General features: G+C 33.7%; 14 protein-coding genes and 4 non-coding genes across 21 annotated transcripts; 8 read left to right on the forward strand and 10 right to left on the reverse strand.

The window, feature by feature from the left end:
• The first annotated feature begins 5,827 nt into the window (after positions 1 to 5,827).
• On the forward strand, positions 5,828 to 12,001 carry LOC122603381 (serine/threonine-protein kinase BLUS1-like). 2 transcript variants are annotated; one of them, XM_043776065.1, is made up of 20 exons: positions 5,828 to 5,898; positions 6,865 to 7,057; positions 7,161 to 7,415; positions 7,545 to 7,666; positions 7,753 to 7,797; positions 7,876 to 7,957; positions 8,045 to 8,113; positions 8,187 to 8,357; positions 8,445 to 8,510; positions 8,601 to 8,669; positions 8,761 to 8,969; positions 9,140 to 9,403; positions 9,568 to 9,659; positions 9,765 to 9,841; positions 9,975 to 10,088; positions 10,178 to 10,232; positions 10,308 to 10,354; positions 10,474 to 10,532; positions 10,625 to 10,707; positions 11,609 to 12,001. In XM_043776065.1, the coding sequence occupies exons 2-20, from the start codon at positions 6,893 to 6,895 to the stop codon at positions 11,626 to 11,628; spliced, it is 2,064 nt and encodes a 687-aa protein (XP_043632000.1). In that variant the 5' UTR covers positions 5,828 to 5,898; positions 6,865 to 6,892; the 3' UTR covers positions 11,629 to 12,001. The 2 variants fall into 2 exon arrangements, with proteins under 2 accessions (XP_043632000.1, XP_043631999.1); XM_043776064.1 differs by having other exon boundaries at positions 10,625 to 10,676.
• A 589-nt stretch (positions 12,002 to 12,590) lies between these two features.
• LOC122605468 lies at positions 12,591 to 14,318 on the reverse strand. Its single transcript, XM_043778422.1, has 7 exons — positions 14,135 to 14,318; positions 13,627 to 13,674; positions 13,493 to 13,539; positions 13,299 to 13,365; positions 13,179 to 13,222; positions 12,975 to 13,032; positions 12,591 to 12,882 (listed from the first exon to the last, which is right to left on the reverse strand). Exons 1-7 carry the CDS (start codon positions 14,198 to 14,200, stop codon positions 12,832 to 12,834), a joined length of 381 nt encoding a protein of 126 aa, XP_043634357.1. The 5' UTR covers positions 14,201 to 14,318; the 3' UTR covers positions 12,591 to 12,831.
• A 5,804-nt stretch (positions 14,319 to 20,122) lies between these two features.
• Positions 20,123 to 25,790, forward strand: LOC122603319 (ABC transporter C family member 8-like). Its single transcript, XM_043775995.1, has 12 exons — positions 20,123 to 20,329; positions 20,418 to 22,372; positions 22,448 to 22,768; positions 22,858 to 22,944; positions 23,029 to 23,637; positions 23,723 to 23,887; positions 24,042 to 24,336; positions 24,426 to 24,640; positions 24,719 to 25,024; positions 25,091 to 25,154; positions 25,245 to 25,484; positions 25,567 to 25,790. The coding sequence occupies exons 1-12, from the start codon at positions 20,287 to 20,289 to the stop codon at positions 25,674 to 25,676; spliced, it is 4,410 nt and encodes a 1,469-aa protein (XP_043631930.1). The 5' UTR covers positions 20,123 to 20,286; the 3' UTR covers positions 25,677 to 25,790.
• Positions 25,791 to 27,473: 1,683 nt separating this feature from the next.
• Positions 27,474 to 27,604, reverse strand: LOC122606378. The gene has a single exon (XR_006324890.1). It is a non-coding gene; the product is annotated as a small nucleolar RNA snoR77 (small nucleolar RNA).
• A 90-nt stretch (positions 27,605 to 27,694) lies between these two features.
• On the reverse strand, positions 27,695 to 27,791 carry LOC122606371. Its single transcript, XR_006324883.1, has one exon. It is a non-coding gene; the product is annotated as a small nucleolar RNA snoR1 (small nucleolar RNA).
• Positions 27,792 to 36,004: 8,213 nt separating this feature from the next.
• LOC122604757 lies at positions 36,005 to 36,526 on the forward strand. The gene has a single exon (XM_043777626.1). It carries the CDS (start codon positions 36,005 to 36,007, stop codon positions 36,524 to 36,526), a length of 522 nt encoding a protein of 173 aa, XP_043633561.1.
• Positions 36,527 to 39,505: 2,979 nt separating this feature from the next.
• Positions 39,506 to 42,138, reverse strand: LOC122603755. Its single transcript, XM_043776549.1, has 2 exons — positions 42,030 to 42,138; positions 39,506 to 41,806 (listed from the first exon to the last, which is right to left on the reverse strand). The coding sequence occupies exon 2, from the start codon at positions 41,775 to 41,777 to the stop codon at positions 39,705 to 39,707; it is 2,073 nt and encodes a 690-aa protein (XP_043632484.1). The 5' UTR covers positions 41,778 to 41,806; positions 42,030 to 42,138; the 3' UTR covers positions 39,506 to 39,704.
• Positions 42,139 to 47,170: 5,032 nt separating this feature from the next.
• Positions 47,171 to 47,839, reverse strand: LOC122604758 (probable C-terminal domain small phosphatase). The gene has a single exon (XM_043777627.1). It carries the CDS (start codon positions 47,837 to 47,839, stop codon positions 47,171 to 47,173), a length of 669 nt encoding a protein of 222 aa, XP_043633562.1.
• Positions 47,840 to 51,857: 4,018 nt separating this feature from the next.
• On the reverse strand, positions 51,858 to 51,929 carry TRNAP-UGG. Its single transcript has one exon. It is a non-coding gene; the product is annotated as a tRNA-Pro (tRNA).
• A 1,054-nt stretch (positions 51,930 to 52,983) lies between these two features.
• LOC122605139 (monodehydroascorbate reductase 4, peroxisomal) lies at positions 52,984 to 56,745 on the reverse strand. Its single transcript, XM_043778019.1, has 7 exons — positions 56,563 to 56,745; positions 55,744 to 55,795; positions 55,559 to 55,639; positions 55,236 to 55,354; positions 54,619 to 54,838; positions 54,347 to 54,465; positions 52,984 to 53,917 (listed from the first exon to the last, which is right to left on the reverse strand). The coding sequence occupies exons 1-7, from the start codon at positions 56,680 to 56,682 to the stop codon at positions 53,186 to 53,188; spliced, it is 1,443 nt and encodes a 480-aa protein (XP_043633954.1). The 5' UTR covers positions 56,683 to 56,745; the 3' UTR covers positions 52,984 to 53,185.
• A 5,661-nt stretch (positions 56,746 to 62,406) lies between these two features.
• Positions 62,407 to 66,349, forward strand: LOC122603857 (peptide deformylase 1B, chloroplastic/mitochondrial). The gene is made up of 6 exons (XM_043776687.1): positions 62,407 to 62,661; positions 63,290 to 63,428; positions 64,764 to 64,956; positions 65,203 to 65,313; positions 65,469 to 65,531; positions 66,066 to 66,349. Exons 1-6 carry the CDS (start codon positions 62,451 to 62,453, stop codon positions 66,165 to 66,167), a joined length of 819 nt encoding a protein of 272 aa, XP_043632622.1. The 5' UTR covers positions 62,407 to 62,450; the 3' UTR covers positions 66,168 to 66,349.
• Positions 66,350 to 68,150: 1,801 nt separating this feature from the next.
• Positions 68,151 to 74,034, forward strand: LOC122602611 (shaggy-related protein kinase epsilon). Its single transcript, XM_043775212.1, has 14 exons — positions 68,151 to 68,285; positions 68,393 to 68,429; positions 70,931 to 71,117; positions 71,220 to 71,312; positions 71,398 to 71,457; positions 71,551 to 71,823; positions 71,962 to 72,033; positions 72,136 to 72,192; positions 72,326 to 72,466; positions 72,568 to 72,618; positions 72,700 to 72,795; positions 72,879 to 72,962; positions 73,547 to 73,649; positions 73,740 to 74,034. Exons 3-14 carry the CDS (start codon positions 70,998 to 71,000, stop codon positions 73,820 to 73,822), a joined length of 1,233 nt encoding a protein of 410 aa, XP_043631147.1. The 5' UTR covers positions 68,151 to 68,285; positions 68,393 to 68,429; positions 70,931 to 70,997; the 3' UTR covers positions 73,823 to 74,034.
• Positions 74,035 to 75,155: 1,121 nt separating this feature from the next.
• On the forward strand, positions 75,156 to 79,994 carry LOC122605905 (ATP-dependent RNA helicase-like protein DB10). The gene is made up of 9 exons (XM_043778865.1): positions 75,156 to 75,388; positions 76,031 to 76,361; positions 77,062 to 77,214; positions 77,462 to 77,530; positions 77,748 to 78,017; positions 78,097 to 78,447; positions 78,697 to 78,974; positions 79,048 to 79,374; positions 79,487 to 79,994. Exons 2-9 carry the CDS (start codon positions 76,044 to 76,046, stop codon positions 79,680 to 79,682), a joined length of 1,962 nt encoding a protein of 653 aa, XP_043634800.1. The 5' UTR covers positions 75,156 to 75,388; positions 76,031 to 76,043; the 3' UTR covers positions 79,683 to 79,994.
• A 575-nt stretch (positions 79,995 to 80,569) lies between these two features.
• Positions 80,570 to 84,425, reverse strand: LOC122605907 (phosphoenolpyruvate/phosphate translocator 2, chloroplastic-like). Its single transcript, XM_043778866.1, has 9 exons — positions 83,934 to 84,425; positions 82,264 to 82,386; positions 82,021 to 82,173; positions 81,829 to 81,914; positions 81,650 to 81,734; positions 81,427 to 81,546; positions 81,252 to 81,329; positions 80,970 to 81,099; positions 80,570 to 80,876 (listed from the first exon to the last, which is right to left on the reverse strand). The coding sequence occupies exons 1-9, from the start codon at positions 84,339 to 84,341 to the stop codon at positions 80,800 to 80,802; spliced, it is 1,260 nt and encodes a 419-aa protein (XP_043634801.1). The 5' UTR covers positions 84,342 to 84,425; the 3' UTR covers positions 80,570 to 80,799.
• Positions 84,426 to 89,510: 5,085 nt separating this feature from the next.
• Positions 89,511 to 91,821, forward strand: LOC122606310. The gene is made up of 6 exons (XM_043779267.1): positions 89,511 to 89,706; positions 89,885 to 89,974; positions 90,106 to 90,171; positions 90,255 to 90,346; positions 90,771 to 90,818; positions 91,507 to 91,821. Exons 1-6 carry the CDS (start codon positions 89,644 to 89,646, stop codon positions 91,622 to 91,624), a joined length of 477 nt encoding a protein of 158 aa, XP_043635202.1. The 5' UTR covers positions 89,511 to 89,643; the 3' UTR covers positions 91,625 to 91,821.
• Positions 91,822 to 100,773: 8,952 nt separating this feature from the next.
• Positions 100,774 to 104,254, forward strand: LOC122605312 (high affinity nitrate transporter 2.7). Its single transcript, XM_043778231.1, has 2 exons — positions 100,774 to 102,013; positions 103,814 to 104,254. The coding sequence occupies exons 1-2, from the start codon at positions 100,878 to 100,880 to the stop codon at positions 104,049 to 104,051; spliced, it is 1,374 nt and encodes a 457-aa protein (XP_043634166.1). The 5' UTR covers positions 100,774 to 100,877; the 3' UTR covers positions 104,052 to 104,254.
• A 428-nt stretch (positions 104,255 to 104,682) lies between these two features.
• Positions 104,683 to 104,755, reverse strand: TRNAE-CUC. Its single transcript has one exon. It is a non-coding gene; the product is annotated as a tRNA-Glu (tRNA).
• A 591-nt stretch (positions 104,756 to 105,346) lies between these two features.
• Positions 105,347 to 110,828, reverse strand: LOC122605362 (zinc finger CCCH domain-containing protein 41). Of its 3 annotated transcripts, XR_006324602.1 has the most exons (6): positions 110,604 to 110,828; positions 108,383 to 109,263; positions 106,970 to 108,037; positions 106,533 to 106,880; positions 105,936 to 106,427; positions 105,347 to 105,579 (listed from the first exon to the last, which is right to left on the reverse strand). XR_006324602.1 is itself a non-coding variant. In XM_043778289.1 (5 exons), exons 2-5 carry the CDS (start codon positions 109,139 to 109,141, stop codon positions 106,014 to 106,016), a joined length of 2,589 nt encoding a protein of 862 aa, XP_043634224.1. In that variant the 5' UTR covers positions 109,142 to 109,181; positions 110,604 to 110,828; the 3' UTR covers positions 105,612 to 106,013. The 3 variants fall into 3 exon arrangements, 2 of the variants coding, with proteins under 2 accessions (XP_043634224.1, XP_043634223.1); XM_043778289.1 differs by lacking the exon at positions 105,347 to 105,579 and having other exon boundaries at positions 105,612 to 106,427; positions 108,383 to 109,181; XM_043778288.1 differs by lacking the exon at positions 105,347 to 105,579 and having other exon boundaries at positions 105,612 to 106,427.
• Positions 110,829 to 111,743: the final 915 nt, after the last annotated feature.

The following is a 111,743-nucleotide window of genomic DNA, read 5'->3' on the forward strand; positions in this document are numbered from 1 at the left end:
CCCTTCAACATCATCACTATTTTTTTTTCTCTATCTTTATCTTTCTCACTGGAAGTTTTTTTTTTTCCGACAACAACTCCATTAGCAGTTGTAAGGGTGGTGGCCATATTTGGATCTGGATTGTGATGGATCGGTTGGAATATGGTCAGAAATTACCATCACCACCGATGGTGGTAGCTGTTTAATAGCCACCGGCTCAATGTCACTTCATGCCTTCATCGCCACCACGAATCTCCAGCCACCACCACTGTGTGAATTAATGGGATTACAACTTAAAACCCATTTGATTCACCGCCATCAGTTACCACGTTTTGTCTTCTTTTTGTCGAATTTGATTTGTTAATATTGAATGGGTCTTGCATTGGGTCTATGTTTAGACATGGATCTAGATTTTGTTTTGAGATATCAAATAGTTAATTACAATGATTTTGACCCATACTATCTCAGATTTTGTAGGTAGATTAAAACAATTTTTTTTTTTGATATTGGTATGTTTTAAGAAAAAAGATAATGTTTGACTCGTTTTATTTAGATCTACAATTTATCAAAAAAGTGCAAAAAGATTATTTATTTGAGAATTTCATATTTTTAATTTTTGATATGAATATATATGTTTGATTTGTGTTGTTGAATGACACCAAACAAATGAAATAAATTTGTTTCTTATGTTAAATTTTGATGTTTGATATAGATATTGATACCAAAATAAATAGATGATTATTGAAATGATAAATGATAACAGAGGTAAAAATTCAAGTTTAATCATAATTTTGGACCTGTTTTAATGGGAAAAGGACAATTATACCCATCACATGCTATACACGTGATTTTGTTTTTAACGGAGGTTTATGATCATGACCAAAAGTGTTGACGGGGCAAAGTTTTTGGACTAAAACTGTAATTTATTAAATTTAGGGACGAAAGCTGCAAGTGAAAGTCCACTATAAGGACGATTTGTGTAATTAACTCTAAAATAAAATAGAAAAGTAACAAAGATTTACGTGTACTTTGGCCATGAAGGATGTCTAATGCCCTTCACGAGCTTTGAGCTCAGTTTTAGACATGTAAAAACTCACACAACCTGCACTAAACTTCCAATTAATTAACACTAGTGCTATTTTGAGAAAGACTTTTTCATGGTAATATATCTAGTGCTATTTTGAATTATGGTAGAGATTATATCCGTCGTGACATATAACTAAGGGGCAATTTGGTTCAGAGAAATTTTTTAAAGTAATTGGAATCTGTTAAAAGATTTGGAATTAGAAGAAATTGGAATATGAAAGTTTTAAAATATGTCTTGTGTTTGGTTGACAGAATTCAATAGAATCTAGTTAAACATAAACTAATTTAAATGACTAATCTAACCTTTCTTCCATTTTTTATGATATCATTTTCTCTCCAATTTTAATAATATGTTATAGTTTTATGTTAATAATAATACTCGTAATACATATAAATATTACAGTAATTAATATACACTGATATACGGAATCTTATTGTTAGGTCCGTTTGACCGATGCATATCGAAATCTGTACGAATCTAGATGTGCGAAATCCATCTAGATCCGTTCTTGAGGCTATAAACAAACACACATTTATACAAACCAAAATAGATATAGAACAGGGGATATAAAATAATTCCTTTGTCATTAATCGAATGATTACAAGAATGAATCCGTTTAATATACATCTCAATGATTCCGGATTACAACCAATCGAGACGACTCTTGATAATGAATTACATGGTGGCGGAATGGCGGGGCATAGATCTCTACCCCGATCCCTATGGACGACTCTCTATTGCAACTAGAACCATCAATTGAAATCAATAACCTAAGAAACCTATATATAGGCTAAACATATATGGGCTGCACCTGTTAATTTCGTGGCTGCCATAATTGGTTTGATGTTAATAACCTCAAAGGATTAACATCAAAGGAATAACTATAATAGAATAACTTCAAAGCCTTTAAAATGTCAGCCTTAGAATTGTATTGCAACGGATAATAATAAGTGCCCGAAAACTGCACTAAGATTTATTCATGGACCGATGAGCGTTTGTGACCGTTTACAATAGTGAATACTGAAACAGACAATTCCTGATGCCCTCAAACAGATCCACTATCGCCTATTGGCTTTGCTTTAATAGATTCTATTTGACTGGAAGGAACATTATACGACTTTTTTACTTTGCAAGAGTAGTTTCGTTGGTGAAAGGGAGGGAGGAGTTTGACTGAAGCCCGACCTCTATGATCTGAAATACATACCACACAGATATGAGCTATCCATCTCCATCCTCATTCATATCTATTATCCAACCACCATCGTTTCACCAGGAAAAAAAATAAACAACCATCCATGACTAATGACAATGAATTTCAATCATAATAGATTTCTCTTTCACTCTAGTCTCACGCATCTCTTTCTGAGTTTCTGTGCATCACAGATCATGCTCTTATATGCATTAACCAACAATACAAACATCCCTGTTATCTTTCAAAAATATCTTAATTTTACTTTTATTAAAAAGACCATACCTTTAAATAAAGAAAAAGAAAGAAAAATATATATCAAGTTGTTGTAAGTGGTGGCTGGTGGAGGTCGTTAGCCACTAATTGATGACGGTGGTTGATGGCCGGTTTTTGTCGCTTGTGATTGCTGCCATGGCGGTAGTTGGTGGTTGTGCTCCAGCAAAGATGGTTCCCAAAAAGAAATTGATATACGGAGATATAAAAAAAAAGAAGAGAAAAGATATACCTTTTCGAAAGAAGATTGTAGATCTAGTTTTTTCTTTTTTTTTTTGTCTAAAGCTTTTGATTAAGCAGCTATGGTGATTGGTGAAGATGAAATATATGTTACATGGGTTTATTTGTTGTGGAGGGGCTTTTGGTCATTATGTGTGAATTCCAAAGAAATTGTGAACTTTCCATCCATATATTGAAAGAATTATACATTCCATGATATAAATAATTTGATGGAAAATTCTTAATTCCAATTCCATCTCTTTGCTCAACCAAACATAGGAAATGGTAGAATTTAAATTTCAATTCCTAAGAATTCCTAGGAATTCTACAAACCAAACATCCCTAAGGGTTATACATTATCATTTTTCATAGTGTTATTTTATAGTATATAGAGATTATATCTTTTTATTTTTATTTTGGGTGAGATTATATCTTTTGAATGTTCGTTTTTTGGTCAGAGCCTGTTCACCCCATACGTGGTCTCTACACCCACTGGGCAGGATGCCATCGCGGTAGTTCACAAGGAAAACCCCCGGATAGATCGCCAAACGACACGACATCTACGACATTGAATGCCATATGGGGTAAAACTTGTCCCCCCTTGGATTCGAACCCTGGTTGCTCAAAGAACAAGCCTTTAATGGAGGTCTGGGATGTCACTGGGCCATCAACCCATTGGCATTTGGGTGAGATTATATCTTTCGTAACATATAAATAATGACGATACATAATGTATCGTAGAAAGATTCAGTTATCTTCTTAAGGTTAAGAAGAAGTCTTCTTTCAATTATAAAACTATATACATATTTTATCAATGTTTAAAAACCTAGATTTTGCTTGTAATCCGTTCACGGTTAAACCGAGTTGAGCTAGTAACCCAAACCAAATTTAAAACAATTTTTCTCATTTCTTTATAGTAAGTTTTTTGTCCAATTTCCTAGTCGTGATTGTGAAGAAGACTTTTTGACGTAACAGGTTTCCGTTAAAAACTTCTCATAAAAATGAAAAATAAATAAAGTGGAAACTATGTCGAAAGGGGGGGGGGGGGTAAATGAGTTGGAACCCTCTGGTCCCATGTACCGTTTTGGTACCCAGAGCGCACACCGCATAGAAAGTCCTTCCCTCTCTGCTCATCCTTCCCCGTTCCTAGCTTAGCTCTCACTATTGAAGCTCGTACGCAATGAGCCTCTCACGTTTAACTGAGATTGCTGCTTAGTCCTTTTCAAAAGCCTAATTCGTTCGCCTACGAATAGTCAGAAAAGTCTAACTCTTTCACCTATAGGTAGCCAAAATCCTAGAAAAAAGGAACTTGATGATGTTCTTCTCCCCTCGTGGTTTCTATCTATAGATGGCCGGTAACTTACCATTCTCACACATGATTCACTAAATATAGTTTCTGCTATTGCCTTTGGCAAGATTTAAAGTGAAAAATATCTCTTAAAATATTTTGTTGTAAAAATCTTTTTTTTTTTCTTTTCATATTTATAATTAATTTTTATTTGATTGTTTAGGTCATATATTTCTAACATTTTTTTTTTCTTCTCCAAAGTGTAAACTATATTAATAACAAACTATATACATGCAAATATGCAATCTACTTTTACAAGAATCGGATATATCTGATTTGCTAAACAAAGTAGATGCTCAATATATTCAGTTACCCTACTCACTAAAAAGATCAGTTAAACGTTAAATTCAAACTGAAATCCCATAAGGGATGTACCATACAACCACACATACAAATTTGAGTATATATCATGCCCACACAAACAACTATATACATCTAACCCAGGTGTTAGCACTATAATAAGGTTAAGAAGTGTCAACTTTCACCACTTTTAATTTTTATTCGCACATACTAGCTATTAGACTACTCCAATTATGTCATATACCCTCATATTGTAGCTGAATTACATATCTTCTAAACATCTCGATATTAGAAGAAATCTTTCTAACATTTAAACTCAATAAACTCGAACTTTAAAGTATCACTAATATTCTTAAATCTTAATAATAGCTTTATCATTTTTGTTTTCACTTACAAATATATTTTTGTTTTTGTCTTACCAAATGTGATAAACGGAAACACTACAAGGAATTTTGAACTATATGTATGTATTTTGTGTCTATTAGTAGACATTTTGCTTATATAAACTCATAAAAATATCATAGAACCAACTTACTTTTATTTTTTGAAAGATAATTTTCGGATATAAACAAACATTTTCACTGTCAAATGACGAAATTCTAACTTGACAGTGTCTAAACAGGGTCTCACTATCTCGTGCTAAGCAAAGGTGCGAAAGGAAAAACACAACAGGCTTCCCAACCACTAATTGAAGATTACTGAAATATGAATTTACATTAGGCATCAAATGATAAAAACCAACTTAATTTTACTAATGATAAATAATGTCAATACAAACTCATTAGTCGTAGATTGAAGTATAGTACAAGACGGATTAGCCCAAAGGTAATCAATATACTCACTCGTAAACCACTGGGTTAAACCCCAGTGGTCAGGGGTGTTTCACTAAACCTGCTATGCGGGGTCTTAAGAGAGTTTATTCCAAGGTCTCGAGTTCGAGTCTTGGTAGGTCCTCCTCGACGGTATTTTCCAATTAAGGAGTTGGTATGGTGAAAAAGGCTATTTAAAATTCGCTTAGTACATGACCCTTTCGTTGTGCGATTAACACACATCATACGCGTCTGACGTAAAATTCACTTGTAAAAAAAAAATAAAAATATACTCACTCGTACTTATCCAAAAAGCACATTTTAATTGTAAAAATACCTTAATAAGGTGCTAGCTGAACATCCTAATATTATTTTATATTTAAAATTAGTAATATAAATAAAGGATTTGTTAGTGATAGCCCTTAAGGTTGTCAGTAAAAACTAATTGGGTGCATTAAAATTTATACTTGCTGTTAGGAAAATCAGAGACGGTTTTTAATATATAATGTACAAGTTTTTAATATTATCATTTTCGTATAAATAATAATAATAATAATAATAATAATGATAACTAAAAGGAAAATATAAATTCAGATAGTCTTTACGTAGTCAAAATTAGTTGAACAGAACAGTTTGGTGGGTTTGTTTGTCTCAAGTTGTCTCGTACGGATAGAGAAAAGCTTCAAATCCCTAGGTACGTTCTTCGTACGCCTGTCATCATCTTCTCCCCTTCCCTCCTTCCTTCATTATGTTATATTTTTTATAATTATTTATAATAATTATTATTATTATTATATATGCATATTATATAATTATATATGAAGAAGATATGTTTAATTCAATTGAAAAAATAAAATATGTGCTTGCATTTTTATAATTAAGATCGATTTTGATGTGTTACTTTGTGTTCAGTTTTATAATTTGTTTGATTAAACTGATTTTTTGAAATTGAATTATAAAGTTTGATTTTTTAAAAATTATTTTTAGTTAATTTGGTACTTTGTTGAAATTAAGTTTGTTTTTATTAAATTGCTGCTTCAAAAAGTAATGTAGCTTTCTAAAATTTGTTTATAAAAGAGAGGTGTTATGATAAAGGGGAGAAAATAATCAAAATAGAAAAAAAAACAGATTTTTTAAAAACTGTTTTTGATGAATTTTATATACCATTATACGAGTATTTGTTTTTCTGTAAGTATAAGTAAATTAATTTAAATCGTTGTTCCGTTTTTCGTGATGAGGAATTAGAGATTCTTATGATAATGTCACCAGTTTTTATTACTATTTATTGTTTTTGAATGATTTATTGGATCTTATCAATTATTGTTATTGTTATAAACTACAATTCAATGCCATAGGACTAGTAAAATAGCTGACATCTTGGGTTACTTATAGAGTATAGGCACGCGCGCGTGTATGTATAAATTTTTTTCGAGGAACTTTTGTTCTTAATGTTTGCAGGGTTGTGTATCAGCTTTTAGTTTGTTTGGAAATTTGTTTAATTTATTTGTTAGAACGCTTTGAAATGATGTTGTAGTCACCGACATTGTCACGTGAGAGGACTTGAAAGTTGAAAATGGTTCTTGGTGAAGTCAATGTAGTGATGTTAGCATTGTTGGAAGGGTGTGTAACATTTATCTGATTGACGTGTTTTGAATCTTAGGTTAAAAGTATTTTTATTCAGTAAAATTATGGAAGCACAAAAAAGGAAGTTTCCGGTTAATGCAACGGATTATAAGCTATATGAGGAAATTGGTGAAGGAGTTAGTGCCTCCGTGTATAGGGCACTTTGCGTTCCATTAAATGAGACAGTCGCAATCAAGGTTCTTGATATGGAAAGGTGCAATAATGATCTGGTATGCTGTTCTCCTTTTTAAGTTCATTAATTGAACACGTGGGGTTAAAGGTTACCGATATAGGTTTAGGGTTACAGTTAACATTTTATTTTGTTTGAATTAGGATGGCATCCGTCGGGAAGTGCAGACCATGAGCTTGATTAATCATCCAAATTTGTTACGGGCGTATTGCTCTTTTACAGTGGGCCACAACCTTTGGGTTGTTATGCCATATATGGCTGGTGGATCATGTCTTCACATAATGAAATCATCTTTTCCAGACGGTTTTGAAGAATCCGTTATTGCTGCATTACTTAAAGAGGTTCTTAAAGCATTGGTTTATCTTCATGCACATGGGCATATTCACAGAGATGTAAAGGTACTCCATTTTTTCTTTGTTCTCGCAGGTTCACATTTTCTTTCGATAGAAGCATGCATATTCTTTCTGTTTATGGGTGTATTTTAATTTAGTTTCTAATAATACGAGCAATAATGATGTTGTATACAGGCAGGGAACATATTAGCTGATTTTAATGGTTCCATTAAGTTAGCAGACTTTGGAGTATCTGCATGCATGTTTGATGGGGATCGCCAACGTTCAAGAAATACCTTTGTTGGAACTCCTTGTTGGTATGTTTTTTAATATTTTCCGTAGTGAATGGAGTAAAGTTGTTCCAAAATATCTATTACATGTTTTAATGGTTTGTCTCTCATAGGATGGCACCTGAAGTTATGCAGCAACTTCATGGATACGACTTCAAGTAAGTGTTGGTTCATTTGTTTATCTGCTATCATACTCAAAGCACTATAAATCAAATAACTATATTGCATGCTAACAGAGCAGACATTTGGTCATTTGGAATCACTGCACTTGAACTTGCTCATGGCCATGCACCTTTTTCAAAGTATCCGCCAATGAAAGTAATTACATATTTCTTGATATTAAAAATCATAATGTTAATTTATAAAATTTTAAAAGGAATGTAAGAATATATATGCATCCTGCAGGTTTTGCTCATGACTCTGCAAAATGCACCACCGGGCCTGGATTATGAAAGGGACAAAAAGTTTTCAAAGGTTTGTGTCATTCTTGAAAGATTAGATTTTTAGATTTCTCCATAACTTTATGCTAACTGGTAGTGTTTGGCAGTCTTTCAAAGATATGGTCGCTACTTGCTTAGTCAAAGACCCCAAAAAACGTCCCTCTGCAGATAAGCTGTTGAAGCACCAGTTCTTCAAACACACAAAAACAACTGATTATTTGGAACGTGCCATTCTTAAAGGCCTGTCTTCCTTAGGTGACCGTTTCAAGGTGTTAAAGGTACTCTGCCTATGTTAACCTTCAACTTTCCTGATTATTTGTTACTATACATCTACTTACTCCCCTTCCAACTTTTTTTTGTTGTAGACAAAAGAAGCTGATCTTCTTGTACAGAACAAGGAATTATATGGGGATAAGGAACATTTGTCACAGGTAAAAGTGCTGCAATCATGAACAGCTTTTCCTACTAAGGTCACAAGTTTTTGCAGACTATATGATCTAATTCAGAGTTCCTATATGCAGCAAGAGTATATTCGGGGAATTAGTGCCTGGAATTTCAACTTGGAAGACTTGAAGAATCAAGCAGAGCTTGTATGTGGTCAAAGATATGAAATACAGAATATAAAAGTTGATTATGAACACTTAATGCTCTTCTTTATAACCCCATTTTCTTTAATGGCAGATCAATGATTTTGATGAAAATTCAGATGGAGACCAAAAACCTTCAAAACAACAAAATGGGGTCAATGGTGCTACATTACCTGCAGTTAAGTTGTCGGCCAAGACATGTAATAATCATTCAGATGCTATATCTCAGGATACCGCTGATGAAATTTCTAATATGGAGAATCCATTGGTTTTATCATCTATTAAGGCTCGTCAAGCACCTGAGTAAGATCATACATATACAACTGTCCAAAATTTTGTTTCCTTTTTTGGCGTTAGCTGTTATAATTATTATCCAAAAATCAGCTCCCTGGTTCATACTTTGTGAGTAAAAGAAACAAGTAGACTCTTTTTTGCTTTCATTATTTATTTAGTGATGTATTAAGTTAATACAGGGGATGTTCTGATATTTGTGAAGATGACATGACAACTGTTAGCTCAACTGAACTAGATGAAACTCCATTAGATACTGAACAAGTTCCTGTGAAGCTGCTGCTAAAAGCCAAGGACCAAGAAACTGAAACCAATGATTTTGAGCATCTTAATTTCAAGGATTCTGTACAGAAAACTACTATTCATGAGTCAAGAAAGTACATGAGTGGTTCACTATTACCAGACAATGTTCTTTCTCCTACTAAGTTAGTTTCCAATGGTGAAAGGTAATAATTCTTTAAACTCTTGTTTTTCTGACCAGTGTAGTTTATGCTCTCATTACTTTCCAGATACATCATAGTTACATCTTTTTCTTATTTTATTTTTTATAAAAAATGTGTTACAGTTTACACTGAATTTGGCAACTAATTTTTTATTTATTTATCTGAAGGGAACTTTTTCAACCAAGATTTCGAGTAGAGCGCAATTACAGTGGTCCATTACAACACCTGCAGAAGAATAGTATGACTAGCTCTTCATCCGGTAAGCCATCCTTGACCTGTGAATGTCATTTCTTTCTTAATATATGGTTTCTCTCCCTCTCTTGTTCTCTTTTTTATCTATGTATTCATTTGTGAGCTGGTGCAGTAGAAGATTTACCAGAAGGAGTTGTGGTCACGCAGAAGGGACGTTTTAAAGTCACTGAAGCTGGTTCGAGCCCCAAGGTACACAATTACTAACGTACTATTGCTCTCTGGTACGTTTACATTTAAACATAAGTATAAATACCTGTCCTGAATATGGGTGTGTATGCATATAAACAGGTGTAGTAACTATCACATTTCCTTTTTCATTCAGGCTCCAATTCTTAATTCAAGTTTAGTTGGTATGGACAGTCCTAGTTCAAGTATACCAGCAGCATCACTTGTTCCATCCTTGCAAAACGTTTTGCAGCATAACACAGCAAAAATGGTATGCACCTGATCAGCAAAAAGTTTATCTAAATCTGATTTTTTTTTTTCTTCAGCAGCTTACAAAGTTGCTACTTTTCCTGCTTGCAGGAGGGAATACGTCAATTAATCAAGTTTGTGGACCAACCTTCTGATTCATCTTCAGGTTTTTCCATCACTGAAATTAATTGTGTGTTTCTGCATAAATTTCGGTGTATCTGATGTGTTATTATCGATGCAGGAAACCCAACGGAATATGTGGATACAGGAAACAACAGTTTCTCACAAGTAATGGAGCCCTAACGAATTAAGAAATCATAGGATTTTTTTGTTACATCTTTCAGTCATATGCTGTTATCGTTTAGTTGTTTGTACATTAATCTATTATTTACAATATGCAAATGCAGATTCCTCTTAGTCCAAGGGAGCGAGAACTGCAATCTCAGGTGAGCCAGTTACAACAACGGTAAGTGAAGCTCTCCACCTATTTTGATCAAGTTGCCTGGGTTATGCTGCATTTTTACATCTTTACTTAAAATATTCTTTTAAACTTTACAGCATTGAGAGTCTGGTTGAGCAATTGCAAAGACAGAAGATGAGAAATGCTCAGGTTTTTTTCATTACATCTTGTCAATTTATAGGTGTGTGGCCAGTTACGTTAAAAGTGGAAATAACAACCTATTTACTTGTGAGATGGATTATGTTTATACTTGTATATCCAATGAGCCAAATGGATAAATAAAAATATAAAAACTAATATGAAAAAGGGTTGACTGGGTCAAAATTTACTCTTTGTGTGTCCATACCTTCATATTTGATTAATTCCAGAATCAGTTTATATTACTATAGTAATCAAAGAGAGAGAGAGAGAGAGAAGTTAATATGAGCAATGACACTATAAGTATGTGTGGCTCAACCCAACCAACCTGACCCATACAAAAGTTTGTCTGTTCTGAGTTTCTGACCCATTTACCCTACCCGTCTGACCCACCCATTTTTGGCCACCTCTACTTATATGATGTCAAGGCTTCAAGATAGCTGTTAAGCTGACTTAAAATCTATTTGCAGGGAATTTAAATACCTCGTGTTCCATAAAAATATTTAAATGTCCCTCCCATGTAAATTGCAACATTTCCATTTTGAGAGAGTCCTCAAATTAATTTGGTCGTATACTTTTGTCAGTTTATGTTGTGTCAAACAAATTGACTGCTAGTCAACCAACCATCTTCTCAAATTACTTGTCAACTCAAATGTAGTGATTTTTACTATAGGGTGGTTGGAGTTGTCACAAACAAATTGGCATATAAATAAAGACCTTGATGTTAGGCATGGTGTGCCATATCAAGTCGGCTTTTCTGTTTGCCCCTGCGTTTCAAGAATGCAATAAAATTTAGGGTATTCATAATACCTTTTAGTTTTTACAGGTCCCATCTTTATTATTCTAACATATAGGCCCACAGTTTTATGTTATTTTTCTTCCATACATAAGGAAATGTTAATCTTAATGGTAAGTTTAAAGTTCCCCTTTTTTGGTTCTTGTAGTTGGAGAAGAAATTGAGTGATTTGGGGTTGAAAAATAGCTTCGAAGAGTGATCATGATGACTGGGATGATGACGAACAGATGAGATATTTTTTTGACTCATGACGGCTTCTATATTTGTTTTTCAGCGTATAGTTGCACATCAAGGTTGTGTCGATGCTAGTAGTTGTGACATTCATTTTATGTTAATATAGGGGTAAACACAGGAAATTATGAGTGATCATTCCTTACATCATGCTAGATGATTTCCCTCAATTATCAAATACTAAAAGTTATAGACAGATGGGTGTCTAGTCCTCTGCAAGGGAAGAGCGACTGTTGACCAAATCTAGGCTATTTTCAACATTGTTTTAGAGGTTTTGTTTTGTTTTCAAAGTTTGAATTATTATTTTTCTTCTCCTTTCTACCATGGTTTACATATTCATACATGAACAAAATTGAACATAAAATTTCTTATGGGACAAAATGATCAAATCTATCTTTCAGTTTATATAGTCAATATTTGGCAATGGTTAATTTTGGTGGTACGGTACCAAGCTGTTACCTTTGGGATGTAGATGAGTATCGGATCCCCAACAGGGTATGAGTCAAACATGTTGAAAGCTTACAGTAAACTTAGCTTCAGCTTACAAGGATTAGGGCTCATATGGATTGAGTGCTAAATACTTGTGTAAATAAAGGTAGATATGAGCTCAACTTGAGTAGGTTATTTGAACTCAAACTGGACGAGAATTAGTATGGTAAAAGCTTTTTTCAAGTTTTCTGATGGAGTCATGGAGGTCAAATCCAGGTTGCTAATTCTAGCATCGTTTCTGGTTGCATTTTTGAGTTGTTTGAGCTCTTAAGTCAAGCTAAAATGCTTGGTTTTGTGTTCATTTAGTTTAAAATGAATAGCAGTTCTAAAAAAATAAAATAAGAAATGAAATAGCTCTATTAGCATTGGATGGACATCAAGTGTAGGTAGAAATAACACCAAAAAAAACATGCTGAAAGAGCCATCAGATCAGTGCATTCAATTGCAAGAATTCAGCCAATAGTTTCTGTATCCGAGTGAGTTGCTTTAAACATTGCAATATTGAATTACACAATCATTTCCACTTAACCAAGAAAACCCCAGATTACTCTATTATTTCACCAACCATCTTCCCAGTGATATGTGGTCCATGTATATCGACAGAGATCAATCCTGAGCATCCTTAAATTGTTTGTTAGAAGCAAGTATCATCTACCACAATCGGTTCTCAATCACAGCGGAAACAATTCCTTTAAGAGTTTCCTGAAGTATTAAACAACAAAGTGTTTTACTACTAATCTTAAGATTTTTGTGATAAAATGCAATCAAGGTTGTAATCAGAGCTCAGAAGCTACCATAGAATGGTCTTTGAGTCCAAGTGAGAGTGTCAACGGTTTTGAAGAGCCAGAATTACTGTAAAGAAAAGACAAAATAAAGGCTCCAAGAGTTAACTAAACAAGATACCAGAACTTTACGGAATATAACAATTATTTATGTCTCATTTTTCCAATTAAGCAGTAGATCATTACTAGTATTGATACTTGCTGAGAGATACATACCTTATATGTTCAATAAGCTGGCGAGCACATGCTAGTAGCATTGGCTGCAGGTTAAAGCCATTTCAGTGAGCAGGCTAATATAATTAGAAACATAGATTCAGTGACATCAAGCTAAATTACCTCATCTCGTTTACCAAATATCACAGATACATTGAAGGTAGGACTATTTAGCATCCCTTCTTCCTTCCTATTCAAGCAAGAAAGAAAGTGAAAAGTTTTACTGAATGTAAATTCCCGGAGAATTAATAGCTCAACAAACAAGTATGCACAAAAGCCATTACTAATTTTAGACTTTAGTATTAAATTTAGATCACCTTGCGTGCATTATGGTCCCCATAGTCCCAATCTGAGTAGCGATAACCTGGCAACGTTGGCAAAATTAACAAATTCATCCAGCAAGCACATTTTGAAAAGGAAAGAAAAAAAAGAATATGATGGGATAACTCACCATAATTTGATCATCATGGCTAGAAATGACTATATCAGTTTTAATTTCCTGCAAAGAAATATATTTGCTGTTATAATCGAGTACCAATCTTTTTTTAACAATACTTCACATAGTATCTTGATTAACAATATGGTAATTCGCCATTCCCAGAAAGAGAGATGCCGTACTCAAGTTTAAAACAATAACTAATTCCGGGCTAAGGTTAGATACATTTCGTTACCCTTAAAACATTGATATGTCATAGCCTTTATGTACAAAGTCAATTGATACGACGATTTTGTTCAAGGGAATTCTCAAAGTTGTCGAACTAATCTACCTAGTTTTTCAAGAGCATACCACATCAATTCACAAGATCACATCAGTTTCTATAACCCTAGTAGCTACGGCATAGATATACGAAAAGATTACGAGTATTAAGCAATGAAATTAGATGACGCATTATAACAAACAGGTGGTGGGCATATGGTAAAGAACAAAAAAAAAGTTTACGTAGGAAAGAGGGAACAACCTTTATATGGAGGGAGAATTTTTTGTGGCGAAGAGGGAAAGAAGAGGTTGAAGAATCATAATCCATTGAAGTAACAACACGGGAAAGGGGCAAGATTCTGGCTGCTCTTCTTATTTGAGTTTTTACTCTTTTCTTTGTAAATTAGTAACAAGGGGAACAAAGGAAAGATTATGCTCCACTCTCCAAGATAAAACTTTAAAAGGCAAATAAACTTTTTTCTTTTACCACTCAACTTCAACTTTTTTTTCTTTCTTTTAACCGAGTCCACGCTAAAAAGCTTTCTCGAATTAGATTTTTCTATTTCAAATATCCTATAAGGAGAAAACCACTCAACTTCAACTATGTTAACTTTTTACCCAACCACATAGGTTTAATGACATGGGTTTAAGGAAACCATTCATACATTTTAAGGTTCTATAATTTGATGGTCATGTCTAATATGCTATTGACAATAGAAGCATGTCTGTTTCAGAGACTCATATTTATTAGAGTATGTGTGAAATTGAGATGTGATGAGAATCTATTAGGGGTGTAAACGAGCCGAGCCGAGCCCGAGTTCGTTTGAGCCTTAGTATATAAACTCGAGTTCGGCTTGTGATTTGTCGAGCTCGATTCGTTTGTAAAAAAAAATAAATAAATCCGAGTTTGGCTCGTTTAGGCTCGGTTTGATTATTATATGAAAGCTCTATTAATATAATAAATGTATATATTATTATTATTATTATTATTTTATATATGAAAGCTCGTTTAAGCTTACGAGCTTAATCGAGTTATAAATTCAAAGTTCGAGCTCGTTTAGTAAACGAGTCAACAGTTAAGCTCGAATTCGGCTCGAGCTCGTTTAAGCTCGGCTCGAAACAAGCTTTTTTTGAATTGAGTTCGAGTATTTCGCGAGCTTGCTTGACTCGTTTACACCCCTGCAATCTATACACCGATAATAACATATAAGGTTTTCACTATTTTAATTCACACTCAAAACGGCTATAATTAGAGTTAAAGCCTTGTGAACTAAAAAATTTCCGATAAATCTCTTTTTTGGCCTTGGGGATGATGATGTGTCAATTTCATATTTCATATAGCAATAAACTACAAGACTTCATTAAAATAAATTAAACTTTTATATTGCATATACTCGTATTATTAATCATAGGAAACTTCTTGGTTCTTTGTACAAAACAAACAACATTACAACAACAATATCAAAGCCTAATACCCGCAAGCGAGTCCGGGCGAGGTGACATGTTAATATTCTTACTTTTTACCCAAAGGGAAAAAGACTGTTTCTATAAATTCTTTTTTACGAAACAATCATACTAATATATCTTTAAACTTATACTGGATTGACATTTTCACATTTTTTAAATATATTTTTCCATTTAATATAATTGGTATATATATAACTTTCTTTTTTATTTTTTCCCACAATATCATAAACTCTGCTTTCATTTTTTTTTTCCATCTCTTTTACACACTAACAAATAGCTAGGTAAAATCTAAGAACTTATTTGTATATTGCTAATAACACCTTACAAACTTCTATAATACTTAGTTATTTTGAAAGATAACTAATCCCATCTCGAGCGTTGTTTCTAGCTAATATTCTTGGCGAGCGAGTTGAATTTACCGGGTGGATCGGGTGGGGGATGGGGATCAGGTAGGCCCACGGTATTCAGTCCGGATACCCTTCTAAAAAAAAAAAACTAATTATGTATGCCCAACATAAAGTAATTGTTTACCAAGTTATATTGTGTGAACAATATATTAGAGACGACACCGGCCATAATCACCATCAAAAGATGAATTAAACTAAGCTGTTATTAGATACAATCCAGCTCACTTAATTGGAAAAAGTTGCATAGAGCATACATATTTAGACCTAAACCTATTTTTAACTTAAATTGTTCTAGTTACCTAACCTTCTTTGCTAAATTTTCACTTTAGGACGAGAGTTATTCATAGGTTTTATGTCTTTAGAGAACAAAAATAAGAATAACAACTCATAAGAGATCAAGAATTGAGAAAAATCGCTCATCCGTAAATTATATGTTCGTATTGTTCTAGTTACCCAACTTTCTTTATTAAATTTTCACGTTGCCACTAGAGCTAAGTCGGTTATTCATAGATTTTGATGTCTTTAGAGATAAAAGAAGATGTAGATGAGTAACAACTCAAAAGAGATTAAGAATTGAGAAAAATCACTCATCCAAAAATTATTTATTTGTATGTGGTAACACTCGTTTAATTAAAGAAAGTGCAATGTTATATCATCTTATAATCAATTGATATTTTAATTTTTTGTATATTGAGATTACGACATGCTTATATAATCATTTTCTTTCCCTTTATCTCATTGTTTCATTTTGATACTGTCTTAATCATATACTCGTATTTAATTTTGGCAAGTTTTAGTGGTGCATTAGTTAATCTATCGCACGTGGTTTGATGTTTGATGAAAGAAAGGAAAAAGTTTATTATACTTTTAGTTACTATTTTGATTTTGATTGGACTTATTGTTTATCTAAGGCCGGTCCTTATAACTACGTCTCCCGGCGTCGGATGCGTGGCCGGGGAAAGCCGCTATAAGCACGACTGCATCTTGACTTGCGTTTCAGCCGTTTCTTCTCCATCTGGACGCGCGGCTTGGGTGTTTGAGTGGGGTCCGCTGCTTTGGAATGTAACGTAAATAAAAAAAAAATTCAAATATAGTCGTTGCTTTTTGAATCCACTAGCCCGCTCCCCCATTTTTTATTATTATTTTTTTTTTTTATTTAAACCATCATCATCTCCATACTTCTTCACATTCTTCACCATTTCACATACTCACACTCAGATAATTCTCTCAATTCCAGATTATCAAAAATCTTTTTTCTCAATTCGTCCACCATGCCTAAAAGAACCAACAAAAACAAAAACCAAAGCCAAAACACAAACCAAAATCTAAATCAAAACCCAAACCAATACCAATACCAAAACACTATCGATGAATTTGACGCGTTGCTGGTGGGATCTCCCCCGTCTATGTCGTCGTCTAATATGATGGGGGCTTCCAGTAGCTCGGGTGCTATGAACCAATCATATACGCAGTTGTTGCAATCACCACTGTTGAACGAACAGTGTCAGCAGTTCATGTTAATGCAACAATTTAATCAATATCAAGTTACGAACTCACAAATGTCTCAATTCCAGAATCCACAATTTCCATAATTCCAGAATCCACAATTTCCATAATTCCAGAGGCCTGTAGGTGAGACTTCGTCTCAACCGACACGAACTAGTGTCGCCTCTGCCGAGGAATAATTGGAAGAAGTTCCTGCGCCGCCGAAACGGTTGACGAAAAAAGGGGTTGCTATAGCAGATAAGACAAAGTGGTCAACTCAGGAGGCGGTTTTGTTGTCTGAAGCGTGGACACATGCTTCACAAGACTCGAGAGTGGGGATAAGCCAAGACGAGACTATGTTTTGGGGCAATGTGGTCGAGTGGTTCAACACTAACTGCCCGGCGGGAGAGCGCAACAAAAGCCAACTGCAAGGCAAATGGAGCAAGATTAAGAGAACCACCAAGCAGTTTGGAGCAATCTTGAAGAGATTGCAAGAACAAGGCCGACAGAACGGTGCAGATGACAGGCAAGTGTATAATGCTGCTCATGAAATCTATGTCAGGAATCATGGGCCAACACGATTTTTATATGAGGAGTGTTACGATGTGCTGAAAGATTGTCCCGCATTTTGCCTGGACCATAGTATTGCTAAACGAACTGCAGCTGATTTTGTTGATTTGGGTGAGGATGAGGGACACGTTGAGGCTGGTCCGAGTATGGAACCGGATGTGGCTTTGAACCTGTTGTTTGGAGACGACCCACTTAGAAGACCATCGGGTCGTAATGTTAGCCGGAAAATGTCTAGTGGCTCAGATGCGACTTCTAGCCGTGGTGGTTCGAGTGGGTCAGAACAGGCGTTAGGCAAACTTGAGCAAATGCTGTTGATGCAACAAGAGCAGATGTTAAAAATCGAGGAGGATAGGAGAAGAATAGATGAGGAGCGGAAGATGAGACAAGATGATCGCTTCCGCAAGCAGGTCAGGGCAGCGTTTAAGCTTCTGCAACAACCAATTCCGACCGGCATAGACGAAGACGAGTTGGAGCAAATCTGGACTACGCGTAAAAGCCTCATGGATAAGTACGTGCCATATTTTAAGGATATGTAAATGTAGGTTTTATATGTGTTTTTAGGATGTAATGTTTAATTTCCATGTATTGTTTTGTGTTTAAGAATAAAAATTTGTTTGTTTTAATAATAAAATGTGTTTTTATTTATTTTTTGTAAAAGAAAATAAAATAATAAAATGAATAGTGGAAGAAGTGGGTATTATAAGGAGGGGGTGTTCTTGGAGTGTTCTTGGAGAGAGAAAGTTGATGAATAGTGAAAGAAGTAGGGAAGAAGTAAGTATTATAAGGAGAGGCCTAAACGTGCATGGTTTGACCAATTTTAATTAAACGGCAAACAACTTGGCTGATTTGGTGATGCATCCATTTGACCATATCCAATATTTTGGATTTTTGGTAGAACCTTCATGGATGGATGAATGGGATAGGGAATATGGCTAATTTTACATGAGCATGACAATGTAATTACTTAAAGTAATTTTTTTTTTTTAACAGTAAGGCTGTTTGGAAAAAGGCGTTTTTTGGCCAAAAAGTGCTCGAGAATGCCTGGAAATGCCAGAGGGACGTCATCCATACCGCTCCCAGCGGCGTTCTCGAGGAAAAATTTGGTGACCCCTGCACCAAAGAGACGGGGTCGAAAACGCGAGTCTCAAGGGAATTTATGTCACATGTCACAAAAAAAACCCCTATATTATTACTTTATGCCACATCTCACAAAAAAAAAATAATAATAAAAGTTCAAGAACCTCATCTAAAGAAACCCTTGCTCCAAGAGAACCCCTACATTATCACCTTATGCCACATGTCATAAAAAGGTAGAGGGGATAGGGTTCTTGGAACTCCTTACTCCTAATAGTCTAATTACAAAAGCACAAAAAAGGATGGATACGCATACGACAAAAAGCCAAACTAACATAATTAATGTCGCGCGTTTACTTTTTAGACCCCATGCCCCCATGGTCTATAACTTCCGTTATGATTTTTGATCATTATTTATCAAAAGAAAAAAAAAAGTTGGATGCATTGGTTGACCTTCAAAACAAACCTCATTAACTAGCATCATGACATCAGTTGGTGCATCGATTTTCTCATTTGGTTATATTGAAATAAAATTTAAAAATTAATAATGTGAGAAGGCAAAGCAGTATGGATGTTTTGCCCACTTGGATCCATCAATAGAAAAATATCAAAACCAAAACTCAGATATATGGCACTAGATTTTCAGTATTAGTATTGCCCATTGTTATCAATTTAGCAACATGTTTGGATCTTTCTCATAATCGAAGAGAATTTTGCAAGAATTATTGTGCTTTAAACTTGTCCCCCTAAATACAGTTGACAATTATTCTATTTGTTTAGTGGGCCGGACTGATGTATCATAAATGAATATTGTGGACATTCAACAAGCCACAAATTTCATTGGTTGTTATTGTCCTTTGATCGGCACGCTAAATTTGCAGATAATATATACTAGTATATATTTAAAAAAAAAAAAAAAACTTGCAGATAATAGCCTTTGAAAAGTTTTTTTTTTTTTTTTTTTTTCAGATAATATATATACACTAAAAATGTCTACTGTACCAGTTATGAACAATATACGGTATATAATAAAATAACTCCCAGTACCGTCTTGACACAGTATACATATGAGGAGGTTAAAATGTAGACAAACTTACCCTTATCTAAGTTAGAAAAAGTCCTACGGTCTTGCAAAAGAAGTAAAGATTGAACCCTTAATCTCTGTCTCCTGTATTTGTATACTAAATGCCTTACAAAAATGAATTATACAGATTGCATACCATTTCTGACATTCATTATTATTGAGTTTTGTAGTCTATTTGAAATGTAGTTGTCCCATCTCTTTAAACTTCTCATATATACCATAGTCTAATACAGTTTAACTTAAATCATAGTGCCGGCCACTACTTGTCGTCGAGGTTAGCTAGCAGATTTAAACAGCTAGCTAGCTGTGCGCTGTCTAATCCGAGAAATGTTTGATCATATCATGGCGTTTCTAGAGAGTACTATGCATGGTACCTAGCTAGCTTATCCTCCATTTCTAACTATGATATTAAACATGCAACTTTACAGTGATTCTAACATGTGCTGGTCTTTTTGCAGGGGGGAGCCCTTTGATGTATGAGGGTGGCTTTGATTTGAGTTTGCGAGTTACACAACGAAACATGTTAGATGCTTTCAATATAGTGCTAGTTGTTATTTTCTATCTGCTGTTACTTTTATGTTATGTAAGGAATAAGAATCAGAACACTGGTAGATCAACAAGAAAAAGTGATTATATATCTGTAGCGGTTGCATTTTGTTGTTTCCTGACTTCCTTGGCTTATCTTGTTACTGGTTTATGGGAAGCAACAGATATAACACATCAATTCAACTTTAAGGAATGGTGGGTAGTCATAGTCAGAGCACTGATATGGGCATCTTTAATGGTCTCATTGTTAATAGAAAGATTCGGGTCTGTCAAATTTCTAGCTTCTGTTTGGTGGATTGTCTTTTTCGGGTTGAATTCTTTTTTGAACGTTAAGAATTTGGTAGAAAAATGCACCGTCGTGAACTTGGTTTACATAGAATGGGCTAATAGTTTCTTACTTCTGCTGTGTGCTTTAAGAAACTTAAAACACTTTTGCACTAAGCACACACAAAACCATACTTTATCCGAGCCCTTGTTGGTTAATGAAACACTAAACGGGAATGCAAGGCATCTACAAGAGCCTAGTTTTATCAGCAAATTGACATTTTCTTGGGTGAACCCATTGCTTGCTTTAGGCTACAAAAAGACATTAGTCCTTCAAGATATTCCATCTGTAGCATCCGTAGACCAAGCTTCCATTGCCCACAAGAAGTTCACCAATGAATGGAATTTACTTATAAACGCCTCCACAAACAATAGTAACTTAGTACCTAAAGTGTTAGCAAAAGTTTATTTTTGGGAGATGGTAATTTCAGGAGTTTTGGTTTTTCTTAGGACGATAGCTGTTGTTGCTAGCCCAGTGTTACTCTATGCATTTGTGAAATACACCAACAGTGACACTAAAGATTTGCATCAAGGTCTGGTGTTAGTAGGGTGTTTAATTGTAGTCAAAGTAGTGGAGTCATTGTCTCATAGACAGTTTTTCTTTAGTGCAAAAAGAACTGGTATGAGGATGAGATCCGCTTTAATGGTGGCGGTGTATGAGAAGCAACTTAAACTTTCTAGTCTAGGCCGGAAAAGGCACTCCACCGGGGAAATTGTGAATTACATAGCAGTTGATTCATACAGAATGGGTGAATTTCCTATGTGGTTTCATGTGGGGTGGTCCTCATTTCTTCAATTATTTCTAGCTATTGGTGTCCTGTTCTTCATAGTAGGATTAGGTGTTCTTCCTGGTTTAGTACCCCTCTGCATATGTGGAATGCTTAACTTTCCATTCGGAAAAGCAATCCAAAAATGTCAGTTAGAGTTCATGATTGCTCAGGACAAGAGACTGAGATCCACTTCTGAGATTCTAAATAATATGAAGGTCATCAAGTTACAATCGTGGGAAGAAAAGTTCCAAAGAATTGTCGAATCTTGTAGAGAAACCGAATTCCATTGGTTACATGAAGTTCAGTTTAAGAAGGTTTATAGCACAATATTGTATTGGACGTCACCAACACTCGTTTCTTCAGCTATACTTTTTGGATGTGTGTTTTTGTCAAGTGCTCCTTTAGATGCTGCCACTATATTTACCATTTTAGCAACACTAAGAACTATGTCTGAACCTGTGAGATTTTTCCCTGATGCACTCTCCGCATTAATCCAGGTTAAAGTATCATTGGATAGGATTAATTCTATCTTAGTTGATGATGAACTACAAGATAACAGTATTAAAGATCAAGAACTTGAAAAGTCTCATGGTTCTATCAGTATACAGAATGGAAATTTCGCTTGGGATCCTGAATCGCCTACACCAACACTGAAAAATGTAAATCTTGAAGTAAAATATGGTCATAAAGTTGCAGTTTGCGGGTCAGTGGGTGCTGGAAAATCATCTCTGCTATATGCTATACTTGGAGAAATATCCAAAACTTCAGGAACTGTGAGTTCATGAATTCATTTGCTTATTTCGAACTTATTACTATATGAGGTTGATTGTGACTTTTTTTTCTTTCAGGTGGGTATTTCTGGAACAATTGCCTATGTAAGTCAAACATCTTGGATTCAGAGTGGGACGATTCAAGATAACATACTGTATGGGAAGCCGATGGAGAGAACTAAGTATGAAAAGGCCATCATGGCTTGTGCTTTAGATAAGGATATTGAAACTTTCAACTATGGAGACTTAACAGAAATAGGCCAAAGAGGGCTTAACTTGAGTGGGGGACAGAAGCAGAGGATTCAGCTCGCTAGAGCAGTTTATAGTGACGCTGATATTTATCTTCTTGATGACCCTTTCAGTGCTGTCGATGTGCATACTGCAGCAACTCTTTTTAATGTAAGGTTTCAACTTCTTTCATTTAATTTTGATTTCTTAACAATATTCTTTTCGTTTATGGATATTAAAGTTAAATCCGTGTGCTTTAGGACTGTGTTATGACTTGTCTCAAGGGGAAAACCGTCATTCTTGTAACTCATCAAGTGGAATTTCTCCCATTGGTTGACGACATTCTGGTAATCAGGATCACATATTATGAACTTTTTGCCCCACTTTCTATCCAATTTAACGAGTCTTATATGTACATCTTCCATCTTTAGGTTATAAAAGACGGTCAAATAATACAATCAGGGAGCTATGAGGATCTCTTGATGGCTGGGGCAGCTTTTGAACAACTAGTGAATGCTCATAAAGATGCCATTACAGGTTTAGAACCGTCATCTCATGAAAACCCAAGTAGACTCCATAAACAAGTAAATATGCATCAAAGTGTGAAAGACAAAAATATAAGTTCTATCAGTAAAGAAGACAATGTGAAGATATCAGGTGTGCAGTTGACCGAAGAAGAAGAGAAGGAGATTGGGAATGTTGGATGGAAGAGTTTCTTAGATTATGTCATGGTCTCACAAGGAACATGGCACTTTTCGTTGACTTTACTTGCTACTTTTGGTTTCGTTGGTCTTCAGGCAGCAGCAAGTTATTGGCTGGCGTTCGGTATTCAAATCCCTGAAATTACCACCACCCTTTTGATTAGCGTTTACACTTTGGCTGCGGCTACAAGTATCTTCTTTGTGTATCTTAGATCAGTTTCTGTCACCCTTTTGGGATTAAAAGCCTCCAAATCGTTCTTCAATAAATTTACCGCTTCAATTTTCAGCGCTCCCATGCTCTTCTTTGACTCTACTCCGGTTGGAAGAATTTTGACAAGGGTAAGAGTTAGATGGTAAAATAAAAAAAATGATGGTATACTATTACATTTTGGTAATTATTTACTAATTAATTATTTTCTCGCAGGCCTCCTCTGATCTTAATGTAATAGATTTTGACATACCTTTTTCGTTTGCCTTTGTGGTTGCTGGTAGTGTTGAAGTACTTGGCACGATTGGTGTTATGGCCTCAGTGACCTGGCAAGTTCTTATTGTAGTCGTCTTAGCCACTGTCGCTACAAAATATGCTCAGGTCAATCCTTGAACCCAGTCATTTTGAGGACTTCTTGAGTTAGAAACACAGAACAAAATTAATACGTTGAATGACAAGACTAGCTACCAGTATTTAAATGTTGAGTAATTTATAATCTGGCATAAAACTTGAAACATCTTTTGCTGAATTTCAGGGATATTATCAGCCGACTGCACGGGAACTAATGAGAATCAACGGGACCACGAAAGCACCTGTGATGAACTACACATCTGAAACATCACTTGGAGTGGCTACGATACGAGCATTCAAGATGCAAGACAGATTCTTCAAGAACTATCTTAAGCTGGTGGATACAGATGCGAGTACTTTCATTTTTTCAAATGCAACATTGGAATGGTTGATTTTGAGGACAGAAGCATTTTCAAACCTCATCCTTTTCACAGCTGGTTTTCTCTTGGTTTTGATACCAAAAGGTTTTGTCTCTCCAGGTATAAAGTTGCAACTCTGCGGTTGAAACTATAATTCTCAGATGGAATATATACCTTATATATTAACTACATAAATTTTATCTGTGTAGGAATGGTCGGCCTCTCTCTTTCTTATGCACTAGTGCTCACTACCGCCCAAGTGTTCTTTATTAGATGGTATTGTAGCTTGGCTAATTACATCGTTTCAGTAGAACGGGTCAAACAATTTATGCACCTTCAAACAGAACCACCATCTATTGTTGAAAATAATAGACCACCATCGTCTTGGCCTTCCAAGGGAAGGATAGAATTCGAGGAGTTAAAGGTAAGATAAACCAACATTATGATGCCAACGCTTTACAAACTATGAAACTACTTGATACTTATGGGATTGTTGTTTCAGCTGAGGTATCGTCCAAATGCACCACTAGTTCTCAAAGGGATCACTTGCACATTCAAAGAAGGGACTAGAGTAGGAATAGTTGGTAGGACAGGAAGTGGAAAGACGACACTAATAACAGCCTTATTCCGTTTGGTGGAACCTGATAGCGGAAGAATTTTTATAGATGGGATCGATATCTGCCATATAGGCCTTAAAGATCTTAGGATGAAACTAAGTGTCATCCCCCAAGAACCAACCCTTTTTAGGGGCAGTATTCGAACAAACATGGACCCTCTTGGAATTTATTCTGATGACGATATATGGAAGGTAAATTACCATTTGTATAACCTTTATAAATCCCTAAGATTTTTACTCAAAATACTAATTTTGCAGGCATTAGAAAAGTGCCAGCTTAAAAGTACTATTGCAAGTCTTCCGAAATTGCTAAACTCTTCAGGTGCGTCAGTCAGTCAAGGAATGTTATACTAACCGAATCCAATACAAGACTTTTAAGCTAGACTCTCTCTTTTTTTACTGTCTTTGGCAGTGAGTGATGAAGGGGATAATTGGAGTGCCGGGCAAAGACAATTGTTTTGTCTTGGACGAGTATTGCTTAGAAAAAACAAAATCCTAGTACTCGATGAAGCAACTGCATCCATTGATTCAACCACAGATGCCACTCTACAAAGAATCATAAGGGAAGAATTCTCTAGTTGTACTGTCATAACCGTAGCTCACAGAGTCCCAACGGTTATAGACAGCGACAAAGTCATGGTCCTGTCTTATGGTACGTTCCCCGGCCGGCTACATTTTTGTTATAATTAAACAATTCTAGAGTAAAAATATAAGCTCGTGTTGTTGAGGTGCAGGGGAAATGGTGGAGTACGATGAGACTTCAAAGTTAATGGAGACCGATTCTTTCTTCTCCAAGCTTGTAGCCGAATATTGGTCTAGTTGTGAAAGGAAGTCAGTTCAGTGATTACATGATCAATATGAGTAACTAATACTGGCATACCATATGTTTCAAAAATATAATTGACGGAATAAAATCTTAGATGCCAAAATATAACAAAATGAAATGGTATTTTTTTTCTTTTTCGTTTGATATTACATAGCTTATTAATGAAATCATTAGAAACTTATGTCGTTTAAAAGTGAAATCTTTTAACTAGAATGTACTACAATAAAATCAATCGAAGAATGTTAAAAAAAAAAAAAAATTATCCAAATGGGACAACTTTTTTTACAGTAAATTTCATAAAGAGAAATGTTGGGTACAACAGTCAACAGCATACCCAACGTTATATATTGCCGTATACAAAGTTTTTAAACGATGTTACAATTTTGACCTTTCAATTTTATAAATATACAATAATGCCCCATGAATTTTAACTGTGCAGTACCTAATCTATGTATTGTACTTATGTTATCCCCATTTCATAAACCACGTTAATGTTTCTACATCATCATGTTTTCTTGATTTCAAGATCATACTTAGTTACTATCAATAATGTCGTCGACTCGTCGTTCCTATTTGTCTATCAAAGTCTGGTCAAATCTTTCAAGTTTTTCATGGAACAAGTGTCTGTGTCAACACACCCATTGGCGTCCTCATATTCAAAAATATTTACCTCTTTAAAAACAAATTGACAGTCCAATGTCAACCCTTACGATTTAAGCACAAACTCTCCGGTTTGTGTATCAAATTCTGGTCAAATCTTTAAGGTTTTCCATGAAACAAGTGTTTGTGCCAACACGACCGTTGAGTCCTCGTATTCAAAAATATTGATATCTAGCTCTTTGAAACCAACTTGATAGTCCAATGTCAACCCTTTTCAGATATTTACCCCAACATTAAATTTATTGGCTAATTCCAAGAATACATTTTTTAAACAGTCATATTTGAAAGATATTTTATCAAACAAGTTTTGGTCAAATAAAATTTGTAAATCAAGTAAAACTGAGTTTAGGAATCCCCATTTTTGGGTTCACGGACAAACATTACTATTCCATACCAACAACTAATGGTGACAGTCGATGTAAGTGTATAACTACACAAACTGAAACCGAGATACCAATTCCGGTTTTACATGTCGAAACAAAAACCCATGAATGCATAAAGACTTTGAATGTTTATATATAAACATTCAAAATTCACAACTAGGTGCGCAAACTTGCGTCTTCATTAAGCTAATCTAATCGTTATATAAACATTAAAGTTTGGTTTATGAGTTGTCTCAACATGTAAAACCGGGATTCACATCCCAGCTAAAGTTTGTATAGTCACACTCACACTGACTATGACCATCCATTGTTATATGAAATAGTAACGTTTCCCATAGATGACATATGTTTAGATTTTCAAAATTCGACTCCAAGTTTGGAAAGCCCGGTTTGGTACGACGTGGCTGAAACCGGTTTTAATTTTACTTATTTGACAAAAAAAACCCAAAAAATATGCCCGTTTGTAAAAAATATACTAATTCCAATCGAATGATAAATATAAAAATGATGGATGACTAGGATAAATTACCACACGCCAACATATCAATATAATCTTATCATACTTGCAACAGTTAATCTAAAGCCCAAAATATTATCAAATGTTTGAATTAAAAATGCACATGTTTAGAGCAAGAATTTCACAAAAATCCAACTACTTTCATGTCTTTATATTATTGGTTAGATCAATACATATTACGAGTAATACAGAGTATCAAAACAAATATGAAAAGTAAAAAATAGTCGAGTTAGACCATAGAGTTTTTAGATATATAATGTACTTGTGCGTTACTAGACCAGTTTCATGGATTATGAATCTCAATAAGTCTGAAGAGCAAAAGAAATTACTTTACGAACAGATTAACACCTACCTTTTGAATTTTTTACACAAAAAGGTGGTTGCCTGAATTTCTGCTCGGTATAAAAATTATTACTTATAATAATATAACACTAAACTAAACATTAAAAATCTTATAAGAAAAAGAAAAATAAAAAGGCTCAGAGTGTTGCTAAATGTGCTCAAAGAACAGCTTTTGAAGGCCATTCTCATACAAGAGGTGTCAGAAATATAAAGCAATTGATCATCTTCGCCATTTTCATAAAGTATTAAACACAAACTATACCAATAAATAAAATTACAGAAAAGAAGCTATAAAAAAAAGTAAGAAGAAAAATAAACTTTATAAAATATATGTTTGGTTATGAAGGCGGCTGGTAATGTAAAAACCCTAGGGTTTGAGCTGATATAATAGTAGTTGTGTTGAAACGTGATGGAATCTTATTTATAGATTTTTCAAAGGGTTTTGTTTATTAGGGCCTAGTAATGTTCAACTAGTTTTTTCAATGGGTCGGACTAGCCCAATGCCAAAAAGATCACGTTTGTTGAGAGGTCGGCCCATCTAACCAAAAACTAGGATATGTATAAATTTTATATGAGATTTTTGACTAAGATATTTTGTGTTTCATTTTTAGGTAACATAAAGTATTTTCATTGTTACCGTAGGATTCCTTAAGGTTAGTATGGTTCGGTTTTTGCCTAAAACCGAAACCAAAACCGATCCATTCGGTTTTTAGAAAACCAAAACCATTGGATTCGGTTCGGTTTCTCGGTTTTCAGGTTCGGTCTGGATCGGTTTTGGTTCTTTTAATAAATTTTGTTTTTTAAGTTTTTTTTAAATATTATATTATAAATTTAACTTTCAATTGTTAAGAAAAAAAAATGATATAAAAATTCAAATACAGAGAAGCTTTTTATTAAGTAATTATATTTTTTAGGTGTTAAAATTTGTATAATTTTTATAAAACGAATTGTTTTTACTGCACGTTTTTATTAAAAATATACAATTTGTATTGATTTGTACAATAAAAAGATAAAAAAGATTAAATTATTAACATATTTATAAATTATAAGTAATAAATATAAATGTAATATGATATTAAAATAAATTAAAATATATTTAGTTCGGTTTGGTTCGGTTTTGATCATTTTTTTGGCATATGAAATCGAACCGATCCGTTCGGTTTTTAGAAAACGAAAACCAAACCAATGGATTTCGTTCGGTTTTCGGTTTGGTTTTGTCGGTTTTTTTCGGTTTTTGGTTTTCCGGTTCGGTTTTTGCTCACCCCTACCTAGTAATTAAGTTTAAATAGGTAGAGTCAATGAGTTAAAAAAAAAGAAACAAGTCCTTTAACAAATTTCTGGTTCACTTTAGATTGTATTTTTGCTTCAATTGTATATGCCATGCTTCTTGGGGGAAAAAATGGATTTTGGAAAATGTATTTTTGAGGGGTGATAATTTGAAGATCGGGTGGCAATAGAAAGACGCATTTTTTATAGACCCCTACTATTAACTTATTATTTTGCAATTATCTTGATATTTTAAACCTCATTATATTGATTCGAGTTTAAAATCAATGTCTAGTTTCCAACAATATTACTTTATTTTGACACCTGTATTTGAAATCGGCAAAATGAAATTAAATTTGACACTTCTCCTTGATATTAACACATGTACTTGAATACTGCACACGAACTTAAACTTGGCACTTAACACTCCTTGATCTTAATATTTCTACTTATTTATTGCTTTTTCATTATTCAGTTATTGCTATCTCTTAAAAATATATAAGTTAATGTACATACAAGTACATAGTCATATAAAGATAACAGTCTTTTTAATATATATTGGTCATCCAGTTTTGTTTAAATAAACTAATTTGCCCACATTCATATGTTCATAGATGCTTCCATATAGTTGATAGTCCATACGTTATTAATAAAATCCATTATCAAAAACATTGAAGAAAAAAATATAAAAGGGAGAAGACACGTAACCCCAAGACTATTGACTTAATGACAATGACCTATACGTTATTACGTGTGTGACAAACAAACACGTATAGAGTGGTAGTCATGGCGGAACACAACGGGCCTCCATCAGTGGCCGGTTAATGATCACCGGAAAATGTTATGTCAAATATATAGTATTAATTTTTAAATATTAATATCTCTTTCTGGCAAGATAACTCTTTTTAAATCACTAAATATAATATAACAAAATGTAATAATATTTAAATTAGATTCAAAGTTCATACATCTCTCCATTATTGATATCTCCAAGTTTCATTATAACAACACCACAATGAGATCAAGATTTATTTTTATATATCTATATCTAAGCTCAAGCAATATGATCATTTCATTTCATCTCATCTTTAGTGCCAAGATCCATCTAACCCCAAATCGTGTGCATTGCTGATTTGCATATTACTTAATGATCATCGGGCTATTAACAAGTCGCAACTTCGATCTTAATGTTGATTTTCGAGGTACGTAATTATATTTTCATTGATCTTTAATTTCCATACTTTTCATTGGATAATTATTAGTCGTGATTCATATAAAATTTACATCATTACATATCAAACTAATTTATGCCTAGCCGCCTAGCTACCATTTCTATTACTCGTAGTATATATAATACGAGTAGTAAGATATAAAAATTAATATTGTTCACTCATTTGCTTGTGACTTGATATCTAGAGTAGAATAGGTGAAATGAGTTCAAATAAATTATTAGTCAATACATGCTTCTTTAGCACAGGAGGGCACGAAATGAAGTTAGAAATTTCAATGAACTACGCGACGGGCAAAGAAATCAAGATCTTGAATTATCTCTGAATAACTTTAGGCCAAAGCCTTCTTAATTAGTCCTAGCTAGCTAAAAACCTCATCAAACTTGATGTTCTTATGTAAAAGAACTTTTGAACGGCCAGAATATTAAAAATGATGCAACTATAGCCAATACTTAAAATATTGGTGTAACCTATAGTCAAAACATTGACTTTTTTATCCTACTCCTTTGTTATAAACTTATAGTATATCATTGAATTTTCTCATTGTAGGAAAAATGTATATAACATAAGATATCTAGAGTAACCCAAATGGAAACTAACACAAAGAAAAGACATTTATTTATTTACTTTAAAGTAAATGTAATGTAATGTGAGTTTTTTTTTTTTTTTTTATCATGGTAACTTATTTTTGTCACATATAGATGGATCGATATTGGGTTAGAGTATTTGTAGTTTGAATTGAATGAATCAAAATGTGTGACAGAAATGTAAGAAAGATGATAATAGGAAAGAATATCCTAAAGTTGGAAAAACAACAAAGAGGGGGTGAAAATGGAAATGGGTGGGAAATAAAGAAGGATTTGTAGAAAGGACAAAGGTACATTACATTAAGCTTAAATAATATGGAACAAATGAAGTTGTGATTTTGTGACACCACCCAACCTTTCTATCACTAACTTGGCTTCTGTCTTTCTTCCCACGTGCGGAGGTCCCACTTATTCCTCCTGTGTTTTCTCAATTTTGATTCAATTCGTTTTTTAAATTCGTTTGTTAAGAGCGTCCGTAATGATGGATTAGACCATACACCATCATGTTAAGTATGCCAAAGCACCAAACTAGTAATAATTAATCACAATGACAATCGAATCATACATGATATTCAAAAGAAAAAACACACGCACCTTTTTTTTTTAACATGATTGTAGCCACAAGTTTCAATTAAGAGTCTGTCATATACTAATCCATGCTAATGGTCTACTTGGTGACGGGGTGACCATAAGCATGACCACGATGACCATTATAGTCACTCTAAAATTATATAAAAGAAGAAAATAGCAATTATTTTGTATTGAGTTATCTATATCTTATTATAGATGATTATTATTGTTATATATGAATACATTTATAGGGATAGTTATGAGTAAGGCTGTCATAACAGGTCATATGAAACCTGTTAAGACACGAACATGTTAAGGTCAAACACGAACAAGATCTGTTAACTAATCGTGTCATTTTTTTCAAACACGAACACGACACCAAATTTTAACATGTGCACCTGTTAAGGAACCTGTTAACATGTATATTATAGAAATCTTGACTAATATTGGAAAAAGAAATATTAAGGATACAAAAACTCTTACAAATCTCAACTATTATATAGCGACAATAATCTTTACATTACAAAAGTTCATAAACATTTTACCTTAACATGTCTTAACAGGTCCTAACAGGTCCGGATCTGTTAAGACACAAACTTTAACAGGTCTTAACAGGTCCGGACCTGTTAAAACACGAAACTTGTTAAGAACATGTCGTATTGTGTCGTGTTAACATGTTTCGTGTCAAAATTATCAGCCTTAGTGATGAGTTATATCTTTTTTTTCCACTTTTGTTAAGTATGATAGCTTTCTAGAAGAAAAGATAAGTTACCAATTTTGTAGGATAAAGTTGAAATGATGTTTCTTTTCTGTCATTTGATAATTGAGCAACTTTTTTGACTAAAATAATACTTTGTGAAGAAGATACTATTCAAGTTTGAAATAATAATTTATAACTTTGTAACTTTGTGTTATCAAAACACATGGCTGATTTACAATGTAGGAGTAGTTGCTTGCTAAAGCTATAATCTATAGAAGATTATAAATAGACACTACGTCAATTGAGCTTGAGAAGGGTATAGATAAATGTAAAGCTTTATATATAAGGTGAGAACTTTTACTTCAAGTAAAAACATAAACAAGTTATTTAAAGAAATTCATTGTCTAGGAAAAGAGTTTCTGCATGAACTTTGTTGGGTTATTTTCATCATAAGTTGTGTCCATCACTTTTAAATAAGTTATCATTATATTATATTAAAAGAAAATGCTAAACAAAGCCTTTAGGACTTCACTTAACGTGCGTAAAATGATTGTGCATTTCCATATTAACAACTCACTCCCTGAATTTTGTGGTAAATATACAACCAAATAATACACCTTAATGAAAACCATTATGATTTCGTTTAGCAAAACCCTATATTAAAATTATGAAATGTAGTTTTCTTGTTGTGCATCAAATTTATCCTGCCTTATTGTGTCAACATAAATATGAAAAGCGTAACTTGTTTTTATAACATGAATTCACACATATGATACTCAATAATATTTTGTGATTTTGATGTAAACGGAAGTAATAACTTGTAACTCATGATAAAATTGTTTGGAAATAAAGTAGGGACTAAATATGTAAATATGGATGCTAACCACCAAATTTAAGCATTAAATGTTACCACTATCTTATAAAATTCGTAAAATTTATCTCAAAGTTAGTCCACCGTAAGTCCACATAATTAACTTCAAATGAAAAATGAAATTAGTTTTTCTTTCAATGCATTTCGAATCGTGTCTCGACTATACATCCAATGAAAACCCCATTTAATTATGTCACTCTAAAAACACAAACTCATAACCTTATGAACAAATTGGTATATTTATGCGATACTCTCATCTTATCATCAAGGCCGAGGCACGTTGGACGGTGCCAAACTTGACCTCGAGTACACGTCTTCTAGTGTCACTTAAGTGGATCAATCCTGATCTCCTCTATCATCATCATATTAGGTATCTAACTTATAGTTGACATTTTTTTTTTTGTTACAATGAGATTGATTTTGAAAGCAAAATAATCATCATATAAAGTTATGTAAAAATAATATTTAGACAAAATTTATTGACAAGCAGCCCAAAACGTAAAATGATCATCATATAAAGCAAAAAAATATTTTATTGTTTTTGTAAAAATGTTTGTAAACATTTAGACAAAATTTATTGACAAGCAGCCCAAAACGTTGGTTTGCCTAATGTGTCGGAGGCCATAACAGTAACACGCCGAGGTCTCGGCGTATTGACTAAATTAACATTCCATGTGTTCACATATGAATCATTTCGCCTTTTAAAATCATCCATAAGTTACGAAGTTACAAACTTTTTTTTTTCCTTTTAAAATATACAGATCTAATCACTGAAATATTGTTTCGGGAAGTTGTAAAGAGAGTGTATAAAGAAATCCCCAATATACTAGATACACACCTATGTAATCATTAATTTAACTAATTATCTCATTAAATGTCTTTTTTTTTCTTCCTAATCATTAAATATCTCATTAGTTAAAACATCATTTATTATCTTTTTCTCTAATCTAACCATCTTTTAACTTTATTTCATTAATTAATACAACATATATATTTTTTAATAAACTTTTTTTTAATACTTTATATAAATATTTTTTTATCTTTATATATAATTGTGTGGGTAATATTATTAATAAAAATTTTATTCCATAAAAGTCCACTATTAAAAAAAAACTTATTAAAATATATATATATATATATTGTGTTAATGAAATAAAATTAGGAAATTTTTTTTTATGTTATGGTATACATATTATTCTTTTATATAAAAAATGTAAAAATCAAACATGTAACATATATCAAAAAAACAAATTATTCAAAAACAATACCAAATATAATGACATTAAAATATCAAATCACTTACATCGATAAAAATTCTTTCATGCAGACAAAGTTGATCATATAAATCTAAATGTTGTATAAGCGAAACAAAAAATTAAACTTACAAACTAATTCATATTAGTATATATGAGAGTATTTATAATAGGTTTCTTTTATTAACATAATTATTTTTTTCAAATATTTTAATATCCTATATATTCACACTGATTGACTTTTGAAAGAGAAGCTTTGGTCTTAGCTTTGTAATCAATCAATTGATCTTTCACATAACTTATAATAATAATGATAATAATAATAACAACAAATAAAATAATAATAATAATGATTAAAAATAATAATAATTAAACAAACATAAAATTTATATATTTGTAATATTAATATTATTAATATATATAAAGATATCTAATTAGTTTTAATTTGATGTATTAAATCATTAAATGTAATGTTTGAACATAATTAATATGTTGTTTTTAATGCTAATGTTTGATATAATTTTTTTTAAATAGAACATTGAAAACATAAATGAATAAAAAATTTGATTTGAAATTAATATTATAGGGTTTTCTTAGTAAATAGGGGTTTCTATAGCATGTCCCGTCGGTAAATTGTGATGAGTTGTGACTGTTTTTCAAACTTAGTCCAATGTTATCATTGTAATTCGAGATGCTATAAACAATGGCTTTAGAGTTTGTGCCTTTTTTTTTTTTCTTGTCTCATATACAAGCTTAATGTTTGTTTTTACACTATTTATTTTATTATTTTATAATATATATGGCATGCAAATGCAGAGAAACTATTAAAAATTTCCACCTCAATATTATACACAAATGTTTCAATATTTACTATGATTTCAAATCAGATTGTTATTGTAATTAGTGCCTATAGGTTAGTACTTTATCACTTTAGATGAATGAATCTGTTGGTTGTTAGTTGTTACAAATGTCAAAAGGATAGAAAATAAAAATCAGTAACTAGTTAGCATATTGTTATGTTTTTATTGTAGATGCTAACTCCGTTTATTTATATATTATATCTCAGTTTTATTGTTAAAAAAACGATAATTTGTCACTTTAATTAATATAATTATAATTATTCTTTTTTTCAATGAACAACAAATTCTAAATTACTATTAACTATTTAAATACACTAAATAAACACCATTATCAAGGTTTGAACTTTGATTTTCTCTACAATAGAGTAAAATCTCTACCACCCTACCTAAGTAATAATGACTAATTATTCATATAAAGTGGGAAACCGGTGATGAGTTAGTGATATACACTATAAACTCCACAGACATAATTTAATTATGACTCATGTTTTGAGAATACAAGTATGAATAATTTCTTGTTCTTGAAATATTTATTTTTCCTTTACATGATTTTTATGTGATCGAATAAAATTAAGGGGTTTTGTTAAAGGAAGTCTTAAAAACTTTCGTTAAGATTTATTAAATAGTGCTATAATTATCATAAAATCTAAAGGTGAACTTTTGATATGAAAAGATACAATTCCTTTAAAACTTTAATGACTTCATTTAGCATTTTCTTAAAATTAAAACAAAGAGCGTGGCAACAATTTAAGTCGGGGGCGCGTGCTAATGAGTCTCCCATCTTCCATTTCAAGTATTATACACTTTAAAGTCCAACATCATTAATTAACATCAACTTCACTACCCCTTTAGAAAATCCAAGAAATCAAAGATTTACATTTGCATTTGCATGCCCACATAAATAAAAATAAATTTATAAATTCATTTCAAAATGTTTGCATAAAACCCTCATCCCCCCACATTCACCATTCTCATAAAATCCCAAACACACACACACACACAAATCAAAAAAAGAAAAAGAAAAAATTGAATAATGTGATCAATTATTTGTCCTTTTTTTATTCTTAAGGTTGAATTAGCATTTGTGATCAAGAATCCAAGATTTCAAATGGGTCATGAAATAAACAAAATCCCATCAAAACCCACCACCGGAATCTCAAAAAGATGCCGCCGGCAAGTGGAAGACGCCGGAGAAGTTGAATGTTCCGATAAGTCGTCATCTTCATCATCAATATCATGTAAGTCATGCACTGCAAGAGTGATTGCTGATTGTGTGGCAATCTGTTGTTGCCCATGTGCTCTTGTCAACTTTTTTACACTCACATTGGTTAAAGTTCCGTATATGATGGGTAGAAAATATTTGAGTAATTTGAGTAAAAAAAAGAAGTTGAAAAATGATCAAGAAAAAGGCGGAAATATATCGAAAAAAGATGAGACTAGTAAAAATCAGGATTTGGGAGAAGTAGTAACTGCCATTGTGGAAAGTGAAAATGAAGAAGAATTAATGGAAAGTAGTAATAATAAGTATAGTGCAAGATTTGAAGCTGAAAGAGTTTGGTTAGAATTGTATAGAGTTGATCATTTGGGTTTTGGTAGAGTTTCTTTCAATGGTATTCAATCACTTGGTTAATTACTACTAGTGTACTACTCGTATTAATTAGTGGTAATTAGTACACATTTGTAACCATTTCGATCAATCTCTAACATCAATTTTGACATGCATTATAATTGTTCATATCAAAAGTATGTACGTAATAATGTAATGCATGTTGAAACAAGATTGAACAAAAATCATAATATAGCAATGTACTTCTTGCTGCATATTAGGCTCTTATCTTGTAACGAATTAAGCGATTGGGTTTAGTTTATATATTGTTTAAAATGACTTTAATAAACATGGTTATTGAATTGTATCAAAAATCGAATAGTGCAGTTTTGTACTTTGAGTGTAAAATGTTTGTGGTCCTTCCACCTGAGATTGGGACAGAATTAGTGCCCAATGGCCCAATGAGCAATATATGAATAGATCCTGCAGGGTAAGAGCGACCCATCAACATGTCACTTTTGGTCTTCTGTTCCAAAGGCAAAAATTATTGACATCCAACCTCATGCATATATTGTACTAGTCCCGCAATTATGTTCAATTGAATCATCAGGATCGTCAACAGAAGTACCATTACCAATCAGTTTAAGAATCAACAGTATATATAAATCAACTAGTTTACAGGCCTATGTGATACGCCGCCATCCTTGGGAGAAACTTGATGTCAAAAAAATCTAGGCATACATTATTGAATAATTGCGTAGTAACATTACAAACAAACTATGGTTTGTATACAATACATATTTTTCTTGCTTAGAACATCTTAAATTGGTAAACATTATGATAAATCCATGTATCGGAGAGCATTATCTTATAGCTGTTAAAGAAGAAGAAAAAGAACATTTTAATCAATCTATGTAGGTGTTCAGGATGGTAAAAAGTTTAAACTAAACTTTACTGTCAAAAGGTCAGATGTGAAGTCAAACCAATGGTTTTCTGCTGAGAACTCAACTGTTACCATAAATTTTGTTTGTATGTTTGCTATCATGTTGCTTCAGTCCATAATCCAACTTCCCTCCAGTAATCAGCTTCACCTGTCATCCCACAGGGAAAAGAAGTACACTGGGAGTGCTTAGTGCCATAATTCTTGTATAGTTTGTGGAAATAATCATCCACTACAGATAACTACTCCTGTTGAAGCTTAAGTGAACTTTTAAACAAACATTCGATAGTCATTAAAAAAAATGACCATTTATATGTAGATAGGTCTATCCAGGTGGTATTTAATCTCAAAAAATCAAACAGTTAAAGTATAAAGGAAAATACAAATAGCTATGATGGGAAGGCGAAATGGGTCATATGTTGTCCAAGTAGTATTCTAGCTGCTGAAAACCTCCTAAATCATTTTCTAATCATGTTTGACACAACTAAATTTTTGTAATTATATTTGTTACATTGACAATTCATTTAATTTTATGTTGGAATAATGTGGTTTTGGTCAACCCAACCCCACCTGCACTGTTTTGACCCACACCAAAGAATTTCCTGATTTGAATTGTTACCCAACCAGCAAGACCCGCCCACTTTGCCACCCTTACAAAACTGTATACAGCGACTGTTGCACAGGACAACACAGATTTCTGAAACTCCAAGCACATTGGCACAGGTCAATTTCTTCAACATATGGATCACCTGGTGAGTATTCTAATATTCTAGGTGACAGTTCAAAAGCAACCCTATCATGAACCTGCGTAGTGAACCTACAAAGTATAAACCATGAGACTATGCCATGAAATAGTACCACAAAAAAACGGTTTGAATGCGTGAGGATCCAGAGCAAGGTAATCATGAAACCCTCTCATAGTCACATTTAGCTCTAATGGATGCCTTCAGATTAAAGAAGATACTTTATACCTAAATGAATGCAGAATGCAGATATCATGTGGGCAAAAACCTTCACATATCAGCAACCCATAGTATACAAAATGTGATCAGTTGATTTGTACACCAATAGACTTTTTGTATAAGCATGGATATTCTTTATTCATCATGCAAAGCTTTTCCCTAATATAAAAAAGAAAAAAAGTCTTATTTAACATTGATAATGTTATACAAACTTTCTAAGATGCTCCTTTAACCTTCTGGGCTGAAACAAAGGAGCACCTTTGTAGCTATCTATTTCTTTCAATATACAACTCAATATAAGCATTTTCTGCACATTCAGAAGCACTAATAATGCAAAACTGTCACACTTCACATCTACTATAAACAGTCGGAAACAACTAGGAACCCTGAGCTCCGTTTAAAACTTCATTTTTTCAAACTAAAACCTCAACCAGATCACAACTAAGTGTTTGTTGTTATCCCACCCTCAAACTAAAACCTCAACCAGATCACAACTAAGTGTTTGTTGTTATCCCACCCTCATGTGTATGTTGTACTAGTCCTACAACAGGTGATGTGTATTGATTCATCAACATGATCAACAGAAGTGCCATTAAAAATTAAAATGAATATTATTAGGATCTTCATGATGCATTGTGCAAACTCAACTGAGACTCCAACATTATCAAGTAATTTTCAGATGTATCTAAAAAAAATTACACAAACAGAAAGTCATACTGAGAATATTCTCCTAAAAAATGTGCAGCGACTAAAATAAAGAATATCTAAACATGTAAACAACCATATCCAACACTTGCTTCTACTAACCTTTTGAAGAATTTCTTTGTACTGACTGAATAGCATCTGAGAGGCTGCTAGATTAGTGACGGACCAACAGGTCTACTGATAGATGGACCCTTGTTTAAAAATAGACCTCCAAAATGAGGAAATTAGTCCAGTGATCGACGAGATATCAAGAATTAACAGCTGCACATAAAATATATAAATGGCATCATACTATATATGTCCAACTATGGAAACAAAGTCCAATTTTCCATAAAACAACCCATATCAGCAGTTCCCTATGTATGGACACATGATATAAACCTAATCAGAGAAAATTACCTGCAGTAGCAGATCCAAGCACCAAGGGGTGATATACCATCATAATGTAAGATACAATTACTTAAAACATACAATGCCATTAAATTAAATGCATATTACATTCTACTATTATTCTTTACAAGTTCTCAGCTTGTAAAAGCGATTAATTACATCTTAAAACTGTAACATTGGTATGCTCCTTATTTCTAAGATAGAAAATATGGCAAGAGTTTGTACAATTCTGCAGATCTGACTTGAGTAGCTTCATCGAAGAAAATCAGTTCTCCAGTATTGCGTTTGCAATTGGCAAAACCAATGCTAGCTTCAATAGTCGATAGACCAAAGGATGAGAAAGATGTTTCCTTGTTTCCACCATCACTCTAGAAAGGTCGGCGATACCATTCAAGTTAGCAAATCTTTCATCTTCTTTCACATTGTCAATGTAGAGGTCAAGTTGATGTTCAAGAGTCATCCTTTCCACAGAACTAAAATCGCCTGGATACAATTCGCTCAACCTCAACAACTTTGATCTGTCAAACTCACGAAATGAATCGCATGGACTCAAAGCAGACATACAGGTAAGGAGTTCAGAACTTGTCTCACTAAAACGATCACCAAACTCTCGAATTTGCCTATCCACGACAACGTAAAAACAATCAAACTCGTAATAGTGCCCATGGGTGATGTTCGTCTTTTGTCTTCGGTTTTTTGGATTAATATAGTCTTCTTTCAAGTTTAACATTTCTATATCATGCTTTTCACAAAAAGAAGATATCTTTATCAAAAGTGAATCAAATCCATCAACTTTAAACTTTTCCAATAGTCGTTTAGTTGATTTTACCAATGAAATAGTATTCAAGATATCTTGATCTTTTCTTAGAAGAGATTGTGACAATAAATCTGTGAGACCTAAAATGTGCAGCATCAAGTGCAAATAGAATACAAAAGCAAATGATTTGAAATAAATATGAAGACCATTTGCTTGACGTTGGCTCAAACTATTATCACCTTCCTTTTCATAATACTCAAGCACATCAACAACAGATGGAAACAAATCAACCAAATGCAAAAGTGTTCTGTAATGATGACCCGAATGTGGTGTTCCAGTCCTTATAATAGAAAGCTCTTCATTTAAGCCATCTCCATTTTCAATTTTACAGCTAATTACCTCCCGTACTTTCTCTTTGTTACTTTCTTGTACAATATCTTTTTTGCAAGAAGCACAAAGCACATTCATCAAAACAGATAACATGTCAAAGAAGTTTCCGATGCCAAAGTGTTCTTTTGCAACTTGCACAACAACTAACTCAAGTTGGTGAGCAAAACAATGTACATAATGTGCTGAGCTATTTTCTCTCATGATTAAAGCTTTCAATCCACTGAACTCACCCCGCATATTGGTTGCTCCATTATAACCTTGACTTCTGATACGTTTCAAACTTAATCCATTATCAGCAAGCAAAGCTTCAATAACAGATTTAAGAGATTGGGCAGATTTCTCCATAACATGAGCAAGACCGGCAAATCTCTCTCTAACTATTCCACTGGTATCAACATATCGTAAAACCACAACTATTTGTCCCTTTTTAGATATGTCCCTGGATTCATCGACTAACAAGCCAAAAACATCATCACCAATTTCCTCAAATACCGGCTTGAATGTTTCTTGTGATAAGCAATTAAGATCATCTTGCTCGTCAAACTCCTCATGGGAAATATCTTGTTGAACACTCGGACCCACCATTTGATACCTGGCATTCTCCCCAATCCTCGCACCGTCACTTTGCTTATTAAATGCAACGACAATAGACTGATTTTGTCTCATCAAATCTTCACATTTCCTAAGTGCTCTATTATGAAAGCTACCAACATCACCGACATGACTCCCAAGTCTCTCCGTTTTATTCCAACCATTAAACCCTTCGGTCACAAACGAATCACTCCCACCTTGTTTCCCATGTTGATCTCTAAACACATAACAACACAAACAAAACGCCCTATCCACTTTCACACTATACTCTAGCCAATTACTATACTTATAAAACCAAGCCGGGCAAAAACGTCTCTCCTTATTCCCAATCATTCTCTTTGGGAAACTATAACCACGCGGTTGAAAAGGCCCTCGCATCAAATACCGCCTCCTAACTTCGTCTCTTTGATTAGGATGATACTCTGAAATTCTTTTCCTATCGGCTGGATCCCATGGAAGATCACTCAAATCAACTTCGAAAGGTATCGAAGAAATAGGACTAGGCTGGGATATATAATCAGAAACATTTCCAGTTGAAGATTCTTCGATATCGCCACTACCGGACGAAGAAGATGCTTTCCTTTTTAGAAATCTCCTCATTTTTTCCGTTACTTTTAGCAAACCTTAATCTAGTTCGATCAACATTTCAATTTATATCAAAAAAATTATAAATTTAATTTGGACAAAGTTTAGCTTATATTTAACATTCTCTAAAATGAAGATTACTACAATTTCTATTAAAAATTTATAAATACATTTAGTTCAGTTATTTTAACATTCTCCAAAATGAAAATTACTAGCTAGTAGGGATTAAGTATGTATTGTATTGGATTTAGAGATCTAAAGACAGACCTGAGAGGCGGTGTGACAGACCGTTGTTGTGACCAGACTGCGGTGGTCGTCGGCCGGAGAGAATCCAGAGGGCGAGGACGAGGATATAACCGAGCTGAACTGCTTTTACTTTGGCCCATTGAAGAAGCCCAATCCAGATTATCAATTACCTCTTTTTTTAAACTTAATTAGGTAAATGATAAAGCCATCAAACATCCGATATACTTTAAAGTTTAAAACATATAGTACAACAAGTTAAAACATTTTTGATAGTATATGATTAAATATTAGATTATTAGTAGTGTATGAATCAAAATGAATTTTAATAATTGGATGTTCAATTTCATTTTATATAAACTATCTAACGACACAGATAGTACGGTGATGGATGGTAATGGTGGTGTGTGATAGTGGCAGTGATGGAAGCGGCGGCAGTGGTGGCGATATAATGACGGCGGTAGTGACGGTGAAGGGTGGTGGTGGTGATGGCAGCGAGCAACGACGGCGTTGATTGGTGGTGGTGGGGCGCCATAACAAACACGATCTATACAAGTTAAACATGATCAATTATGTTTCATTAATTCACCACCTACCTTTAATATTAAATTACACTAGTATTCTTTTATATTATAAAATATCTAACTATCCTTTTTAAATCAAACATCTTACATCAATTACCTTTATCATTTGACGCCGCAACCACCATCACCATTCGTTGTCATCATCATACCAACATCATTATCGTTACATTATGCGAGTATCATATTATATTATATTAAATTTATTTCAATCTCCCAACTAATAGAATAAATTATTGATCTATTTCTATAGTAGGCTTGATATGCATAATAATCTTTTTGGTGTTAATAGGGGTCTAACACGCTACGATAATAATGCCTTCACAATCTCCTTTGACCTTCTTCCAAGCCCGATGTAATCCTGAATTTCAACCAAATCTATTACATTGGAAAATTAAAAGAAAAATGCACTTGCCTTGCACCATGCACTTACATGGTTCCAAAAATCCATAGCGACCTAACATTCTCCAAACAGATGATTCAAAGATTCGGAAGCATTATTACACAAACCGCAAATCGCCTCACCTGGCATAGACTTGAAGAACGAGCTAGGAGGGTCGGGATCCGATCCATTACCATCTTCCACATAAATTTATATTAACTTTCTTAGGACCCATTTCGACAACTTAAAAACATAACGGTTAATAAAATCAGTTCCACTGTAGAGAAAATGTTTTATAGCGACAACAAGTTGTTATTTCTACCAAAGAAAATCGATTTATCACTTTTTACTACCAAATCAAGCTTGCAAGACAGCCCGCCCAGCCCATTCGTCCATCCCAAATTCCCCATTTAGTCCATTGGCCCATTGCCATATAATCCCATGACTCTGTTAAATCTGTCCCTCAAGTCACCAGACAACTTTTCTCCTTTTATAACTTAAACAACAAACAAGCTAGGAAACACATATTTGAGTGGCATGCACATTATCTAATCAAGGAAGTGCACCCATCTTACATTTAACCTGATCCGCCATTAATTAATCTCATCATGTAGGTTCAATTCCCATCCCAAAGATACTCGAGTTATACATATTAATTTTTAAACCAGAGCATGCATAAAAACATCTAAGAATACGAGCCATATGGCATATGCCCATTTTCATCACATTATTGACCGATCCCCCAAAATTTATACAATCTTTAATAATAGTAATAAAAAAAGGTTACTTCTCTGTACATGTATTCTGGTAGCATTTTCACACCAAATGATCTAAACAACTGCAATTTTGGCTTTAATTTATTTATTATAAGATTAGAATTACTATAGTCTCCATGAACCAATATTTACCCATATTTAGTGAGATGGAAATCTTAAGTACAACACCCCAAAACACAAAATCCAAACGAATTATCAAATTTTTTAAATAATTTTTTTTATATATAAACTCAATCTACCCGTCTACTATCTTTATTAATTAACTTAAAGGTCTCTACTTAATATACCTATAATAACTTTAATGAAATAATTTACTAACATACATCATTTAACCATTAAAATAGATACACTACCCTCTTATATCAATTGATTTTACATTAATAATCATACCGCCGCCACCGCCCGTTTCCGCCACCACCACTATCGCCATCGCCGTCATACCGACGTATCGCGCGAGCACATGTTTATATTTAATGAGAGAGTTTCATATATATAACCAATATTAACACCCCAAAACAAGGAACGAATGCATCGTCTCAAACAATACTCTGTCAATTCGATTTGCAATAAAAGAACTCAAAGACACAAGCTTCCTATGGCTATCCAGCAGATCGTGCACGCAAGACATAGATTGGTCAACGAGTATATAGTTTTAGTATTAAACAAGCAAGTTGCTGCTTTACTGTCCGTAAGCCCCCCTTAAATGTATACTAACTAGTCGTTGCCGCCATCACCACACCACTATCACTACCACTATCATTGCTACATCATGCAAACATACATTTAGCATTACCCAAACGTTTGGTGGTAAAAGTTAGAAACATCTAAAGTATACAACAAGGGTAGAAAGTAAAAAAAAAAAATACGAAATGAGTGGCCAAAGTTACCAAATGGAAAAGTTTGATACTAAAAGTTAGAAAACAAAGTTTGTATAATAGGTAAAAAGTGAAAAAAAGAAAGAAAAAAAAAAGAAAAAGGAAAAAGAAAATTGGTGGCCAAAATTGAAAATTCGAAAACTTAGGTGGTAAAAATAAAAAAAATATTGGCATTAGTAGACGTAGTAAAATGAGAGTTAATTTGACCTTGATCCGAGGTGATGTGTGACGTAGCTCCGGTGTCAAAGTTCCACGTGGGGTCTGATTGATTCAGATTGAGAGTGGACAAGGCTGCACCAAGTTCTGTGGGTTGAAGTGGATCGATGTTGGGCTGCATGCACTACAAACAATATAGAGTGTGAACAAATTAAAATTTTTGTCACGCTTTTTAGTGTGTAGAAATATATTGAATTAAAAGTATATGGAAATTTCTAAACATTAAAAAGTGTGTAGAAATAAAAGTTCACACTTAAGTGTGAACTTTTATTAAGTGTGCACTTTTATTTCTACACACTTTTTATTGTGGAAAAATATCCACACATTTTTAATTCAATATATTTCTACACACTAAAAAGCGTGACAAAATTTTAATTTGTTCACACTCACCTAAAAGTGTGAACAAATGCAATATGATTTGTAGTGATGGAATATGTTGGGTTGCATGGGTATGGTGGCTGTGGTAGAGTAACAAGACCGAACCCGGGTGGTGGTGAGTGAGGCTGCTTGGTTTGAGGGTTTAATGGAACAGTAAGGCGGTCCAGGGTGAATTAGCGGGGTGTGGGGAGGGAGGTGGAGCATTCCACCAAAGTACTATTGTAGGAGCCATAGTTTCCATAGAAACCGGGGGGGTTGTGCTATGAATGTCGCCCACGACCTCCTCTCGAGTAACCACGACCAAGGCCTCGACCACGGTAGTTTGAGCGTTGTGGTTATGATTCGAAGTACTGAGAGGGATTGTAGGATTGTGGAGGTAGTGGGTTAGGGGATGACTGGGGCTGCTGTGAGAAAGGCTGTGGTGTTGGAACAGGATGGATCATGGGTGCGGGTGGTGCAGGTGGACCTTGTGGTTTGTTAGCAGCAACAAGGGCTATTTGGGAGGCCGGGTAGTTGTTGTCGTGCAGCTTGTCGACGTACGTTGTTCCTTATCTAACATTTCTCTTGCATCATCCCATGACGTGTCTGACTGAGTGATAAACGAAGCTACTGCATGTGTCGAACTCACTTGGAAGACCGAGGAGCATTTGCAAAACAAGCCTTGATTCTGAGACTGATCATCGAGTTGGTCTGCTAAATCTTTCATTTTCTAAAAATAGGCACTCAGAGAGGTACAAGAAGCCATAGGGGTAGTGGTGAATTATGCATGTTCAAGTGCACCCATCTTACATTCAACCTGATCCGCCATCAATTTATCTCATCGGGTTCAATTAATTCCCACCCCAAAGATACTCGATTTAATCATATTAATTTTTAAACCAGAGCGTGCATAAAAACATCTAAGAATACGAGCCATATATATTCATCACATTACCACTTGTTGACCAATCCCCCAAATTTAATAATGATAATAATACTCGTAAAAAATTTAGTTATCTGATAGCACTTTCGCACCAAAGCATCCAAATACTGTTATTTTGGCTTTTATTTATAAGATTAGATATACGTACATAGAGGAAAGTTATTTTGAGAACTATATAAAAAAAAAGAACGCGAGAACCAATCTGGGCCACATATCTCATCTCCTTTTTTCTCTCTCATTACTTTCATCCAAATTTTTCAAAACGTTTTATCTCACAAACCGTGCATCGTTAGACGAAAAAAAAACCATGGGTAGTCTTAAAATTTCGTCATCTTTCATTAGAGATGCGACTTGATATACTTTTGATAAACTTTTAAATTTCAAAATTTTTTTTTTTTCGAATTTTTTTTTTACCTGCACATGTGTAGGATAGGATGTATAACCTACACATGTATAGGATGTGTATGATGTATACCCTACACATGTCCTGCACATGTGTAGGATTATTGCTAAAAAAAAAAATTAAAAAAAAAATCGAAATTTAAAAGTTTGTCAAAAGTATTTCAAGTCGCATCTCTAATGAAAGAGTACGAAATTTTAAGACTACCCATGTTTTTTTTTTCGTTTAACGATGTACGGTTTGTAAGATAAAACCATTTGAATGAATTGGGTGAAAATGAGGAGAGAGAAAATTAAATATCATCAAGATCAAAATCAATGGCCAAGATTGGTTCTCGCGTTCTTTTTTATTTTATGGTTCTCAAAATAACCCACCCCTACGTACATATAGTCTCCATGAACCAATATTATTACCCTAATTACCCTATGTAAGTACACACCCCAAAACACAAAATGCAAACGAATTAGCTATTATAAATAAAATAAAATAAAATAAAAAACACAAAACACAGCTGCCAATATATAACTAAAATCTGAGACTAAAATTCTTTTCATCATCATTATAAACATACGGAGTAATATATGTACGAGTCGTCAACTTGTGACATTAATGATCGAGTCGTCATGTCCTCTTTTTCATGTACTATTCCTGTAGTTTTTTGTGCTATTGAACTTTTCGAAGCATACGTCATAGCGGTTTTCGAGAAAATAACCCATCAAATTCATCAATTCATCATCTTGACGATCATCAGCGTACCTTAGAAAGGGCTTAATAGGTATTGCACGACTCGGGTTTAAACAATATGAAATCGGGTCATCATCAACAACCACCACCATTCTTAAATCTCTCCCTAGATGAAATAAATTCTTCATATATGCAGCCCCGCCGCAAATTGAAATTGGTGTACACGAATCGCGATACAATCGATGATTAATCAAACTCCTGCTAGGATCCAAGAAATCCAACACCCGGGAAGCATATGCTTTTGTTCCTGCGGTGAAAACCACGACTTCAAAACCGATTTTGTTTAAACGTCTAAGGAATTCATCAACAAACGGACGTTTCAAAACATAGATATCATCATAAGGTGGGTCGTCCGATTGGAAAACAATATCGTGACGAATAGCAGACCGATCACTACCCTTGGGAGCTATTACGGTGTTGACTAAAGTTAGGTCTAGGTCGAGAACCACCGTTTTTTGATAAGGACATTCTAATGGAGGAAGTAAGTACCTCCGCACGACGGCATTCCCTGCTTTGGTAGTGGGTAATGTTTTATAAAGGTTTAAAGGTTTCAACGACATTGTTAGGGTTTTTCTAATCTGATAATAAGTCGACGGGCCAACATATATATATATATATATATATATATATTTATAGGAATTAGTTAGTCCTGTATTCTAATTGTATAGTTAGTTAGTTTCCTTATACGACTCAAATTGGTATTTTAATCAATTTATGTTTATGTAAAATAGATATACACACGTAATTAATTAGAACCTAAAAGGCGAGCTAATGCCCAAATTGGTGTATCTAAAAAGATAAATAATTACCAAAATGATTTTCTTTTAAAAATATTTATTAAAATGATGTTTTTTTAAAAAAATTATTTACCAGAATGATCTTTTCATAAGTTTTTTATATTTGATATCTCTACTAGACCATTAAAACTTAAAAGCTTGAAATCAAACTAATATTTATCTATTAATCTATCAACTCTATGTTTAGTTTGTAGTCGTTTTTCGAGTTTAAAGGTTTGGATCGAGACGTAGTTAAAGCATATGGATGATGACGTAAACTTTAACATGGTCATGTTTATAAAAAAGCCGAGTAAGAACCAAAGGTTTTGTGTAAAAATATTTACTTTTAAAACTGTGGCATCATACTTACTGCCTTGCTGAGTTAATGATGTACATAAAGTTGTAAGGCGTACTAACATAATGACATAAATATACAATTTTTTGTTTTTTTTTGAACGGCAAAAAATTATCATTATATAAATAAAGGGGTCTTTAGCAAAATGCTAAAAGCCCACACGAGATTGTACAAAAAATACAATTACAACCGACTAAAAGGAAAAAAAGGGATTAACAAGCCAATCCACCCATGAAAAACGTCTCTTTTTATACCTGTTTGAAACCCGCGAGTAAGAATGGAAAATAATGAGATACATATACTTATACATGCATGTATAAGTGGTAAACACCCTTGCCTCTGGACACAGAGGTCATGGGTTCGATCCTCATCCCATTCAAAGGTTGGAGGGTTTTTTCTACCATTTAGGTAGAAACTGGAAGCAGCCTCTCTACTTAAGTAGAGGTAAGGTCTGCCTACATCTTAACCTCCCCCAAACACCGTCGAGGTATTGGGGCTCAAAACCCACGAAAAACGGCACTGAGCAGTTACTTTTTATATACTTATACATGCATGGCAAATGCATGAAGATTAATGAACATACACGAAGGAAGAAGAATCTAATGATTTCCCTAATTCTGTGGGGGAAAAAAACCAGGGCTTCTTTTTGAAAAAGGGGGGAGTGAGGGTTGGGGAAGGTCCGGAAAGCGGGTTTTATCTTGGAATTTGAATTCACAAAGGTTTTGTGTGGATGTGACCTTCGAAATGCAAGAAAAACTTAGACGACTTACAAATTTAATAATAACTATGTAACGGTGGTTAGATATAAATCTCGCAAAGGTGATAAAGTTTCAATAGATGGTCATTTTGATTGTTAAATGTAACGGTGGTCAGTTTGGTTTCAAGCTATTAGGGGTGTTTGGTAGGTTGGAATGTAAAGGGTGTAAATGGAGTGAGAGTTACTTCTCTTGTTTGGTTACATAGAAAAATGGAAATGAAAAGGTAGAAAGGGGAATCATTTCCATTCTCGTGATTTCACCCAAAATAGTGAAGAATGGTGAGAATGAAATCAAATTATTTTTTATATTTTTTTCATGTATTTAAATATTAATTTTAATTATTTATATCATGATATTATAATTAGTTTTTGTTTTAAAGATTTTTTAATATTAATTTGTTTAGTTTTCATATTTTTCTTATGTTCATTCCCTGTTGTTACCAAACAAGGTAATATATTTCTTTCCAAATACTCATTCTCTTTCCTATTATTTCCTTTATTTATTACATTTACATTCTCTATGATTCTCTCCTACCAAACGCCCCCTTAAGTTTTAATGGTCTAGTAAAAAAGGCAAAATATAAAAAACTTATAAAAACATCATCCTGGTAAATAATTTTTTTAAAAACACCATTTTAACAAATATTTTTAGAAGAACACCATTTTGATAATTATTTTTTTCATAAATACCATTTTAGGCATTAACTCCTTAAAAGGCATCTCTAGTTAGCTATATTTAAAATCTCCCTTAGCCTCTCCGTACAATATCAAATTATTCGAATCCAAAAAACTTGTAAAAGACGGCACTCAGTTTCTTTTCTTTCCTTTTAATTAATAGAAATATTGGAGAAAGTTACCTTAATACACACACAAAAAAAAATTTGAACAACATTCTATTACTTTTAAATTACACGTATGTCTGAAAACCAGGACCCTCAAAAAACCCCTATTAATCCACCACTATAAATGTGGGAAGTGGGACTCGAACCCAGATAGATCCTCCCAAAATCAAATACCTTGCGAGCTGAATAATATAATCGTGAATACCTTAATACAATATGTTTTGTATAGTTACGTTATATATACAAATATATTTATATATACTACTTTATAAGCTGTTTACTTACTCCAAATCTTTCAAAAGAAAACTTGATAAACTCAAACTAACTATCTACTTTTTTTCTTTATTAATTAATTTAAATTTAAATATTTTTACTTAAATATTCTTATAATAATACTATCAGTGAAATTTTTTACTACATACATCCTTCAACCATTAAAATTTAATATAAATAAACTTTACATCAATTGATTTTACATTAATATATTCACACCGTCAACGCGGCCACCACAGCCACACCGCAGCATCGCGCGAGCACATGTTTATTTTTAATAAGACAATTTCATATATATCCAATATTAATTAGCACTCTAATTACGTATATATCCAATCAAACTTAACAATTACATAATTCTCTATATATCCACAAGCAGCTCTCTAGAGCGTTATACTAATACGCAGACTCAACCAAAAGCTGAGTCTAGTGGCTATCGATCTTAAAAAAAAAGGATATAAATATATCTACTAGTATTATGCAGGTTCACTCGTAAAGCATCTATCATCTCTTGGTGTCACACTACTCCGTGATCAGCATTTCAACTTCATCAGCACTACTAATCAGAAACGTACTATAAACACAAAGGAGATAAAATTAATCACAAACAGAGTTATACACGTACCATGAAAACATTGACCAAGCATTAAAGCATATAACTATCATAAATAATCTGCTATCTTAGAACGGGTAGAAAGTTGAGAAAGGGAGAACGGGGATTATATATCGAGCATAGAAAATTAGAAACTCAAAACATAATGGTGTTTAAAGTCATTAACAAGCAGCAAATGAATGTAAAACATGCCATGATTCGATTTTGGATCGATGTACGTATATATGGTTCGTGCGGTGTTATCGATCCCTTTAATTTTGTGAATTGAAGTCTTTCCCACTTTCATGAGAAACACAAATTAAGGCTGCCTCATAAAACATATGGGTGCACCGGGGATGGAAGATTTTCTCAATATAGCTAGTAGTGGTACCGGAAAAGACCACCATCGACCCCAAATTAAATGAGCTTCAACAACTCCGAGACGTACATGCTGACCCCCAGATCTCCAACGAAGACTCGTAGGCACTTATTCATCCATTCCCCTTTTGCCGATTCTTTATGGAGCATCGTTATGCAATGGTGTAAGCTCTCAACCACCAATTAATTAAACCCACAAGCATAAGAGATCTTTTTGAGCTACAAAATGAACCCGAGTTTACCACGAAAAAAAATCAAGAAAGCAAACTTTGTCATCTTTACCTTTTGATGGACAATTTGGAAAACAAGGAACCAATGCATCTTTTCAAACAAAACTCCCTCAATTTGTAAAAGAACTCAAAGACACAAGCTGCTTCTTAATTATGGCTATCCAACCGATCGTGCACGCAAGACATAGATTGGCCAACGTGTGTAGTTTTAATTAGTATTAAATTTCCCGGAATGTGTACTCTTTCTGTTAACTAGTTTCTCGCTGGTTCTTTACTTCATTAATAAAATCCTTTTGAATGTTAAACTCTTTGCAAATTAAATGATGGCTTCCAATATCCAAAGTAGAAGAAAAAAAAATATAGTATTAAAAAATCGGGGCATTCCGAGAATCGAACTCGGGACCTCTCGCACCCAAAGCGAGAATCATACCACTAGACCAAATGCCCAACCTGACCTTTCTTTGTCAGAAAAAATATATATACCTGATCTACATTGTATAGTTTTTCTAAGATGATGTTATACAATCTGGAACACAAATTTATAACGGTTCAATTACGTTTTAGAATATGTTTGATTTCTAATAATTGGTTGATATATATATATATATTATATATGTGAAGTTATGAACTGTTAAAATTAGTTTTGATAAAGTTCAAATAGTACTGATGTCACTAAAAAAAACAATCATGTATTTTAGATGAAAAAAAATTAATCATCAATATTGTTTTTTACGAATTATGGGCATAATACCTATGTTGAGAATGAGATATAAATAGGCTCCCCTTCCGTAAGGGTAGAGGGGATGTTTTCGATTCCTCATAAGATAATATACGACTTTTGGTATTGCAATGAGTAAAATTTAAACCATTGACTGAAAAATGTTAACCAATTTACTCAAGTCTCATACTTACCGACCATGTGTATAAAGCTCAATCTAGACATACTAAAAAAGTATAGGTTATGGGTCAAAAAATTGACTAGGAAAGATAAACGTTATAAGAATCACAAGTATACAACTGTCCTTTAGAAAAACACCGGTGCACACACCAAACTTTTCAATTTTGTACCATCTACAATACTATTTATCACCAAATTTAGGTGATGATGTGGCAATATAAGGAGATTTATTTAGCTAGTCCACATAAATACTTTTTTTTTATTGATACGGTGGTGAACACATAATTTTAGATACGTTGCAGACATTTGTATTTTTTCCAGGTGAATCGCATGCTTTAGAACAAAAATTACAGAAAATTAATTAGACCTGCCAAAGAAATAAGATCTAGCCATAAGCTGCATAGTCTCTATGTTTATACAAGAAAAAGCTAACCCTATTGAAGGGTATTGATACCAGGTTTAATGACTAGCTTCGATCCTCTTGTAGGCTATTTTTGACAATTAACAGGGTCAAAGCCCTCCTTCAGAAGTAGAAAAATTGGTGTGAATATTTGGTACATAAATAACTAAGAATTTGCATAACATGAGTAAAAAAGGCTGCAATAAATGATAATAGGGCTAAATATAAAGTAAAAGAGATAATGTTCCTGGACACAAGATTACATAGATTGAATATGTTATATGTAGTTTATCAAGTCTTGTTATATGAGCATTCTCCTAAACAAATTGCACAACAAAGGGTATAGGTATCGATATCAAATAGTGGAATCAATGGAAACAAATCCCCCCCCACCCCCACTCACTCTCACCATCTACGGCGTCTTCTTCCATACCAATAAGCAAATGCAGCTATCGATGCAGCCACCACAACCCCAGCAGCTGCATGCCATGGGTACATTGGTTTCTCCAAAACAAGGGTTGACGTCGAACTTCCCACTTCCATTACCGGCAACACCGGTGGTTTTTCGCTCAAAGCCAACACAAACCCCAAACCTTGTCGCTCGAGCTCACTCAAATCCTCGATCTCTGGTTTAAGTCTTGTCACTTTGGCTATAGCCTCGTACTCTTCTTTACTTCCACCTTCTAGAAAAGACCCAACAAGATGACCCTTGTGCACCCAATAAGCACCAAAACTAGTTCCGGAGAAATCTCCGAAATAAATGGCTTCCCCTAAATTGTCTCCGTAAAACTGCCAGGACAATGAGAAAACCCTGGAGTAGAAGAATGGCAAGTAGTCAAACTCTGATGTTTTCTCTGGTTCCATTATTGCGGAAACAGCATGGCGAGCTGATTTTCTAGCAGCATCAACGTGTTCTAGTCTTCGAATTTCACCAAAAATTTTAACCGGAAATGATGCAACATCCCCAACTGCGTACACCGAGTTATTGCTAGTTTGCAACCTACTGTTTACTTTGATTCCTCCTTTCTCTAAAGTAAGTTGGCCTTCAAATAGAGCTGTGTTTGGCCGGATTCCAATTCCAACAACTACCAAGTCAGCGGGAAGATAGCTCCCATCCTTCAGATTAACTCCAGTAACCTGTTATATAATCAGGTAGATTCAGGTTATGTATAATCTCGAATAATTGTGAAATGTTTAAAATAAAAGCAATTACATACAAAAAAAATTTTGTGAAGTCTTAAGTAGCCCAAACTCGTAAATTTAATGTAAAAAAGCATTCAAAATAATTTTTTTACTCGCGTATACTACTAATGTAATTATCTTTGACATTATTTGTTAATAAAAATTCAAAAAGAGAAAAAAAACAAGTGTTTTGGTCAAATCAACCCATTCTGACCAGTACAAAATTTGGCCAATCTTCACCCCTATGGCCCTATGTAACCCATGCCCTGTCTGCAATAAGCTTAATGGTCAAAGCCGAGACAGACAGAGAGTGGCTGCAAGACATGCAGCAGAAGTATTCATCTTATTCAATCACAATTGATATATACAATGTTTGAGATTTACCTTCCCCTCTGGATCAAAAACAAATGATGATAGAACTGTGCCCTTGACAAAATTTACGCCCTTCGATTTATAAAAATCTTCATAATAACTTGCAATCTTGGGGGTGAATAAACGGCCCACTACAACAAGAAAACAGAGAAAAGAATTCATCTATGAATTCACCAAAAAAGGAAGAAGCAAGTAAAGCACCCACCACAATGCATTGGTTTAGATGAGCTTTTGAAGGATAGAGTATATATATTCAGCAGAAAAAATTAGAAAGTGATGCTTACTGCAGTGTGGCTCAGGAAACACCATCGAGACATTAATCTTATTTATCACCAAGGAAGCAGCACACTCCATCCCAATGTAGCCACCACCAATGACCACCGCATTTCCGCCAATAGAGGTTTGCATCACATCCACAAGCCTAGTTGCATCGGCCACGTCACGTAGATAACATACGTTTTCAGCATCTGATCCAGTTACACCAAACTCTTCAAGCCTCAAAGCCTATAAGAAAGCCACACATATCACTGAGAAAATACACCAACAAATACCTTTGCTATAAAACGGAAAACATATGTAAACGGGGGTGGTTTTCCCAGTTTAGGTTACCCCGGATGGTGAACCATTGTTTGACTCGGATATAGCGGCCTAACTGGATTTTTTTTTTTGCCAGTGACCAGTTCTAACCATTTCCCTAGCCATCCCCATGTTATTTGCCTAGGGCAAGATTCGAGTTTGAGACCTCTTGTGAGGAAACAAGACTCCTTGCCAGTTGCCACTATATTCGAGAGGAATAAATAATCCAGGTCACCATGAAGGTATGAGATACGCCATATGCATAAAGTACGCAATGTAAAATAAAAAAAAAATAAACATAGTATTATTTGAGCCAGTTTAGTACCCGAGCACCTGTTGCAATGATAAGAAACTTGTAGCTGATGGTTTCCCCTGCTGCAGTAAGTAGCGTCTTACGTCTTACATCGGCAGACTTTACCCGAGTACCCAGAATCAGTTCAATTCCTGAAAATTTACGCACACCATATATGAGGCTATGAAAGCTATAAGTCTTTAACATTAATTAATGGTTGTCGTTAATCAAGCATACATAATATACTAAGAGAACAAATATTATAAATTATAGGAAAAAAGATTTAATCCTGCAAAAAAACTTATGGTAAAGAATGGATACAACAGAAAATGATTATGGGTTTGCTAAACACTAACCATGTTCCTTATACCACTTTGGTGTTAACCTCTCTTCATTGGCACCTACACATGTGTGAAATGCAGGGAGTCGTGCCGGAGCTGTACATAATAATCATAAAACCTACTTGTTCAGATTCTAATGCCTCATACTCCAGATACTAAAATCGGGCATTAAATACTTAAATATGTTAAAAAGTGAATACCTTCTGGAAGTAGAAAGCCTTTGCTGAGTGCAGGTCTCTCATAAGGAGCCACCTGCAAAATAATAAAAACGTGTATCAAGGAACGAAATGCCAAAACTAACACATGTTACACATGTTCATTTCTTATTAAAAACAATAATTGCGTTACATATAGAAAAGCATCTCATGTTCCATGTGAAGGATAGACCAAAAGTGGCATTTCGACTCAAACGACCCAAGTTAGGCCAGCTTCGCAATTGTATACAAAATTGCAACACGTGCCGACTATTCAATCAGTAAGTCGTAGATCTATAGAAACTTCCGTTTACATCTAACTTCCAAATAAATAGGACCTCAACTTGAGACAAAAAGCTAAAAGCAAGCAAAAGCTTGTTATTCGCAGCTAAATCGGCTACGAACGTAAACCATATTAAGACCGAAGTATCCGTCACATTTGTATAACATAATAAACCACAGATTTTATGGAAATTCAAGGGTTTGTTGTTACTGTAATAAGTTTGAAAAACTACCAAATAGTATCAACAAGTTTATTTTTTCTCTACTTATCAACAATTACTGTACAAGTGTGGATGTGAAAATCTCAAGTTCTAAGCAAATAGTCAAAATCTAGTTAATACACACGCAAAGCAAAACAACAAACAGTTGGCGTACACAATAACTTTTTTATATAAAAAAAAATATATATCCAAACAACAAATTCAACAATCCAGAGATGATCAATGAAACTTCAAAAACATTAAAAAGTTAACACATATAGTTATTGTTTATGTTAAGTAATATTAGTAATAAAAATCGATGAAAAATAGGGGGGATACATACAGGTTCTTCGGAGATGATGCAGAGTTCACCATGAGAGACACCTTTTTTGGTGAATTCAAGAGCTGCATAACCGGCCGATACTCCACCACCAAGTATTACATATACAAACGCTCTCCCCATTTTTCCTTTCTTTCTCTCTCTCTCTCTCCCGCCCTCCCCTTCAATTCTTTATCTAATACAGTAGTAGTATATCTGTTTTATATTTTCTCTCTCCATGACTTTTTTATATGGTAATAATAAAATAATTTAATTAAAAGAAATTAAGTGATCCTTTCACATTCTTTTATTTTATAATATGGAAATGTTAAATACAGTCCTTAAGTGCATAAAAAAACTTGTATCTTTTATATTTAAAGTCTGCCCCCTAATTTTTATGATAAATGTACAAACAATTTATACACCTTAAACACAGCCCTAAGGGCTGTATTTAGCAAACCCCTTTATAATATTAGACTAATGTTCGCACAATGTAACGACAGTGAGGTAGTAATTGCGGTGACGAGTGTCGATGGTGATGGCGGCGGTGGCGGTGACTATGGTGGACAGCAATAGTGGTGAATATAAAAGTATTTGATATTAAAGATGGTTATATAGTTATTTTAAGATTTATGGATCAATATTATAATTATTTCATTAAAAATATTATATTATAACTATATTAAGTTGAGATGTTAAATTAGTGAGTTTATCAATAGTATAGATGAAAATAATAACAATCTTTATAATATATAATAAAGCGAACCACCTTTTTTTTAAAAAAACTTTCAACCTTTGCAAAATCAAAATACCTCCCTTATTTATTTACTAATTTAAACAACTTTATCTAATATACATATAATACTCTTAATTAAATAATTTATAGTATATCCCTTAACCCTTAAAATAACCACACTACCACCTTTAACATCAATTATTTTTACATTCACCACCATTGTCGCCCCCACCACTGTCACCACTACCGCTGACGACACTACTGCCGCCGCCACCTCTGCCACCCGTCGCCGCCATAATTACACCATCACCGTATTATGCGGGCATAAGTCTAATATTTTATACATAAAGACCAACTACCCTTTTTTGCATGATAAAATATAAATTTTAATGCACACAAATAACTTATTTATAGTGAGAGACCCTTGTTTATATATGATACAAACCAACATTAAGGCTTGACATATATATTATTATTATTTTTATTGTTATATATGGTAAAAATTTTGTTTATAAAATCATTTAATATTAATCAATTTCTACTTTTTCTTTAACACGAGTATGGTACCCGCGTAATGCGGCGGCAGTAGTGGGAAATGCGGTCTGTTTTATTAGAGATTTTGGGTAGTTACGAAAAGAAAAAAAAAAGTCCAAGGGCAAATCTGGTAATTTAAAGATAGAATTACTTAATATAAAAATAGGTCATTTCTTTTATAAGGTATTATAGATAATTGATTTCTACTATATACGGAGAATTCTATAACTACAATTCAAGCACTCATGGAGTGATTCTTCGACGATTTTCTTATTATCAATCCACAATATCATTAATGACATTTGTAGCTAGTATGACTAATGACGTAATTTTTAAGAAATACGAGCATGGTACCCGCGCAATGCGGCGGCGGTGGTGAGGAAGGCGGTTTAGTGGTGTCGGTGATGGTACTATTGGTGGTGCTGGCAGTGTCAAGTGGTGTAGGTTGATGTGATTGTGATTGTGTAAATTTTTAGAAGATAAAGACTTAAGTATTAATTGTTAAAATAAAAGTTTATAATGTAAATTATAATTAATTAAGGACAAAACATAAAAAGTCAAGGGTAATTCTGATAATTTAATGGTATAATTACCTAAAATAAAAATGGTTATTTCCTTTATAAAAGAGTAAAGATTTCTTATAGTAGTATTTTATTATTGAATAAATGTATACTGTTTAATTTATATAAGATTCCGATTGTACTTTTATTTTGATAGGATTATTGTTGTGTATTTTTGATATGTCTAATACACACTTGATCTATAGTAATGGATACCGTTTCAAAAAAAGAAAATTAATGGATAATTTGCCATGACCTTTTTTAAAAGATTAGTCAGCTATAGTTATTCGTGGTCACCAATAATCACGTAATGTATGCTGGTATTGATGTAAACTGAAAGACACAAAATTTATTTTATATCGAAAAAGAAGAAGTATAATATGATGTTAACATAGAATTAAGTAATTGATATCTAGTGTTGATCTATTTAATTAATTAATTGCATTCGATTTAGTGTTGATCTATTTAATTAATTAATCAATGATGAATTGGTGGAGTGATTTGAAGTATCCTGGTAATTTGTAGGTCTCAGGTTCGAGTCTCCATTCCACCAACTTTGAGATATAAGTAGTTCTTCTATGAGGACTTAGTTAGGGTATACCTATGTTCAAGTCTGAGGGGGCAGGATTTACCCTTATTAATCGTCGTGTCTTCGGGCAGATTAGACATTTCTACTTCGAGGAGCTCTCTAGCGCGGACCTGGCTAAAACAACATATGATAGACCTCTTGCTATCGAATCGCAACACGAAATTTTAAGCAAAATTCACCTTTAAAATAAAAATCAAGTGCATTCACTTAGTGTTGTCTAACATGCGTGATTGATTAAAAGTTCTTAACTTGTTTCACATTTTTGTTTGACATGATTATCTTCTAGTTTGTCTCAATGATGGGCACGGGTAATATTAATATATAGAGAAAATCACGTCATTAGCCATATTTCATTGCAATTATATCAAATTAGTCAGGTTTTTTTGGATTTTCATAAAATTTCCAACAAAATCGTAATAAACTGACAAAATCGCAATGAGAACATCAAAATCGCAATAAGATTAACAGAATCGCAATGAGATTATGAAAAATCGCAACGAAATTATGAGAATCGCAACGAGGTCTTGAGAATCGCAATGCGATTCTTTTGTAGAATCTCTATGAGATCATGCGGAATCTCTATGAGATCATGCATAATCTCTATGAGATTTTTCTGCAAAATCTCTACGAGATTATCAGGATGGCATAGAGATCATCATAATCGCATTTGCGGAATCGCAAGTGAATTATTACATAGTATATATACAAATAACAGTATGGTGTATGTTTTGAATATATACACCTAACCATCTCCGAAAAATTTGTTTGCAATACTTATTAGTTTCAATGTTATTTCGGTGGATGTTTTATTATTATGAATTATTTTTGTTTCACTTTCTATTTTCAATGATTTGAGAAATTAGCTTTAATTATGTTTGTATTATTATGTTTGTATTTTTATTTTAAAGATTCTACTTTTATACTTATTATCTTTTAGAATTTATATAATATATTAATTTGTAATAAAATTTTACTGTCGATTTTTTTTTAATTTATAATTGCTTACTCATTAAAAAATCAATATCAACTCAGGTTTTGAGTTATATAATGTTTCTAAAAGCATGTAATAATTTTTATACAGTATGGAACATAATAAATATAATGTCTTCCGGGCAACGTCCGAGTAACGTATCTCGTTTAATTTAAATGAGAAACATTTTGATAACCATTGTTTTGGCATGAGTAGCGTATCGCTTGATAAGATCAACAAGGAGTAGCATATTTATATTTTTCATGATATATACAAAATTTAAAATTAGCAATAACGAACAACAAAGAAACAAACTAAACCACTATTCAACTCTTTCAGAGAGGAGGAAAAAGAATCTTATACTATATGCAAAATGCCAAAAACACTCGAAATTTACATTTGATACATACATGAAATGATGAAAACATAGATGGGAAGTTGGAATGAATTAGAACGACAAATGGGTTATCCAGAAGTAGTGGGCAAATGGATTTCCATATAAGATAAGGGTGGGGTCTGTCAATTTGTGAGTAAAAGATAGAGATGCTTTGCTTGCCTCGCCAAGTCGCCATACCATGCCATTCTTGGGAATTGTGAACAAGATTTTGAATAACTACCAAAAAAATATGAGATGAGATTGGATCAAAACGGATCTTTAAATAACTATTAACTACAATATTGACCTTTTCCTTTTTCACTAGCTTTCAAATATGATGATGAAAAATCAGATATTGTCATACATGTGTAATGCGTCGATGAAAACATACAGTTTGTGAGCTATCAAATAACTTTAAACCAAACACTCAGTTTCGAAAAATAATAGCATCACACCCGCTCAAAGCCATAGAAGATTTACAATAAATTATAAAAAAGAATAATTATTATTTTTCATAGTTAAAAAGTTCAAAATATAAGTTATAATAAGTTAAGGGTGGTGATCTGTATACCATCAAGTTTTAGTCGTACACCACCATGACAGAATGTTTATTCATTCGATGTAAGTAATACTAAATAACACAATCGTTTCAACACGACAATTAATGCCCCACAACGCGAGATCATAAATTCCTATTTATTAATAAATTAATAGGTATTATAGGCGTATCCGAATATAGAAAATTGTTAAATAGGTAAAGAGATAAAATAAGTACGTCAGTTCAATCTTCTAAGAATATAAACGTTCTTACCCTTTTATAATCAAATGTTATATATATTCGTAAATTTTTATGATCATGAGCTATTTTTTTATAGCTTTTACTGAAAAAAAAAAGTCACAATTTATTAAAAACGTTACGCAATGAAAAATCTAAAAGATAGTCTATTAAGTTCATCAAAGTAAGTTTACTCCTTAATTACATCATCACATATAGGGATGGCTATACTACATCTATAATCTATCAATCAACTCTCTATCAAATAAAACCATTTTTTTCTATTGATTTTAAAATTTTAAAATCAATGACATGTCATTCATTGAACACATCTAATCTGCAATTTAGCCCTCATTTTTTTTTTAACCCCATACTTAATATTTAACCTAAATTCATTAACCATCTACTTTAAGTAAACAAAATACAAATCTCTTGAATAACATATATATTTTAGCAACATAGTTTGTCCATAAAATTATTATTTATTTTTTCATATTATCAACATAACAAATTTTAAGACATAAAATTTGGCTATGTATGATTTTTCTTTGGAATATACGATTTATTTCGTTATAACATCTAAAGTTACTTATATATGTTAAACATCATTTCATGTCTTATTCTAACCAATATTTTCAATATAAATTTTGTTTTTAATTATATATTTTTTTAGCCAAATATGAAAATAATTGTAGAGCGATTATTTTAATGTGCTCGTTAGTTAGATTGAAAATATTTCTTGTCATAGCCAGCAAAAGTAGCTGAATCAAAACAATATTCATTTTTTCTGTTTATTAAAAATCTAAAGTTAAATCTACAGATAAATAACCTACTTATCAAAAGCTAACACTTAAAATGATTTGTATTTAATGTTTTCATTTAGAATACTAAAAAAGAAACATTATTAAAACTCGATCAAAAAAATATCATTAAGTCTTTAGCTAGTCATCCGTTAAATAACCACGTGCAAGTTCAACCAACCCACATGCACCATATATGTAAGTTGGGAAACAATATATCTGTATAATAAATTAATCTAATAATCCTGCTAGACAACATAAAAGGATGAATTTAGGAGAAAAGTTAACGAATTATATTGGTCATTTAATCAAGTTATTATAGGGATTCTATATTACAAAGTTGGAGCCCAACTTATGTATAACGGCCCAAACCAAATAGACCAAAAACCCAAAGTAACTCTTGTTCCAAACTAGATAGACGATCAAGACCCAAATAGCCGCACCGCAATCGTAAATAATTAATTTTTGGTTTTTTGGTTTTTCTATTTGATTGGTCCTGCTGTCCTGCATAGTACAGTACTTTTTTAACTTAATTTTTTTCTTAGATAAAAGAGAAAACTAGTACCATACCAATGGCGTGTGTAAATTATTGGCTACACTCACCAGCCATTTCTCACCCTAGCCCCCGCCGGGATACTCTGCCCACGCACTTCCGGCCATTCGATCCGTCCATTTTCTCCAATAATTACACATACAAACCTCTCGCCATATCTGCTGTTCAAGCACAACCAAAACGAAGACTTTTACAGAAAAACAACGAAATTATGGAGGAACCAGCTTCACGTAAGTTTTATATACTTATGGAGGAATTAGCTGAGCTGCTTCTGTTTTTTAGTTTGTTATAATTTTTAAATGTGAAGTTAATTGTTCATATTACTATTATTATTATTATTGTTGTTGTTGTTGTTGTTGTTGTTGTTGTTGTTGTTATAATTAGGATATATATATATATTATATATATATATATAGTGTAACACAGAACACTTTTAAAATAAGAACGGTGAGAACACCTTAAAAACATCATTTTGATGCATTAAAAGTCCATAAAACTGACATAGTGCATAACTAATTATCATTATTTAAGTGTTTAACAACACATTAATTCATCAAAATCGAAAAAATTACGTTTTTTGTTGGATGCATCCAAGATGGATGCACAAAACAAAAAACATGATTATTTCGATTTTGACGGATGAATGTGTTGTTAAACACTTAAATAATGATAATTAGTTATGCACTATGTTAGTTTTATGGACTTTTAATGCATCAAAATGATGATTTTAAGGTTTTCTCAGCGTTCTTATTTTACATTTGTTCTTATTATATATATATTGTGTTTTATACAAAAATTAAAGTTAGTTGAAAAACTAGAAATGTTTATGCCTCTAGTATGTGAATGTGATTTTTGTAGCGGCCGATGTGCAATTTGAAGCTCCCCTTAAAATTGTGTTATATCCGGACCCAATACTGAGAGCAAAGAACAAACGTGTTGATACCTTTGATGACAACTTGAAGAAGTTGGTAGACGAAATGTTTGACGTTATGTACAAGTAAGTTTTTCTCTATTATTTGGTTTACAGTGTGGTAATTTGCTCGTGGTTTATGTGTGCGATTGATTGTAAATATAGATTGGTAGAGGTTTTGGATTTTGAAAGTTTTAAAGATGTGTTTAAGTATGTGGTAGACTTTGCTTTGTTTGCAAGTTGCGCACGGGTTATACTTATCGCAACTAAATATGTTTTCTTGAAGATAAGTGGAGTGTAGCCTAGTGCCAAGAATAGTAGTATTGATGTAATTTGCTTGAATCCAATGCTTCTTAACACTAGCTTGTTCACATTATGGTAGACTAAGGTTGGCGTGAAGTTAGCGAAAGATTGTAGGGCTTGCTCATACCAAATAGAGTGCCAAGTTAAATAGGGAGGGCTTTGTCTTCATGGCTTAATCTTTTTGTTTTATGTGCTGAATTAACCGAGTCATGGTCTGTTGGACCCAAGTAACCCTTCTTCAAGGAGCTGCCCAAGGCTCTGAGCATCTGTCTTTGGGTACCACCTCGTGGAGTTGGTTTACCACCTTAGTTTGATTGGGTAAATGAAAAAGGATTTAGCCATGAAGAAGTCAAATACCTTTAGCTGAGCTGACTAACTCTATGGTGTTGCAAAATTTAGATGTTACTGGGTAACGGGTTCACCCTTCTTATTATATTAATCAAATGAAAATCAGGCGATTGGCTAAAATACAAATCAACTTTTACAAAAACAGGCAACCTGTGCCATTATGAGTCAAACTAGACATACAACCTCAAACAACCAGCTAGATGTTACATAATACAAGGAGAAAATGCACACCAGTAGATACAGATAACTCAATATACTAGTCATTAGCGACTTAGGAAATCCCCTTAGAGATAGGGGCTACTTTCTTGTGGTAGTCATTGCAGATCACAAAATTTAGATGTTTTACTTTTACATAGTCGTATAATTAAGTTGACCTAACTTAACTTGTTCAGTTTTCCAATATAAACCAGGTTTTGTTTTCATTTAACTGAAAAATGTTATTTAATAAGAAAGACAGAATAACTTTTAGATTACTCAAAGTACAATCCTGCATTCAAACTAGCAGAGTCCAAGCAATTTGCCAACATGTGTAATATAAAAGCAGAAATTGGAAGTATTTTTATCTGATTTAGGAAGCGGAAAAGAAACATTGCATGCAGAAGTATAAACATTATTTGTCCAGACGTTACTATAACTTTGAAATATTGAGGTTTTCTTGAAGTGATTATTTCTTTTTTTAAGAAATAATCACACATCTTCACTGATTAGGCTTATAGCAAATCTTGTTATTTCAGGAGTATGAACAATTCTTGTTGGCTTCCTTGTCCACAGAACTGATGGCATTGGGCTCTCAGCACCCCAAGTTGGGATTAATATTCAACTTATGGTGTTTAATCCTGTTGGTGAACGAGGCGAAGGAGAGGAAATTGTTCTTGTAAATCCACGAGTCACCAGATATTCTAAAAAGTTGGCTCCATTTACAGAAGGCTGCTTATCCTTTCCAGGGATCAATGCTGATGTGGTGGTAATAACATATACTGTGCTTCATATGTTTAGTTTAAAGTGATTAATTATGCTCTTAGAATTATTCTAGCACACTTTGGTGACTGCATGCTTAATAATACTTAGTGAGACCAGTCAGATAATATGTAGACTTTGTTTGCTCACAAATTAGTTATAATTATTAGATATATCCAGCTTAGCCATTCAGATATAGTTCTTCAATATGTTCTTCACGTCGATTTTTGATGTGGTAGCCTTTGACTTGCAGAGACCAGAATCTGTCAAGGTTGATGCACAAGATATTACTGGTGCCAAGTTTTCAATTAGCATGTCGCACCTTCCTGCCCGGGTTTTTCAACATGAATTTGATCATTTGGAGGCAAGTTGATCAATTTCCATCTTGTTAGACTACAACCCGATAAATTTACCTTTTGACCATTCATTTTTTTTGTTTTGAATCTTATATTTTGCTATGAATCATTTTCACCCTGTTAGTTTCTGGACTTACTCATCACACGTTTCGTATATTTACAGGGAATTCTCTTCTTTGATAGAATGACTCCAGCAGTTGTCGATAGTATCCGCGCAGAACTACAGGTGAATAGTCATTATCCGTGCCAATTTCTGTATCTGCACCATTATATAAAGCATTTATGCCCCCCATTTTTTTTTCTTCCAAAAATGATCAATAATATCCTAGTAACACCTCATCATCTTTTATGTCCATGTTACCAGATATCCTCGACTTTATCCTTCATTATATTCATTTAAGCGAGCATTTTCTTTCGTCTCTTATTCAGCAAACAGCGCCCACCAACACCGATAACCACTGCACCTACCAACAAAATCCCTCAAAAATCATTATAAAACGTCTGAAATCAATAAGCCATCCTAACGGGTGTCGCTGCTTTGCACAGACACAATGAAAATTATTGAAAAATAAAAATGCCACACATCAAATCTACTTAATAATAAGACTTACAATACACTTTAAAGCAATGCTGTATGACAGAGAGAGCAAAAAAAGGCAGGGTTGGGTTGAACACACTTTTTTTTAGTAGTTCTTCAAGTTTCAGCATGATGTTTACCTTTGTTATGGATGCTGGTTAATCGTTTTCATGACATTAACAGGCATTGGAACAGAAATACGAGGATAAGACCGGACTAAAGAGGCCTGAAAGTATTGAATCCCGCAAAAGATGGAAGGCAGCTGCTGGATTTGGACGATCTTGATTAGAGTATGGACATTATCGTAATTATATGACATTTAAACCATTTCCTATGTATACTTATCATTCCTGTAGGTGGTTATATATAGAATTGCAGAAGTGTGTTATGATTTCACATTTATGTGAAACTTACATATGTATTTTACAGCCCAGCCATAAGAGAGTGATTAGCATTTCTAGCCTGCATTTGATCCTTTGTTTTTCACAAACCTATCTGAACTACCAATGTGATTAATAATTGTTGTCACCTAGTGTGAGCATGGTACCACGTTAATGCATACAATTTTTGCTTCTTAAAAGGGTTTAAAGGATTACAATTCTGAATTATATGTCTACCTTTTTATGTCAGTAAATTTAGAACATATGGTGGGTGATAGGCACCACCATGGTTTTAAAGGCAAAGATGTATGTTCACATAAATCATTCAGAGCATATCCTAATGGCGGGGCATGAGGGGCGGACTCAAAATCAAATACGATAAGATTTACAAAATATTTATAGTAATAAAATTTTATTTTATTTTTTTGTGAGATTTTACACTACGCAAAACATTAATCAAGTGGTTTATGAGAAGTGAAAAGTGAATTTAATGATGTACGGCAAATAAGTTTAGGTGTGAAACTTTCCTCACATATTAAAGTTTTAGTATTTCTTGTTTAACGAATAAATGTTTATACCTACATGAATTTTATGGTTATAAAAAATTAGTATTTGAGGGCTCCACACATAAACTTAGATATCCGACAGACTTATGTTATCATCTCTTCATGAGAAACCCTGATATCACTCGAAACTCCATTTTTTCTCCTCATGGTCACGTCCTAATATCACTCGAAACTCCATTTTTTCTCTTCAATAATCACGCCCTTTATCATTTAACTTGGTAATATTATTATTTTTTAGTTATTATGATAAAATCAAATACAAGCATAAGCTATGTGTAAGAATAATAAGACTGGACAATATCATGAATATGATAATCTAATTATTAGAATTTGAATGTTTTGTAAAACTTAAATCATGATAAACACAAAAACTTAAATCATAAAAATAAAAGTTAAAGCCGAAAAGCCGAAAATGATGATAAAGGGCAAGTAGAAACTTTAAAACATGATGATCCATAATCTTGGATAATAGTTATAATACTGAGTAGCTTTTATCTTTCTTTCTTTAATGGTCAAAGATTTATTAAATATAAAAGTTTAACAATTAATTTATGTATGTATCTACAATAATCTAATACAACCACAAAAAGACTACTAATCCTATGATGATATAAAAAAACAAGAATAACAAAAAAGGAAAATAATAATTTCTTTAAAGAAAATTTGGTAATAATTTTTTAAAACTATAACAATGAAATGTGTATAGTTCACTTTCTTTTAATTTTGTTAGTCATAACATTAATAATAAAAGGGCAAACGAAGATGTTTTAAGATAATAAATCAATATATAAAAAAAATAATGTTAGATGTAACCTTAACGTGCATACAATTTTTTGTACAATTCATATTAAAAGTTTATTTTTTTAAATTTTTGATAAGTATATAACTATTTAATACATTTTAACTGGATCTTTAAGAGATGTATTTACCAAGACCAATTTAGGATTCACTGTAGAAAATCAATACTGGAGTACTATTTTTTGGATTTTACATAAATATCTTATCCACTTTTTATGATAATAATGCATTGAAATTTAGTTTGTCTTTGTTGAATATCACCAGTAAACGGTGCTAATGCTAATAATTGAATTTATATTAAAAAAAAGCCATCATTATTAAATTTCAGCAGTACAAATACCACCCCTCATCCCACCATCATTATTCATTGTCCATAATAATCAACGGCTCAAACTCTCTCAATTAATTCCAAACCCCACCATTCAACGACTTCCACGTGTCCCCACCCCGGGGCCCCACAACAGCCATCGTACACGGACCTCTAAACTCTCTCCAAATTAAATTTCATAAAACCATTTCAATTCCAATCACCAAAACGGAAAAAAAAAACAAAACTAAAACTAAAATCATCCTCCCGAGAAGCAAAGAAAAAAATATATAAAATATAATTTTGTGTATCTCTGAATCATTATATACAACAGTTTATACGTTTTCTATCTGTAAGTACGATTTCATTTTATTTATATTAGGTCATTAATTTATTAATTAATTGATCCTTAGGTGTTGAAATTGATCGATTTTTTTTTTTATTTGTAATTATTTGCAGATCTCGAGCTGTGTTTACATACATAAATATTTTACAGGTATGTATTTTTTGAATTATTTTCTGTATATATGTATATATATAATGTGATTTATGTGGATAGATGAGAAATTTGAGCTTAAATTTTGCTTTTCATTGTTGTTAGTATATATAGATGATATATGTATATGTTTGAAAAGTTAAGAAGAGATTGTTAAGCTGTGGAAGCTCGGTTGCATATTTATGAAGAAATGATGTAATTTTAGAAGATTTAGTTGAAACTTATGGAGAGTTTATAGATCATGATCTGTTTTCTTTTTCTGATGCTTAAAATTAATTGTAAGATATGTAGATAGTAATTTGCAAGTCCGCGAATTTTGGTAGTTAACGGGTAGATTTTAGGAGGAAACATAAATAGTGTAGATACAAAACATGGCAGGGCAAGCGATAGAAAGGATGGTCCCTCGCATGTTCGCAATGATTAGGAAGTGGGTGTGATCGACATTAGGTTTCTGTTTCCTAGTATATAGAAATTGGTTGAGCTCGGCTGCTAGGGTTCTGCCGCTGTTTATTTCTATGTATGGAATAAATTTTGTCAAGAAACGTGCTTTTTTTTTAAACGGCAAGAAATGTGCTTTTTAGATATATGAATAGGTTATGAGATCCCCTAGGTAGCTGGATGTATTGTGTAGGGGTTGGTGCTGGTGATTTTTATACACCTTGTGCATTGTTAATTTGTTATGCTTGTATTCTTTTGAAATGAGGCTCTTGGTAAAATGGCGGTAAAGAAAATCAACAACAAAAGAGAGTAGCTGAGCTGTCTAGTGGTCGTGGAGATCGTAGTTGTATTGTAAAATTGCATATTTCCACTATCAGACCTAGTGGAATCTTCTAAGATGCCCTAAATGACGCCATATTTCGTTAAAGAAAAGGGTTAAATTTGTGACGGATGACTATTTAAGCCACACTGAATTCGTTTTGGAGTGCAGGGTGTAGTTGTTGGTAGCTTCCTGATACTGTGAACTGTGATGAGCGTTGGGAAAAAAAGCAGTTGTAAATTTCGGTTACCTTGGGAGCAAAACATTTTATGCCACCAAAGCATGGAGGCACTTGATTAGTAAAACTAGACGTGATTGTATCAGTTCTCAGTAAAAAGCAAAGATCCCAAGAGATCTTCAGATGCTTCCTTGGTTTTAAAAATCGCGCTTAAAGCGCGATTAAGTGCTAGGCGGCAATAAAAGCGTCCCTGAGCGCCTTAGGTGACAATAAGCGTCCCTGTACATAAAGCGCACGCTTTAAGCGATTTTCTCTGAATCGCCAAGTACAAAAGTGCTCGCTTTTGGTACAAAAACGTTCTTTGCTCTTTTTTTCTTACTTTTTTAATATATCATGAAGTTTAAGCTTCTTTAATTTGTACATAAAGCTTTTTATGTTGTACATAAAAATTGTTTATAAGTTAAATTATATATATCTTTCAGTTATCCAAATTTTAGATGTGTAAATATTAACTTTGTAGTATATATTACGTATAAATAATAAATAAACTTATATTTAAACCGTGCCTCTCGTTTACAAAACTCTCACCACTTTCCCGCAGCGATTAGCGCTTCAGAAATGGACCCTATCGCTTTTGTGCGCTTAGCGCCTTTTAAAACCAAGGATGCTTCCACTTAGGGTGTATACTAGAGTTATACTTTCTGGTTCCCTAAATCTGTATAATAACTTTCTTTTTTTAAACATGCCCAATTGTGTATGTCTTTAAGAAGTACCACTTTCTTTCCATAGTGCTCAAGATGCTACCCATACTAAAATTTGTTTTAGATACTATGGATTACATTTTTTGGGTCTCATGAGAAATTCATTTATGAAGGTTCAAGTTGATGGTGTGCCATCAACATCCTGGCTGAGATGCTACTGGCAGCAACCATGAAAGTTTTGCCTATGGTTAATTGTTCATTTTGCATCTCCCTTTAGCCAACCACTTTAACATTTTTTCTCATTATGTTTTTTTGATGTAGACTTTGATACCTTTTGTCCAACTACTCCATGGAGCCCATGCAAAGTGCCATCTCCACGTGACAGCTAATGAGATGCCTAGAACCACTTTTCATGAATCTAAGTTGTCACGTAGTGGTCATCAAGCATGGTGTCCTGAAATTGATCTATTTTGAAATGTTCCAAAACAAGAAACTGTAACAGTAAGTATAAGTGTATGTTTCAAGTGTATTAGAATGAAAGATTAAATTTAGATTATCATTGGTCACTACTAAAATCTGTGATGCAACAATCTAAATATTAGCAAAAATAAGTGTAGTAATTGATCTTATTGCATGTTTGTATAAGTTTCTTGGATTGTATTGTTTTCAGTATTTTCAAGGCCATTTTATATTCTTGTAGGGCACCAATATGTGACGCATCATATAATTGGCACTTCGTGTCTCACTTAATGTCTGTTGATTGGCAAATTTTGATCCATGCTTATGAATAATAAGGATATTTATCATATGAACATATAGAGTGTCGTTGTGAATTCAATGGTATCTGACGTCTTTTGGTATACAGATAAAGTTATAACATGAGTGCTGCTTAAGTGGTATCAGATACGTCTTTTCAACTCGGCCCCCACAATATGGCTTCTGGTGGAATGGCTCCATTGACAGTTGAAAAAGTTGATGGTGATTCAATGTTTGTTGACAAACTGCCCGAGGAAATTAATGAAATGAAAATCAGAGATGACAAAGTGGAAAAGGTTGCTTCCATTATCTTCATCATTAAATATTTAATTTATGCTGTCTTATGTTTGTTGGTTGTATCTCTACTACAGTTTTCACATAAATCTTGTCACTTGTAGGAAATGGAGGCAACTGTGGTGGATGGAAATGGCACTGAGACTGGTCACATTATTGTTACTACCATTGGAGGTAGAAACGGTCAACCTAAACAGGTAACTGTCCTTCACTTTTAGTTGTCAAACTTTCAATGCTTTCTGATGTTTGGTTCAGTTATAACATGTTTATCTTATATTTCAGACAATAAGTTATATGGCAGAACGTGTCGTTGGCCAGGGTTCTTTTGGAATTGTGTTTCAGGTAATACTTTCAACAAAAGCTATGTGTTGTCATGATTGGTACTCTGTGATCTAGTGGAATGGTTGTTCACCCATCAAAACTTGACTTGTGCAGGCTAAATGTTTAGAAACCGGAGAAGCTGTTGCAATTAAGAAAGTGCTGCAAGATAAACGATATAAGAATCGTGAATTGCAGACAATGAGACTTCTTGATCATCCCAATGTCGTTTCACTTAAACACTGCTTCTTTTCAACTACAGACAAAGATGAGCTTTATCTCAATCTGGTCTTAGAATATGTGCCAGAGACAGCTTATCGTGTGGCAAGACATTATAGTAAAGCAAATCAAAGGATGCCAATGATTTATGTCAAGTTATACACTTATCAGGTATTTCCCTTTCATCTGAAATGTTGTTTATTGTCATAGTATTTTCATGAAGCTTTGCCGATGTTTTTCTTTCCCATAAACTTTGTAATTTCCTTTTATTCATACTATCAATTATTCTGATACTCTGGTTTCCTGCAGATATTCAGAGCTCTTGCATATATTCATGCAATTGGTGTTTGTCACCGAGACATCAAGCCTCAAAATCTTCTGGTGTGCATTTAAAATTCTTTTACCAACGACAACACACACACAAACAGATAACTCCTGTAAGTTTATAAGTAAAATCATTAATGTGAGCAATCTGCCTTGCAGGTCAATCCTCATACTCATCAGCTCAAACTATGTGACTTTGGAAGCGCAAAAGCTCTGGTATAATGTTTGTTTGGTCATTTTCCAATGTTTTTCTACGTGTTGTTATTATCTGTTAATCTCTTTATAACTTGTCGGTACAAAAAGTTGCAAAAAGTTCTTGATATAATTTTTTGTTGTCTGCATACAACAGGTGAAAGGCGAACCAAATATATCCTACATCTGCTCGCGTTATTACCGTGCACCTGAACTTATCTTTGGGGCAACTGAATACACAACAGCAATTGACGTTTGGTCAGTCGGTTGCGTCCTTGCTGAATTGCTTCTTGGACAGGTTCTTGGCAACAACCTTATCTTTTCTTAAGCTTTTAAATATGTTGTATTGTGGACTTTGTGTTCTCTTACAGTTTTATTTGTGTCTTTTCGTGCTCTCAGCCTCTGTTCCCAGGTGAGAGCGGAGTTGATCAACTTGTAGAGATCATTAAGGTAAGTCTAGCAAGCAAGTAAACCGAAACCTTTGTTCCAAGTTTTATTTGTTTGCCTTTTAGTCATTTATAATTGCTGTAGGTCCTCGGTACACCAACCCGTGAGGAAATTAAATGCATGAATCCAAACTACACAGAATTTAAGTTCCCACAAATCAAAGCTCACCCTTGGCACAAAGTGAGGACTTCTCTTTTTAATGTCAACCTGCAATTTCTTTTGTACATTGCGTGTAACTTTATTGACATATATGTCATATTTAGATTTTTCACAAGCGGACTCCCCCAGAAGCTGTAGATCTTGTTTCAAGACTCCTCCAATATTCTCCTAATTTGAGATGCACTGCTGTAAGTGTTTCTGACCTTTTCTCCCCTTCGATTTTACTCTGTCCTTAAGCAGTAGACCCTTTTACTTATGAATGGATCCATTACGGTTATGTTTATATCTAGCAGGGTCAGACAGGTAAAAACATATCACATGGGCCAAATGTGTCCAACAATGCCCATGGTATTTTTTTAAATTATAAACCCTCTAAATCATTTTGTAAAAAAGTTAGTTTACCTTACCTAACTAAATTTAACACATGCTTTCTACCTATACCGAAGTTTGTCTATTTTGATCATTTACCCAACTCAAACTCTTTGCCACCTCTATCTTCAAGGGTCATATATTGTGTCTTTTACTAAATGGGTAGAAATACTGAAATAGTTTAGTAGATATGTTCTAAGATATTCCCTTTAAATTGTTACGTACTCATGTTATAGTTTTAGGAAAAAGTATTACTCTGTCAAAAGTCTGAATGTCCAATAACTTTTTTAATAATTGCATAGTAAGTCTGGTGACTAAACAAGTAATTAGATGAAAATCTATGGAAATGCTTAGAAAATGAAGGTATGCATAACTTACCACACCAGTAATCTATTTTGAACAGTTGGAGGCATGTATCCACCCGTTCTTCAATGAACTTCGTGATCCTAACACTCGTCTACCAAATGGGCGTCCCTTGCCACCCCTCTTTAATTTCAAGCCTCAAGGTTAGATACTTTCCTATTTCATGCGTGATTATGCTTTTCATTAGAATATCTCTCAAACAATTTGGCTAATGGTACATTGACACTTGACAGAGCTAAAAGGGGCATCTTTGGAACTTCTGGCTAAACTGATACCAGAACATGCTCGGAAGCAGTGTCCCTTCCTTGGGTTTTAAGTCATTGAAAATGTTATCTGTTAAATTATTGTGTAACATGTTTATCTTTGGATGCTTATTTATTAGCTTTTGTTGAACTACTTTGCCCTGACATTTTCCGCACACTTGACACCAGGGCTCTATGCATATGGTGGTGAAAAGTGAAACTTATGTAGCCTTCTATGGTATTGTTGTTTTCTGATATATGAAAAAAGTTGGTTGTGGTTGCTTAATTTCATTCTCAGTTAAAGGATACAAATGTTGGAATTACTATCCGGTTTACAAGCTCTGTGGGTGACTTTTCGTCACTTAAGAAACACGATTATTGATGTTCATTTTTGCAATGTTTGTCAAAAGTCAACATTTTCTTGTCTCTGCAGTGTTGCATTGAGAGTTGAATATGTGCGTACTCCTAAGTCCTAACCTGGGTGGCAAAATAGGTGATAGGATAATAGACTATACGAGTTGGAGTAAAAATGGGTAAATGTTAATAGTGGCGGTTATAACCGGATGACTGCGGTTATAACCGGATGACTTGAGTTAGATTATTCATACAACAATTTGTCTAACTTTCTAATAATATTTGAATCATGACTCTTAGCCTTTTATTTAAGAGTTAAGATGTCTTTAACTTAACTAGTATAGTTAGATATTAACAATTTTAGAGTATTCGAATCCAATTTTCAAATGTATGAATATAGAAGGCATCAAGGAATATGCTTACAAAGGTGTATGTTACTAAATAAGAGTAACTTCCACTTTAGAACAATAGATTTAGACTATTCATTTTCATATTATACTAAAGACAATATAATCATTTGTCATACTTAAAAAATATACGAGAAAGATAATATGATCAAGAACATGATAAATGGGTACTTCATGTGTGTCTTCCTCACACATATGTAGTCTCTTCAAGGATAATATATTTCTATTAAAAAAAAAAGACACACATGTGTAGTCTCTTCAAGGATAATATATTTCTATTAAAAAAAAAAGAATGAAAAGACACTATAATTTTTTCATTTCTCTCTCTTTGTCTTTATTTTTTTTTTCTATCTCGTTGTATTTTAAAAATTTCCCGGAATTATAACACCTGTTGGAGTGAATCACACGTCTCAAGCTCGGAAATAAAAAACATTAATAAAATTAAAAATTATCATGTCCATCGTTATGCGCAAGAAATTTTCTATCTTTATTCAAAAAGAATCAAATATATACTACTGGTAGAACTCCGTACATAAATTCAAGTTTACATTTCCATTTTCCTTGTAAAAAACAAATATAAAAAGCTCGTGGGTTGGGGCAGACCATACCTCACTACTTGTCACATACAATCGTGTCGCCATTCTCCCTTTATAAACACACGCACACACCTATAACACGTATATAAAAATAAAAAATAATAATAAAAACATTTTCAGCTCACTTCGATCGTTCATATTTCTCCTCTCCGGCGAGGCGCCTTTTCCTCTCCACCACCTTCATCCATTTCTACGGAGAGGAAACCCACATTTTTATCTTCCATTCTGCCCCTTTTTATTGACCTAAAAATCATCCCGCATTTCAACCCGTACAAATTTCTAGGTAACCATTTTATTTTATTTCCTTTTTTGTTAATTTAGGGTTTTTATTTCCATTTTTCCTCAAACATCCAGATTTTTTTTCTTCTTTTGTTTTTTGCTTATTAAACCCTAGCTTAAGTTTTAGACAAATGTTTAGTTGCTAACATTTTTTATTTATAAAATGTGACATAATATCTCTGGTATAGCTTTTAGTACTCTTGATTTTGTTATAGTTTAACACTTTGTCTATTTGCATGTGGAAAAGTTTTTATCTTTTTACTATATTTTTTTTTACTTATATATAAATGTAGCTATACAAATATAAATATATATGGGTTTACTTTCTTTAATACTGTCATCAAACTATTTTCCTCCAAGTAAGTCACTAAAAGATTGTCTTTAAGTCAATAAATGTTTTTTAAAACCATTTGATTTATATATAAAAATGTATCTTTATACATAAAGGCATAAAGCTGATGTTTTTCTTTATTTAACATCTATATAATGGCTTAAAATGAAAAAGTACCTAGTAGTATAGATAGTAATATATTTATGTTGTCGTTTAAGCCTTTACGGAGTACTTATTTATTGTTTAGTTTGTAAAATGCTGCAAGTTAAACTAGCTCTGTTTGGGTTAGTTAAATGGGAATTTGTCTTTGTGTAGTGTATTTGATATAATGGCAGCTGCTGCAACTTCTGTTGGTCCTCGTTATGCGCCGCCGGATCCGACCCTTCCTAAACCATGGAAAGGTTTGGTTGATGGTAGAACTGGGAATCTTTACTTTTGGAATCCAGTGACTAATGTTACTCAGTATCAGAGGCCTGCAGGCCCTAAGGATCCTGATCCGCCACAAGAGGATTCTACGGTTCCTGTAAGTTCCACTGTTTCTTCTGAACAATGCCGTGATGATGGCAAGGCTGGTGATGTCGTTGTACATGAAAAAAACGGCAATGCTAGTGAATCAAACTTTTCTTCTGATACTACAGATCAAGAGGTTTGTGTTTTACGTGTTACTTTTTTTCTATTACAGAGTAAACTATCTTACATTCGTTAAGTCATATATATTTGTTTTTTCTTTCTTTGTATTGTATTTTTTTTTTAATTTCAATGCTGGTGGTTTAGGGATGCACTTTTTGTTTTGGTATCTTTCATTTGCATTTGTCATCGGTTTGAGATTGGTGGATAGGTGGAATATTAATCTTTAACTTGATTATATGTTTATAGTTATAAGTTTCTCATATGGTCGGGCTTACTTTTGTATATGGCGTGAGGAACACACCCACACATCAGCTAGGAAGCAATTTATTTTATATATATTATTTGATTGGCCAGTTTCCTGCTTTAGACTTGTGGCGCTGTCTCACCGTGCAGTTTTATCAGGCTAAAAGAGAATATGTTGTATCATGTTGTATGTGGGTTAATATTCAAAAGCAGAGGAAGGCTCCCAGTTTGAGTCCGTAATTGTTAGAAAAATAGATTGAATGAGTAATTACCTGTTGTTAGATATGTCTTGCTAAATAAAAGTTGATTAAATCTGTAGTTAGTAAAACCTCCTCATTACAGTGAAATAAGTGAAGTTTCTTCAAATCTCATATGCTAATATGTTATGCATTTTTTTTTATAATTTTTCGTCTTCTTGACACCCCATGCTATTGTTTTAGATAAGCTTATTGTTTGCTCTATTGTTATGTTAGCCTACAAAAACCGAGTCTGATCATGACAATGATGCCCCAAAAGAGACGGCTACTTTTGGACAAGGAGGAGCTCCTGCTCAGACTCGTGTGTCTTCAGTTGGAAGTGGTTTATCTCCAGATGCCTATCGCCGGCAGCATGAGATTACTGTATCGGTAAGTATTGAAGAGTACATATTGGATTTTTTTCTGGTAAAATTTTTGGCGATGTAGCTAATTTGAACAGATTTTCTTAAAAACACTGGGACACTACTTTTACATGACTTGGATAGTTGACATAACTGTAGTAAATGAGCATGCCAATTATTGATTTATCAATATGTGGTAGATGGTGTAAAACATAAAGCATGGCTTTCTCTTTGTTTTGTTTTCATGTTGCTAATTTATGGTCTTGCATTTTCAGGGAACCAATGTGCCCCCACCTTTTACATCATTTGAAGATACCGGTTTCCCTTCTGAGTTACTTAGAGAGGTATTACCTGTTTGAGGATTGAATGTATACATTTTGAGTACTCTTATGCAGTGGACCAACTTTGAAAAAATGGCTTTCTGAATCATCCATTGTTGTGGTGGGAACTTTCGATGGTGTTGATTCAGTTTGCCACTTGGGCCTACTGAAGAAGATTCCGTCTGTAATCCCCAAAAAAACCAAATCAAAATTTATGAGGATGATAATTTTGCTTTTACAGGTACTTAAGGCTGGCTTTTCTGCGCCGACTCCCATTCAAGCACAGTCATGGCCTATTGCTCTCCAGAGTCGGGACATAGTAGCAGTTGCCAAAACGGGCTCTGGAAAGACCTTGGGTTACCTAATTCCTGGATTTATTCATCTTAAACGAACCCGCAAAAATCCTCAGTTGAGTCCAACTGTTTTGGTTCTTTCACCCACTAGAGAATTGGCCACGCAGATTCAAGATGAAGCTATCAAGTTTGGAAAGTCGTCAAGGATATCTTGCACGGTATATATTATTTAAGGATATGCTTTGATCGAGTTAGATTTTCTGCTGATATTAACTCTTAATTGCCATCTATTTGCAGTGTTTATATGGTGGAGCACCAAAGGGTCCTCAACTAAGCGAGCTGGCCCGTGGCACAGACATTGTGGTTGCTACTCCTGGGCGTTTGAATGATATTCTTGAAATGAGAAAGGTTAGTCTAAGTGAGGTTACTTATTTGGTTTTGGATGAGGCGGACAGAATGCTGGACATGGGATTTGAACCTCAAATAAGGAAGATAGTGAATGCAGTTCCAGCACGTCGCCAGACTCTTATGTACACTGCTACTTGGCCAAAAGAAGTCCGCAAAATTGCAGCTGATTTATTAGTTAACCCGGTTCAAGTCAACATTGGAAATATTGATGAGCTTGTTGCCAACAAAAACATTACACAGGTATGATCTTTAAACGGGAGTTTGGCTGGAGGAGTTTGGTTGTATGGTATGGATTTGATAAACCTTTTATAACTATTGAAATTCCGCCCTGTTATCAAATATACGCAAATAGTGATTCTTGATTGTAAACTAAAACCACCTCAAGTTTGCTACATTGCTACCTTCACCATTGAAAGATCAGCCCTTTTTTTGTGCTATCATTGGAGGGTACTACTATATGTGGTGATATGTTTTTGTGCTCATTTGCAGCATGTTGAAGTTCTGACTTACATGGAGAAACACCGACGGCTGGAGCAGATTATAAGATCTCAACAACCAGGATCAAAGATAATTATATTTTGTTCAACTAAAAAGATGTGTGATCAGCTAGCTCGTAATTTGACCCGCCAGTTTGGTGCTGCTGCTATTCATGGAGACAAATCTCAGGGTGAAAGAGATCATGTGCTGAGTGAGTTTCGTTCAGGCAAATGTCCCGTGCTTGTAGCAACTGATGTTGCTGCTCGTGGACTAGATGTCAAAGATATCAGGTTTGTGATGGCTTCACTTCTCTTAAATGCGATTTTTTGTTAGGGTTTTAATGTTTATGTTCAATTATCAAAGGGTGGTGGTGAATTATGATTTCCCAACGGGAGTGGAGGATTATGTACACCGTATTGGAAGAACTGGGAGGGCAGGTGCTACAGGAGAGGCTTATACATTTTTTGGCGATCAAGATGCGAAACATGCGTCAGATCTGGTGAAAGTTTTGGAAGGAGCAGATCAGCGTATCCCGAACGAACTTCGTGACATGGCTTCACGTGGTGGTGGAATGGGAGGTAGATCTAGATGGCGGAGCTCTGATGGTGGTTCTAGTTTTGGTGGTCGTGATGGAGGAGGCCGTGGTTCAAGCTATGGTGGAAGAAGTAGTAGCTTTGGAAACCGTGACAGGTATTATAAAAATATTCAGTATTTTTTTCACTCTTCTGATTGTTGCAATTTTTAAAAAAACATCCTTTATGAAATACTATTACACATAGATTAAACTAAATCTTTGTTGCAGTGATAGAGATTCAGGTGGTGGCTACCAGGCTAAGAGCTTTCATGAAAGCATGGCAAGTGCTCGGGAGAGTAGTCCCCCCAAGAATGGTGGGTCTGGATGGGGCAATGATCGCGCCCGTAGCCGGAGCCCGGAGAGGTTTGACAATGGTCCACCACGCAGCTTTCACCAGCTAATGATGGAGCGTGGCCGAACTTAGTAATCATGCCAAGTCACTGTTTAATATCCCACAGAAAGAATATGGTGTGTTTAAGTGGGATGTTGGCAGTTAATCTTATTTGTGGTGAACGTGAAAATGTAATCCAGGGTAGATCTGTCTATTTTGTGTTCTATTATGGAATTTGCAAAAGAGAATGACAATGTGCTGACTCACTTAGATGTGTCCAAGCTATATGTTCATTTTGGGAGCTTCTAACATAGGAGGGATTGTTTTTGTTATTTTTGAATGACTTATGTGTAAAGCTATGCATGCATTACTTTGATATATGCAATATTAAGGTCGTTTCCTCCATTCTGATGTGTGTATTCACTGTTTATATTCTTCAATCTTGTAGAAAGTACATTGGCTTCTTTTATCGTTTCAGTTTGTTGAAATTGCATTTGGTTTGTGGCAAGACTAAGTTTACCTCTACCTATAAGCCTCCAAACTTGCACTAGCCTGGTTGGGTTCTATTTGATGTGATTTCGTCGTTATTTATCTCTAGGTGCTCATGCAAATCTGTGATTACTTTGCAGTTTGCACGCTTCAATGCATTTAAGCTTAGAGTTTGATTTAGGGCAATGATACCTTAGAGTTTTATTTAGGGCATTACCTGCTTGAACTACACTTGAGTATGACAAGTCCAGAGTATCGTGAGTTGAAAAAAATATCAACATATACTCCACTAATATCACTATTATTAATGCCAATTCAGATTCATAATGTAAAGATGGTTTTATTACTGTTGCACCAGATAAATATGAATCTTTTTCTAGTTCTTTTTGGTTCATCTTTGTGCATTCTACTGAATCCCAGGCGTGTTATTAATCTAAATCATAGAATTTTCTTCATTAACACAATGTAGAAGATAGGAGTACCGTTGTGTATACACGCAGATCATGTTACTTCTTTAATTAACCTTTAAGGTGGTTGACTCCTAGTTCTTTATAAACCTTTCTACTTTATGGTGTACAAATGCCTGTTTTCGCTCCAAACAAAGAGCAACCAAAATAGGAAAATTGAGGATGTGAACTTCCAATCCATATTCACAATTAATGTTTCCATGGAAAACTGAGTTGCACAACTATTATGCTTGTAGCATGAATCAGTCAATCAATCAATCAGTCTTCGGCTTTGACTTTATCCGCTTTACTCTTGAATACATGAAGACTCCAGCGAGGGCCAAACCAGTTCCTGAAATTCAAATGACCCAGTTCCATAAGGTTTTCACTCTAGAATATTAACGGAGTAACAAATTGGATAAGCCTCTTATAAAATTCAGTTTACCAAGTGAGTTGACGGGTGAAACTGGTGTCTGGAAGAAGATAACAGACGACACAATGACTACAACTCGCTTCACACAGTTCCCCACAGCATGTGTCACTGGTGATACCATATGCAGTATCATATACGAAACCTGTCAGTCCAAGACACATTGCTATGATCAAATTATCATAAGAGTACAAAACACTACTACACATTATCTCAATATAAGTTTTGTCATAATTGGTTTATTTGTAAAGCTTCTGTATATTTTGGTAAAAAGTTGAATAATGTGCAAGTTTCTACCTGTTGATAACTATGGAAGCAGAAGCCAGCTAGGACAAATCTCACACATAGCTCCTTTACATTTATACCTTGACTTGCCTGAGAAAAAAGGTTACAAGATACCATGCATTTAAGATGCAAAAAGCAGTTAAAAAATATGCTAGTTGAAACAATTTTTCGTTATGACTATACTCACAGCGAACTGCATGTATTTCGGAGTAAGCTTTAAGCCTTCTAATAAGATTGCACAAGGTACCAACATGATAAAACAGAGGATTGTCATAACCGAGAAGAGATTGATATTGTCCAGAGCTTCCTGCCCAGGTTAATTTTCTGATTGATTAGTATAATGATCCAAATCGTCATCATATTGCGCAAATTTAGAACAGTGGTAATCGTGTTGGTAAATTGCAAAGTACCTCTTTCCTGACCATGAACTTTTTGCTAAGTACGTTACGCGATTGGTTAGTGACATTAGAAGCCATTGCACTGCCAAAACCGATCCTGTATATGTTCAAAACATCATTACTGATCACATTTCATTTTCAAGTCTGATTGTTTTTCATTCAACTTGACTTGTAAAGGTTTGGTTTTGTACCAGTTAAATGAAGCCTCTGTGAAGGATGCCAGTGCCACACCGCCAACAATGGGTACAAGAGATGACACAACCCACAATGACGGTCTCTATCCACATACACATGCATGCATATATCACAAAGAAGAATCAGAAGCAATCCTATCAGAAATGCCAATTGAAATGAATCGTGATTTATGACTATGAACTAGCTACCTCAGAAAGTAGCAGGGCAGAGAATAGAACTGTGAAAAAAGGCTCCATGGCTTTGATCGTGTGAGTGAAGGATACCGCAACTCTTCCTAGACTTATATTCGTCAAAAGGTTTCCCAATGTATGTGCCACTGCCAACATGAGGACAGGTACAATCTGACATATATACAAGCATTTGAACGTCGGCTACATATATAGATATATCAAGCATTTATAACATGATAGAACCGTATCACAACTAATTACCTGTGACTTATAAAGCTTTGGTCTTGGATGAAGTTTAAATGCCCACATAATCAAAATCATGATAGTACCACACCCGAACTGAAATGTTGTAACCGTCGTTGGGTATGGGAAAACCTTGAGAACCTGTAGGAAATAAACTTTGATCTTTATCTTTACAATGTAGTTCCTGGTAATATTTGTGCAGACATTTGATATAGATATCTAACCTTAAAAGAAATGTAATTACCATTTCTGCATTTAATTAATCAATTTGTCCTATATGCATGAAGACCAAAGTTATAGCTCCCATGTGGTCAAAATTGTAACACTCCTACTCACAGTCCCGCCAAACCCAACCCCTATGGCCCTACCTCTACGCAACTTGTACCAACATAAAGTAAACCTTGTACTACTATATATGTGAATGACAAGACTAGCTAGCTATTGTGAACATATCATTTTCTCTCATAACGTAAAAGATATGTGACAATACGAGACAATGTATTAACATCCGACCGGTTTAAGCGGATTTTTTATGTATGGCTGGTTCTTTAGCTAAACCGATACTGTGTTGAACCCGACACTTTTCTAGTTTATCCTGTTGAACCGGTCCTCTAAATTTTGTTGTTTTTTTAAAATTATAACTATATAGGATATATGTACAATTTAATGTTATTTCTTAAGTGGCTAATGTGGTCACTTGTCAAACTAAAAATAAGTTGTACATATTACTAGATAAACAGCCAAACAGGGAACCATAAAACTACTAATATATCAAACTAGCTAATTAGCCCGGGTTCAACCCGGGTACTTTTAATAAAACTTTTGTTAATATATACTTGATCTTTGTGTAATTCGAATAGACTTGATAATGATTAATGGGTTATCGTTATCACCTCTACGAGACTAACCGTCTTTTATATTTTGAAAAAAAAGATATATATAAATATAAACATTAGAAAGATAAATTTAAAAAATTTAAGGTTAAAAATAAATGAGAAATATTAAAAAAAAAAAAAAATTTAAAATACAAAACATTTCATGATGTCATGATTTTATAAAAGGCAAATAAAAATGAATGATGAATTGACGTTTTTTTTTTTAAAAAATAGTTTATGTAAACAATCTTGTTTTATTAATATATAAGAGAAGAGATATGGTTGTGATTCATATAACGCGGTGACATTTAATCATCTAAATCAATTTAAAATTTTACATGATTGTATCATGCGGGATTTAATAATTCACATAATTGTATGGTGTGATTAGGTATTGTACAATACCTAATCGATATACATCTACTACTATATGTTGTTACATATTAATATATATATATATTACATGTATATTATTTGTATTGACGTAGGCTATAGTACTCGAGGCGAACACCATGCGAGTGGGGGTGGTACTGGCTGGACCTCCTCAACTTGCCCAACATGTGTAAATTATATATATTACTCGTAAATATATTGTGTATGCCTAAATATAATAATCGTGTAAAGATTATTTCTTATAGAATATGTGTGACAATATGATACATAGACATAGTGATCACTTTTCGCTATTGGCTATCGTTGTTTTGTATATATCTAACGTTTTAATTAGACAAGTAGCTATATATATATGCAACTAATTAATCTAGTTAAGCTAATTTAAAGAAGGAAATTAGGAAATGTGACCAATAATCAAACCTGCTTGTTGAAGATGTTGAAGTAGATGTTCAATAGGTACCATACTCCAAACATTATTGCTAGTTGTAAAGTCCGGCCAATTTTGGCCGGACTCGTTGAATCGTCAGAGCTTTCTGCGGGAACAGACGCAGCAGCCCTGACAACCACCTCCAAATCATTGTGAATTTGCTTTGAAAACAAAAAAGGACCATTCAAGATCGAGTTATAAGAGCGAAAAGAGTAGAGCCCTGAAGTAGTAAAACTTGTGGTGCTTCTATAGTTGTTGTTACACGATGATAAGACGGCTGATGAAGATGAACAACAACACTGCAAAAGTGGTATGATTTTCGGTATGTTATTTCGATGAACATGTTTAAGAAAGTTTGGATTTAGAGTTGAACTAGAAAGAGCCAATGCACAGCTCTCCATTGGTGTATTTTTTGTGCAAGGGAAAATGGAGATTTTGATATTGTGTATTTGTGGGCTGGAAAGGCTGCTATTGATTGTGGTTATAGTTTGCATGGATATAAATCCAACAATATTATTTGATAGTAGTGGGGACATATATATATATATAGAGAGAGAGTCAGAGAGAGAGAGAGAGATATACTCCTATACTTTTCATAATAATGTAAAATTTTCGTAAATGCACCACAGTCATCTATAGTCAAAAAAGAAAGAAGCTTCACTCTTTGAATTTTCAAAACTAGAAAGTACCACTAGCTTATTAAAATGATCCCTTTTAATCGATGTTCTATTTACGGACTTCCCCATAAATGTCTATCTTCCCAATTTGTTTTTCTTCCTAAATATATACATCTCTTTTCAAAAATCTGACATATTACTTTTAATAGTTAGTACCATTATTAAAATTAAAAATCGATTTTAATTGTATGTAGAAAGATGAATATTAACCTAAAAATCCCTCTAAAATCATAAAATGGTGACATGTGGATTTCATTTATCCTCTTTTCTAATCCCATCTCTTGATTTTAACACTTGTCATCATTTTATGATTAAGATGATATTTAGGCTATTTAGTTAGATTAATCATTTCTTTTTTAAAGAATTAAATAAGAACCAACTGTAATGTGTTTGTCTTTCGGAACAGCACAAGTAAATGCCGAAAATTGTCGAGTCTAGAACGTTGATGACAAGAAACACGAGTAAATGTGAGATCGGAGAGAAACGCGTGCCATGTATTATGTAAATAAAGGCTTGACGGCAATGGGCCTATCGACCATTGAGTTGGATTCGTGGTGGGCCATTTGTAGGGATAGTCTTTTGGTCTATATTTTTCAAATAAATTGAGCCTTTGATCTTTGGATGACTTTTGTGTGGACGCCTTTGACACTTGGGATGGATTATTTATGGGAAGCGACCTGTACACTATCAATTTTTGACAATATACCACTAAATGTGCTTTACAGTGTTGTACTGTACAACTCAATAAAACATATTTGAAGGTGTATTGCCAAAAAACTGATGGTTTACAGATCATCTCCCGTTATTTATGCTAGTGACACTTGTACATTTTGTTAATAACAAACCGTCTTAAATGATTGTATATCTATACTACCTAATAAAGCAAATCTACCCTCTATTAATTATTCTAGTCTTTGAAATACCTTATTTACCCTTGGATATTTTTAATTCCCATAATACCCTCTCCACCCTAAAATCAGGCACGCTCCAACCAGTGTCTCTCTTTTGTAACCCGCAATTTTGTTATGGAAATTACTACCATCAACCGCTGTCATTTCCGTCAACCGCCGCAGTATACCGCCACTGCATAGCGCGGGTATCCATCTAGTAATCATTAAATCAAGAGCTTTTAATTATTTAAGAACCATAATCCAAAATATTGATTCGCTAACATGGATTCAATGATAATGATTACTACAACTCTACGAGTGTAAAACTACCTAAAAGCAACTATAGGGCTATAATACACATATTAGTTTATTAATTATACTTTTTATATTCGTTTAGTTAAACTTCTTTCTTATATAATTAATTTATTTAATTATTAATTTGACTTATTATAATTTATATTTTATACTTTTTCAGTTATGGAAAATAATACGGAGTAAATTTCTTTTTATTCATCGAAATATTTACGAGTAATATGTTACCATTGTCTTACATAAGGATTTGGTATTAACCAAAGACGGATTTGTTAATTTTTAGTGTAGATGTCATATGCCAAAAAAAGAAAATAAAAAAACAAAACTGTTATCATGATATAATTTGTTTCATAATAATCATAATTTTTTGTGCCCCCAACAAACCAATTTCTGGATCTGCTTCGGGTTTGAATTTTATCGTAGTAATTCAATCGCACGTCGTGTATTTGTGGCCATCTAAGCTATGTTGAATATTTTAGTGTAATTGGGTTTAACTTGTTTGATCAGTAACGTTATAATAATACATTATAGGATTGGAGGTGCCATATGGACGCTTATTTGAATTTATTATGACCTTAGGGGTAAGGTACGGGGGTCCGGGGGCAACACCCCTAGGAGCGGAGTCCAAGGGGCGGCAGCCCCTGGCTGGGGTCGAGCTTAAAGGACCAAAAATGGCAATTCGTGAAACTCTTGTAATTAATTGCTGATTAGGCTGTATGGACCGATATGTTTTATATATGTTGATACATATAAACCCGTAATAGATTGTGATTAATTATCTTCTTTTTTTTCTCTGGTTCTTTTCTCTCAAACACATCCACACAGAAAATTCTTAATCTTTGATTGTTTCCGATTGAATAGTTTGGGTGAACCGCCAAATTAATTCAATCTAAAAATGATCACGTGCCTTCAAAGATTGATTATATCCGGTTATCGGTTTGTTATTTCGAATCTCCCCAACAAGCTATTAATTTATGACTATTGCTACTAGTAATTGTCAGAAGTGGAGGTTATTTAAATATGTAAAAGGCTGGCGGGTTGTTGCTGACTTGCTATGAGCTTTGATTTTTGGTTTTTAAATGGTACTTTATCATTGGTTTTTTATTCCTTGTCGTTATCTTTCGCGGGGTTTGGTTAGTCAACGAGATGAAATTTTTGTTGTATCTATTCAAGATTTTTCTATCCTTCCGCATCTTACAATTAATTAAAAGTTTTTGAAATTTATTATCCGCTTTCAGTTTCAACGTTATCACACTACTTCGCACGTTGTTTGTGTTATGATAAGTTACCGATCAAATATTTTTTTCATAAAAGAATTAATTATTGTAAAACGGTCAAGAATATGAAGTATATATTAATTTACATACTTCTTAGAAATCTATGGAGTAAATTTATAGTTAGATACGGACATCATGACCTATCGGGATTTTCTAATTTAATTTATGATATGAGTCAATGAGTCATGTGTATAGATATCTGAAATGCGTGACACGTGTACACAGTTGTCAGAATTTCGATTACCATCTATCTAGTGTATTAATTAAATTAGAAATAATCGGTTGTTTGGTTAGGTCGTACGTTAATAAGATACATACATATGCTGTCGAGGAAAAAAAAAAAACACACCCCGACGTTAATGTTCTCGTTGATTCATATATATTTATATATATATAGAGTTGCCATCCTCCGGCAAGCTCTTGTGCTTTAATTCTTCCTTGAGGTAACTCTGTTTGTAACAATCTTCTTATGTACGAATACATATTTCCTTATTGTATTATGCTTTTGTATATGTTCATTTGGTTGTGGGGATCAGGAATTTGTTTATGTTTTCATCATGTATATAAGATTAATATTAATATGAAAATGATCAAATTGGTTGGCATTATATATATTTGGGTGTAAGTTATTTTGTTTCAAGATTCTCATTAGCTAGCTTGGTGATCTTTTATGGAATGTGTCCATAATCCTTATTGTATTTGTACATCATAAGGCTATTATTAAGGAACTTAATTGGAGCAAATGTAGAACGTACCATTGATCAACAAAGAACCATTTTATGTTATGATTACCAGCAAAAATGTCCTGCAACCAAAATTTCAATAGATAATCACCATTTAAGAAGTTCATTCCATTAAATTTTCAAACTTTAGGTATATAATAATATGAGTCCTTTACAATTTAGGGGTGTTGATGGGTCGGGTTTCGGGTTATTTGGGTTTCAAAGAATTATAAGTTAACCCGTAACCCAAACCAAATAATATTTGGGTTATTTGGGTTTGGGTTGTTTGGGTTCGGGTTTTTTGGATCGGGTTTTGGTTAATCCAAATAAAATGTCATTGAATTTACGTGCATTAGTTACGCAATATTGCAACAATATAATTTCAATTTCAAAAACTTGAATAATAGTGATACTTATATAGACTAAGTTCTTTATTTTCAAATGTGTTGAAACACTTTTGATTATGCGTTTTTTGAATTCTTGAATGAAAAAATGATAATATTATTAGAATAAAAGTCATAGACAAAACAAATAAATTACAAACTATATAAAAATATAGAAACTACTGATATTAAATAAACAAATTTTGACAATATATAACTCTTTTTATATTCATATTTTTATCATCTTTTATTAGTGTATTTTTTAACATCCATTATTATTTAACTTTGCACGTTTCTGATTTTGTTTATAAATGAAAATTTAATATTCAAATAATATATACTTTAAACAAATTTAATGTGTTATATTAGTGTATGTATATATAAACGCATCTTATTTAGGTTATTTGGGTTGACCCAAGCTATAACATTTTCACCCACAACCCAAACCGATTAAGCTTTGGGTTATTTGGGTTAACCCAAATGACAACCCACAAACCAAATAACCCAACCCATATCACCCAAACCCATTCGGGTTGGGTCGGGTTATTTGGGTTTGGTTATTTTCAACACCCCTACTTTACATCAACCTTAAAGGCCTAACATGTGTACAATTATATTCCACACCTTACAATCAATTCAAACAAGTGATGTATATGTGAAGGGTCTTTTCTGTACATGTATACATATTTGAATGATGTGTTAATTAAAAATGTTAGAATTTTCTTTGAAGTTTGTAAGTGCCATTTGCATTTTCAGATGGAGCTTACATGGACTAGTGACAGTACTAGCCTGGATTACTGGTTGAGATGGGAGTTCTTTTTCTGTTTACTATCAGTTCTTTCATCCGTTATTATAGCTTCTTTCGTAATACGGAAGTATGAAGGTTCGGAAAATACAGAAAGGGCTTTTTCTGTGTACGATGGTGAAGCATGGATGCCATGTGTGAAGGGATTAAGCCCTTTATGGTTAACGTCTTTTAGAATTATTTCATCTTGTTTACTTTTAGCCGCTTCCATTGCTGATGTCGCTAGTCACGGAACCAACTTATTTTACTATTATACTCAGTAAGCCATTTCATGTATTTTGAGTACAATTTACAACCTTCAATTTGTACACTAGGTTGCGCGTTATTTCTCTAATCGCAAGTTTTGATGTTTTTGTCTTCTGGATAGGTGGACTTTGATTTTGACAACCATTTACTTTTTGGTAATTCTCATTCCCCCGGCCCCTTGTTTTTATGTCTCGGTCAAGTGTTTGATTGTTCATATCCTTCAACATGGATTTTATTTCCTTCCTTCTTTTAGTTTGGATCTCTGCTTTCCATTTTTGGAAGTTTCCGTAAACACAAGATATGCAATGCTTATACCAAAGGTATAGATGCAGAGGAAGGAATTTACGAGCCTCTAACCCATAAAGAAACAGAGAAGGCATTGAATCAGCAGATGGAATGTTATTTCTCACAAAGAGGCGCCATTTGGGGATACATATTGCAAATTGTTTTTCAAGTATATTAATTCCTCATATAACTTTCTAATATGTATATATATTTCCTTAGGATTAGTTTAGAAAAACTGATGTGAACCTAAATAAAGTTTTGCATAATAGTTTCTGACTTTCTGGTGTTGCATGCTTATGGCAAACACTTTCTATAATGATGCTGATTTCCTTGTTTTTCGTCCACAGATGACTGCTGGGGCTGCTATGCTGACTGATGGTGTTTATTGGCTCGTAATCTTTCCATTCCTTACCATAGCAGACTATGAAATGAGTTTCGTAAGTTTCTACTCATCAGTGTGATTAGTTATTATTTGCGTTCATGTACTCGTAGTTTGCAGATGACCTCTTAACTTATTCAAAATTCATCTTATGTGATTTGAAGAATTTCTTGTTCTTTCTTAATCCAGTTAACAGTTGTGGTACATTCTCTTAATATCATTTTGCTGCTAGGAGAAACAGCCATGAACAGCTTGGTAACTTTCCCCTTCATGGAATTGTTACAATAATGTGTTTTGGTCATTGGATTTTTGAAATTGATATGCAGTCCTTTATTCAGCGCTTCCCATGGTTCCGAATTTCGTATTTCATCTTGTTCACGGCGGTTTACGTGGTGTTTGAGTGGATTGTCCATGCCTTTGTGGAAACCTGGTATGACATGCATGTTATTAGAATTGGATAATTCCAACACATTTACTTGCAAAGGATGAGTTGATTATTAATTTCTAACTAGTCAAACAAAAAGACTTAGCTGAAAGGGGAATGGGTCAAACAGTAGGCCTTGTAACTTTGATACACAAAAAACTTTCTCAGATTGCTTTGTTCAAAACAAGGTTATTACTTTCAGATTTTATTTTTTTTCTTTTCATATTTGGCATGTTACAATTGACAGGATAAGGGTTTGCAAATTAACCCATCCAACACGGGCTATTTTAAGTGAAACTAAAATTATTACCATTTTGACGTGTTACACCGCCACCCATGTTTCCACCTTTTGTTTGTTTTTTTTTCAACTAAAGGACTAAACCTACATATCAAGCACGAGGTTAATTATGTTTAATTCTCTTCAATTCAGGTGGCCATATCCATTTCTTGATGTATCAGCAGAATTCGCCCCAGCATGGTACGTTTTCCTAAACATGTAAACATTAGTACAAGGCATCAACTAGCGGTATCAATCATGAATACCTTGGTAAAACTTTCACTAATGGATAACAAAAGAGTTAAAAAAAAATTGAATTATAGTCGATCTGTTGTTCGTTTATATTTGAAGACTCAAGGATTTATCCACCCTTAAATGTGTATAATCAGTGGATGAAAACTCCTTGATTTCTCCACTACTTAGGTGCCATCTATAGTAATTCTTTAGAGTGATATTTGAAGCTGAAAAATGTTAGAGGAACTTTAGAATGGGTTTTGAAGTTGAAAAATGTTAAGCATAATCTAAAGGAGTAAAAACTGAATGCATATAAACTTATATATTATTAAGTTCAAAAGAAGTAATCATTATTGGAATGACATAATAAAAAGGTATTGATGTTGTATCCGGTTGTTTAGGCAATTTTGATACATCTATTGGATGTAGTAATTAGGCTACTTATTACTATATCTTGAGAATTTTTCAGTACATATAAAAAAAAAAGGATGATGTAGCTTGTTTTAATACTAGTTGCTTTCCAAGTAATGTATCAATTAATGTACAATAAACTAATTTTCAGTGTCCCTCAAGTTTAAACCATTTAAGCAAGTTGCTTCATATGTTCTCTAAGTTAGTATTGACTGTTATTTTACCTCGGTAAAATGTTACACAGGTACTGGCTGGTTGCAGCATTGCACCTTCCATGCTATGCTATGTTTGTGTATTTGGTGAAAGTAAAGTACTTGGTGCTGTCTCGGTGGTTCCCCGAGTCGTATCATAGTTTAAGATGACATCTTTTGTTCAAAGCTGCAAAGCGCGCGTATGTCTTTTAGCAGTTCCGGAGTGGGGAGCTGCAGCATAGATTATGGCAATTTTAGGAATACAATGCTAACAACAGGAAAAGAGTGTAACTGATGCATGCATCCTACATTCATATATACACCCTTTATTCTTTTGAAACTAGAGAAAGTATATTTACTTGTCTTAATTTAGATTAAATTTTGTTATAACTATAGTCTGTAGCTAGATTTGGATTTTCATATGGGGAAAATGACCTAAATGGTTATATCTTATTTTGGACACCTATAAATAATTAAATTTACTTATCACCTACTACATTTTTGGTAAAACAAAACAAATGTATTAGGTTGTAAGAAAAAAAAAAGAACGAATGGCCCATATTTGGTAAAACAAATGTATTAGGTGGTAAGAAAAAAAAAAAAGGCCCATCAAATTTTATAAAGCCACAAGAAAAAAGCATGATTTCTTGATGATGTAGGTTTAGATGGTAGATATAATTCTTCTTGACATTAAAGCTCATTTCTACTTGATGAATGTAATCGTAATCTGAAAGTATTATAAAAGTATCTTGAAAGATGAGATGATACCATGATAACATTAGATGACATCTCAATGTTATGCTTCAATTCATGGGTGATACAAATGTGATCTTAAGATTTCAAAGCACCAGGTTACCAAAAAGAGAAATACATTACTTTTGGAAGAGATGAAGTCTACTATAAATTGTGGAGGCCTCATAGACATTTAAAATTATATGATTGGTTGATTTTGTTTCTTATCAAATATGTTAAAGTGGTAAGGATTCTTTATGTAATATGTAATTATTTTTGTAGATGTTCAAAATAATATATAGATTATAAAATATGACCATTTAAATAATTTTTTCTTTTCAAATGGGTACAGGTTTTGATAAATTCATCACACACAATTTGTCCTGTGTGTTTAAAAAGTTGTCGTGCATGGTAGAGTTATTAAAATATGTGGTACGAATATCAATTATTTTTCAAATTGTTCAGACTTTGTATTATTTCATTAACGTTGCTGAAATACCAATTACATTACGAAATATGTTTAGAATATGCTAAACAGTGATTCAATTTGTCATTAAAAAAATGCATAAATTTTTATACTAGTTTGCGGGGGTGCAACTGTGCACACATGTTAACTGCAACTCACTTTCCATTGCATTCTCATTTAAAGGTGCAAGAAAAAACCAATTAACCGAACCGACCCGATTTGTAACCGGTAACCGGGTAGTAACCGGTTACAAGAAAAAAGCGGTTAGTAACCGGAACAGTAAAAACCGATTATAGGTTACCAGAAATCGTTGGTTACTATCCGATTACTCTTTTCAAAACCAAAACCGATTATTAACCGGTTAACCTATAACCGATTAATTATTTCAAATAATAACCAATTAATCACATATTATATATATATATATATATATATATATCAATATTAATCATATTATATACATAACTAATATATACATATAGCTTTTTATGAAATGAACTACTGAATGATAATTTGGCATCGTTATTCTATTGATCACATGGACAACTTCAAGCATTCATGGCTTCAATAATCTTATTGATCAACCAGTCTACAATGATGACATAGATGGCGACGGGAAGATTGAACCATCAGATCTCGGAATCCTAATGATATCTCTTGGTGGCAATCCAACACGAGCCCAATTGAAATCAATAATAGCGGAAGAAAAACTAGCATCCCCTTTTGGTGCCAAATGATTTCGTAAGTTTTTCAATATATCTATACTATATATAGATTAATGCTTCTTTCATCAGATCCAACATCAATCTTTGAATGTTTTTAAGATATGGGATAATGAATTTTGTATTGTGTTTAGAAAATGATGTTTATTTGGAATATGAGTTCGTCGTTCAAACTTGTCAGAAATAATTGTTTTTCCCATTGTTCACCACTTTCTCAATATTATAATGGACGGTTAAAATAAATAGAATAGGTTAACCGGTATCGATTAACCGGTTATTATTAACCAAAATTGGTTAGATAGGTTCCAGTTTTAAAACCTAGAAACCGGTTATTAAACGATACAAGTTAACTGTAACCAATTATAAATGCTTCGAAAGATAACCAAAACTGATTATTAAAATTAATAACCGAAATCGGTTAACCGCTTCTTACAACTCTACTCTCACTCTTCGTAATGAATCTTCTTAGAAGTTTCAACCCAACAAACATAGACAAATTCAATATAAATTTTTCTAAAGGTTGGGCTGAGTAACAAAGAAAAGTAGAGTAGCCCATTTAGTTTTCATGTTGGGCCGTGAATCACAAATAACCAGGCTGCCAGCTTCCCATTTTAATTTTTTGAGACGAGCCGAAAGGTCAGTATAGGCATATAGCATTATAGCTAGCTGAATGATCTCTCCTTTGTCATTTGTGGGATCCACATTATACATTTCCAATTGTAATTTGATTTGATCTCTCCTTTGTCATTTGTTTTGTAGGGGGTTCACTTATTTTTTTTAATGATTGTTTTAAATTGAATAGTAAACCAAATTATACAATTCATTGCACTTGGTGCACCGAAATCAAATAGCATCGTCTTACATGCTTCTTCAATTCACTGCCAAATTCTATACCCTCTTGCTTTTCTCGTAATTAATACTACTTCATTAACAGCCCCTATATATTTCAGTAAATTAATGATGTTTCTAAATCTTTAATTAGTGACTCTAATTACGAAATCAATGTGATCGCTAGTGATTACTCAAACCAATTGATTAGAAAAAAAAAAGAAAAAAAAAAGGATAGATAAATGGGTCAACTTGATGTGGAGCAAAAAACCGTCCATATTAATTAAATGAATCCTACGTACACTCGACGTGCCACAATAACATGATCATATATATCCGTATTCAGTTAAAGGTAATTCATATATAGTTGGATATATACGTTGGAGTATTTGATTCGATCGCCCTTATTATGTTTCAACAAATTAAGAAGTAGACAATACGAAATTAGATACTTCACCATATGATTTCAAAATTTTTGCGTCGACATGCCATGGCACGCTTCACAAGAAGCTAGAAGAGTATGTATCCATACATATTATGTAGTGCAAGTTGGAAGGAATTTACTGAGTCTACACCATTTGTCCGTGTCTTTTATTGAATGAATAATTGAATACACCCACACCAGAAAATATTTTCTGTTATTATTTGTCCTAATTAAATTCCTGACTTCCCCATGCCATACAATTCGATCCACTTTCCAAATATACTCTCCTTACCTTCCCCGCTTAGCTCGTATTCAATACATCGAACAACATCCAATTTGCACCAGATCATCAATATGAGGAAAGTGAGATGTAAAATAACAACAATACACAATTGGGAAATGCTAAATAGGGCTGTATTTAACGTGCATAAAAAAACTTGTACCTTCCATATTAAAAGTCCGCCCCTAATTTTCATGGTAAATGTACAAACAATTTATGCACCTAGGGCTGTATTTAGCAAACTCCCACACAATTTAATACATGCATGTATTTTTTTTTAGACATGTATGTCGATCTTGCTCAAACGAGAACTTAACAAACAGTACTAAAAACACAAAATGCATTAGATCACGTGTGAATTTGTATACAAACAAACATGCCAATTAGCATGTACGTACGTGAAGGATCAAGTGCCCGGGGGGGATGAGTTTAAGCACTACATTGTTTTAATATTTTTAGTCACACAAGTGATTGGTTCGATCAAATTAAGTGCTTTATATGTAAACAAACGTTCTTAAGTTAAATGTTAACTTCTCATTGAAATTTCCACATATATTTGCAATATTTTGCATATGAATTGAAAGAACATGTTCTAGCTTCTTGGTGAGCTAACACGCACATTTGGTGGTTCACGATTCTAGCGTTTCTTGCGTTTATTTTCCAGTTAAACTTACTAATTTTGTCATTCGAAAATGTGAAAGAAAATAGAATGTAGATTGGACGCGATTAATATATATATATATATATATATATATATGTTGAGAGTACGTTTTTAACAAGGAAAAAAAAAGTAGTTGGTTTTTGTACATGTGAGATTGCGTTCGGATTTTTGGACTTACCAAAAAGTTTGGAATTCGAGGTAACCATCTATTTCTTAATGACTTAATAAACAATTATGCGTGTTTGTCTCAATTTTGCTCATCCAAAACACAATCATGTGTCATTCCATATATAGTCAAGATAGCTAGATGGGAATTCCAATATAATAATTTATGTTTGTTAGGCGTAAAGTACACTATCACATAATATAAACTTTTTTTTTTTTTTTTATCACTAATAAGTTCGGCAGTTTGATGAGTTAAAGTAATTTTTTTTCTTCATAAATGTCATATTATTCAACTCCTATTCTTAAACTTTGTACTTGTGCATTATAACGGTTTATTAATTGTTCAAGACAAGTTTGAGTATCAGCATAGAGCTATAGAGCTATTTTAACCATTGGATCCTTTAGTTTTGTAATTATATATATTGTTAAGTTTTACAAATACATTGTAAAAACTAGAATATAGTTTTAGAAAGAGATATGTGTAATTAGTAGAGTACTTTGTAGGGAATAAAGTTCAATTCTAGTGTAATACATTAGTTGGTTGTACTATGTATCTATAAATTTGTACTAGAATATAAAATAATCCTTGGTTATAAAAATAGATAAAGTACTATGTATAATAGAGTAATGATTAATCATTCTAAATTTCTTATTCATAACTCATAAGATTAAAAATTTTCTTAAATTATTGAACGATAACATATAGAAAATCAAACAGTAAATTAAATTAGAAAGAATATTTAGTAAAATCCATATGTTTTAAAGGATTTTGTTACTCATGTTTAAAAAAAGAGTGATTTTTCAACATATATAATATAGATATTAATGATTGTTGCTGACAATGTACACACTAATTTCAAGGGATCATCTAGTATCTTTTGCTTAATCAAGTCATCATTTTTTTTAAGACAATAACGGATAAATGACTAATACCTCGATCTCACGCGGATGTTAGACAAGTATAACATTGTTAAAACTCTCTCACTACATTTGCATGTATCACGATTCGAACCTGAGACCCTTTAAGAGGAAACCACACTGTGGAAAAACCCCTAACCACTAGACTAACACTCCAATGACAAATGTGGGTTTTGAAGTTGAACATTATAGGTCTATGTTGAAACTTAAAAAAATGGACATGAGTATTGACCAAACTACTTTTAATGAATTGACTCATTATAACCCTTAATATTATATTACATCATAAGTTCCTTATATTATAAAATACCTTTACTGCCCCCTTTAAATAAAAAAAAACTTTTACGTTAATTATCTATTTTATTTGACGTCACCACTACATCACTATCCGTCACAACCGTCACATCACCGTCATATTACGCGAGTATCGTAGTATTTTCTTATAAAAGAAACAAGTTCTATATCAGCCATATGGTAGTTACCTCAATGAAACAACCTCGCTTCATTGTTACAAAAAGACAAGTAATTGTTGAAATTAAGGTCGTAGGTTGTATTTGGTGGTAGTGTTATCTGACTACAAGTCACAACTTCTTAGCACACATCGCATCCCGTCTCATTTCATATATTTGGACATCCTTGGTTTGATTGAATTGGTAAACATCAAGTCCAATTTGGGTTCTTCAATCTGTACGAGATTACATCAAGTCCAGTTTACAAGAGTACTCAGCATTGCTGATACAACTAATAACTCAACACTATTCTTTGTTAACATTACATCAACGTCACACTATTACCTCATCATTAATTCACTACTAACCCACTTACTTTCTATTTTTATATTACTCACGGTACCTTGATACAAAACTTAAATCATTTTGAACGTTCTAAAAAAAAAACTTAAATCATTTTGATTTTTTAAACTGATTTCGTTATTTCATTATAATCATGTAAAACGGTAAACAAACAGAAATATACTATAACTCTATAAGACATGATTAATTCAATATCATAAATTGAAATAAATATTAGTGGGCAGCCGGGACCTTCTTTGAAAGACAGGACGAAGGGGATGTTGGCTTGGAGACTTGCGATTAGGGGTGTTCAAAAAATCCGAATCTGCTATCCAAAATATCCGAAAACCCGATCCGAAGTTATCCGAAAACCCGAATTTTCGGATTCGGATATCGGATGAAGTTTTTGAAAATTTCGGATATTCGGATAATCCGAAAATTACATATACATAAATAATGATTTTGGTCTTGGGCTAAGTTACTTTTCCATATGTTGGGCCTTTATCCTAACAATCTAACTGTTGACGACTCACGAGTACTTGGTCTAAACAAAACCCTGATCCTCATTTTATTCCATCAAAGATTCTGACACTTCACTCCACTGCTTTCCTTGGCAATTCGCACGCCCTCCATTTCATTCCAAGTAAGATCTTTAATTCATGTTATATTTAGTATTGAGTTAGTAATAATATATTTAATCATCTTTTAAATATTACAAATGTCTAACTACCTTTATTTAATCTTCTTTGATTTATGTTTGCAATCAAAAGCTGTCAATTAGCTATATTATTAATAATATTATTGTTCTTCTTTTTCTTTTTCTTGTAGTCGCATTAAAAGCAGTCAAAAATGTGTGCAGCGTAGAGAATTGAAGATTGCTACTTAGGTGTTTTTGTTTAATTAAAAGAAGAATGATGGATGTTTTCTTTAAAAATTTATTTGTTAAAACTAAAAGTAATTTCGGATATTCGGATAATCCGGTATCCGAATCCGAAATTTCGGATATCCGAAAGGATATCCGAAATTTCGGATTCGGATTTCGGATGGGCAAATCTACTATCCGAAATTCGGATATCCGGTTTTGAACACCCCTACCTGCGATCAAATCTTAGTTCCTCATGGTTTCGGACATTTACTTCTTAAACGTGTGGGCATACATACGATCACTTATGTTCTGCAAGAGTGTGCGGATTCCAACCCGGCATATTGTCCATCTTGAATGACGTTGCCGGGGTTCGAATCATTAACATCGAATACTCCAAAACAAAACAGAAAAAAAAATGTTTTTTAACATTTGGGGATGAAACCTTTTCTTTTTTTTTTTTTTTTTTCTGAGCGTGATAAGTACATTTAATCTAGATTTAGCGAGGTACGCATAAGACTTTAAACTAGTAGAAAATGCTCAAGTAGTAAACTAGAAAACTTCAGCACGAATGAACATCACGTTACTCTCGCATTCCGATCCCATCCCAATGTGATCCCTATAAAAGTAAATAAAGACAGAATATTATACATTATTCTTATGGGAAGTAGAATTTTCTTACACCCAATCTAAGTGAAAAATGTTGAAATAAACATGATTAAATTCGAGTAATAAAACATCTCTAATCGTTCCGTGGAACCTGTAAGAGCATAAAGCATAATTGTTATTGATTTCGGGTTCCCATAACAAGGTGATTGAGTAATAATTGAATGATAAATTCGGCTGGAACATGATGCACGAATTAGAGAGAAATACACACACGAAAATTAGGGTATTATGTGTGTAGGGATTAACCTTAACTTAGGGTTAATGACTTTTTATTTATAAGGAGAGTAATTACACATTCAACCCTTTAGTATTTACACATTCAACCCTTCTGGTGTTTAATGTGTGTACCATTAGTCCTCTTAGTTACAATCACCTAATGGGAAACCCTATACTACGTCTCTAAGAGTAAATACGCCCATCATCTATTTACTTAGACATAGCGATTTCAGTTATTGTCAATTATCATATCAGGAATGATACATGATCAGTGACGGTCACACTAACGTGGTTCCAACAAAAACTATTCTTATATTTTGATTTTTTATTCCATAAAAATCATGAAGTGCAATCATTTATTCATTACAAAAATACTTAAAAAATAGTAGGAACCCTTGCCTCTAAAACATAGGTCATGGCTTTGAGCCTCATGCCCAACAGTACTGGATGTCTTTTTCTACCTTTAGTAGAACCTGGAAGCAACTTTTTTACATTTTATAGGGGTAAGGTTGTCTACATTTTAACTTTCCGCATACATCGAAGACAGTATTAGGACCCAAAACCCGTGAAAGACTACATTGAGAGTTACTTACTTTACTTAAAAAATAGTATGTGAGGGGTTTTTCATCCAAGTTGAGTGTAGGGATAGATGGCAACGGGCCGAGTATGGGCAGGGTTCAGTTCGGAACCAGACCCAAACCCGCTTAAAAATCTCTGTCCCAAACTCGGACCCGGACCTGTCGGGTCCTTGTTTACTTACTAACTATCGGGTAACGACTGTTTTTTCCATCAGATACGAGTTTTTTTTGTCATCCCTAGTTGAGTGTGAGACAACACCACATTCACTTTTCTCTATGTCTAATTAATTAATCGAATACATACTTATAAAGAATAACTAAATTAGAAAAAGAAATTTTAATTGAAGTCGACTGAATTCATTTTCCCCCGTTGAACTCTATACTTGCCACTCATTGCAAATTCGCAACAGTTTGATGACGTGGATTTTTGTATTAGTTAAAGTGAATCAAATAAAAAAAAAATCTTGGTACGGCATACTCTTGTACAATGCGAATCATTTTTCCTGTAAGTGGTATTTTTCCTGCAAGTGTTATCATAAAGTGAACTTGGGGAAAAAAGAGCGGAAGATATTTAAATGCATCGTTTTTGTTACGTGTTGGTGTTTATGGAAGGTAAGAAATGATAAGATTTTCAATCAAACCACCTTATGTACATATAAGGTTTTTCTTGATATTAAAGTTACTGGTTTCTTGTGGGATAGAAATAGATTAAAGAAAGATACTTTCTTTTAGCTGAGAGGATTAAAATAATTTTAATGTAAATAGTCCTCCCTTGTAATTACTCTCTAATTGCGAGTAGCCGAGTAGTGTATCATTAATGTGAATGATATATACTTAAAAAAAAAAAAAAGAAGATTGGCTGTAAATGAGAAAGAAAAAAATCAATAGTGTGTCAAATTTTAATTAGTTGCGTTTGTGTGTTGGTAATATATAACACCTTACAATACAAAATTTGATTAGATGTTTTTTGGTTTTTATTGTACTGAAAATTACTACTTCTTTGTCGACAGTTTTGCTTAGACGATGTTGATTTATTTGTTTACTTAAAATTTGGCGTGTAATTATTTTTGTTTCAAAACACCTATATATACTTGTATCTCCATGCTTATATCATGATCGGTCATCCAGCTCCAAGAATGGAACCTCGAAAGTTCACAATTGCAGTCGACTCCGATCACAAAGCCACTGAATTCCGGTTATTTTCCCTCTCCTCGCCTCATATGCGCGCTTTCCACCTCGCATGGCTCTCTCTTTTCTCTTGTTTCTTCTCAACTTTCGCCATCCCTCCCCTGCTTCCCATCATCCGTGAAGACCTTCATCTTTCCCCATCCGATGTTGGAACCGCTGGAATAGCCGCCTTTGCGGGGTCCATCATCTCCCGTCTCGCTATGGGACCCGCATGTGACATCTTTGGCCCACGACTTGCTTCGGCCACCTTGTCTCTTGTCACTGCTCCCATCCTTCTCTCGGCCGCGTTCGTTTCCTCTCCACTATCGTTCATCTTTCTTCGTTTCTTTGTTGGATTCTCACTTGCTAACTTTGTAGCTAACCAATTCTGGATGAGCTCCATGTTTTCCGGCTGCACCGTTGGACTAGCCAACGGCGTAGCTGCTGGGTGGGCCAATGTTGGTTCTGGCCTCACTCAGCTAGTAATGCCAATTATCTATTCTATATTAAACACTGATTTTAACTTAACACAGTCTGCCAGCTGGCGGACTGCATTTGTAGTTCCTGCCCTTTTTCAAGCCATAATGGCTCTTATGGTCCTGGCCTATGGTCAGGACCTACCTGATGGCAGCTATAGAAAACGTGAAAAAGATTCCAAAGATAGCGGGGTAAAAGTGTTCCTCAATGGGATAACAAACTATAGAGGATGGGTTTTGGGCTTAACATACGGATACTGCTTCGGAGTGGAGCTTACAATGGACAATATAATCGCGGAGTATTTTTACGACAGATTTGGAGTGAACTTGGGGACGGCAGGGGTCATAGCAGCTAGTTTCGGGTTTACAAATTGGGTATCGCGTCCCAGCGGTGGTGTAGTATCGGACAAGTTAGGAAAGAGGTTTGGGGTGAAAGGGAGGTTGTGGGGTTTGTGGGTGGTGCAAACGGTGGCCGGTTTGTTGTGTGTATGGTTGGGTCGAGTTAACACGATGTGGGGTTCAATTGCAGTGATGTGTGCATTTTCGTTTTTTGTTCAAGCTGCTTCTGGCCTTACATTTGGAGTCGTTCCATTTGTTTCCAAAAGGTATGTACCCATTTTTTACGCAAAACATTATTCATTTTAATTAGTGTCCAAATTAGTGCTTGTATATAAATCACGTCGAAATTAGAAAAAGATAGTATATTGTTAGGTTTGTTATTTGTTAGTGAGCGCGCTATATATATATATATATATATATATATAAATTCGTCATTTTATCGGCCAATATCAACTCTTTACTTCTTTAAGTCAAACAAAACGGTTAGATTATATACTCGTATTATCTAAGATGGCTATTTAATGTACTTAGTAGAAAAAAGAACGAAAAAATATACAACTCATCAAAAGTAGTATATGTAGTATACGTAGTGACAATTTTTTTAATGCCTCAGTTTAAACTTCTAAGCTTGTCTTAAACGAGCATATATAATATTGACCAACAATAGACAAAATATCACAAATTCATCCACGGAATTTTTATAAAAATTAAAAAAGATAATACGTACGTGTGCACTTAATACTCGTATATAAATCACCAAGAAGAATTATAGCTAAAGTTTGATCAAAGTATCTAGTCTATCTATTTATATTTAAATTTTTAAACATAATTATAATAACCGTTTACCACTCATGGCCGCCTCTACCATATATGTAGATTAGACAATCTTTCAAAGCCTCTACATACTAAAGGCCTCCAAATTTTTTAACGTTTCAGGCTTGTCACTTGTGTATTTTCAGTTTTGGACTATATGTTTATGTTTTCTTAACTAGGAATTGAATTCCAAGAACCGAGAGTTTGAGACCCAAGTAACGCCTTTGAACATAGGTTTAATAACATGAGGGTTATAAGAGATATAAAAAAAAACCTCCAAAATTGGTTCCATACTTCTATTTTAATGCTACCAAAAAGTTTAGGTCGATCTTCTCAATTATTAGTATGTCTACATTTATATTGTGTTATATATATTTAAGTCTGAATATTCATTCATGTCGATCGATTGTCGACTTAAAAGTCATGAAAAGTATTAATTACAAGTGGCACGTACGCTTCGATCGTCCGGTCGAACTACAACCACTCATATTACAAGAACGTCAACTTACATAGATGTGTGCCTTCTCTCATGTTACATTCTATTGTGAATTTTGAATCTTGCTTATACTTTTACCTTGAAGAAATTGTACTTTTATACTTACATAAGAAAAAACCAAAAATAAAATTTTAAAATATATTTTAATAAGAGTATTAAAAAGGTAAGGTTCATTTGAGAATCATTCATATATGAACATAGGTAATCTTAGTTATAACTTGACATGTTCATATGTGCATAAATTTGTTCACATATATTATTCACGTATGAACATCAAGTTACAATTAAAAGGTTCTCATGGTTTTTACAATTCAAATTGTTCTCACTTTAACCTTTTTCAGTACTAAAGAATATTAAATACCAATATGAACTTAAAATGGATAGAGAAATATCCTATTAAATAATTGATTTTTCTAATAACTTTTCACTTTATGGCATTTAGTAAAATTAAGAGATGCGACTGATTACAAATTCTTTTTAAATGATCAAAAAAGACCTCCGGCCTTTACATGGGGGTGAGAATTGAACCCATGACCTATATGACATGGGGGTGATTTATAATTGAACCCATGACTTTTCTTACTAATATGGCACCAATATAAGTTCTCACATTCATCCATATAATTTGTTGTTAGTTAAAATACCTTGTTGAGTAGAAACGTTCAAAGTAATTAAGATATAGAGTATCATAAATTAAATTTTGAATTACATATGAGATTTAACATTAAATCATTAATGTGTATTTGTTATCATGCAGATCAATGGGAGTGATATCAGGAATGACAGGGAGTGGAGGGACAGTTGGGGCAGTGGTGACACAATTGCTATTGTTTTCAGGCTCCAATAATATCTCTACACAAACTGGGATTTCACTTATGGGTGTTATGATGATACTATCTACACTTTCACTTACCACCATTTACTTCCCTCAATGGGGTGGCATGTTTTGTAACCCTGCTTCCTTAGATGACCAAGATTACCAACTCCTTGCTTAAGTTATACAAAACCAGCAACAAAGGGTGTAGTCAATATGATATATCGAACCAAGCAATAAACGTTGTACAGTTTTCATAGATACGTACACTATTGTAGGTTTTATGTTCAAATTATATAAATTAGCTAGGTTCGTTTTGTATATAAGTGGATGTTGTATTTGTAGTACTTGATCAATCAAAAGACAAGTGTTTTTTTGTTCCAACATTATATGAAATTATTGCCCGTTCCTACCCTGATTCTTAACGTTGTATATAGTCCCCGAATGGTTACTTGTTTTAATAGAAATTTATTATCTACCCAAATGGGTTCAAACATCAATACATGATGTCGAAAGACACAATATATAATGCCATTATAAAGCATGAAAGTTTTAATGATTGGAGCTAACCAAGAAGTAGATGGTTGAGGCTTCGAGATCCTGTCCTTCCGGTCCACGTACATTTGGGAGGTCACTTCTGCTGCTACTAGCTAATCCCTAGTAAAGTTGGACGAACATATAGCCCCGGAATGATAAACATCCCGTTGCATCAGATAGAACATAAACGATACAAAATGTTTAAGAAGATGTTTGGGTGTTGTTACTTGTTACCAAACTAATTAGATCAACATCGTCAAAAAATAGCTAAAAATTTCCGTTGCCGGGACTTGAACCCGGGTCTCTCGGGTGAGAGCCGAGTATCCTAACCAACTAGACTACAACGGATTGATGTCTTCCTTTCATTTAAATGTTTAATAACATTCTCATTTGCTCACTTGGACGTTCACAAATCTCATCTATTCGCTTATTGTGAACATTTCATTGAATTATCTATGTTGTTACACATTTAAAATATCAGCCGTCTTTTAATTAAAAAATTATATTGAATTGATGAATTGGTGGTGAAGTAAATATCCAGTCAATTGCATCTCTGATACGAAGTGGCAACGGCTGATTGGGACTTCATCAACAAACAAAATGGCCTTTGATAAAAAAAAAAAAAGGCTGTTAATGTTTCAAAACTCAAGACTTTTGATACTAGAGGGAAAAAATGAGGGGCCTGGGATGTGTGCAAAGGTATATGAATATGATTATCCAAAAAAGATGTGTGCAATGGGATGTGTCATGTACTCATGTGTGTAATGGTATATTGCCCAAAAAAGATGTCCTTATTGAACTCATAAAGCCATTATCCGAACACATTAATGAGCTTTTTAGCTTTAAAGATATCAAGTCTTTTCATGTAAACTTACCCAAATATTGTTCCTGCAAAATTCATCGTTGGTAATTCGGTACCTAGTCAATGCTCAAAAAAAATCAAACAAAAAAGGACACATAAAACTTGAACATCATCTCCATTAACAAAGGGTCATAATATTAGAGCAAAGTAATACTCTCAAAAGCTCAGACTACAAAACACCTTGATACTATATCATACTTTCAACAACAAACAAATAGTCTGGTCGCTGAAATCTAAATGGCTTGTATTGAGGCTTTCAGCAACCACCATTTAAGATTGTGGCGATCCGGCATGGGAGACGTGTACTCAACTGAAAAAGTCAAAAAGCCGAAGAATATATAAAGAAACATGATAAACAAATCTTCATGTATAACCGATTACAACGCCATCTAAAGTTATAAGCCATGAATGTACAAGGTCTTGATTAAGAGAAAAAATTAACATAAGTCCTGACTGTAACATTCAAACTTATTTAACCAAAACTGTAATCATAATTATAGATTTTTTAACGCACTTAGACACAACTAACCAGAACTGACCAAACAATTATCCCTAACTGGCAATTAAGAACTAAATTTTCTCTTTGCAAACTGTGAGCCGGAGATAAAATACGATCGAGAAATTGCTAGGTCACCTGAAGTGGTATTTAAGGCAAACTTGACATACCATTAATCTCACTGTACAACTGATGATTAAGCCATTCTCAACAGAATCAGAACAAGGTCTACTCGTGTGAAATGGTGTTTAACTTTCATCTGGTTCCATATGATCTTTACCGATATCAGTTTGTTTAATCTTTTCGGATTCACTATCTCCAGATGTAGCAGCTTCTCCAGATGTGGCAGGTTTTGGAGAATCGGTTTTTGGAATTTCAACCCCAGGACCAACAGAAGAATCTGAATTTCCTTTAGAAGTGGATGGACTTTCGCCATCTTTGCTGCCGCTCGTAGATTTTAGCCATGTAAACTGCAAGTTGTGACCGTTCCAACATTTACCACTTACAAATGCCTTCTCAGCTGAATGTCGGGTGTTGAAATAAATGCGGGCTGAATATTTAGCTGTTCCAGGATCAGTATCGCCATCAATAGGCTCTACATCGTCAAGTTCCACCTTAGAAAGATCCCCGAATGGTGAGAAGTGTTCCTTCAAAACTTTAACCTGCACAACCATATACATTAATCTCACTTGTAACACATCAGTATCACAATCAATTGAATAGCCGATATCCAAAATGTTCAAAAGTAAGGAAAAGAGGATATATACATCGGAAAGATCATTTGGCAGGACTGAGACGATCTTAAATGCAGTGGGTCGATTGTCCAGTTTGAACCGATTGGTGACAGCCGATGGGCTAATTGGTACCAATGGGCGTACTGATGGTTTCAAGACAGGTGGTTCTTGATGTGTAACTGCTTTTGATTTGGAACTTTTTGGCACAGCAGCCTCCAGAGACTTGTTACCATTACCTACCACTTCAGCTCCTGGTGACAATGATATTGTTTCAGGATCACCAGAACTTGGAGTTGCAGTTTTTGTAGAATCAGCTACAATTACTAACTTCTGTCTTTTAGCCACCTGTTCCGGTTCTATCTCCCCTTTCATAGTTGTAGCCTGCACACAAATAAATATAGTATAAACTACTTCATAGAATAATTCACATCAATATAAAAACTAGAGAAAATTACTCGGTAAGTGTTTACTTGTTTCTGAAGTTTTTCCAACTTGCGTCGAAAGTCATTCCTCTTCTGATCAAGCATTTCTTGCTTCTGACGAATCTCCTTCTTCAAAACCTCTAAAATCTCCAGTTTCTTCTGTGAAGGCGGAGGTGCTTTTGGCATGTTTACGATCACAGGCTTTAACTGATCAGATGATGCAGGTGGGGCAATTGTGTCATTATGTGATGCTGATGAAACTGGCATGCCACGAGGAGGTATTGGTATTTGGGGATTATAGGAACTAACTGTTCCATTAACAGGAACATTATCACGATTAGCCCACCATAACTTAATAAAGCGATTACCCATCACAGCATCAGGTGCCATGAGAGCAGCTTCTGCTTCTTCTCTTTTGGAAAATTGAACAAATGCTCGTTCAGTATCTGACGGAATGTAAATATCAATTACTTTACCAAATTTATGAAAATGCGCAATCAGGGAATCCCTTTTGTTCTGTTGGGGAGGAACACCGTTCACAAACAATGTACATTGTGCCCTTTGAGAAGGCTTACGGACACCCTTTCCGTTTCCACTTTGCATTTTAGGTAATAAACTTTTACTATGATGGGGAGCAACTTGAGAGCTATTGGATGGTTCCTGCCTTTCAGTTCCATTTTGGAGAAAATTTGAGGAACTTGCTTTTGTAATTATATTCTCTCTCATTTCTGCTCTGTTTTTTGTACTGCTAATTCTTGCCATAGCATTCCCACCACTCTTGACCACCTGTTCATCTGAAGCATCACGTGCTGGGCCCAGATCCAACAAAGGCCCGTTATCCTTCACATTAGAGTGACTGATCGATTGCAGTGCAGGTGATGTTTGAGAGTCATTACCCCACAGAGGCTGATCGGGATCATAAAAGTCAGCACCAACATCATTTAAGCCCTGCCCATTGCCACCAACTCCACGTTTGCTAGTTTTGCCATGTGAAGACTTGGTGCTGAACATTGAATTTGTTGAGATACCAGATGCAGGTAAAGGTCCTGGCCCACCTGACGTTCCAGGCATATTTGCATTTTGAAGCGATACAGGTAGATTAAACTGTGATAGGCTCTGTAAGATGTAAATTCACCAAAAAAAGAACAGAAATTTTAGAAATGCACTCTAAATAAAAGATGATGTTCAAAGACACACCATACAATCAGAAGACAACAAAGACAGAATGTAAACAACAGGGAGTGACTCTCATGTTAAATAACCATATTTTCTAATCTATTTTCTTATCAGATTATTATGTATCAAACTATTGTCATTGTACATTTAGAGCTTTTGTATTGTAAATGAAAATCAGAAAACTCCACCATCAAAACAAATTGTAAGTAAACATGATATAATCTCTATTCATATAACATATCGCATGTGTATTGTGTCTCACAGTCTCAGAAGAGCAGATAATACCTGAACATCTTCCACAACAATACGGTTAACCCCATGCTCCATTGGGCACATGTCACCTCTTAAGCAAAAACCTTGTTCCTCAAAGTCTCTACACCGTTGACGGGCAAGTCCCATTCCCATGTTCATAGAAGGATTAATAGATCTGTATGCTCCTTGTAACCCTAGGGGATGTAGTGTATCCAGGCCACCATTTGGCATTCCTGGAACCAACCCAAATGTACCCCAGGATGGCCCATATGCATTTGAAACAGTCGGTAAACCCCGCCCAGAATACAGACCAGGGGGTACAGATCCCTGTTGAACTATTTGAGAAGCAATATCGGCAGAATTAAATCTAGAATCACGTTGGTTCCAATGACCAGAGTCCCTTCCTCTACCCCTAACTGGACCAACATCCCCCCTGAATCTCTGGTTTAAATCCAAAGGTCCTTGAGAAGATTGTGTAAACCCAGTTCGTTTTTTATCAAATTTGGAACCCATGGAGTTGAAAGCCTGATTTTTCCATGTTTCACTAGACTGAGAACTTGCTTCCCTGTAATTATGCCCATTTACAAATGGTTTATTTCCCCTTCTAAATGGTTTAGTAAATACTTGTTCCACAGCATCTCGCTCCTGTGATTGAGACCTTGCATCATCTCTTCTACGATGCTTATGGTTGCGATCATCATCATCATCATCACTTATTTCTTTCTCATCAGGATTGCTTTCGGATAAGGAAGGTGACTGACCTGATTCCTCAGCAGAAACTTTAAGATCCATCAAGTGCTTCTAGTCAAAGACAAGGTATAGTCTTTGATGCCTGAGAAGTTTTGACAGTTACAAGAGGATTCAATGAACTCACCAAATCAGCTTGCTAAATTCCTTTTGGTGGAAAAAGGATGCTGCATAATTATTTTAGATAATAAGTAAAAAACATTCTCATGAAGTAATTTAATCATATATATATGTGCAACCAGAGGCAACAACAAACAGCTATAGTATAGTTTTTGTTCATGATAATAATGAGAAAACAAACAAAAGATAAGCAACATGACCAATATGGTTAACAGCTATAGGTGGCAAGAAATGGTATGATGCTATCGAGAACATGACCAGTATGGTTAACAGTAAATTTCTAATATGTAGCAGGTATAAAGATAGAATAGAAACGGTCGAATTTAGATGTTTTGACTAAAAATATGCAGCAATGCATGTGACATATATATATACTTTTTTTTCGTTAGCACTATGCCCTTACCCTTTCGTTTTATTTTCATCTATATGCTACGAAATGATACAGTTAGATTCAAAGTTAGTTTGCTCTTTGCCAATGATGTAAGCATATAGCATTGATTAATGAGACTCTGTCACATGTAGATAAAACGGATTATATGACTGCAGATGCAGCGACTAAAACTTGGTAAAGGTACATGACATAAGCCTTTCGTAGTGCTGCTACAGAAAACGAAATGAAGGCGTAGGGAGAACAAGGAAAAAATAGGTTTGTGGGATTAATATTAAAGAACAACAGAAAGAACGTCATAACATAACAATAAGATAAGAGTATAATGGACAAAGTAGTACCAAAAATTACAAAATGCCTTGCGCATTAGTAAACCCCGCTATCAAGTAATAAAAGCCTAAGACCAGAACGAGCTAGCCGAAATTAACATAAGCGACTAGTTTATCATTTCAGAATTTATCCAACCAATTAGATTCAGTCAGAACAAAAAAGAATGTTATCGATACATGATAACCTTGAATCCATGATTATCTCATTTCTGTACTAATTCTGGTTCCGCGTTTCAGCATAACTAAAAGTCTAAGCCATTGAGCATTAAAAGCCTTTCTGTTGCTACATAAACTTAGATACGTGTCAAATCGTCGAAAACTAACCGAATAATAAGTAGGATTCTAACCTATTAGTCAAGTCACCTCCTCACAAGAGCCTACTAGAGTATCGGCTTTAGATACTCGTCTCCCCTTCACTAAATCATTTTCCTAATGTTAAAACATGAGGTGGAAAACCTAATATCTGTGCAACAATACTCTATAACATATATACACGTCATCTACATAGATATATAAAATTGAAAATAATACATAGCACAATTTATATAAACATTCAAATTTAGCAGCAATTTCAATCAATAAAATATAATCAAAAGATCGCATAAAGCTCCATATCAATCAAAAATAAAAAAAAAGTACAGAAAATAATAATAAGTAATATGAAACGAACCTCGATGTCACGATTTCCGTAATTAGGGTTACGATTGCGTGTATTATGAATAATTAGATATCATAATTAGCATTCTGAGCTCCGGTTCGTGTTAAAATTTGGCGGAGTTTAGGTTATAGTTTGTGTGTATATATATGTTGTATAGCTATTTGTGTGTATATGTATAATATAATTGTATGTATCGTCGTCTTCTTTCTAAAATCTGCAAGTTTCTCTCTCTATAACGCAGGAAAGGTTTTACAGATAGGAAAAAATTAAAATAAAAAACAAGAAATGCTATGATGATAATTAACAGGTTAAGCCCTCCTATTTCACACTATTTGCATTCTTCTGGTTTTGAATTTTGGAACGTGCAAATATGACTGATGAATGATCAACTGTCAACAAGCCGAATCAAGCTCGATAAGGTTCGTGCTTGACACGATAAGGTTGAAATCGGCTTGATAGTTTGACGAGCTTTACAAAGTAACATCAATTGTTTGGTTATTCGTACTTGTCTATATCTATGGCTTCCTTGAGAACGAAGCCCAAAATAATATAATCAAACATTTTAATATATAATTCGTATTAGATTCGAGTTCAATTAGAATATATAACTAAACATATAAAAGAGACTCTAGATGCATTAAAAATAAAATGATTAAAAATCTTCATCAAAGTCAAAATTCGATTTAGAATAAATTTTTATAATAAGCTTCTACAAAATATAATTTTTAAGTTTTTTCTCCATGGATATATCACAAGAGTATAGTGGTATGCAAATCACGTCCTATAACACAAAAGTAGCAAACAACCAAGGGTATGTTTGTCAAGGTAGTTGTAGCTTGTAGTTGTAGCTTTTAGTTCGAGCTGTAAGCTGTAGCTTTTAGTTAGAGCTGTAAGCTCTAAAAGTGCTTGGTATAATAGTTGTAGCTGTAACTTCAAGAGGTATTTGTGTAGTTTTAAAGATTAAAAGCTCATTCGAAAAGCTAAAGCTCCTGAAACGCTACTTTAAGTAGTGTTTCATTTTGGAGCTTTTTCTTTCAAATAAAAGCTAAAATTAGTTGCATCCAAACAAAGTTTTTATATTTTAAGAACTTTTAGTTTAAAATAAAAGGCTAAAGCTCCTGAAAAGCTCTCGAAAAGCTTGTGCCAAACATA

Source organism: Erigeron canadensis, chromosome 6 (genome assembly GCF_010389155.1).
Source record: "Erigeron canadensis isolate Cc75 chromosome 6, C_canadensis_v1, whole genome shotgun sequence".
In the NCBI taxonomy this organism is placed as follows: Eukaryota; Viridiplantae; Streptophyta; class Magnoliopsida; order Asterales; family Asteraceae; genus Erigeron; species Erigeron canadensis.

Bases quoted from the DNA above. Each gene is read 5' to 3' on its own strand.
- LOC122603381 (XM_043776065.1), top strand. From the start codon at position 6,893: ATGGAAGCACAAAAAAGGAAGTTTCCGGTTAATGCAACGGATTATAAG. The intron at 8,670-8,760 runs GTATGTGGTCAA...CTTTAATGGCAG, and splicing joins TGAAGAATCAAGCAGAGCTT to ATCAATGATTTTGATGAAAA. The intron at 10,708-11,608 runs GTGTGTGGCCAG...TGGTTCTTGTAG, and splicing joins TACATCTTGTCAATTTATAG to TTGGAGAAGAAATTGAGTGA.
- LOC122605468 (XM_043778422.1), bottom strand. From the start codon at position 14,200: ATGGATTATGATTCTTCAACCTCTTCTTTCCCTCTTCGCCACAAAAAA. The intron at 13,675-14,134 runs GTTGTTCCCTCT...ATTTCTTTGCAG, and splicing joins AATTCTCCCTCCATATAAAG to GAAATTAAAACTGATATAGT. The intron at 12,883-12,974 runs GTAGCTTCTGAG...TTAATACTTCAG, and splicing joins GACTCAAAGACCATTCTATG to GAAACTCTTAAAGGAATTGT.
- LOC122603319 (XM_043775995.1), top strand. From the start codon at position 20,287: ATGTTTGATCATATCATGGCGTTTCTAGAGAGTACTATGCATG. The intron at 22,373-22,447 runs GTGAGTTCATGA...TTTTTCTTTCAG, and splicing joins TATCCAAAACTTCAGGAACT to GTGGGTATTTCTGGAACAAT. The intron at 25,155-25,244 runs GTGCGTCAGTCA...TGTCTTTGGCAG, and splicing joins GAAATTGCTAAACTCTTCAG to TGAGTGATGAAGGGGATAAT.
- LOC122604757 (XM_043777626.1), top strand. From the start codon at position 36,005: ATGGGTCATGAAATAAACAAAATCCCATCAAAACCCACCACCGGAATC.
- LOC122603755 (XM_043776549.1), bottom strand. From the start codon at position 41,777: ATGAGGAGATTTCTAAAAAGGAAAGCATCTTCTTCGTCCGGTAGTGGC.
- LOC122604758 (XM_043777627.1), bottom strand. From the start codon at position 47,839: ATGTCGTTGAAACCTTTAAACCTTTATAAAACATTACCCACTACCAAA.
- LOC122605139 (XM_043778019.1), bottom strand. From the start codon at position 56,682: ATGGGGAGAGCGTTTGTATATGTAATACTTGGTGGTGGAGTATCGGCC. The intron at 55,355-55,558 runs GTTAGTGTTTAG...GTAAATTTTCAG, and splicing joins AAAGTGGTATAAGGAACATG to GAATTGAACTGATTCTGGGT. The intron at 53,918-54,346 runs GTAAATCTCAAA...ATTATATAACAG, and splicing joins TTTTTGATCCAGAGGGGAAG to GTTACTGGAGTTAATCTGAA.
- LOC122603857 (XM_043776687.1), top strand. From the start codon at position 62,451: ATGGCGTGTGTAAATTATTGGCTACACTCACCAGCCATTTCTCACCCT. The intron at 63,429-64,763 runs GTAAGTTTTTCT...CCTTGTCCACAG, and splicing joins ATGTTTGACGTTATGTACAA to AACTGATGGCATTGGGCTCT. The intron at 64,957-65,202 runs GTAATAACATAT...TTTGACTTGCAG, and splicing joins GGATCAATGCTGATGTGGTG to AGACCAGAATCTGTCAAGGT.
- LOC122602611 (XM_043775212.1), top strand. From the start codon at position 70,998: ATGGCTTCTGGTGGAATGGCTCCATTGACAGTTGAAAAAGTTGATGGT. The intron at 72,796-72,878 runs GTGAGGACTTCT...TGTCATATTTAG, and splicing joins AAGCTCACCCTTGGCACAAA to ATTTTTCACAAGCGGACTCC. The intron at 72,963-73,546 runs GTAAGTGTTTCT...TATTTTGAACAG, and splicing joins CTAATTTGAGATGCACTGCT to TTGGAGGCATGTATCCACCC.
- LOC122605905 (XM_043778865.1), top strand. From the start codon at position 76,044: ATGGCAGCTGCTGCAACTTCTGTTGGTCCTCGTTATGCGCCGCCGGAT. The intron at 77,215-77,461 runs GTAAGTATTGAA...TTGCATTTTCAG, and splicing joins AGCATGAGATTACTGTATCG to GGAACCAATGTGCCCCCACC. The intron at 78,018-78,096 runs GTATATATTATT...ATCTATTTGCAG, and splicing joins CGTCAAGGATATCTTGCACG to TGTTTATATGGTGGAGCACC.
- LOC122605907 (XM_043778866.1), bottom strand. From the start codon at position 84,341: ATGGAGAGCTGTGCATTGGCTCTTTCTAGTTCAACTCTAAATCCAAAC. The intron at 81,735-81,828 runs GTACAAAACCAA...GAACATATACAG, and splicing joins ACAGAGGCTTCATTTAACTG to GATCGGTTTTGGCAGTGCAA. The intron at 81,547-81,649 runs GTACTTTGCAAT...TAACCTGGGCAG, and splicing joins AGTTCATGGTCAGGAAAGAG to GAAGCTCTGGACAATATCAA.
- LOC122606310 (XM_043779267.1), top strand. From the start codon at position 89,644: ATGGAATGTTATTTCTCACAAAGAGGCGCCATTTGGGGATACATATTG. The intron at 90,172-90,254 runs GTAACTTTCCCC...TCCTTTATTCAG, and splicing joins AAACAGCCATGAACAGCTTG to CGCTTCCCATGGTTCCGAAT. The intron at 90,347-90,770 runs GTATGACATGCA...TCTTCAATTCAG, and splicing joins CATGCCTTTGTGGAAACCTG to GTGGCCATATCCATTTCTTG.
- LOC122605312 (XM_043778231.1), top strand. From the start codon at position 100,878: ATGATCGGTCATCCAGCTCCAAGAATGGAACCTCGAAAGTTCACAATT. The intron at 102,014-103,813 runs GTATGTACCCAT...GTTATCATGCAG, and splicing joins GTTCCATTTGTTTCCAAAAG to ATCAATGGGAGTGATATCAG.
- LOC122605362 (XM_043778289.1), bottom strand. From the start codon at position 109,141: ATGGATCTTAAAGTTTCTGCTGAGGAATCAGGTCAGTCACCTTCCTTA. The intron at 108,038-108,382 runs GTATTATCTGCT...TACATCTTACAG, and splicing joins TTGTTGTGGAAGATGTTCAG to AGCCTATCACAGTTTAATCT. The intron at 106,881-106,969 runs GTAAACACTTAC...ATTTGTGTGCAG, and splicing joins TGGAAAAACTTCAGAAACAA to GCTACAACTATGAAAGGGGA.